The 105,217-nt window shown below is 45.3% G+C and overlaps 1 long non-coding RNA gene across 1 annotated transcript; it reads right to left on the minus strand.

The window, feature by feature from the left end:
- Nucleotides 1-17,674: 17,674 nt before the first annotated feature.
- LOC138680788 (uncharacterized) lies at nt 17,675-88,466 on the minus strand. The gene is made up of 2 exons (XR_011321772.1): nt 88,352-88,466; nt 17,675-18,033 (listed from the first exon to the last, which is right to left on the minus strand). It is a non-coding gene; the product is annotated as an uncharacterized lncRNA (long non-coding RNA).
- Nucleotides 88,467-105,217: the final 16,751 nt, after the last annotated feature.

The raw sequence follows: 105,217 nt of genomic DNA on the forward strand, positions 1-105,217 counted from the left end.
TTCCAACAAATTTTGTGTTCAAAGAGTCAAATGGCACTCTTTCCCTTCCATTTGCTGCCGTGCGCCCAAACAGTAAATTTTCCCCATGTATGGGGTATCGGCATACTCAGGAGAAATTGTACAACAAATTGTATGATGGTCCATTCTCTTCTGTTACCCTTGTGAAAATGCAAAATCTGGGGCTAAAGAACATTTTTGTGAGAAAAATTTTATTTTTTTATTTTCACGGCTCTACGTTATAAACTTCTGTGAAGCACTTGGGAGACAAGGTTCTCACCACATATCTAGATACATTCCTTGATGGGTCTAGTTTCCAAAATGGGGTTACTTGTCTGAGGTTTGCACTGTTTAGGCACATCAGTGGCTCTCCAAACGTGACATGGTGTCCTCTCTCGATTCCAGCCATTTTTACATTCAAAAAGTCAAACGGTGCTGATTCTTTCCGAGCCCTGCAGTATGCCCAAATAGTAGTTACCTCCCATATGGGGTATCCACGTACTCAGAAGAAATTGCACAACAAATTTTGGGATACATTGTTTCTTGTTATCCATGTGAAAGTAAACCGTTTGAGGCTAATGTAAAATTTTTGTGAAAAAAAAGTAAAATGTATATTTTTTCCTACCATATTATATTAATTCCTGTGAAGCACCTTAAGGGTTAATAAACTTCTTGAATATGGTTTTGAAGAAATTGAGGGGTGAAGTTTTAAGAATGATGTTACTTTTGGGTACTTTCAGTTATACAGGCCCCCACAATGGTTTTGTAAATTATTTTGTAAAAATTAGATATTGCTGATCAATTTTAACCCTTCTGACTTCCAAACAAAAAAAATTTGTTTAAAAAAGAATGCAGATGTAAAGTAGACATATGGGAAATTTTATTTATTAATAATTTTGTGTGGTATAACAATCTGATTTAACCCCTTCATGACCCAGCCTATTTTGACCTTAAAGACCTTGCCGTTTTTTGCAATTCTGACCAGTGTCCCTTTATGAGGTAATAAATCAGGAACGCTTCAATGGATCCTAGCGGTTCTGAGATTGTTTTTTCGTGACATATTGGGCTTCATGTTAGTGGTAAATTTAGGTCAATAAATTCTGTGTTTATTTGTGATAAAAACGGAAATTTGGCGAAAATTTTGAAAATTTCGCAATTTTCACATTTTGAATTTTTATTCTGTTAAACCAGAGAGTTATGTGACACAAAATAGTTAATAAATAACATTTCCCACACGTCTACTTTACATCAGCACAATTTTGGAAACAAAATTTTTTTTTGCTAGGAAGTTATAAGGGTTAAAATTTGACCAGCGATTTCTCATTTTTACAACGAAATTTACAAAACCATTTTTTTTAGGGACCACCTCACATTTGAAGTCAGTTTGAGGGGTCTATATGGCTGAAAATACCCAAAAGTGACACCATTCTAAAAACTGTACCCCTCAAGGTGCACAAAACCACATTCAAGAAGTTTATTAACCCTTCAGGTGCTTCACAGCAGCAGAAGCAACATGGAAGGAAAAAATGAACATTTAACTTTTTAGTCACAAAAATGATTTTTCAGCAACAATTTTTTTATTTTCCCAATGGTAAAAGGAGAAACTGAACCACGAAAGTTGTTGTCCAATTTGTCCTGAGTACGCTGATAACTCATATGTGGGGGTAAACCACTGTTTGGGCGCACGGCAGGGCTTTGAAGGGAAGGAGCGCCATTTGACGTTTTGAATTAAAAATTGGCTGCACTCTTTAGCGGACACCATGTCACGTTTGGAGAGCCCCCGTGTGCCTAAAAATTGGAGCTCCCCCACAAGTGACCTCATTTTGGAAACTAGACACCCCAAGGAACTTATCTACATGCATAGTGAGCCCTTTCAACCCCCAGGTGCTTCACAAATTGATCCGTAAAAATGAAAAAGTACTTTTTTTTCACAAAAAAATTCTTTTAGCCTCAATTTTTTCATTTTCACATGGACAACAGGATAAAATGGATCATAAAATTTGTTGGGCAATTTCTCCTGAGTACACTGATACCTCACATGTGGAGGTAAACGACTGTTTGGGCACATGGTAAGGCTCGGAAGGAAAGGAGCGCCATTTGACTTTTTGAATTAAAAATTATCTCCATCGTTAGCGGACACCATGTCGCGTTTGGAGAGACCCTGTGTGCCTAAACATTGGAGCTCCCCCACAAGTGACCCCATTTTGGAAACTGGACCCCCCAAGGAACTTATCTAGATGCCTAGTGAGCACTTTAAACCCTCAGGTGCTTCACAAATTGATCCGTGAAAATGAAAAAGTACTTTCTTTTCACAAAAAATTTCTTTTCGCCTCAATTTTTTCATTTTCACATGGGCAATAGGATAAAATGGATCCTAAAATTTGTTGAGCAATTTCTCCCGAGTACGCCGATACCTCATATGTGGGGGTAAACCACTATTTGGGCACACGGCAGGGCTCGGAAGGGAAGGCGCGCCTTTTGACTTTTTGAATGGAAAATTAGCTCCAATTGTTAGCGGACACCATGTCGCGTATGGAGAGCCCCTGTGTGCCTATGCATTGGAGCTCCCCCACAAGTGACCCCATTTTGGAAACTAGACCCCCCAAGGAACTTATCTAGATGCATACTGAGCACTTTAAACCCCCAGGTGCTTCACAGAAGTTTATAATGCAGAGCCATGAAAATAAAAAATAATTTTTCTTTTCTCAAAAATGATTTTTTTAGCCTGGAATTTCCTATTTTGCCAATGGTAATAGGAGAAATTGGATGACAAATGTTGTTGTCCAGTTTGTCCTGAGTACGCAGATACCCCATATGTGGGGGTAAACCACTGTTTGGGCGCACGGCAGGGCTCAGAAGGGAAGGCACGCCATTTGGCTTTTTAAATGGAAAATTAGCTCCAATCATTAGCGGACACCATGTCGCGTTTGGAGAGCCCCTGTGTGCCTAAACATTGGAGATCCCCCACAAATGACCCCATTTTGGAAGCTAGACCCCCAAAGGAACTAATCTAGATGTGTGGTGAGCACTTTGAACCCTCAAGTGCTTCACAGAAGTTTATAACGCAGAGCCATGAAAATTAAAAAAAAAAATTCTTTTCTCAAAAATGATTTTTTAGCCCACAATTTTTTATTTTCCCAAGGGTAACAGGAGAAATTTGACCCCAAAAGTTGTCCAGTTTCTCCTGAGTACGCTGATACCCCATGTGTGGGGGTAAACCACTGTTTGGGCACACGTCGGGGCTCAGAAGGGAAGTAGTGACTTTTGAAATGCAGACTTTGATGGAATGGTCTGCGGACGTCACGTTGCGTTTGCAGAGCCCCTGGTGTGCCTAAACAGTAGAAACCCCCCACAATTTGGGAAACTAGACCCCCAAAGGAACTTATCTAGATATGTGGTGAGCACTTTCAACCCCCAAGTGCTTTACAGAAGTTTATAACACAGAGCTGTGAAAATAATAAATACGTTTTCTTTCCTCAAAAATAATTTTTTAGCCCAGAATTTTTTATTTTCCCAAGGGTTACAGGAGAAATTGGACCCCAAAAGTTGTTGTCCAGTTTCTCCTGAGTACGCTGATACCCCATGTGTGGGGGTAAACCACTGTTTGGGCACACGTCGGGGCTCAGAAGGGAAGTAGTGACTTTTGAAATGCAGACTTTGATGGAATGGTCTGCGGACGTCACGTTGCGTTTGCAGAGCCCCTGGTGTGCCTAAACAGTAGAAACTCCCCACAAGTGACCCCATTTTAGAAACTAGACCCCCCCAAGGAACTTATCTAGATATGTGGTGAGCACTTTGAACCCCCAAGTGCTTCACAGACGTTTACAACGCAGAGCCGTGAAAATAAAAAATAATTTTTCTTTCCTCAAAAATGATGTTTTAGCATGCATTTTTTTATTTTCACAAGGGTAAGGCTATGTTCACACTTTGCGTTGTCCTTCTGCGGGTTCTCCCGCAGCGGATTTGATAAATCTGCAGGGCAAAACAACTGCGGTTCTCCCTGCAGATTTATCGCGGTTTGTTCCGCGTTTTCCGCTGCGGGTTTCCGCCTATACTATTGATGCTGCATATGCAGCAATATGCAGTATCAATAGTAATGTTAAAAATAATAAAAATTGGTTATACTCACCCTCTGACGTCCCCATCTCCTCGACGCTGCACCCGGCGGTCCGGTTCCAAAGATGCTGTGCGAGAAGGACCCTTCGTGACGTCACGGTCATGTGACCGCGACGTCACCGCAAGTCCTGGTCGCACAGCAACTCTGACCGGACGGCCGCGTGCAGCGCTGAAGACTTCAGAGGGTGAGTATAACATGATTTTTTATTTTTTAACCCCAAATATGGTTCCCAGGGCCTGGAGGAGAGTCTCCTCTCCTCCACCCCGGGTAGGAACCGCACATTATCCGCTTACTTCCCGCAACGTGGGCACAGCCCCATGCGGGAAGTAAGCGGTTCAATGTATTCCTATGGGTGCAGAATCGCAGCGATTCTGCACAAAGAAGTGACATGCTGCGGGTTGTAAACCGCTGCGTTCCCGCGCGGTTTTTCCCGCAGCATGTGCACAGCGGTTTGCGGTTTCCATAGGGTTTACATGTTACTGTAAACGCTATGGAAACTGCTGCGGACCCGCAGCATCAAAATCGCGGCGGTTCCGCGGTAAAAACCACAAAGTGTGAATATAGCCTTACAGGAGAAATTGGACCCCAGTAAATGTTGCACAGTTTGTCCTGAGTATGCTGGTACCCCATATGTGGGGGTAAACCACTGTTTGGGCACACGTCGGGGCTCGGAAGTGAGGGAGCACCATTTGACTTTATGAATACAAGATTGGCTGGAATCAATGGTGGCGCCATGTTGCGTTTGGAGACCCCTGATGTGCCTAAACAGTGGAAACCCCTCAATTCTACCTCCAACACTAACCCCAACACACCCCTAACCCTAATCCGAACTGTAGCCATAACCCTAATCACAACCCTAACCCCAACACACCCCTAACCACAACCCTAATTCCAACCCTAACCCTAAGGCTATGTGCCCACGTTGCGGATTCGTGTGAGATTTTTCAGCATCATTTTTGAAAAATCCGTGGGTAAAGGGCACTGCGTTTTACCTGCGGATTTACCGTGGATTTCCAGTGTTTTTTGTGCGGATTTCACCTGTGGATTCCTATTGAGGAACAGGTGTAAAACGCTGCGGAATCCGCACAAAGAATTGACATGCTGCGGAAAATACAACGCAGTATTTCCGCGTGGTATTTTCCGCACCATGGGCACAGCGGATTTGGTTTTCCATAGGTTTACGTGGAACTGTAAACCTGATGGAACACTGCTGCGAATCCGCACCGTGTGCACATAGCCTAATTCTAAAGGTATGTGCACACGCTTCGGAAAACACTGCGGATCCGCAGCAGTTTCCCATGAGTTTACAGTTCAATGTAAACCTATGGGAAACAAAAATCGCTGTACACATGCTGCGGAAAAACTGCACGGAAACGCAGCGGTTTACATTCTGCAGCATGTCACTTCTTTCTGTGGATTCCGCAGCGGTTTTACAACTGCTCCAATAGAAAATCGCAGTTGTAAAACCGCAGTGAAATGCGCAGAAAAACCGCTGTAAATCCGCGATAAATCCACAGCGGTTTAGCACTGCGGATTTATCAAATCCGCAGCGGAAAAATCCGCAGAGGAACAGAATACGTGTGCACATACCGAAACCCTAACCCTAACCCTACCCCTAACCCTAACCCTAACCCTACCCCTAACCCTACCCCTAACCCTAACCCTACCCCTAACCCTAACCCTAGTTCTTACCCCAACCTTAGTGGAAAAAAAATATATATTTTTTTTTATTGTCCCTACCTATGGGGGTGACAAAGGGGGGGGGGGGGGCATTTACTATTTTTTTTATTTTGATCACTGAGATAGGTTATATCTCAGTGATCAAAGCTCACTTTGGAACGAATCTGCCGGCATTTTGGAAGATGGCGGCGCCCAGGAAAGAAGATGGACGGATCCCGGGAGGCTAGGTAAGTATAAGGGGGGGGGGGAAGATTAGGGCACGAGGGGGGCGTCGGAGCACGGGGGGGGGGGTGGATCGGAGCATGGGGGGGTGGATCGGAACATGGGGGGGTGGATTGGAGCACGGGGTGGGGGATCACTGTGCAGGGGGGTGGATCGGAGCACGGGGGGGGATCGCTGTGCGGGGGGGTGATCGGAGTGCGGGGGGGTTTGATTGGAGCACGGGGGGTGTGATTGGAGCACGGGGGGGCGGACAGGAGGACCGGGGAGCGGAGCACAGGACGGAGGGGAGCGGACCACAGATCGGAGGGCTTGGGGGGCGATCGGTGGGGTGGGTGCACATAAGTGTTTCCAGCCATGGCCGATGATATTGCAGCATCGGCCATGGCTGGATTGTAATATTTCACCAGTTTTTTAGGTGAAATATTACAAATCGCTCTGATTGGCAGTTTCACTTTCAACAGCCAATCAGAGCGATCGTAGCCACGGGGGGGTGAAGCCACCCCCCCGGGCTAAACTACCACTCCCCCTGTCCCTGCAGATCTGGTGAAATGGGAGTTAACTCTTTCACCGGATCTGCAGGGACGCGATCATTCTGTGACACAGCATATGTGTCACAGGTCGGATTGGCACCGACTTTCATGACGCATACGCTGTGTCACAGGTCGGGAAGGGCTTAAGGGCATCAAAAGTTAAACTTTGAAAATTGCAAAATTTTCACATTTTTTGTCAAATTTTCAATATTTTCATAAATATACGCAAATCATATCAATCAAAATTTACCAGTAACATGAAGTATAATATGTCACGATAAAACATTCTCACAATCACTGGGATCAGTTGAAGAGTTCTAGAGTTATTACCACATAAAGTGACACTGGTTAGAAAAAAAATGTGGCCTGGTCTTTAAGGTCAAAATCAGCTTCGTTAGCAAGGAGTTAAAGGGAACCTGTCACCCCGAAAATCGCGGGTGAGGTAAGCCCACCGGCATCAGGGGATTATCTACAGCATTCTGTAATGCTGTAGATAAGCCCCCGATGTTACCTGAAAGAGGAGAAAAAGACGTTAGATTATACTCACCCAGGGGCGGTCCCGCTGCTGGTCAGGTCAGATGGGTGTCTCTGGTCCGCTGCGGCACCTCCCATCTTCATTCCAAGACGTCCTCTTCTGATCTTCAGCCACGGCTCCGGCGCAGGCGTACTTTGTCTGCCCTGTTGAGGGCAGAGCAAAGTACTGCAGTGCGCAGGCGCCGGGCCTCTCTGACCTTTCCGGTGCCTGCGCACTGCAGTACTTTGTTCTGCCCTCAACAGGGCAGACAAAGTACGCCTGCGCAGGAGCCGTGGCTGAAGATCAGAAGAGGACGACTTGGAATGAAGATGGGAGGCGCCGCAGCGGACCAGAGACGCCCATCCGACCGGACCAGCAGCGGGACCGCCCTAGGTGAGTATAATCTAACGTCTTTTTCTCCTCTTTCAGGATACATCGGGGGCTTATCTACAGCATTACAGAATGCTGTAGATAAGCCCCTGATGCCGGTGGGCTTACCTCACCCGCGATTTTCGGGGTGACAGGTTCCCTTTAATAGAGCCCCTTAGCAGAACCTCCTACGCCCACATGAAAAATATGACACAAAATAAGTTCATATTCGTTCAGGCAAAACTTGACTTTGTGCTTGGTTTGCATTACAAGCTGGAAAGCCAAGCTGTGTTTATTTGGCGACAACAGTAGTGAACATATCATTGCAAAAGAACACAGAGCATTACTGAGAAACACAAAGTTAGCTCTGTAAAGTTCAACCAAAGGCTAAATTGACTAAAACATGGTAAGGCATAATTTCTATTATATCCGTTAATATATAAAGCATTGTGGCCATGGAGATGGCTGGATTTACACACGATCCTAGAGCATGCATTATGCCATTTGCCTCAACTACCTAGGACATGAATCTTATGAACACAGACTCCTCTGTAACATATCAATAAAAATGAATTTAGTGTGGAGCAAATAATTACTGCCGCACTGTTTTACCCCCACCCTGTTCTGTATGAGCAATGTTCGGCCCATGGGGAGAGAGAGTTGGCGTTCAGTGGTATGAGCCCTAGTCCATGCGGTCTTTCTAAAGACAGCCGGGCCAGCAGACAAGAGCGCCCACTGACTCCCACGTCTCCAGAGTTTAATTCAATTTAATCTGTATTACAGCTCCGTTACAGCCATGTTTTTACAGTACTTTATATTACAAAATTGTGCTGACAAGTTCTCTTTAATACCATGCGGGTCCGGGTATCTAATTGATAAATCCAGAACCTTTCCTTTTTTTAATTCCCTATCTATATTTCCACAATTTTAATTAACTCTTACAACCTCCAGACCCCAACATTTCATTCCAACAGGATTATTCTTATGTTTGTTCTTAATATAGGCAGACAAACTATGCTTTCTTAACCCTTTCAAAACATTTTGACAATACTTCCTAATTCTGCCGTAGTTTTGAATTTATGACTTGTTCTCTTATTAACCCCTTCATGACTCCAGCTTTTTTCGGTTTTGCGTTTTCGTTTTTCACTCCCCTCCTTCCCAGAGCCATAACTATTTTTTATTTTTCCGTCAATATGGCCATGTGAGGGCTTGTTTTTTGCAGGACAAGTTGTACTTTTGAATGACCATAGAAAAGAAAGCGGATTGGCACATACCGTCCCGTGCAACAAAATCCTTTATTGTGGCATCATCATACCAATACCAGGCAGATAAAACAGTGGAGCAAATACAGATAACGATCGTTTCACGCTTACATTGCACTTCAACAGGTCATGCGCCAGAGCCGCAGTGTGAAGACAAGAAGAGGACGTCATCCTATGAAGATGGGAGGCCCCGGACCGGACCGCGACGCCCATCGGATCAGTCCGCCCGCCCAGGTGAGTATAATCTAACCTCTTTTTCTCATCTTTCAGGATACATCGGGGGCTTATCTACAGTATTCCAGAATGCTATAGATAAGCCCCTGATGCCAGTGGGCTTAGCTCACCTTTGATTTTGGGGGTGACAGGTTCCTGTTAACCCTGGACAACCCTGTTAATATATCACACTACAAGTGTCATTATCACAAGATATCGCAATTGTCACTGTATATCTGTTTACAGTCACCTGTTTTTATTTCCTAGAGATTTCCTAATGAGATCCATTGTTTCTGTCCCTTCATCCCTTCTGAATTATAAATAACAAGGACTTCATCAAAGGAGATTATACACAGAACTAAATGCTGGAGTGTTAGTAACTGCACCCTATGTGTAGCACACTGTAGCTCGCACAGAGTAAAGCATGCCATCTGAGAACAGTTCCTTCTCTCTGCCGCTTTATTATGAGCTTAATAAATAAGTCATTAAATCTTCTTTTTAAAATATTAAAGGATTAAGTAAAAGCATAAGTAACCATGCCAGGGATGCAAACATCTGCAATCACTGATTATGGCCATTACATTTTAGGTTTACTATTTGCAAGTTTTAGGCTATGTGCACACGTTCAGGTTTTTTTGCGGTAAAAACGCTATAAAAACTCATTAAAAACGCATACATTATGTATTCTATCATTTAGAATGCATTCTGCATGTTATGTGCACATGGATGCGTTTTTTTCTGCGAAAAAAACGCATCGCGGTAAAAAATGAGCATGTTCATTATTTTTGCGGATTTTCTGCGTTTTTCCCGCAATTCTATGCATTTTGGAAAAAAACAAAAACGCGTAAAAAACGCGTCAAAATCGCGGTAAAATCTCGGTAAAAACGCATGCGGATTTCTGGCAGAAATGTCCGGTTTTTGTCAGGAAAATTTCTGCAAGAAATCCTGACGTGTGCACATATCCTTAGAGTTTTTACTCTGGAGTAACCAGTGTATGGAGGAGTCAGCCAGTAGACAATTAAAGGGGAACAAGGAGAAGGATTTCCAATTGTTTATACAATGGTATCATTTTCTCAGTAATGCAGCATGTAGTCATGACTCTTTTAGGGTTAATAAGTGTTGTGTGAATTCTAACCACACATATCGCAGCTGTTCTGTGCATACAGGGATTTGTATAAATAATATCCTAACTAGAGGATTAAATCTACATCAGGAAGATTTTCTGTTTCTTCCGCTATTGCCTCGATATTTATACCATTCTTAGGGACCATAAATTACAATAGAATACAAAGCTGAATTACAGTAAATGTTTATAGGGTAATTCTGTTGCAGATTTAGGCTTTCATCAGAATCATTCAGTATTCAGACAATGTAGGAAGATGAACTGTTTTACTCGGGACATACATTAACTATCTGTTATTGTATCTGTAATAACATCCAGGATTACACAGGAGAGCTAGCACGAAAAAAACGGAGAAATCTTATAATACAAAATAGATAGGAACTGCATGTGCATAAATAAACTTTAACAGTTAACACAGCGCCATCTGCTGTTTGCTTTACACATTCCCTACCAACATAGGCCTGCAGCTGTTGTATTCAACTCCAAGATAACAGCATTACTATACACTCCCTGACAGAAGTTATGTCGCTTTTTGTCTTGCCAAAATCTGACCATTCTGTGTCCATTAACTGATCAGTATTTCTGCATTGATGCCAATTTATTTTCTTAACCTAAACCACATTTCGGAGGGTTTCAGCTTTCAAAAGAATAATTTATACAACCAATGGATGAATTTAAAGTCATGTTATAAGTAGAGATGAGCGGTGTTCGAGCCGAACTGTTTACCAATTTCAAATTCGAGCTGTTTTGGGCGGTGTTCGAGTCGTTCGACGAACTCAAACAATTTGCTTAAAATTCGGCAGTTCGAGTTTCTGTTCGATAACTGTTCGTTCACCAAAAGCCTAACTTGATTTGCACATTAAAACTGTTTATCATTGTTAATAGACTGTTTCAGTGTATAGTGGGCGGGGGATAGATATGTACTGAAATAATGCCGATCTCCATTTTTTTTTCTTTCCCGCATTTACAGTGGGGCGGAGCAGTTTCTCAGCCTATCAGCAGTGCGCACACACACAGCAATGTGCATCTGATGCACACAAGCAAGGGCATGTGTCATTGGCTGTGTATGTCACATGTCCTTGCCCTATAAGAACCAGCCTCTTGCCCCGTCGCCACCATTTCCTCACTGCTGCAGCTTAGTGTTAGACGGCACCGCTGCTGCTGTGGGTGCTATACAGACTAAGAGTGTTATTTTGGGGCGAATTTTCAGAGAGATAGGTTTAGGGAGTTGGGAGGAGTCGGGACTAGTTGTAATATCAGCCCTTTTAAGGCTAGGTTACAGCAGTTCATAGCACTGTTTGCCAGGCAGGTCTGTGCCAGTGCTGTGCAAGTGTTTGTCACAGCATTTGGTTTAATCTAGCTCAGCCAATCCTTTTGGGCTAGTAGCATTGTCTGATAGTCATCTGAGTAGCCCACCTGTGAAGCTAGCTACACCGCCTGTGTATCTCAATTTTTACTGCATCTAACCCAGTTAATAGTTTTGGGCCTAGGAGCAGTGTCTGCACGTCAGCAGAGTAGCCCGCCTGTGAAACTAACTATACCGCCTGTGTATCTAAATTTTTACTGCATCTAATCCAGTTAATAGTTTTGGGCCTAGGAGCAGTGTCTGCACGTCAGCAGAGTAGCCCGCCTGTGAAACTAACTTTACCGCCTGTGTATCTCAATTTTTACTGCATCTAATCCAGCTAATATTTTTGGGCCTAGGAGCAATGGCCGCACGTCAGCAGAGTAGCCTGCCTGTGAAACTAACTATACCGCCTGTGTATCTCTATTTTTACTGCATCTTATCCAGTTAATATTTTTGAGCCTAGGAGCAGTGTCTGCACATCAGCAGAGTAGCCTGCCTGTGAAACTAACTACACCGCCTGTGTATCTCTATTTTTACTGCATCTAATCCAGTTAATATTTTTGGGCCTAGGAGCAGTGTCTGCACGTCAGCAGAGTAGCCTGCCTGTGAAACTAACTACACCACCTGTGTATCTTAATTTTTACTGCATCTAATCCAGTTAATACTTTTGGGCCTAGGAGCAGTGTCTGCACGTCAGCAGAGTAGCCTGCCTGTGAAACTAACTACACTGCCTGTGTATCTCAATTTTTACTGCATCTAATCCAGTTAATATTTTGGGCCTAGTAGAATTTGGTGCTACTCAGCAGCGTACTTCACCCATGCAGCAAGCTACACCTCCTGTTTACCTAACTACTATTTTGTAACGGCATCTAGCCCAGGAAATCCTTTTGGGCCTAGTAGAATTTGGTGCTACTCAGCAGCGTACCCCACCCATGAAGCAAGCTACACCGCCTGTTTACCTAACTACTATTTTGTAACGGCATCTGGCCCAGGAAATCCTTTTGGGCCTAGTAGAATTTGGTGCTACTCAGCAGCATACTTCACCCATGAAGCAAGCTACACTGCCTGTTTACCTAAGTACTAACTTTTAAAGGCATCTGGCCCAGGAAATCCCTTTGGGCCTAGTAGCAATTTCTGCTACTCAGCAGAGTACCCCACCCATGAAGCAAGCTACACCTCCTTCTTTCTTTCTCAATCTAACCCCTCGGCTCTGGGGTGTCCACTCTCCCTCCAGCTCTCTCCTTCTCAAAGGTGGAGTACCGCGTGTTTTCACACTGTGGCGAATCTTTTGGGCCCAGGCATAAGAAGTCGTCGAGGTAATGGATAATATGTGCCACCTTACAAACGTCCATGACGACACATTTGAGGAAGCAACTAAACGCCTCAAATAGTGAGCAGGATATGGAGCACCCCATGGGTAAACAGCGATCTACGTAGTATGCTCCTTCACAGAAGGAGCCCAATGGGAGGACACTAGGTAGTATGCAGAACGCCCCCTCAATATCTGTTTTGGCCATTAGGGTGCCCCTTCCCAACTTCTTGACCCGCTTGATTGCCATGTCAAAGGAGGTACAGTACATAGTACTGTATTTGGTTCCGTGTCGATGTTGTCGTTTACTGACCTGCCCCTTGGATATGACAAATGGTGGATTAGTCTGAATGTATTAAGTTCATTTTTTGGCACAACTCCCAATGGGGGTACCACTACGTCTTATAAGGAAAGTGTTCTAAATGGACCCACCGCCATTCTACCAAAAGATATATATATTTTTTTTTTGTCAAGACTAGGGTTGAGCGAAACGGATCGGACAATTTCAAAAGTCGCCGACTTTTGGCAAAGTCGGGTTTCATGAAACCCGACCCGATCGGCCATGCGGTTGTGATCTTCACACCAAAGTCGGGTTTCGTATGACGCGTTCAGCGCCATTTTTATATATATATGTCATTGAGACACATATATATATATATTTATATTTACTTCAGCGCGACATAGCAGATAAGCCGGTAATTCAATTGCCGGCTTTTCATTTCTCCTTCCTAAACCCGACATGATATGAGACATGGTTTACATACAGTAAACCATGTCATATTTCCATTTTTTTTTGCATATTACACACTACTAATGTTAGTAGTGTGTATGTGCAAAATTTGGGCACTGTAGCTATTAAATTTAAGGGTTAAATCATGGAAAAAATTGGCGTGGGCTCCCGCGCAATTCTCTCCACCAGAGTGGTAAAGCCAGTGACTGAGGGCAGATATTAATAGCCTAGAGAGGGTCCATGGTTATTGGCCCCCCTGGCTAAAAACATCTGCCCCCAGCCACCTCAGAAAAGGCACATCTGGGAGATATAAATATATGGAGCGAGAGAGAGATTTCCCATTGACTTGCATTGGGTTTCGTGTTTCGGTCGATCCCCGACCCCGACTTTTCGCGATAATCGGCCGATTTCACTTGACTCGACTTTTGAGAAAGTCGGGTTTCGCGAAACCCGACTCGACCTTAAAAAAGTAAAAGTCGCTCAACCCTAGTCAAGACGTCTGGGTGTTGGTAGAGTGATTTTAGATTTTTACTCCAGCCTTTCTTGATTTTAGAAGGGCATGACATGCCTATATCTGTGTCTCCTCCTCCTTTTTCTCCTCCACCTCTTTTCTTTTCACATGACTATATGTAGTTGTGAGTTTTCCATGTGTTTGTTGTGTCTTCTGAGCAGTTTGTCAGCTTTTGGACACCTTTTAAGGTGTTTTCTATGTGTTTTCTATGTGTTTGTATGTGTTTGTGTTTGCCTGCCATTGGTTTCAATGGAGTTCGACGAACATTCGACGAACACGTCCCTGTCCGACAAACCGAACCGAACCCGAACACTAGGGAGTGGCTAAACACTAGTTGTAAGCTTTTATTTACATAACATGGATAAGCGACATAACTTGTCAGGAATTGTACACTTGTCATGATTTTAACTTACTCCGTGTAGATTTTAAAAGAAGGAAAGAAGTCACAACATGTGCACATCAACCAAGACCACCAATGATAAAGGTTAGTCAAAAGCTCACCTTTTGTGGTTGTGCATCTAGGCACAACCCTGTGGTAAACGTGTGAATCACTGGGCCTGCTGTTCCACCCGCTCGATCCCCAACAGAATCTAGAACATGTTGAAGAGGGAGGTTTCTTGTTGAGGTGATCTTACAGTGCTGCCCATGAACATCCAGTGCAGACCAAGAAAGGTAGGTTTTGAAAACATAACTAGAGTTCTTGCTTCTTCTTCAGGCAAGCATGAAGATGATGGTTACAACCATTATATACAGTGCAGTGATTATTGGATAACAAATCAAATTCTAGACACAACAGGTAGTAATCCAATTCCTCGTCTCCATTGTTGGTCACCAGGAAATACCATACACTGTATAAAAATTACCAAACCTCTGACGAGGTGTATAAATTTAAAAAATTCATACACAAGAACCACCAAAATTCCAACTATTCGGTATATAATGGTTATAACCATCACACATGCTATATGCTTGCCTTAAGAAGGAGCAAGAACACAAGTTCTGTTTTTAAAATATACCTTTCTCGGTCTGGACTGGACATTCGTGGGCAGCACTGTAAGATCACCTCAACAAGAAACCTTCCTCTTTTGTGTAGATTTTGTAATAATTAGCTTGGATTACCATCAGCTTTCATTAAAATGGTAACTATCAGAAATTCTATATATTTACTTTAAAAATAAGAAATCTATATCTAACAGTCCTATTCACACTTCCACTTCCTTATGTCACGCCATTCTGTCTGTATTTGGTTTTCGGCGTGACAATGCATATGTTTGCTTTAACCCTTTACTCTTTTCCCCCTAATTTGAGCTGGGATACTATTGGCTGTTACTTGGATTGAGCCTTCTCAGTTCCCTGCTCTGCTGCGCAGTCGTACATAGGTTTTTGGGTGTTTGCCCTGCTGCATACTTTCCTCATGTGCGGTCCCTGGTTGCTGCTGTGGAGCTGTCCACGGGTTGTGGGGTCATTTGCAGCTGGTGCATGACTTTCCACGTGGTCCGGTGTGTTCAGTTTCAGCCAGGTGCCCTGAGCCTCAGATCCTGCACTGTGTGTTCTGTAATGGTTTCTGTTTGTGCTTAGGGCGTGCGTGGCCACACCTCCCCTGCTTTTATCAGGGTTAGGGTGTGTACTTCAAATGCTGTCCCCAGCCAATTGCTGAGGGGCAGCTCATATATAAAGTTCCCCTGCCCTATGGGCAGGGCCTGAGCTACACTCACAAAGCTCTTTAACTTTGCTATGTGTGTTTGTGTTCCTGCACTTCTCCCATCTATGTTTTGGTACCAAAGTCCTTGTTTTGATTCCTGTTTTGTCCTGTTATGTCGCCAGTCCTGGAGGCGGTATATCCAGGCCCGAATCCTTGATCCTGTACCTGTCCTGTACCTGAACCTGTCTGAATTGTGTCTGCTGTGATTATGTTCCAGGAATCCCTCTGCATCTGGAGCCTCACTCCCAGTGACTTTGAGTCTCTTGAAACCGGTGTTTCTGCTGAGCATCTACTACTATGTGCTCTGACTACCATGCGGTGTTAACCCCGTCTGGCTCATGTCCAGTACGGCAGTGTTTGCACCATCACACTTGAGTTCCTCCTAGGTCCGATGCCCGGAGCCTGACGACCGCAGTCTGGAACCTGATAACCACTGTCTGGATCTTGGAGCCTGATGACTCTGATGGTTCCTGTAGGTCGTGTCGGATGTCCGGAACCGAACGACTCCTGTCTGCTGTCTGCCAGTGACCCTGGGTCCAGATGTCCTGAATCCTGATGTCCTGTCTGTACCCTGATGTCCTGCCTGTGTCTTGATGACCTCATGGACCCTGATGTCCTGATATCCTATCTGTTCCCTGATGTCCTCCCTGTGTCTCATATCCTGAAGTACCTGATTTCCTGGGCTGCCACGCCAGTGTCCCAGTCGACGACCTGGGCTGCCACGTCAGTGTCCCAGTTGTCTATCCGGAATTCCTGATGTCCTGATGTAACCTGATTTCCTGGGCTGCCACGCCAGTGTCCCAGCTGATGACCTGGGCTGCCACGCCAGTGTCCCAGATGTCTGTCCAGTATTTCTGTGTCCTGATGCCCTGCCTGTGTCCTGATGTCCTGAGGTCTTTCCTGAGTCCAGATGTCCTGATGTCGTGTTTGTATCCTGATGTCTTGCCTGCACCCTGATGTCCTCTTGTACCCTAATGTCCTGCCTGGGCCCCGATGTCCCGCCTATGTGTGCCTCAGTGATTCGTTGGTGCCTTGGGGTCCACTGGGTGGTACCCTTCTGAGGTGTGGAATCGGGAGCCTAACATTGTCATGTTTTGTTTATGTACTGTGTGACTTTACTTTAGTAAACTTTACTTTCTCTATACCTGAAGTATCGGTGTAATCAAGTCCTACGTGTTTCTTTCTTTGTCCATATATGCTCAGCTGCCACAGAACCCGGTCTCTGCCCTCCCCTAGTTCGGGTAGTCCCGGGTCCCCCTCTGTGGTTTAAAGGGTCCGTATTGCATCCCCAGGGGACGCGTGCCCCACACCTTCTGAGGTTGGTCGGCTTGGAGGCGTCTATGGGCTGGGCCGCATCTGCGGCTGCAGCTGATCGTGGCACCTTACCTGTCCTCTGGATGTTTCGTATTAACATATTAGCAACAGATCAAATGTTAACCAAACAGACCTCGTCTGTTTCATTTTTTGGTTGAAAGAAAATTTTAAAGCACCGCTCCATTGTATTTTTTTATTGCAGCGCTGTAGTGGTGCTACTATTCTAAGGTCCCTGCACTAAATCTAATATTTATCAGCCACCATCTTCATCTTTTATCAGCACGTCTTTTATCAGTTTGTGACCTGCCACATCGCTCCATTGTTTTCTGGGTGATCTGTAAATTACAACTCAATGTGAGTCTGTGAGAGGCAAAATAAGATTCTCATAGACTTGCATTGAGAGCTTGTGATTAGTGATGAGCGAGCGTACTCGGATAAGGTGTGTGTGATAATAGAGTATCTTCGGCATCTTCATCACTACGTGTTACCTCTGACTTCTGGTCAGTTAGAAGTTGCGGTCACAAAACGGGGACGTGAAACTGGAGGGGTGCCAGGAAGAGCTGAAGACAACCAGTGGTAAGTATAATTGCAGGGACCTTACATTAATAGCACCCTTCCAGCACTGAAATAAGAAGAAAAAAATGAAGGGGTGCTTTATTGGTTATGAGTTGTAAAATCTCAAACAAAATATTACTGAAACAAGTTAAGAAATATTGTGATAGGGACACAAAAGTTACATCGGGGGTCTTTTACTTTTAAAGAAGATAACTTGATGCTTAAATATCTTTTTAAAAAAATCTCTCAAGTGACTAAAATAAAAGAAACTACAAAGTTCTATAGAGAGGCAGCGTGCATGTTAGGCCAATGCTACATACTGCTTATGTACCGATACTAAAGGCAGAGGTACTGGAGTGATTTAGCCAAATGTCTAGAATATTCACTTAACGTTTTCCTGACCAATCACTTGTCTTTTGATGGCAGGCTGTGTTGGTTTTGAGTCTGTAGCGGCATCTTTTTGTGTCACTGCTTTAATACTTCTTCATTCTAGTAGGAGCAGATTGGATCTTCGTCTGTCAGCATCAGCCAGAGAACCTAAGGAGAAGTGAAAATGGTTTGGTTCAGCATCGCTTCTGTCTTCACTATGGCCATCTATATCCATGAGCACATTGCAGTAAACATATGCATCAGCAAAGTCAGTTCTTCTATTGAACATGCCATCAGGCAAGCATAGCAGAGCTGATGTGTATTAGCAAACCCAGGTCAGCAGTACTATGAACTTGTTTCACTGTTGACAGTTGGTTTCATATAACTAAGGCTACTTTCACACATCATGTTTTTGCTGTCAGGCTAAATCCGGCTAAATTTCAAACAACCGGATCAGGCGAATGTTGCCGCCGGATCCTTATTTTTTCCCATAGACTTGTATTAGTGCCAGATCGCGCCGGATGACATTGCGTTTTGTCCGGTTTTGCGGGATCAGGCAAATCTGCCGTTTCTGGTTTCTGGAAAAACGTCCATGGTAACGTTTTCTGTCTCCAGCGAAAGAGCCGAAAGCGCCGGATCCGGCGCCTCCGGCTGTTTGCTAGAATGGAAGCCTATGGGAGCTGGAAGGTGTTGGATCTGGAAAATGACAGATTCCGGCGCCGGATTCGTTTTTTTTTAACCTTAGCATGCTCCAATTTTTTTTATCTAATAATCTAGATATGCTAGCCGGATCCGTCGAAAAAACTGATCCGTCGCAACAGTTTTTCACAATTTGCACCGGATCTGGTTTTTCCAACATTCGCCGGATTGTGCCTCATGCAAAAAACCTGATGCGTGAAAGTAGCCTAAGGCTTTAGTACCACTTAAGAGTTTTGACACCTGTTCATGTAATGGCTTTCCTTGTTCTTATTGGAATGTGCACATTGCAAATCTAGACTGACGGAAGCAAAACCACATAAAAGCATATATGAAAAATATGTGAAACAAACCAGAATATCTGTTAGCATTAGATTCTTCAAATAGCCCCTTTTTTACTTTGATAACAGCTTTATACACACATAACCTCTTTTCCAGCAGATTCATTAGGTATTCACCTGGAATGGCTTTCTAAAACTCTTGAAGGAGTTCCCAGTTGTGCAGAGCAGTTGTTGCCTTCAGTATGTAGTCTGACTCATCTCAAACTATCTCAGTTGGGTTGAGGTCCAGTGATTGTGGAGGCCATGTAATCTGACACAGGACTCCAACCCTCAGCTTCTCAGTCATATTACCTTTTAATAACCTGAAAGTATGTTTTGGTTCATTTTCTTGTTGTCGCACAAATGATGGTCTTTCTAAGTGTAAACCAGATCTGAAGGTATGCCGTTGCAGAATTCTGTGGTAGCCATGCTGAGTAAATGTGTCTTGAATTTGGAATAAATCATCACCACCAAAACACCCTCACAACATCACGCCTTCACCTCCATGCTTCACAGTTAGAACCACACATGTAGAAACCATCTTCTCACCATTTCTACATCTTATGACATGGTGGTTGGTATCAAAAATCTAAATTTTTGACTCATTAGACCACAGTACATATCTCCACTAATCTAATGTCCAGTCTTTGTGCTGCATTAATAAAAAAAGTCTTTTATTGTTTGTGGTTCTTGGCAGCAATTTATAAAGGTCTTCTTATTACATCCTTCATTGGACAGTTGATGTTGAAATGTGTCTGTCAGATGATGTCTTTGCATCCTTCAAAAGATATATTATCTGAGGTGTTGTCACTTTGTGTTTTCTGAGGTTGGCAACTTTGATGAACTTATCCTCTGCTGCAAAAGTTATTCTTAGTCTTCCTTTCCTTGGACATTCCTCGTGAGTGCCAGTTTCTTTATAGCCATTAGTGGTGTTCATGTGTGAACTTGAGGGCATCTTCAAGGTTCTAGGAATTTTCCAGATTCACTGACCTTTGTGTCTCAAAGTAACGATGAACTGTCATTTATCTTTACTTTGAGTGTTTCATGTAATATTCTGGCTTAGAAATTTGTGGAACAGTGCTGTGTAAAACTATTAGAGTAAAATATTAGTACTTTGAGATATCTAAATTTAATAACATACATTTTGATTTGTTTCACAAATGTTTCCTCATTTCTTCTTTCCATGTACATTCCTTCTTTGCTTTGCTGTCTTCAGTCTAAATCTACAATGTGCACTTTCCAATAACAACAAGCAAAAGCATTATCGGAACAGATGTGTCCAAACTGTTGACTGGTACAATATGTGCATGCCATATGTAAAAAAGGTAAAAAGAAATGTAAAAAAAAAATCTCCTGAATGGATTACTTTGCATTTTTTAGAATGGGGCCAACATGTTATATTTTTACTTATTGTAACGCCTTTTAAATAGAAATGAAGTTTAGTCTGGTTTCAGACAAAACATAGAAAATGAAATTGTATGAGCAATTCATGAAAAGAAATTAGCAAAACCTGAGAAAATTAGTGCAAAGGTTTTGGAGAGAAAAAAGTAGAATGTTTAGAGAACAATCTGTTGCTATCATTAAGTGATGCTGTTATTAAAAATATATATCATGTTTAGTTGTTATTACTATTTTTCTCAAGTTATTGCATACCAAATGCAAAGGTCAAACTAGGAGCTGCATAATTATTGTCTAAAAGCTATGTGTATTAATTGTCTTTGACCTTGACATTTCAATGTGGTTAGATTTATGGAGTTGATAGTAGTGTATGCAGACCTACAGCGTGTGCACACCTTCGCAACTCATTGGTGTTTTTTACCTAATGTGTCAAGTAGTCTGTAACCATGGAATCATATAGAATGAAAACAATGTGTAAAAAGAGTAAGCTCAGCCACATAAGAAGTCCGATGCATGGAGGAATGAAGAAGAGGGATTTGACAGTCAGGATCTTCATAAAAATTCTCAAATTTATTAGGAAGAGAGGTGAAACACAAGCATAGATATACAAAAAACTGTCACAAACACCAAGGGGAGACTATGCGCAAACGCGTTTCAGACATAAATCCTTAATAATTGCATGCAAAAACAGCATGTCAATCGGCGTTATATATCATTTCCTGTTGGAACATATGATCAAATATCCTAGAAGTTTAAAAGCATGGTAAGAAACAAATAAACACTAAATGTGCAATGTATGGGACAGCTATTAATTCATAATGATAAACAAGGTCATATCTTATATTCATTCCACGTGGCCATCATGTATTAAATTCATAGATCCACTATGATTCTCGGCTATGAATTCCACTCTTTTGGCAACGTCATGTCATTCTAAACAAGTCATCAAAAATGTCTCAATTGGTGAGCTCATTCGCACTAAAAGAAATACAACATTTGAATATACAATAAGTATTTGATCCCTTGCTGATTTTGTAAGTTTGACCACTGACAAAGACATGAACAGTCTATAATTTTAAGGGTTGGTTAATTTTAACATTGAGAGTTTTTGATTTTCTTCAACACTTCTGAAATGAAAGATAATCATGTTTAGGTGTTAATTTTCATGGTTTGCTTTCATGTTTCTGTTAGTAAGTTGTAGTTCCATCTTTGTTCAATTTTTGTATCACTTTTGCTATAGCATTCTGACTAATAAGTAAAGCTTTGCTGATATACTTGTATCATTCATTTTTCTTATGTAAAGAAATCCTTTTCTCTTTCAGGTCTTGTGACATTTCTCTTTCATGTAGTGCCATTGATCACAATATTACATGGGAAGGGATTTTCTCTGTTGAAGGGGTTGTCCACTACTTGGCCAACCATTTCTCAATCAACATAGTTCCCCAATGTAAAATAATAGAAGCTATACTTGCCTCTTGTGCAGGCGCTGTTCCAGCAATGTTGCCATCTGCTCTCCTGGGGTTTGTGTGATCATATTATGTCACATGAAACATGCAGTCAATTAGCATACACTTCTCTCTCATTTCCTTTGGATGAAACTGACACCCATAAGAAGTGAGATCCTTCTGCTGCTCTCTTTCTACTGATGTCAGTTGTCACTGATTTACTGTGACGGAGTGGGGCCAGAAGACCGCAGAGTCTGATTTCATGTACTTTTGTAGCATTTCCCCCATATTAAAAAGTGCAGGTGTCTGTTAGCAGTGCAGATGTTAATCTGTTCAGCTCAGAGTCTATGAAGTCTTCCTGCTTGGATGATCTTAGCTGTTCAGTATTGGCTACCCCCTTCACCTATATATACTCTCATCTGGCAATCTGGATTGCCAGTGTTAGTCTTGTAGCATCTGGTGTGAAGTGGAGGTGTTGTTTGTTTGTATAGGCATTTGGAGTGTTGATCTGCGATTGTTGCTCAATGTTTCTACTGTGTGCAATTTCTCATCCTTTCCTATTTTGTTTACCTCCATTTTCTCCCCAGTGGTCCTCTCTGTTGTCTGTGAGTGCATATTTATATCTTTGGTATTTTTATTTATCTCTGTACAATCTTCTTTGTTAATCTGCTTTGTTTATATACACACACTATTACTCCCCACTTCTCTGGGTGGGCCAAGGGGACAGATATAGGGCTGATTCAGGAGGTCACGTATGTGGCCCTGGCATCTTCACCATCAGATGTAATATGGGGAACAGTGATAGCTAGGGCGCCCCTAGCGTTAGGGAGAGGGAAGGAGCCCCTGGCCCAGGGTATTCCGACAACAGAATTGTAACATCAGCTATGTCAAAAGGAAGTGAGGGGGAAGCGTCTGCTGATTGCCTGGAATGCTTATTTGACAATATCACACAAGCCACAAGACAGCAAGCGTCAACATTACTGAAATGGCCCCTGCACCAGATGCGAGAATAGCTTCTATTATTTTACATGTGAGAACAATGGTGACTTAGAAGGGGTTGTCCGAGTAGGGGACAACCCCATTAAGAAACACCTTTTATGGTCAGCTTCTGCTGTACACCTGTTTAATGAATTCAACCTGTGATGGAATTCTTGTTGGGCTGCAGCCAGGTGAGGAGAAACATTTTTCTTTTTTTACATTTTTTGTACTGAAAGACCCAATATGGGGATAAGATGAGAAGACATATGGAGGCAGGATGGGAGGACATATGGGGGCAGGATGGAGATACATGGGATCAGGATGGGAGAACATATGGGAGCAGGATGGAGACCTATAGAGCCAAAATGAAAGAACATATGAGGGCAGGATGAAGACACATGGGGCCAGGAATGAGACACATAGGGCAAAGAATGAGACCCAAAAGCAAAGAGTGAGACACAAAAGGCCAGGATGGGGTATATTATTACATCAAGGGGCCAGGATGGGAGACGTTATTACAGGAAGAGTCTGGGACATTATTATTGTAGGGGCTAATTAAGGGATATTATTACTGCTGTGATGTATTTTATTTTTGGGGATACTATTTTCAGTGGGGCTGAAGGAGTCCTGTTACTGTGCAGGGTAGAACTATGTAGTTTTATTCTTCATCTGGCGTAGTGTAGAAGTTGGGTACAAATTGGAGAATGTGCTCTGAAAGTGGTGCTCTAGATAACTGTGTGTTATTTTCTGCATAAACGAGTCCTGCCTGGAAGAAGTCTGCCCTGGATAAAGAAGAAAATCGAAGATGAAAGACTTCAACTAGAGGCATTACACTTACAGTATGCACTATATACTATTTACAGAGCTCCTGTGTATAATGTCACTAGTGATCACTGTATTACCTGTTCACTGACACTACATACAGAGCTCCTGTGTATAATGTCACCGGTCATCCCTGTATTACCTGTACTGTACAAACTATATATTTAGCTCCTGTGCATAATGTTACTGGTGTTCCCTATATTACCTGCACACTCACACTATAGATAGAGTTCCTGTTTATAAATTCACTGGTGAGTCACTGTATTACGCTTACTCTATACACTGTATACTATGTACAGAGCTCCTGTGCATAATGCCACTAATGGTAATATTAGTATTGTGTTATTTTTATTGATGATCGGTATTGTAGTATTTGATCACTATGTGGTGCTAATATGTGATCTGGTCATGGTGTGGTGCTATTTGTCTCTTCTATGTAGCATAATTCAGTCACTATGACATGGTAATATGTGGACTGGCAGTGGTATTTGTTCCTTGTATGTGGTATTATTAGATCATGGTGGTAATATATGTTCTGTTCATGGTGTGGCAGTATTTCTCCACTGTATGGGGTATCATTAGGTCATGATGTGGTGGTAATGTGTGGTCCGGTCATAGTGTGATGATATTTATCCCTTAAAATATGGTATTATTCGGTCAATGTCTTGTGGTAATTTGTAGTCTAGCATAGTGTGTTAGGAGTCGAGTTCCCGTCGATACACAGGGGGAATCTCGAACCATGTCCGCTGTGGTCTCCCATTCTGCATCAGCCGCAGTGGAACCTGCTCGGCGGAGACGTCAGTCCCAGCGTCTTGCTCAGTCTCACTCTGTGCAAAGGGTTACTGCTGCTTTTCCAGCTTCTGCCTTTGAAGTCAGTGCTGGGCAGCGGCGAGCAGATGCTTTTGGGACTAAGTCCTGCTTTTCCCCTTCTGAGCATGCCCAAGGCAAGATCTCCCGTTGGAGATCGAAGGTCACATGCTCAGATACTGCAGCAGATCCCATTGGTCTCCTCCAGGAAGGTCCTGAAGGAGCTCAACTTCTGTGGCAGCCTCCCATTGGTCCATCTGGGAAGGTCCTGTACATGCTGCAGCTATAAAAGGTTCGCATGACCGCATGGCCATGCGCTAGTGTAAATTATGTATGTGCTCAGCGCCAGTGTGGTCGTGTGTGTGCAGTCCAGGACCTGGCTGAAATAAGCCCCTAGAATGCTGGCACCTCCGGTGAGGAGTTTCTTGTGTGTGCATTTAGGGACCCGGCTGAAATAAGCCCCTAGAATGCTGGCACCTCCGGCGAGGAGTTTCATGTGTGTGGATTCAGGGCTGGCTAATAGCCATTAGAATTCTGGCTCCACCGGAGAGGAGCTGCGTGTTTGCATTTGACTGCATGACCACTGTCAGCTCTACTAAGTAGCTGTGTTCCCCTGTGAGCTAAACAGGGCACAGCGTTCTCTTTGCTAACGGACTCTGTGAAGTAACAGAGTTCATTTATAGCAATATACTTCACCGCCTTACTTAGCAGCGGGTTCTTTCCTGCACGGTGGATCCCGGGTTGCGAACGCACCTATTCTTCTAATAAATATATTCGGTGCGTTCCGCCAACCCTAACATGGTGTGACAGTATTTGTCCCTTGTATGTGGTATTATTCGGTCACTATGTGGTGGTAATATGTGGTGCGGCCATGGTGTGATGGTATTTGTCCCATGTACATTGTATTATTGGTCATTTTAAAAAATGTATGTGACACATTACCTTAAAGAAAAAAAAAATATATACCTAAAAAGAGTATTGGAACTTATTTTAATCTCATAATATGCTACTTATGGGTTCGTATTGGACCACAATATCAGTGCAAGCTGAGGAAATTGCACCATATACAACATGCTGCCTATCAACACACTGTACACAGGTAAATGACTCTTGCTAATCAAAAGTGACAGCTGACCTTCAATAGGTTTTTGCTTTGCTCTGAGATTACCATATAAATAATATGATTACAATACAGAATTCAAACTTGTGATAAGAAAGCAGGAAACATTTAAGGAATTTTCCAGAATTAACAAAACTTTCAAATGCGGTAGCTGCAGTGGAGGAGGACCCCCCACCCCCCTCCCGAGGCTTTTCCAGATACCAAGGATGACTGTGAATCATGCAAGCGTTACAGTTGACTGAATCAAAACTGACATGCAAGACACATTAGATTAACCTATTTGGCCTATTTAGTGTGACCAGTCTAGGGTTTCAGTCCACTGTGATAGCATGTTCTATAATACATTAGGACTGTCCCTTCCAGCAGCCACTCACTGATGTCCCTAAGACGGACAGTGACAATGCCCAGTGTGTATGTCTTGTCTTATATTGCCTCCTAATGCTAGGCCTGGAACCAGCCAGGATAGCTCCCAGACCAGGGCTGTGCAGTAAATGGAGAACACTGAAATCCTATACCTTGCAAGACAATTGATTGGCTTTCTGATATTTATCCCTAGTGATTTGCTGTGCAGTAAGTTGGAAATATAACTTTTGATTTGGTGGATACAAGTTGCATATCTGCTGTTTGCCAACGTCTCAGGAGCTAGATTCATGGCAATAATAATAATAATAATCTTTATTTATATAGCGCCAACATATTCCGCAGCACTTTACAGTTTAACAGTTTCAAACACAAAAGTCATAAGTAACAACGTTAACTATACAATAATTAAAGCAAAATAAGACGACCCTGCTCGTGAGAGCTTACAATCTACAATGAGGTGGGGGAGATGCAAAGTACAGGTGTGTATTTACAATGATGTATTTACAATCATGGTCCAGCCATCTTCAGGGGTTGGGGAATAGATGGGGATAGTGAATGGGCTACACACACACAAACATAACATAACTTTGATTAGTGAACGTGATAGGCCGCTCTGAACAAATGTGTTTTGAGCGAGCGCCTAAAACTATGCAAATTATGGATGGTCCTAATATCTTGGTGTAGAGCATTCCAGAGGATTGGCGCAGCACGGGAGAAGTCTTGGAGTCGGGAGTGGGAGGTACGGATTAGTGCAGAGGTTAATCGATAGTCATTTGCAGAGCGCAGTGGTCTGTTAGACTGATAGACAGAAATGAGGGAGGAGATGTAAGGGGGTGCCGCACTGTGGAGAGCTTTGTGGGTGAGAACAAGTACTGTGAATTGTATCCTGTAATGAATGGGTAGCCAGTGTAACGACTGGCGAACAGCGGATGCGTCCAAGTAACGATTAGCCAGATGGACGACCCTGGCTGCTGCATTAAGGATGGACTGGAGAGGGGAAAGTCGAGTGAGGGGGAGGCCAATTAATAGAGCGTTACAGTAGTCCAGGCGGGAGTGGATCAGGGCGACAGTGAGGGTTTTAGCTGTCTCCATGGTGAGAAAAGGGCGGATTCTGGAGATGTTCTTTAGGTGTAAGCGGCACGAGCGGGCAAGAGATTGTATATGGGAGGTGAAGGAGAGATCGGAGTCAAATATAACACCCAGACAGCGCGCCTGCTGCCGGGGTGTTATTATGGTGCCACCCACGGAGAGGGAAATGTCAGATTTAGGGAGGTTAGTAGATGGTGGGAGCAGAAGAAGTTCAGTTTTGGAGAGGTTGAGTTTCAGATAGAGAGCGGACATGATGTTGGAGACTGCGGACAGACAGTCAGTGGCGTTCTGTAGTACAGCGGGGGTAAGGTCAGGGGATGACGTATATAGTTGTGTGTCGTCGGCATAAAGATGGTACTGAAAGCCAAATCTGCTGATGGTCTGTCCAATTGGGGCCGTGTAGAGAGAGAACAGAAGGGGGCCAAGGACTGAGCCCTGAGGTACCCCAACAGTGAGAGGAAGAGGAGATGAAGTGGAGCCAGAGAACAGAACACTGAAGGAGCGGTCAGAAAGGTAGGAGGAGAACCAGGAGAGAGCAGTGTCCTTAATGCCTAGTGACTGGAGCCTAGAGAGAAGGAGAGGGTGGTCAACAGTGTCGAAAGCTGCAGAGAGATCGAGAAGAATGAGCAGAGAGTGTTCACCATTACATTTTGCTGTCAGAAGGTCATTGGTCACTTTGATGAGTGCAGTTTCTGTCGAATGTAGGGGGCGGAAACCGGACTGTGAAGGGTCTAGGAGGGAGTGAGTGGAGAGGTAACGGGTAAGGCGGGAGTATATCAGGCGCTCCAAGAGTTTAGAGATGAAGGGGAGATTGGAGACCGGTCTGTAGTTGTTTGTGCAGGATGGGTCGAGGGTGGGTTTCTTTAGTAATGGAGTAATGATAGAGTGTTTGAAGGAGGAGGGGAAAATGCCAGAGGAGAGGGAGAGATTAAAGATTGTAGTTAGGTGACTTGTGACAACTGGAGAGAGAGAGACTGGAGGAGATGTGAGGGAATGGGGTCGGTAGTGCATGTAGTCGGACGAGAAGAGGAGAGGAGCTTGGAGACTTCTTCTTCTGTGATGGGATCGAATGTGGAGAGTGAGCCAGGGGCAATGAGGGGAGGGATGGGAGTCACTGAACTTAGTTGTTGGGAGCGGATTTCCTGACGGATATTGTCTATTTTCTCTATAAAGTGGGAGGCCAGGTCACCAGCACAAATATCTGCGATAGGGGCTTGTGCTTTTGGCCTGAGGAGGGAGTGAAAGGTGTCAAAAAGTTTCTTGGGGTTGTTGGATAGTGAGGAGATCAGAGTGGTAAAGTAAGTCTGTTTAGCGAAGTGAAGGGCAAAGTTATAGGTCCTTAACATAAATTTGAAGTGTATGAAGTCTTCTGGTGTGCGTGTTTTCCTCCATAAGTGTTCAGCACACCTAGAGCATCGCTGGAGAAATCGGGTTTGCGATGTGAGCCAGGGCTGTTTCACTCTGTGTTTGGAGGTTCTGATGGTGAGGGGAGCTACTTGGTCCAGGGTGCTTCTAAGAGTGTCATTGAAGTGATGTACAGCCAGATCAGGACAGGAAAAGGAAGAGATTGGGGACAATGATGAGCGTAGGGAGTCTGAAAGTGTAAGAGGGTTAATGGCTTGTAGATTTCTGACTGAATGGTGTGTAGGAGGGTGCTGGGGTGAGCGAGGATATGTGAGTGTGAAGGACAGAATGTTGTGGTCAGAGAGGGGAAGCGGTGAGTTATCTAGGTAGGAGGTTGAGCAGAGCCGGGCAAAAACCAGGTCCAGGGTGTTACCGTCTTTCAAGCAATTAGCAATCAGCTAATATCTGCAGTGACTCTAAGGCTAAGTGCCCACAATCATGAATAGCAGTGTTCTGGACACAGCGTATTTTTGCTGCATACAAAACGCTGTGTTCTAATCACGCAGGTAAATCTGCATGTGTTCAGTGAACCGTGTGGATTTACTGCATCTAGTGAATGGCTATGGGGAAAACTACGCAGAGGAGACAAGTGTCTCTGCTGCAGTTAATTGACATGCTGCCTCTCGTAAATCCGTGCCGTCGGTGAGGTTACATAGCGTCAAATAGAAGCACAGTGGGAATGGGGTATCTATAAATCCCATTCACTGTGCTTCTAGTGTAGCAGCATCTTGGATGCAGCGCAGGTGAGCTGTGTCCCAAAACGCTGGTCTTCCTGATCGAGTGCACATACCTTAAGGAGGATGCATCTATATATATAATTGTCTAACTTGTACTTCCGTCTGTCTGTCTGTCTGTAACGGAAATCCCGCGTCGCTGATTGGTCGGCCGCGACCAATCAGCGACGGGCACAGTCCGGCCGAGAATTAGTCCCTCCCTACTTCCATCCAGTCAGTGCCCGACGCCCTCTCCATTCTCCCCTCCAGTCAGAGCTGACACAGGGTTAATGGCAGCGTTAACGGACCGCGTTATGCCGCGGGTAACGCACTCCGTTAACGCTGCTATTAACCCTGTGTGAACAACTTTTTACTATTGATGCTGCCTATGCAGCATCAATAGTAAAAAGATCTAATGTTAAAAATAATAAAAAAACAAAAACCTGCTATTCTCACCTTCTGTCGTCCGCCGATGCGCGCGGCTGCCGCCAGCTTCCGTTCCCAGAGATGCATTGCGAAATTACCCAGAAGACTTAGCGGTCTCGCGAGACCGCTAAGTCATCTGGGTAATTTCGCAATGCATCGCTGGGAGCGGAAGCTGGCGGCAGCAGCGCGCATCGGGACAGCTTCACTGGACGCCGGCAGGTGAGTATATAACTATTTTTTATTTTATTTTTTATTTAACAGGGATATGGTGCCCACACTGCTATATACTATGTGGGCTTTGTTATATACTGCGTGGCCATTGTTATGTACTGCGTGGCCTGTGTTACGTACTGCATGGGCTGTGTTATATACTATGTGGGCTGTGTTATATACTTCGTGGGCCGTGCTATATATTATGTGGGCTGTGTTATATACTGCGTGGTTGCTATATACTACGTGGGCAGTGTTATATACTACGTGGGCAGTGTTATATACTGCGTGGGCTGTGTTATATACTGTGTGGGCTGTGTTATATACTGCGTGGTCACTGTTTTATACCACTGGGCCTGTATTATATACTACGTGGCCTGTGTTATATACTGCGTGGCCTGTGTTATATACTGCGTGGGCTGTGCTATATATTACGTGGGCTGTGTTATATACTGTGTTGCTGCTATATACTATGTGGAATAGAAGATCCAGAGAAACGCAGTCATAAGTCCAAATATATAGAAATATGCAAAAACTTTATTTAATCATAACAAGTATAAAACAGCAGAATGGGAAATCCCCCCGTGCCATCCAGAGCACGCACAATAGGACAGGGGAGGGTGCACACCAACATATCATTCACTATGAATCATGACAGCATTAAAGTGTAGTATATCTATATAATCAAGTATAAGCAATCAATTGCAATGCTACCATGAGATGTTAACAAAAGAGGTAATACATACCGATAAATTCAGTACCAAGGATGTGTATGCACCAAACACCCATCCGGCGACATGACGCCAGAGTATTCCTAGACGAATGGTGATGCTGTGACACCCCAGTCCTGGTTGTCACAGTGGCATTGCTTTCCTCACGGGGAGAGTGATGTCACGCTTGGAAGTGATGAAGGATTCCTTTTATCAGGTAATCACAAAGCACACAACATGTTCACACTCCAGGCCAGAAGGGGAGCTCTGATCCTGTTTATGGATGGCACACCTATAAATACATTCTGGTCTGGAGGGAAAGGGAGTTGGTGAGAGGAGACAGTTCGGGCAGTTCAGAAGAAGAGGTAGTGGTCACGCTGGCCCAACCGCACACCAAAAGAGGGAGCCTGGTGCAAAAGCACAGCGTCCGACCCTTAGCCAGTATATTGGCTGATACTGGCCACCGCGCCTACGAACTGAGCACACCAAAGCCAGCTCAAAGGAGCTCACTGACAAGTCACAGGTGGTTTGTATGTTGTGTCATCAGAGACTGAAGCAAGGCATAAAAGTTTTTAAACTGAGCACCCCCTGAATGATGAGGCATCTGAATGCAAAGCACGATCTGCAGTAGAGTACACAGCTGAAAACCCAGGAAAGTTCTGAGCCTCCTCCCTCTTCTGCTGCTGTCTCGGCCTCTTTCTCCCCCTCCCGAGCAACAGGGTCCCTGGCTTCCCACAAAGAAAGGATATGACAGCACCACCCACAGCAGTGTCGCCAAGCATCTCCACATCATCCCATTGAAGCGTTCAGCTGTACATCCACCAAACACTGGATCCTATATTCTACATGTGGCCTCACAAGTGATTTATAAAGGGCTAACAATATGTTGGGATCACGGGAACCACAGTACGAGGTTCCCAGGCATCACTAATTTTCCAGGTGGTCCATCCATACCCTGCATGAACATGTTGCAGACAAAATCAGGTGTGCACTGTGCAAAGCCATCAGTGTCAAGGTCCACATAACCACAGAAACATGGACCAATAGGTACCAATAGGCACAGACAGGGATATTATATCTCTCCAACTGCCCTCTAGGTAAATGTAGTGGTGGTTGGGCCTGAGGCAGAAAGCGTTTTGGTACATGTCCTACCACCACTGAGGATTGCTGGATGTTTCTCTGTCCATGTTGCCTCCCCCTCCTATACCGCTTTCTCCACTGCCTCCTCATATGGTCCGCGTAACACCTGCACCACCAAATTTAGCACAGTCAGGGTGGAAATGACAGCAGGCTGTTCTGAAACTCATCTTTTTGGGGGGAAAATCCCACACTGTTCAGGAGCTGAGGATGGGAATCGAACAACAGACCGATGATGGTGATGTACCATAACAGGCAAAATCTTGTAGAAGCTCAAAGCCTAGCTGGTTTAACGCACATTCCTTGCCTGGTGCATGTGGTGAATTTGGTGTGACAGAGCTTCCTGAAAAATTACCATGAGATGTTAGAGATGCTGCAGAAAATGTGGCCCATCTGTGCTCGCTTTTGGCATTCTCACCCTGTCTGCACTGCAGCATCACTTCGGCCTTACCACTCACCACCTCACATGCAATGTACCCACAAGGTGGATCTCCACCTGCATATGGAGGAGACACTGTTCGAGCAGCATCAGAAGATACTGGAGTTTCAGCTGCAGTACGCTCAGGGTGAGTCGCTCTGTGGAAGAACACCACTCCACCACCAACGAGTGGGCCTCCATTCGGGACGTGCGTGCCATGTTGCGTTGCTTCAAGTATTCCACCAACATGACCATTGCTGCATAATCTGTGTTACTATACCATTTCTATGCCTCCTTGAAAAAGCGCTACAGGTGATGATGGATGAAGTGGTGGCACAGGAGAGAGTGGAAGAGGAACAGGGACCATTCACACCATTATCAGGCCAGTCTTCCACAGATAGCTCGGAGGATGGATTCCTATACCAACAACAGCCAGTGGCGTAGGAAGGGGGGTGCGGGGGGGGCGGTCCGCCCCGGGCGGCACAATGCTGGGGGGCGGCCGGCGCTGCAGGAGAAGAAGATAAAAAAAAAAAAAAAAAAAAAAGACGCCCCTTTAAATCTTCGGGCGGCGCCGTCCGCCGCCACGACCAGGGCCAGCTCCCCCCACACCCGGGTCCCGCCCCCGCCCCCGCCCCCCGCTCTAATACTCACCTCTCCTGGTTCCTGCGGCTTCAGCGTCCTCTGACTCTGCGACGTCTCAGAGCAGAGGGCGCGATGACGTCACTACTGTGCGCGCCGCTCTGCCTCTCTGTCCTGAGCGTCGCAGAGCCGGAGAGACGCTGACTGCACCGGACCTGCGCTGGGAACGGGAGAGGTGAGGATTTTACTTTTTTTTTTTTTTTTCTTTATGTCTGACTGTCTGGGGCTGGGGCAATGCTGGAGACCATGGGGCAGATTGCTGGACACACTGGGGCAGTACTGGAGACCATGGGGCAGAATGCTGGACACACTGGGGCAATACAGGAGACCATGGGGCAGATTGCTGGACACACTGGGGCAATACAGGAGACTATGGGGCAGATTGCTGGACACACTGGGGCAATACAGGAGACCATGGGGCAGATTGCTGGACACACTGGGGCAATACAGGAGACCATGGGGCAGATTGCTGGACACACTGGGGCAATACTGGAGACCATGGGGCAGAATGCTGGACACACTGGGGCAATACTGGAGACCATGGGGCAGAATGCTGGACACACTGGGGCAATACAGGAGACCATGGGGCAGATTGCTGGACACACTGGGGCAATACTGGAGACCATGGGCCAGAATGCTGGACACACTGGGGCAGTACAGGAGACTATGGGGCAGAATGCTGGACACACTGAATACTGGAGACCATGGGGCAGATTTCAGGACACATTCAGTCAATGCTGGAGACCCTGGGGCAGACTTCTCGACATACTGGGGCAATACTGGAGACCATGGGGCAGATTGCTGGACACACTGGGGCAATACAGGAGACCATGGGGCAGATTGCTGGACACACTGGGGCAATACTGGAGACCCTGGGGCAGATTGCTGGACACACTGGGGCAATACTGGAGACCCTGGGGCAGATTTCTGGACACATTGAGGCAATGCTGGAGACCCTGGGGCAGACTTCTGGACACACTGGGGCAATGCTGGACACTGGGGCAGATTGCTGGACACACTGGGGGTAATATACTGGACACACTGGGGCAATGCTGGACACTGGGGGTAATATGCTGGACACACTGGGGCAGACTGCTGGACACACTGGGGAAAGGCTGGACACTGGGGCAGATTGCTGGACACACTGAGGGCAGATTGCTGGACACACTGGGGGTAATATGCTGGACATACTGGGGCAGATTGCTGGACACACTGGGGGTAATATGCTGGACACACTGGGGCAGATTGCTGGACAACATGGGGGTAATATGCTGGACACACTGGGGCAGATTGCTGGACAACATGGGGGTAATATGCTGGACACACTGGGGGCAGGACTTGAGGCATGGGCAGAATGTATATACGGGGCATGATTGGAGACACGGGGCAGGATTGGATCATGGGGCAGGACGGATACGATGGAGGCTGGTGGGGCAGGATGGGGAGATCATATGGGGTAGAATGGATACTCATGAGGGCAGGATACGACAACATATGGCTGGAGCCAGGAATGAGATAAACGGGGCCAGGGTGGGGAATATTATTACCATAGGGGATAATTAAGGGATATTGTTACTGCAGTGATGTATTTATTTTATTTTTTGAGTATACTGTTTTAAATGGGGGGGCGGTCCTGTTACTGTGCAGAGTGACACTATATCACCTTTTTTTCTTCATGTGGTGTAATGTAGAAGTTGTGAAAAATTAAGTAATGTGTTCTGCAAGCGGAGCTCGAGATAACTGTGTTATTTCCTGCAGAAACGAGTCCTGGCTGGAAGGAATGATGGCGGTCTGTGCTGGATAAAAGATGAAGGACTTCACCTAGAGACGTCACTGGTGAGTCAGTGTTACCTATACACTGACACTATACACTGTATACTATATAGAGGTCCTGTGTATAATGTCACCAGTGATCTCTGTATTACCTCTACACAGACACTGCATACTAAGTACAGATCTCCTGTGAATACTGGCACTTATGGTAATAGTATTGTGGTTTTTTTTTTATTACTGATCAGTATTGTAGTATTCAGTCACTATGTGGTGGTAATATGTGGTCTGGAAATGGTGCGGTGGTATTTGTCCCTTGTATGTAGTATTATTCGGTCACTATGTGGCCTGGTCATGGTGTGGTGGTATTAAGTCACAGGTGTGGCATGTGGGGGTGACACCATTAGGCCCAGTTTAAGTTCTACAAAACAGGAAAACCATTTTTGGTAACCTTTGTGTGTATTGAGCTGGGGGGGGATGGGGGGGGGGGGGCGCCAAACTCGGGAACAGCCCCGGGCGGCAAAAGCTCTAGCTACGCCTCTGACAACAGCCAGGTACATAACTGTCCAGCCAGGGAACATTTTTTGAGGATGAGGAAGAGGAACTGTGCTCACAGCAGGGTGGCACTCACAGCCTCTCATGGGCATCACTGGAGTATAGCTGTGGGGATACAGAGTACCCAGACTATATACCCCCTATTGATGACAGCTTGTTGTTGCCTCTTGGCAGCCTTCAAAAAAAGAGGGGAAAGAACCATGCATATTAGGCGCACACCCAAGATATTGAAGAAAAATACATGCAAAGTTTGTTAGTAGACAAACCCACAAAAAAAACATTTAAAAGACAAAACACATCACTTGTAGTCCCATAACGCTATAGAGTATAGTATACAATATCATATTCAAATGACAGAAGCATACCTAAAACGACACCCCATATACATACAATAGTTGCACATGAAATAGACAAAACCCTGTTCTGGGCGTCCCCAGAAAACCAGATAATGGAAAAAAACCCCTTCTAAAAGGCCACAATAAGCCTATTTAATGCTGTGGGGAAACTAACATAGATATTTCATTGAAGTAAGAAGAAAAAAATCTCCCTTAAGGCTATGTGCACACATCAGGATTTCTTGCAGAAAATTCCTGAACAAAACCGGACATTTTCTGCAAAAAATCCGCATGCGTTTTTCTCGCGATTTTTCCTAGTTTTTCTCGCATTTTTTGCACTTTTTTTGCGGATTTTTTCCGTTTTTTACCGGAGGTTCTGGGATGCAATAATATAGAGGGAATTCCGCAAAAAATCCGCAAAATTAATGAAGATGCTGTGTTTTTTACCGTGATGCGTTTTTTTCGCGGAAAAAACGCAACATATGCACAAAAATTGCAGATTGCATTATAAATGATGGGATGCATATGCATGTGTTTTTTAAGCATTTTTATCACATTTTTATAGCAAAAAAATGTGGAAAAAAATGGAAAAATCCTGAACGTGTGCACACAGCCTAAGGCATGAAGTTAGAGAGGGGAGCTGCCCTATAGAGCAACGAGGAGGAAAGCATGTATCAAGGGGTTAAACAAGAGGGCTGAGATAGCGATCATATCACCATATAAGGCAGTCCACTGCAGGGTGTCAGGGGTCTAAAAGTCAAGAGAACAGTGGTCCCAGGACCAGAGTGATGTGGGAAGCCCCACGTGTATCGCTGCAGAGCGCAGCTTCGTCAGGGGAAGTGCCGCCGTTGTTTCAACGGCATTTGTTTCATTGCTGCAACTACAAACAAAGCTTTGATTGTGGTGTGTTTGACAACTGGAGCAAATGTCTCATCACAGTCTTCTCCATATTTCTGAGAATAGTCTTTAGCTACGAGTCTTGCTCGGTATCGATCAGCTGTGTCGTCTGCTTGGTATTTTACTTTAAAAACCCATTTACATCCTATAGCCTTTTTTCTTTTGGTAGTTCTGTCAGTGTCCATGTCTTTGAATCATGCATGGATTTTATTTCTGTTCCTGCACCGCACTGATGAGGGAAGGAGCACTGCGCTCTTTCTCCCATCATCGCCCTGTCAGCGTCTGGCGTCACCGATGCCGACGCTGACAGTGGGCGTGATGACGTCACCATCCGGCGCCCGCTGTCAGAAGATGAGCGGGAGGTTGGAACACCGCTAGAACAAGGAGGAAGAGAGGTGAGTATTTATTTATATTTTATTATTTTTTATTGGGGCTGTCTCATACTTCAGGATCTGCCTATAGGGGGCTGCCTTATACTTCAGGATCTGCCTATAGGAGTGCTGCCTTACACTTCAGGATCTGCCTATAGGGGTCTGCTTTATACTTCAGGATCTGCCTATAGGGGGGCTGCCTTATACTTCAGGATCTGCCTATAGGAGTGCTGCCTTACACTTCAGGATCTGCCTATAGGGGTCTGCCTTATACTTCAGGGTCTGCCTATAGGGGTCTGCTTTATACTTCTGGGTCTGCCTTATACTTCAGGATCTGCCTATAGGGGGGCTGCCTTATACTTCAGGATCTGCCTATAGGAGTGCTGCCTTATACTTCAGGATCTGCCTATAGGGGGCTGCCTTATACTTCTGGATCTGCTTAAAGGGGGGCTGCCTTATACTTCAGGATCTGCCTATGGGGGCTGTCTTATACTTCAGGATCTGCCTATATAGGTGCTGCCTTATACTTCAGAATCTGCCTATGGGGGTACTGCCTTTTACTACAGGGTCTGCCTATGGGGTGCTGTCTTATACTAGAGTCTGAATATGAGGTGCTGCCTTATACTACAGGGTCTGCCTATGGGATGCTGCCTTTTACTAATGTCTGCCTATGGGGGGCTGCCTTATACTACAGGGTCTGCCTATATGGGCGCTGCCTTATACTTCAGAATCTGCCTATGGGGTGCTGCCTTATACTACAGGATCTTCCTATGGGGTGCTGCATTATACTACAGGGTCTGCGTATGGGGTGCTGTCTTATACTACAGGGTCTACCTATGGGGTGCTGTCTTATACTACAGGGTCTGCCTATGGGGGTGCTGTCTTGTGCTATTGAGTCTGCCTATGGGTACTGCCTTGTGCTATAAAGTAGGCCTATGAGTAGTGCATTATACTATATGGAGTCCTATGGGGAGTGCATTATACTATATGGAGTCCTATGGGGAGTGCATTATACTATAAGGAGGCTTATGGGGAGTGCATTATACTATATGGAGACCTATGGGGAGTGCATTATACTATATTTATCTACTAAGGGGTCAGTATACTGTGTGGATGGTAATATACAGTGAGGGGACAATATACTGTATAGGGGAGCTGTAGAGGGGGCAGACTCGGGACATTATTAAATGTAAAGTGAGCACTTCTTGTTATAGGGGATCTCAGGTTACTGTGACTATCAAAGGGGCACACATGGCAATATTACTTTATAGGAAGCAAAATGTGGGCACTGTTTTCTAGGGTACTTGCACCCGGCATTACTATATTGAAGAGGAAGAAAGAAGGGAGTTTCCAGCATGTCCATCCAATTTAAGTAAAATTTCAATTTTATTTGAACATTTTAAAAAACAATTTTAAAAAAGAGAGAAACTCTCTGCCTAAGGTCGGGATCACACATGCGCGAGATACGGCAGAGTCTCGCAGGTGAAATCCCTCTTCTGGCGCTGGCACTTGGGAGCGGAGCGTGCAGCTCCATGTGCGGCTGCACGCTCCACTCCCAAGTGCCGGAGCCAGAGGAGGGATTTCACCTGCGAGACTCGGCCGTATCTCGCGTATGTGTGATCCCGGCCTTAGGCAGAGAGTCTCTTTCTCTCTTTTTTAAAATTGGTTATTAAAATGTTCAAATGCAATTGAAATTTTACTTAAACTGGATGGACGTGCTGGAAACGCCCTTCCTTCTTCTTCACTTCGGCTGAAATCACCAGCAGGTACGGCACCCACCAGCTATATTCAATTGCAACGGCTTATTATATATGTCTCAGGGTGTCAAGCTCCAACTTTTCCCTCTCCCCCCTCTCTCCAACAGACGCTTATATTCTAGAGCAGTGGTTCTCAACCTTTCTAATGCCGTGATCCCGCAATACAGTTCCTCATGTTGCTGTGACCCCAAACCACAAAATTATTTTGTTGGCTACTTCATAACTGTAATTTTGCTACAGTTATGATTCGGAATGTAAATGCCTGATATGCATTATGTATTCTCATTGCTACAAATCAAACATAATTTAAACATAGTGATTAATCACAAAAACAATATTTATTTATATGTTGAGAAATATTTATTACTAATTCCAATGAAATAACATTTCACCATTGGATAGTGGAGTGGAGGCAGAACACTACTGTTAGTCTGCAGGATTCACAGCAGCATTTTGACGCTAAACGGGGCACTCTGCTCTGTAAGGACTGTGGATTCTGCCTGCCTATTTGGGCCCGTTCACACTACATTTTTCTATACAGTAAATTTAGCGCTGAAAATGGTTTGCCTCCTATTTTCATCAATGGGAGTCCAAAAGATTGAGCACTGAAAAAGCACCTTGCACTTACACAGTATTGTGTGGATGGTGAGTGTACTGTTTTTACATTATTAACCTTTTTTACACCAGCAGGCTGTCTTGCAGGCTCTCATGACTCTCCACCTCCTAGGCTTCTGTCCTCCGGTGCTTGCTGCGTCCGCCCACTGATGACGTCAGCAAGCGCCGGACACACGTAATGCGCTGCTATGGATGAGCAGGCACTCTGCTATGGACTGTGGAGCATTACCCCCGCTTCCCCGCCCCTTAGGCCCTGGACAGATGATGCAATCACATCTGCGAATGCGCGCAGGCATTCAGTTTTGAACGCACATCCATAACGGCATGCGTTCCAGCTGAATAGAGCTGCTGCAGCGGCTTCTCAGCGGCTAAAGCCATCGGAAATATGTATTTTCTGATAGCTTTAGGCGACCCCTGTGTTTTGGTCGTTCGACCCCCGCTGGGGTCGCGATCCACAGGTTGAGAACCGCTGTTCTAGAGGGTTGCTTTAGAATTTAGAAGGCACAGAGAACCGCACAGCAGGTGCAGTAATAGGGACACATACGGCAGCAGCGGCTCAGTATTGGGGTATCAGCAGGATGAGGAGTTTGTGCAGGTTGGGAATTGATGGTGATTAGGCTGGAATATGAGAAGTGAAATGTGTCTTTGTTGTATTTGCAGCGCCCCAGAGACCTGGTCGTTGCAGTATGGCACTCTGCCGCTAAGGGGAGCAGCGGTACGTCTGATGGCACTAAGGAGTTCTCCTGACCAGGTATCACCAGAACACATTACACTTCACACTCAGGCCACTAGGGGGAGAAAAAGGCTTTATTTATTGGGCCACTCCTCACACTGGTAAAACTAGGGGCTGGGGAGAAGTTAGTCAGAAGCTGACTGGGTTGGATCCAGGCAACATCCCGTGGCAGGGGGTGTTGCAGGGAGAAGGCACAGGGGGTCCCTGTCAGGCATGGGAACCTGGCAGGTGCCTAGCGAACAGAACAGAACATTACGGAACTGCGCCTACACACCCTGCGGCGGTATCCCAAGAAAGAGACACGAAGGGAAGGATATTGTGGAACCGTGTAAACGAGATCAAGCACAAAGGAGAGCCAGTAAGAGTCGTGCCGAGAGAGAGAGAGGCAACATCTTACTGAGGCGCGTAGTCGGTGGCCGGAACACCGTAGGAGTAACTGACTTCAGGCCTTACTTCAAACTCCGCTGGACAGTTAATCATAGGTTGGCTGTCTACCTTACTACATCTACGAAGACATAGGGGGCAACATTGGGAGAGGGGCGACTCTAGGGTCCCGGAAGACCTGCAAGCCTTCCCGTCATACGGGTGGCATCCTAGCCATAATATACCTGGGGGACGTTAGAAACTAGTAACATCTGGAACTAAAGAACGAGAAAGAGAGCTGTAGAGAACGAACGAATGAGAACAGCAGAAAAAATTCCGAATGCTCAACAGGGTAGGACTGCAAAACACAGGCGCTAGTGGTAGGCAACGATTTCCATCTGCGAGGGAAACTCTGGATGTGCCCATCGGACCGGCCGGTCTCTGAGAGCCCTGTTAAACGTACTCTGGATTGAGGATCCTGAAGCCTTCAGTAAAGAGGTAAAGAGACTGCAACCTTGTGTCCTCGTTATTGACTATACCTCACACTATTACCATCCACCTTACTGGGAAGCCCTGGGGACATACTTCACCTGTGGGAAGGTATACCATCCAGCTGCCATTCCATCACCCCAGTGGACCCCATAGCAGCGTCGGTCACCCTGACCGAACACCACATTTGGTGTCACGAACCACTGACAGACTGTTTCACCACTTTCATTGGACGCCTCTTAGCAGGGTCGCGGACTGGGTCTAGCCACCGTGACAGCCTCAGAACCGAACCAGAGAGGCCCTGTACCGAAACGCGTGGCCCTGTGTCTGGGGGCGCTCCATATTCTCTGCAGACGAGTCCTAGCTGGAAGAACTTGTCATGTCGGTCTGTGCTAGATGGAAAAGTTGGGAAAAGTCAACGATTCCATCAGACAACCTCAGCGGTAAGTCACCATCTGTAACTGTGCTGTGATCTCTGACATGTTCTGTAGGGCTGGTATCTATCTACCACTGACCATATGGCGGTAATATCCATGTTGGTCATTATATAGAGATTATCTTCAGTAATAGCGCGGTCATCTGCTGAGGTTCTCCTCCACTATTAGGGCGCGTCACCGAATTGTAATGAAGGTTACCTGGTTAGGGGCCCACTCAGAAGCTTTGCCCCCCTGAACCAAAACCCTAGGTACGCCTCTGACTTGCCTTGTATGAAAGATGTTGAGGTGGGCTTCCCTTGTTTTCTCATATTGAGCATCGTATTCTGTGTCTGTATAGAAATGTATCTCTTTACTTTCAGTTTTTTGATTTTCATTGATTTCCATTTCTTTCTCATCAGATGTCCCTGCAGTTATATCACTGTCATTTCTCTTATTTTTCATTTCCAGTGATGTCATTATGTCATCATTTAGATCTTCAATGAATGTTACACTGTTACTCACTGTGATTCTGCCTGTCTTGGGATCTAGGATTCTGTATCCTTTGTAATTGTCACTATATCCGACAAATATTCCTTCAATGGCTCTGTTTTGAAGTTTGGAGTGCTTTTCTTCTGGAATAAACACAACAACTTTGCAACCAAAAACTCTTAAATGATTCCCACTTGGTTTCATACCTTGCCACAATTCATATAAGGTTTTTTTCAGTTTTCTTGAAAAAAAAGTCTGTTTTACAGATAAGTAGCTGTCATTGCTGCTTCACCCCAGTATTTCTCTGGTAGTTTGGAGTCTGTTAGCATACATCTTATCATTTCAGTCAGAGTTCTGTTTTTCCTTTCTGCTCTCCCGTTCTGTTCAGGTGTGTATGGAACAGTCTATTCCATTCTGTCTTAAGTAGTTTTGTTATTGGTGTCCTGTATGTTCACCTCCATTATCACTTCTAATGATGATTGGCTTCTTCTGAAACTTATTTGACTTTGTCACATAGTCTTCTAATTTTTCAAAAACTTCACTTTTGTTCTTTATCAAGTACGTGACTGTGTATCTTGAGTAGTCATCTATGAAGGTCACCATATATCTATTACCTCCTGATGTGGTCACTTTCATGGGTCCACATACATTAGTGTGTACCAAGTCAAGTGGTCTTGTGCTTTTTTGTCTCACTCTCTTTAGGTATAGATACTCTTGTAGCTTTAGATTTTATACAACATTCACATTTTGCAGTAATTGAGCAATCAGATATCAATAGGTATGTTGTCAAATTTTTCTTTTGTAACACCATTATACTCTCAGGATGTCTGTCCTAGACTTCTATGCCACATGTGAATACAATTCTTGTGATCATGTGTACTCATACATACCTTCATCTGTTCCTTTAATGTGTCTAGATGATATAATTGTTCACCTGCTTTGACATTATTACCTTATCTCCTTATAGGATTGTACAACTATCATCTTTGAATTTTACAGTAGATCATTTGGTTGTCAGACACTTTATGGATAACAATCCTCCTTCTAGTCCTGGAACATATAACTGTTATGATCTGGTGGCCTAGGAGCAGCATGAGACGGACTCTGGAGAAGGTGGTCCCTGTACTGACCGCAAACCCTGAACCTAGCAGCGCAACTAGAAGTAGCCATGGGGGGTACCTAACACTCCCTAGACCCCTCGGCACAGCCTAAGATCTAACTACCCCTAAACACAGAAACAGGAAACCTATCTTGCCTCAGAGAAAATCCCCAAAGGATAGATAGCTCCCCACAAATATTGACTGTGAGAGGAGAGGGAAATAACATACGCAGATATGAAATCAGATTTTAGCATAGGAGGCCATACTAGCTAAAAAGAAAGAATAAAACAGAGTACTATGCGGTCAGTATGAAAAACACTAGAAAATATCCACCGCAGAAAATACGGATCACCACATCTGACTAAAGACATGGGGGGTATATCTGCATCTCCAGAGAAATAGCTAGGCTGCAAAAAAAAATCCTTCACAGACTAAGCTGGACAAGACAAAAACATGAAAATGCACAGAACTATAAGGTCCACAGCAGGTGGACAGCAAAAACAAAGCCAGGACTTATCTTTGTAGAAAAGCACAGCAAACTGGAGAGACCAGCAGGGAAGTGAATCCTTCAAGAACAATGAACAACTGGCACTGACTAAAGGATCCTGCAAAGCTATATACCTGTTATGACCTGGTGGTTAGGAGCACCCGGAATGACCTGATAGTTAAACCTCATACAGGACGAGCTCTGGGATGTGGGAGCTCTGCTGACCACAAGCCCTAATCCTATCACACACACTAAAAATAGCCATGGAGCGCTCCTGACCAGACCTAGGCGCCTCGTCACAGCCTAAGAACTATCTAGCCCTAGAGATAGAAAATAAAGCCTACCTTGCCTCAGAGAAATTCCCCAAAGGTAAAGGAAGCCCCCCACATATATTGACTGTGAGTAACGATGAAAGTCACAAACGCAGAAATGAAACAGGTTTCAGCAAAGGGAGGCCAGACTTACTAAATAGACATAGGATAGGAAAGGTAACTTTGCGATCAGCACAAAAACCTACAAAAGACCACGCAGAGTGTGCAAAAAGGACCTCCGCACCGACTCACGGTGCGGAGGGGCCACTCTGCATCCCAGAGCTTCCAGCTAGCAAGACAAAATCATGATAACCAGCTGGACAAGAAAACAGTGAACAAATAATGACTATCAGGAACTTAGCTTCTGCAGGAGAAGGCAGGTCACCAGAGAGATCCAGGAGCGAACTGAAGCAATGCAAAAACATTGACAGCTCGCATGGAGTAACGATCTGAGGGAAGTTAAATAGAGCAGCAAACCAAAGGATAAACCACGTCACCTGTGTAAGGAACCTCAGAAGCAGCAGCTTCACTCATAGCCACCAGAGTGAGCCCATAGACAGAACTCGCCGAAGTACCATTCACGACCACAGGAGGGAGCTCGACAACAGAATTCACAACAGTACCCCCCCTTGAGCAGGGGTCACCGAACCCTCACCAGAGCCCCCAGGCCGATCAGGATGAGCCAAATGAAAGGCACGAACAAGATCGGCAGCATGAACATCAGAGGCAAAAACCCAGGAATTATCTTCCTGACCATAACCCTTCCACTTGACCAGGTACTGGAGTTTCCGTCTCGAAACACGAGAATCCAAAATCTTCTCCACCACATACTCCAACTCCCCCTCGACCAACACCGGGGCAGGAGGATCAACGGAGGTAACCATAGGCGCCACGTATCTCCGCGACAACGACCTATGGAACACATTATGGATGGCAAAAGAAGCTGGAAGGTCCAAACGAAATGACACAGGATTAAGAACTTCAGAAATCTTATATGGCCCAATGAAACGAGGCTTAAACTTAGGAGAGGAAACCTTCATAGGAACGTGACGAGATGACAACCAAACCAAATCCCCAACACGAAGTCGGGGACCAACACAACGCCGGCGGTTAGCGAAACGTTGAGCCTTCTCCTGGGACAATGTCAAATTATCCACCACATGAGTCCAAATATGCTGCAACCTGTCCACCACCGCATCCACACCAGGACAGTCCGAAGGCTCAACCTGCCCTGAAGAAAAACGAGGATGGAAACCAGAATTACAGAAAAACGGAGAAACTAAAGTAGCCGAGCTGGCCCGATTATTAAGGGCGAACTCAGCCAAAGGCAAGAAGGACACCCAATCATCCTGATCAGCAGAAACAAAGCATCTCAGATGTCTCCAAAGTCTGATTAGTTTGTTCGGTTTGGCCATTAGTCTGAGGATGGAAAGCCGAAGAAAAAGACAAATCAATGCCCATCTTAGCGCAAAAGGACCGCCAAAACCTCGAAACAAACTGGGATCCTCTGTCCGAGACGATGTTGTCTGGAATGCCATGCAAATGAACCACATGCTGGAAAAACAAAGGCACCAAATCAGAGGAGGAAGGCAATTTAGATAAGGGTACCAAATGGACCATCTTAGAGAAGCGATCACAAACCACCCAAATGACCGACATCTTTTGAGAAACAGGGAGATCAGAAATAAAATCCATGGAAATATGCGTCCAGGGCCTCTTCGGGATCGGCAAGGGCAAAAGCAACCCACTGGCACGAGAACAGCAGGGCTTAGCCCGAGCACAAGTCCCACAGGACTGCACAAAGGAACACACATCTCGTGACAAAGAAGGCCACCAAAAGGATCTAGCCACCAAATCTCTGGTACCAAAGATTCCAGGATGACCAGCCAACACTGAACAATGAATCTCAGAGATAACTCTACTAGTCCATCTATCAGGGACAAACAGTTTCTCCGAAGGACAACGGTCAGGTCTATCAGCCTGAAACTTTTGCAGCACACGCCGCAAATCAGGGGAAATGGCAGACAAAATTACCCCTTCTTTAAGAATACCCGCCGGCTCCGGAACACCCGGAGAGTCAGGCACAAAACTCCTCGACAGGGCGTCAGCCTTCACATTCTTAGATCCCGGAAGGTATGAAACCACAAAATCAAAACGGGAGAAAAAGAGCGACCATCGAGCCTGTCTAGGATTCAACCGTTTGGCAGACTCGAGATAAGTCAAATTCTTGTCATCCGTCAAGACCACCACGCGATGTTTAGCTCCTTCAAGCCAATGTCGCCACTCCTCAAATGCCCACTTCATGGCCAACAACTCCCGATTGCCCACATCATAATTGCGCTCAGCAGGCGAGAATTTTCTAGAAAAGAAGGCACAGGGTTTCATCACCGAGCCATCAGAACTTCTTTGCGACAAAACAGCCCCTGCTCCAATCTCAGAAGCATCAACCTCAACCTGAAAAGGGAGCGAAACATCCGGCTGGCACAACACAGGGGCAGAAGCAAAACGACGCTTCAACTCCTGAAAAGCCTCTACAGCCGCAGAGGACCAATTGACCACATCAGCACCTTTCTTGGTCAAATCAGTCAACGGTTTAGCAATACTGGAAAAATTAGCGATGAAGCGACGATAAAAATTAGCAAAGCCCAGGAATTTCTGCAAGCTCTTCACAGATTTCGGCTGAGTCCAATCGTAAATGGCCTGAACTTTAACAGGGTCCATCTCGATAGTAGAAGGGGAAAAAATGAAACCCAAAAATGAAACCTTCTGAACTCCAAAGAGACACTTTGACCCCTTCACAAACAAGGAATTTGCACGAAGGACCTGGAACATCATTCTGACCTGCTTCACATGAGACTCCCAATCATCCGAAAAGACCAAAATGTCATCCAAATATACAATCATGAATCTATCCAGGTACTCTCGGAAGATGTCATGCATAAAGGACTGAAACACAGATGGAGCATTAGAAAGCCCGAATGGCATAACCAGGTACTCAAAATGGCCCTCGGGCGTATTAAATGCCTTTTTCCATTCATCACCCTGTTTAATTAGCACAAGATTATATGCACCACGAAGATCTATCTTGGTGAACCAGCTAGCCCCCTTAATCCGAGCAAATAAATCAGACAGCAGCGGTAAAGGATACTGAAATTTGACTGTGATTTTATTAAGAAGGCGGTAATCAATACAAGGTCTCAAAGAACCATCCTTCTTGGCCACAAAAAAGAACCCTGCTCCCAATGGTGATGACGACGGACGAATATGACCCTTCTCCAAGGATTCCTTTATATAATTCCTCATAGCGGCGTGCTCTGGCACAGATAAATTAAACAGACAGCCCTTAGGAAACTTACTACCAGGAATCAAATTAATAGCACAGTCGCAATCCCTATAAGGAGGTAGGGCACCAGAATTGGGCTCTTCAAATACATCCCGGTAATCAGACAAGCACTCAGGAACTTCAGAAGGAGTGGAAGGCGAAATTGACAGCAATGGAACATCACCATGTACCCCCTGACAACCCCAGCTGGACACAGACATAGATTTCCAATCCAACACTGGATTATGGACCTGTAGCCATGGCAACCCCAAAACGACCACATCATGCAGATTATGCAACACCAAAAAGCGAATATCCTCCTGATGTGCAGGAGCCATGCACATGGTCAATTGAGTCCAGTACTGAGGCTTATTCTTGGCCAAAGGCATAGCATCAATTCCTCTCAATGGAATAGGATACTGCAAGGGCTCCAAGAAAAAACCACAGCGCCTGGCAAACTCCAAGTCCATCAAATTCAGGGCAGCGCCTGAATCCACAAATGCCATTACAGAATAGGACGACAGAGAGCAAATCAGAGTAACGGACAAAAGAAATTTAGACTGTACCGTACCAATGGTGGCAGACCTAGCGAACCGCTTAGTGCGCTTAGGACAATCGGAGATAGCATGAGTGGATTCACCACAGTAACAACACAGCCCGTTCCGACGTCTGTGTTCTTGCTGTTCAGCTCTGGTCAAAGTCCTATCACACTGCATAGGCTCAGGCCTATGCTCAGAGAATGCCACCAGATGGTGCACAGCTTTGCGCTCACGCATGCGCCGATCGATCTGAATGGCCAAAGACATAGACTCATTCAGACCAGCAGGCGTGGGAAATCCCACCATGACATCCTTAAGGGCTTCAGAAAGACCCTTTCTGAAAATTGCTGCCAGGGCACACTCATTCCACTGAGTAAGCACAGACCACTTTCTAAACTTCTGACAGTACACCTCCGCTTCATCCTGACCCTGACACAAAGCCAGCAAGATTTTCTCTGCCTGATCCACTGAATTTGGTTCATCATAAAGCAATCCAAGCGCCAGAAAAAACGCATCAACATCACGCAATGCAGGATCTCCTGGCGCAAGGGAAAATGCCCAGTCTTGAGGATCACCACGCAACAAAGAAATAATGATTTTTACCTGTTGAACGGGGTCACCAGAGGAGCGGGGTTTCAAAGCTAGAAACAGTTTACAATTATTTTTGAAATTCAAGAACCTAGATCTATCCCCAGAAAATAAGTCAGGAATAGGAATTCTAGGCTCTAACATAGGATTCTGAACCACAAAATCTTGAATGTTTTGTACCCTTGCAGTGAGATGATCCACACAAGAGGACAGACCTTAAATGTCCATAGCTACACCTGTGTCCTGAACCACCGAAAGGTCTAGGGGAAAAGAAAGACAAAACACAGTGCAAAGAAAAAAAATGGTCTCAGAAGTTCTCTTATCCCTCTATTGAGATGCATTAATACTTTGGGCCAGCTCAGCCCAGCTGTACTGTTATGACCTGGTGGTTAGGAGCACCCGGAATGACCTGATAGTTAAACCTCATACAGGACGAGCTCTGGGATGTGGGAGCTCTGCTGACCGCAAGTCCTAATCCTATCACACACACTAAAAATAGCCGTGGAGCGCTCCTGACCAGACCTAGGCGCCTCGTCACAGCCTAAGAACTATCTAGCCCTAGAGATAGAAAATAAAGCCTACCTTGCCTCAGAGAAATTCCCCAAAGGTAAAGGAAGCCCCCCACATATATTGACTGTGAGTAACGATGAAAGTCACAAATGCAGAGATGAAACAGGTTTCAGCAAAGGGAGGCCAGACTTACTAAATAGACAGAGGATAGGAAAGGTAACTTTGCGATCAGCACAAAAACCTACAAAAGACCACGCAGAGTGTGCAAAAAGGACCTCCGCACCGACTCACGGTGCGGAGGGGCCACTCTGCATCCCAGAGCTTCCAGCTAGCAAGACAAAATCATGATAACCAGCTGGACAAGAAAACAGTGAACAAATAATGGCTATCAGGAACTTAGCTTCTGCAGGAGAAGGCAGGTCACCAGAGAGATCCAGGAGCGAACTGAAGCAATGCAAAAACATTGACAGCTGGCATGGAGTAACGATCTGAGGGAAGTTAAATAGAGCAGCAAACCAAAGGATAAACCACGTCACCTGTGTAAGGAACCTCAGAAGCAGAAGCTTCACTCATAGCCACCAGAGGGAGCCCATAGACAGAACTCGCCGAAGTACCATTCACGACCACAGGAGGGAGCTCGACAACAAAGTTCACAACATATACCCCAGTCAGTTTTGCAATTAGTAGATACACCTGTCCACTCCTGCAGTCCAGGCACAACTGCATTACCCTCTACAACCACCGGAGGGAGCCCAAAAGCTGAATTCACAACAGTACCCCCCTCTTAAGGAGGGGTCACCGAACCCTCACCAGAGACCCCCAGGCCAATCAGGATGAGCCCGATGAAAGGCACGAACTAAATCAACGGCATGGACATCAGAGGCAGAAACCCAAGAATTATCCTCCTGGCCATAACCCTTCCACTTGACAAGGTACTGAAGCTTCCGCCTCGAAAAACGGGAATCCAAAATCTTCTCAACAACATATTCCAACTCCCCATTGACCAATACAGGGGCCGGAGGATCAACAGAGGGAACAACAGGCTCCACATATTTCCGCAACAAAGATCTATGGAAGACATTATGAATAGCAAAAGAGGCCGGAAGCGTCAGACGAAAGGACACCGGATTAATAATCTCAGAAATCCTATAAGGACCAATAAATCAAGGCTTAAACTTAGGAGAAGAAACCTTCATAGGAACATGACGGGAAGATAACCAAACCAGATCACCAACCCGAAGCCGGGAACCAACACACCGACGACGGTAAGCAAAACGCTGAGCCTCCTCCTGAGACAGCACCAAATTGTCCACCACATAAGCCCAAATCTGCTGCAACCTGTCGACCACAGAATCCACACCAGGAAGGTCAGAAGGCTCAACCTGCCCAGAAGAAAAACGAGGATGAAAACCAAAATTACAAAAAAAAGGCGAAACCAAAGTAGCCGAACTAGCCCGATTATTAAGGGCAAACTCGGCCAATGGAAAAAAAGCCACCCAATCATCCTGATCAGCAGACACAAAGCATCTAAAATAGGTCTCCAAGGTCTGATTAGTTCGCTCAGTCTGGCCATTTGTCTGAGGATGAAATGCAGAGGAAAAAGACAAATCAATGACCAGCTTGGCACAAAAGGCCCGCCAAAACCTAGAAACAAACTGGGAACCTCTGTCGGACACAATATTCTCCGGAATACCATGCAAACGTACCACATGCTGAAAAAACAATGGAACCAAATCAGAAGAAGAAGGCAATTTAGGCAAAGACACCAAATGAACCATCTTAGAAAATCGGTCACAGACAACCCAGATAACCGACATTCTTTGGGAAACAGGAAGATCGGAAATAAAATCCATAGAAATATGCATCCAAGGTCTCTCAGGGACCAGCAATGGCAAAAGCAAACCACTAGCGTGGGAACAGCAAGGCTTAGCCCGCGCACAAATCCCACAGGACTGCACAAAAGAACGCACATCCCGTGACAAAGAAGGCCATCAAAAGGACCCACTAACCAAATCTCTGGTACCAAAAATCCCAGGATGGCCAGCCAACACAGAACAATGAACCTCAGAAATCACTTTACTAGTCCATCTATCAGGAACAAACAGTTTCCCCACAGGACAGCGGTCAGGCTTATCAGCCTGAAATTCCTGAAGAACCCGTCGCAAATCAGGGGAGATGGCAGAAAGAATCACCCCTTCCTTCAAAATGCCAACCGGCTCAAGAACCCCAGGGGAATCAGGAAAAAAACTCCTAGAGAGGGCATCCGCCTTAACATTCTTAGTACCATGAATGTACGAGACCACAAAATCAAAACGGGAGAAAAACAGGGACCATCGAGCCTGTCTAGGATTCAGCCGTTTGGCAGACTCGAGGTAAATCAGATTCTTATGATCGGTCAGGACCACAATACGGTGCTTGGCCCCCTCAAGCCAATGTCGCCACTCCTCAAATGCCCACTTCATAGCCAACAACTCCCGATTGCCGACATCATAATTGCGTTCCGCAGGCGAAAACTTCCGAGAATAGAAGGCACACGGTTTCATCAAGGAACCATCAGAATTCCTCTGAGACAAAACGGCCCCTGCCCCAATCTCAGACGCATCAACCTCAACCTGAAATGGAAGAGAAACATCTGGCTGACGCAACACAGGGGCAGAAGTAAATCGGCGTTTAAGCTCCTGAAAGGCAGAAACAGCCGCGGAGGACCAATTCGTCACATCAGCGCCTTTCTTGGTCAAATCGGTTAGAGGTTTAACCACACTGGAGAAGTTGGCAATGAAACGACGATAAAAATTAGCAAAGCCCAAGAATTTCTGAAGGCTCTTCACAGATGTGGGCTGAATCCAATCATGAATGGCCTGAACCTTAACCGGATCCATTTCTATAGATGAGGGAGAAAAAATGAAACCCAAAAAAGAAACCTTCTGCACTCCAAAGAGACACTTTGACCCCTTCACAAATAAAGCATTATTACGGAGGATCTGAAATACCATCCTGACCTGTTTCACATGAGACTCCCAATCATTGGAAAAAATCAAAATATCATCCAAATATACAACCAAGAATTTATCAAGATAACTCCGATAGATATCATGCATGAAGGATTGGAACACAGATGGGGCATTAGAGAGTCCGAATGGCATCACAAGGTATTCAAAATGGCCTTCGGGCGTATTAAATGCAGCTTTCCATTCGTCACCCAGCTTGATACGAATAAGATTATATGCCCCTCGAAGGTCAATCTTAGTAAACTAGCTAGACCCCTTAATCCTAGCAAACAAATCAGTAAGCAAAGGCAAGGGGTATTGAAATTTAACCGTGATCTTATTCAAGAGGCGATAATCAATACAGGGTCTCAAGGAGTCATCCTTCTTGGCAACAAAAAAGAACCCCGCTCCCAATGGTGAAGAAGATGGACGAATATGCCCTTTCTCCAAAGACTCCTTAATATAGCTCCGCATGGTGGTATGTTCAGGCACAGACAGGTTGAAAAGTCGGCCCTTAGGGAACTTACAACCTGGAATCAAGTCAATAGCACAATCACAGTCCCTATGCGGTGGAAGGGAACTGGATTTAGCTCATCGAATACATCCTGGAAGTCAGACAAAAACTCAGGAACTTCAGAAGAGGGGGAAGAGGAAATTGACATCAAAGGAACCTGATCATGAACCCCCTGACAACCCCAACTAGTCACAGACATGGATTTCCAATCTAACACCGGATTATGTAGCTGCAACCATGGAAAAGCCAGCACAATATCATCATGCAAATTATGCAACACCAGAAAACGACAATCTTCCTGATGGGCTGGTGCCATGCGCAAGGTCAGCTGTGTCCAAAACTGAGGTTTATTTTTAGCGAACGGTGTAGCATCAATGCCCCTCAAAGGAATAGGGTTCTGCAAAGGCTGCAAGGGAAAACCACAACGTCTGGCAAATTCTAAGTCCATTAAGTTCAGAGCGGCGCCTGAATCCACAAATGCCATGACAGAAAATGATGATAATGAGCAGATCAAGGTCACAGATAACAGAAATTTAGGTTGTATAGTACTGATGGCAACAGAACTAGCGATTCTCTTAGTACGTTTAGGGCAATCAGAAATAACATGAGCAGAATCGCCGCAGTAAAAACACAACCCTTTCTGACGCCTGAATGTTTGACGTTCAGCTCTAGACAAAATCCTATCACACTGCATAGGCTCAGGGCTCTGCTCAGAGGACAACCCCACAGTGTGCACAACTCTGCGCTCGCGCAAGCGCCGATCAATCTGAATGGCCAGAGACATAGAATCACTCAGACCAGCAGGCGTGGGGAACCCCACCATAACATCTTTAACGGATTCAGAAAGACCCTTTCTGAAAATTGCCATCAAGGCATCCTCATTCCATTTAGTCAGTACAGACCATTTTCTAAATTTCTGGCAATACAATTCTGCCGCTTCTTGACCTTGACACAGGGCAAACAAGATTTTCTCAGCCTGATCCACAGAATTAGGCTCATCATACAACAACCCCAATGCCTGAAAGAACGAATCAACATTAAGCAAAGCAGGATGGCCAGATTCCAGGGAAAATGCCCAATCCTGTGGGTCACCACGCAGCAGAGATATGATGATTTTAACCTGCTGAATAGGATCACCAGAAGACCGGGGTCTTAATGCAAAAAACAGTTTACAGTTATTTTTGAAACTCAAAAATTTGGATCTGTCACCAAAGAACAAATCAGGAGTGGGAATCTTAGGTTCTAAGGCAGGAGTCTGAACAATGAAATCTGAAATACCCTGTACCCTAGCAGCAAGCTGATCCACCCGAGAAACTAACTCCTGAACATTCATGTTAATACTAGACTCCGTAGCCACCCAGAGGTAAAGAGGGAGGAAAATACCAAACAGGCTAAGGAAAAAAAAATGGCTCAAAAGCTTCCCTCCCTTCTTCTGAGATGCAATTAACTCATTGTTGGCCAGTTGTACTGTTATGATCTGGTGGCCTAGGAGCAGCATGAGACGGACTCTGGAGAAGGTGGTCCCTGTACTGACCGCAAACCCTGAACCCAGCAGCGCAACTAGAAGTAGCCGTGGGGGGTACCTAACACTCCCTAGACCCCTCGGCACAGCCTAAGATCTAACTACCCCTAAACACAGAAACAGGAAACCTATCTTGCCTCAGAGAAAATCCCCAAAGGATAGATAGCCCCCCACAAATATTGACTGTGAGAGGAGAGGGAAATAACATACGCAGATATGAAATCAGATTTTAGCATAGGAGGCCATACTAGCTAAAAAGAAAGAATAGAACAGAGTACTATGCGGTTTATGAGAAATCGCTCCTGTCAAACCAATCTAATCAGTTTTTATGAAGAGGTAAGCTATAGGCTGGACCACGGTGAGTCATTGGACGTGGTATATCTCGATTTTTCCAAAGCGTTTGATACCGTGCCGCACAAGAGGTTGGTACACAAAATGAGAATGCTTGGTCTGGGGGAAATTGTGTGTAAATGGGTTAGTAACTGGCTTAGTGATAGAAAGCAGAGGGTGGTTATAAATGGTATAGTCTCTAACTGGGTCGCTGTGACCAGTGGGGTACCGCAGGGGTCAGTATTGGGACCTGTTCTCTTCAACATATTCATTAATGATCTGGTAGAAGGTTTACACAGTAAAATATCAATATTTGCAGATGATACAAAACTATGTAAAGCAGTTAATACAAGAGAAGATAGTATTCTGCTACAGATGGATCTGGATAAGTTGGAAACTTGGGCTGAAAGGTGGCAGATGAGGTTTAACAATGATAAATGTAAGGTTATACACATGGGAAGAAGGAATCAATGTCACCATTACACACTGAATGGGAAACCACTGGGTAAATCTGACAGGGAGAAGGACTTGGGGATCCTAGTTAATGATAAACTTACCTGGAGCAGCCAGTGCCAGGCAGCAGCTGCCAAGGCAAACAGGATCATGGGGTGCATTAAAAGAGGTCTGGATACACATGATGAGAGCATTATACTGCCTCTGTACAAATCCCTAGTTAGACCGCACATGGAGTACTGTGTCCAGTTTTGGGCACCGGTGCTCAGGAAGGATATAATGGAACTAGAGAGAGTACAAAGGAGGGCAACAAAATTAATAAAGGGGATGGGAGAACTACAATACCCAGATAGATTAGCGAAATTAGGATTATTTAGTCTAGAAAAAAGACGACTGAGGGGCGATCTAATAACCATGTATAAGTATATAAGGGGACAATACAAATATCTCGCTGAGGATCTGTTTATACCAAGGAAGGTGACGGGCACAAGGGGGCATTCTTTGCGTCTGGAGGAGAGAAGGTTTTTCCACCAACATAGAAGAGGATTCTTTACTGTTAGGGCAGTGAGAATCTGGAATTGCTTGCCTGAGGAGGTGGTGATGGCGAACTCAGTCGAGGGGTTCAAGAGAGGCCTGGATGTCTTCCTGGAGCAGAACAATATTGTATCATACAATTAGGTTCTGTAGAAGGACGTAGATCTGGGGATTTATTATGATGGAATATAGGCTGAACTGGATGGACAAATGTCTTTTTTCGGCCTTACTAACTATGTTACTATGTTACTATGTTAGTATAAAAGCACTAGAAAATATTCACCGCAGAAAATACGGATCACCACATCTGACTAAAGACATGGGGGTATATCTGCATCTCCAGAGAAATAGCTAGGCTGCAAAAAAAAATCCTTCACAGACTAAGCTGGACAAGACAAAAACATGAAAATGCACAGAACTATAAGGTCCACAGCAGGTGGACAGCAAAAACAAAGCCAGGACTTATCTTTGTAGAAAAGCACAGCAAACTGGAGAGACCAGCAGGGAAGTGAATCCTTCAAGAACAATGAACAACTGGCACTGACTAAAGGATCCTGCAAAGCTATATACCCCAGTCAGTTTTGCAATTAGTAGATACACCTGTCCACTCCTGCAGTCCAGGCACAACTGCATTACCCTCTACAACCACCGGAGGGAGCCCAAAAGCTGAATTCACAACATATAACACATCATTTACTAGTAATTTTTAATTATACCTAAATATATCAGGACAACTTAGCATTCCTTGTCCAATTCCTTCTGCGGTTATTTTACTCCCATCTGCAAGATAAACGGTTTCCTTCTTATTTTCATCAAGTTCAGTAAAGAAGCTTTTATCTTTAGTCATGTGACTTGTTGCTCTTAAGTCAATAAATCAGCCTGACGATGACTCTTTATCAGTTACGTTAAATGTACCATTCCAGTGATCTGCATGTGGGTTAGAAATTGTGCTTTTTATATTTTATATTATATTCTGTTTATTCTCCCGTTTGGTGTAATTTCTGTTGTTTTGCTTTCCATATAGTACAGTCTTTCTTTAAGAGTTCCTTTTTCTTACATCTGAAACATTCTCTTGTCTCTGTATTATGGGGCTTCTTGTCTGTCGCTTTAGGAGCATTTTCACTATCCCTTTCAGTGGAATCGTTTGTTTGCTCTTTCTTTCTATGATATTCATCTATAAGTCTGGCCTTTACAAACTCTAGTGTAATGCCTGCTTCAGGTCTTGTCTCTAGTGCATTTATCAGAGCAGTGTATGAATCTGGTAAACTGCACAGTAATATTGCTGCTATATTGCTTTTTTTAATGTCTTCATTGACTGATCTCAGCTGTGTTACCACCTCCATCATGGAGTTTATATGCTCCTGCATGTCTTTCCTTGCACTTAATCTCATCTTGTAAAGTTTTCTTAGCAGGAATAGTTTGTGATTTAAGCTGGATCTTTCATGTAGCTTTCTCAATGCTTCCCACATTTTCTTTGCTGTATTCTCATTCATAAGGGGTGGTCTTAGAGTGTGGGGCACCTGATTCGTTAAGAGGCACAAGCCTCTTATTAAATCTGGCAAGGCGCAAAGTGGTGTGTGCCTCTGTGTGGGCCTTGTCACAATCCTTACTTCAGTCAGTGGAGTAAAATTGTGGCATAAGTAATGCCGCCACTTGTCATGATTTTGATGAGCAGGGGTTGCCACACCCCACCTCACCGCAGCTCCACCCACGGTGTCGGAGCTGCACAAAAATGGTGTAAAACGCAAAAGTTGCAAAATTTGTGCAGCCATATATTGCTCGAACGTTTCGGGACTTTTCAAAACATTTCATGCCTATGTGTCTTCTCCCATGCTCCACCTTGATTGGAAGTTGAATGGCCCTTCAATTATAATTCTGGTCAACTGAGCGGGGTTAATTATAATTATTAACCCCTCTTAGTTCACCATGTTTCCAAACTCTGTAATATGAGGTGATGTAAAAATGATTGACGTTCAACGTCTTACATTGTAAATGTTTTATAAATTCACAGATTTGATATTTCAGTTTTAAAATTAAATCTATTTTTCAAAATCAAATTGAACAGATAAAGATCATCACATAAGATCAAGAGGTTTTGTAGATGACATGTACAGAAGTGCGGAGTGAGGAGAGTTACGAGAGTAAGGATGGGAAGTGGTATAAATAGCTTGATAAGGCACAGCAATGCCACCTGGTTATTAGCACAGTTACGCAGCTGGTAAAATGTGCATTTTTATTTTAAGGTTCCTGATGAGAGGAAATCTGCTGGTTTACTGAGAAAACAGATTTCTGTACTTTGCAGGTGTCAGGAACCCATTTGCAAGCCACTTTGTCAGTTGTTACACATACTGTACATCTACTGTCTATAGAAAGCGTTACACTAGTTAATACTTTAACTATGTTTATACTGGAAATACCAACACTCAGTGCAAACTCTGGGGGATCTGGTTTCCTCTACATTTAACACCATGATCTACTGGTATCTGTTTGTTAAAGGAAAAGTTTCCTTTTGCTGACGTTTGCCAAATACGTAAAATGATCAAGACCCAAAGCTGTGACTTGGTATGCATGTACAGCAACTAGGAGAGCGGCTGTTTGCCGTCTGTCATTAAGGAGCAACTGGCAGAAAAGCTCAATAGAAGGAAAGCTAATTTTCTTCATTTACGGGAAATAATTTATAAAAAGTGGCACTTTTTTATGCTAGTCTTGAACCTTTATCTTAAGGGAGTTAGGTGTAACAAGACAGAGGTGCTGCCTTTAATAAATTTTGCGTATCCTCTGGGCTGTCTGCACCAAAAAAATGAAATCTATGCCAGTCATCAGTTTTTGGGCATAAATTATAGTAAACTTGTTATGAGCTCACAGATCACACCCCATTTTATTACGCAACCTTTTTTTTTTTTTAGAAAAGTGCTGGGACCAACGTAACAAGGCAAAATAGCACAAAATTTTGTTCAAATATCACTTGGAAGAAATGCTATGACTATTTGCCCTACAAAGGCACAGATGATTGGCCTCGGGGAGACCAAAACATCCAACACCGCGGAGACACCATCACGTGTTTCTCAACGCAGTGATTCCAGAACACTGCCCCCATCCCTTATGGGAAATATGCAGATGCATGAAAAGAAGCTGCGGAGACACCATCACGTGTTTCTCGACGCAAGCAGTGAATAGCCAGGCCTTTCCCCGGGAAGGAACAACCACGGGAAGGGCAGCATCCTATGAAGGAAAGCCACCTATGCCAAGCATGGTATCCATCCACAGACAGCTGTTTCGGGGTTTTTGCCCCTCATCAGTGTGGAGTAGGAATCTGGCTATTAGGAGCAGTGCCTAGTAAAAAGGCTATAAAGGCACAGATGATTGGCCTCGGGGAGACCAAAACATCCAACACCGCGGAGACACCATCACGTGTTTCTCAACGCAGTGATTCCAGAACACTGCCCCCATCCCTTATGGGAAATATGCAGATGCATGAAAAGAAGCTGCGGAGACACCATCACGTGTTTCTCGACGCAAGCAGTGAATAGCCAGGCCTTTCCCCGGGAAGGAACAACCACGGGAAGGGCAGCATCCTATGAAGGAAAGCCACCTATGCCAAGCATGGTATCCATCCACAGACAGCTGTTTCGGGGTTTTTGCCCCTCATCAGTGTGGAGTAGGAATCTGGCTATTAGGAGCAGTGCCTAGTAAAAAGGCTATAAAGGCACAGATGATTGGCCTCGGGGAGACCAAAACATCCAACACCGCGGAGACACCATCACGTGTTTCTCAACGCAGTGATTCCAGAACACTGCCCCCATCCCTTATGGGAAATATGCAGATGCATGAAAAGAAGCTGCGGAGACACCATCACGTGTTTCTCGACGCAAGCAGTGAATAGCCAGGCCTTTCCCCGGGAAGGAACAACCACGGGAAGGGCAGCATCCTATGAAGGAAAGCCACCTATGCCAAGCATGGTATCCATCCACAGACAGCTGTTTCGGGGTTTTTTCCTCATCAGTGTGGAGTAGGAATCTGGCTATTAGGAGCAGTGCCTAGTAAAAAGGCTATAAAGGCACAGATGATTGGCCTCGGGGAGACCAAAACATCCAACACCGCGGAGACACCATCACGTGTTTCTCAACGCAGTGATTCCAGAACACTGCCCCCATCCCTTATGGGAAATATGCAGATGCATGAAAAGAAGCTGCGGAGACACCATCACGTGTTTCTCGACGCAAGCAGTGAATAGCCAGGCCTTTCCCCGGGAAGGAACAACCACGGGAAGGGCAGCATCCTATGAAGGAAAGCCACCTATGCCAAGCATGGTATCCATCCACAGACAGCTGTTTCGGGGTTTTTGCCCCTCATCAGTGTGGAGTAGGAATCTGGCTATTAGGAGCAGTGCCTAGTAAAAAGGCTATAAAGGCACAGATTATTGGCCTCGGGGAGACCAAAAATAGGCCTGGCTATTCACTGCTTGCGTCGAGAAACACGTGATGGTGTCTCCGCAGCTTCTTTTCATGCATCTGCATATTTCCCATAAGGGATGGGGGCAGTGTTCTGGAATCACTGTGTTGAGAAACACGTGATGGTGTCTCCGCGGTGTTGGATGTTTTGGTCTCCCCGAGGCCAATCATCTGTGCCTTTATAGCCTTTTTACTAGGCACTGCTCCTAATAGCCAGATTCCTACTCCACACTGATGAGGGGCAAAAACCCCGAAACAGCTGTCTGTGGATGGATACCATGCTTGGCATAGGTGGCTTTCCTTCATAGGATGCTGCCCTTCCCGTGGTTGTTCCTTCCCGGGGAAAGGCCTGGCTATTCACTGCTTGCGTCGAGAAACACGTGATGGTGTCTCCGCAGCTTCTTTTCATGCATCTGCATATTTCCCATAAGGGATGGGGGCAGTGTTCTGGAATCACTGCGTTGAGAAACACGTGATGGTGTCTCCGCGGTGTTGGATGTTTTGGTCTCCCCGAGGCCAATCATCTGTGCCTTTATAGCCTTTTTACTAGGCACTGCTCCTAATAGCCAGATTCCTACTCCACACTGATGAGGGGCAAAAACCCCGAAACAGCTGTCTGTGGATGGATACCATGCTTGGCATAGGTGGCTTTCCTTCATAGGATGCTGCCCTTCCCGTGGTTGTTCCTTCCCGGGGAAAGGCCTGGCTATTCACTGCTTGCGTCGAGAAACACGTGATGGTGTCTCCGCAGCTTCTTTTCATGCATCTGCATATTTCCCATAAGGGATGGGGGCAGTGTTCTGGAATCACTGCGTTGAGAAACACGTGATGGTGTCTCCGCGGTGTTGGATGTTTTGGTCTCCCCGAGGCCAATCATCTGTGCCTTTATAGCCTTTTTACTAGGCACTGCTCCTAATAGCCAGATTCCTACTCCACACTGATGAAAGGAAAAAACCCCGAAACAGCTGTCTGTGGATGGATACCATGCTTGGCATAGGTGGCTTTCCTTCATAGGATGCTGCCCTTCCCGTGGTTGTTCCTTCCCGGGGAAAGGCCTGGCTATTCACTGCTTGCGTCGAGAAACACGTGATGGTGTCTCCGCAGCTTCTTTTCATGCATCTGCATATTTCCCATAAGGGATGGGGGCAGTGTTCTGGAATCACTGCGTTGAGAAACACGTGATGGTGTCTCCGCGGTGTTGAATGTTTTGGTCTCCCCGAGGCCAATCATCTGTGCCTTTATAGCCTTTTTACTAGGCACTGCTCCTAATAGCCAGATTCCTACTCCACACTGATGAGGGGCAAAAACCCCGAAACAGCTGTCTGTGGATGGATACCATGCTTGGCATAGGTGGCTTTCCTTCATAGGATGCTGCCCTTCCCGTGGTTGTTCCTTCCCGGGGAAAGGCCTGGCTATTCACTGCTTGCGTCGAGAAACACGTGATGGTGTCTCCGCAGCTTCTTTTCATGTATTTGCCCTACAAGGGATAATACATTTCTCACTTTGTTTTTAATTTTTAGTTGGAAACTCTCTGGATCAAAACCGTTATGGAAACTGAGGATTTAGTGGAAAAATAAAAATGATGCTACTTTTTTTTATTCACAGCAACTGCCCAACATCCTTTGAAGAGAGAGAGTTAGAAGAGCGGAAAGAGCAAATACATTTATTTGATCTAATGTGACATCAATTGATTCACAAAGGGAATAGTTTAAGGGTACGTGTCCACTAGGGTTGAGCGAAACGGGTCGTTCATTTTCAAAAGTCGCCGACTTTTGGCAAAGTCGGGTTTCATGAAACCCGATCCGACCCCTGTGCGGGGTCGGCCATGCGGTACGCGACTTTCGCGCCAAAGTCGCGTTTCAATGACGCGAAAAGCGCCATTTCTCAGCCAATGAAGGTAAACGCAGAGTGTGGGCAGCGTGATGACATAGGTCCTGGTCCCCACCATCTTAGAGAAGGGCATTGCAGTGATTGGCTTGCTGTCTGCGGCGTCACAGGGGCTATAAAGGGGAGTTCCCGCCGACCGCCATGTTACTGCTGCTGATCTGAGCTTAGGGAGAGGTTGCTGCCGCTTCGTCAGAAGCAGGGATAGCGTTAGGCAGGGTCCATTAACCACCAAACCGCTTGTGCTGTAGCGATTTCCACTGCCCAACACCACCTTCGGTGTGCAGGGACAGTGGAAGCTACATTTTTTTTTTTCCCCTCAGCGCTGTAGCTCATTGGGCTGCCCTAGAAGGCTCCCTGATAGCTGCATTGCTATGTGTACGCCGCTGTGCAAACCAACTGCTTTTTTCAAAGCACAAATCCTCTTGTTCCTTCCTTTCTGCACAGCTATCTTTTTGGTTTGTACACACTTTTTATTTAATTTGTGCATCAGTCCACTCCTTATTGCTGCCTGCCATACCTGGCTGAGATTACTGCAGGGAGATAGTAATTGAAGGACAGTCCCTGTTTTTTTTTTTTTTTTTGTGGGAGATTAAGATTGACATTTCTGCTAGAGTGCCATCCCTGTCTGTGTCATCTCTCACTCAGTGGGCCATAGAAAGCCTATTTATTTTTTTGCTTGATTTGGGTTATAAAATCTACCTGAAAAAATCACTACATCAATCAGTGGGAGAAAAATATTGGCCTCAGGGCTTGTGTGCCACTCTTGACTCCTGTGTGCATCATCACTCACTCAGTGGGCCATAGAAAGCCTATTTATTTTTTTGCTTGATTTTGGTTCTAAAATCTACCTGAAAAAATCACTACATCAATCAGTAGGAGAAAAATATTGGCCTCAGGGCTTGTGTGCCACTCCTGACTCCTGTGTGCATCATCACTCACTCAGTGGGCCATAGAAAGCCCATTTTTTTTTTTTTTGCTTTATTTGGGTTCTAAATTCTACCTGAAAAAATCAATAAATCAATCAGTGGGAGATTAATATTGGCCTTTGGGCTTGTGTGCCAGTCCTAAGCGTGCCATCTCTCTCTCTCAGATAGTGGGCCATAGAAAGCCTATTTATTTATTTTTTTTATATTGGGTTTATAAATTTTCCCTGGAAAAAAAAAAAAAGTGGGAGATTAATATTGGCCTCTGGGCTTGTGTGCCAGTCCTGAGTGTGCCATCTCTCTCACAAATAGTGGGCCATAGAAAGCCTATTTATTTATTTTTTTTTGGTTTTATAAATTCTCCCTTACAAAAAAAAAGGGAGATTAATATTGGCCTTTGGGCTTGTGTGCCAGTCCTAAGCGTGCCATCTCTCTCTGTCTCTCAGATAGTGGGCCATAGAAAGCCTATTTATTATTTTTTTTATTGGGTTTATAAATTTTCCCTGGAACAAAAAAAAAAAAGTGGGAGATAAATATTGGCCTCTGGGCTTGTGTGCCACTCCTGACTCCTGTGTGCGTCATCTCTCACTCAGTGGGCCATAGAAAGCCTTTTTTTGTTTTATTTGTTTTCTAAATTCTCCCTGAAAAAATCATTTTATTTTCTTTGGTTTCTAAATTCTTCCTGAAAAAATCATTTTATTCTATTTTTTTTTTTCCTAAAGTCTCCCTGAAAAAACAAAAAACAAAAAACAAATCAGTGGGAGATTAATATTGCCCTTTCTGCTTGTGTGCCAGTCTTGACTCCTGGGTGTGCCATCTCTCTCTCTCTCTCCAATTGTGGGCCATAGAAAGCCTATTATTTTTTTTAGCTTGATTTGGGTTCCAAAATCTACCTGAAAAAATCACTACATCAATCAGTGGGAGATAAATATTGGCCTCTGGGCTTGTGTGCCACTCCTGACTCCTGTGTGCGTCATCTCTCACTCAGTGGGCCATAGAAAGCCTTTTTTTGTTTTATTTGTTTTCTAAATTCTCCCTGAAAAAATCATTTTATTTTCTTTGGTTTCTAAATTCTTCCTGAAAAAATCATTTTATTCTATTATTTTTTTTTCCTAAAGTCTCCCTGAAAAAAACAAAAAACAAAAACAAATCAGTGGGAGATTAATATTGCCCTTTCTGCTTGTGTGCCAGTCTTGACTCCTGGGTGTGCCATCTCTCTCTCTCTCTCCAATTGTGGGCCATAGAAAGCCTATTATTTTTTTAGCTTGATTTGGGTTCCAAAATCTACCTGAAAAAATCACTACATCAATCAGTGGGAGATAAATATTGGCCTCTGGGCTTGTGTGCCACTCCTGACTCCTGTGTGCGTCATCTCTCACTCAGTGGGCCATAGAAAGCCTTTTTTTGTTTTATTTGTTTTCTAAATTCTCCCTGAAAAAATCATTTTATTTTATTTGGTTTCTAAATTCTTCCTGAAAAAATCATTTTATTCTATTTTTTTTTTCCTAAAGTCTCCCTGAAAAAAAAAAAAAAAATCAAATCAGTGGGAGATTAATATTTACATTTGTGCTTCAGTGACAGTCCTGCGTGTGTGGCATCTCTCTCATTTGTTGCCACCAACAACAGAGTGTGTAACATTGTGCCTGATTTTCGTTGTGGTCTCACTCACCTGTAAAGGGGTAGCTAAATCATACTGAAGTTATAGCTCACCGTGTAATTTGTGTGACAGCAACAAATACCGTTAGTTTGTTTATGTTTTTAAAACAATGAGGAAGTATGGTGGAAGAGGTCGTGGCCGGGGGCGTTCATTGTCAGCTAGTAATGAGGGTAGTGGTAGTGGTGGAGCATCAGCTGGTCGTGGGAAAAAAAATATTGCACCTAAGTCTGGAGCTGTGGAGCCAGGTTCGTCGTCTGGCTACACAAGGCCTCGAACGCTCCCTTTTCTGGGAGTAGGAAAACCGCTTTTAAAGCCGGAGCAGCAAGAGCAAGTTTTGGCTTATCTTGCTGACTCAGCCTCTAGCTCTTTTGCCTCCTCTCGTGAAACTGGTAAATGTCAAAGCAGCGCGTCGTTAGTGGATGTTCACGGTCAGGGACAAGTCGCTTCCTTGTCCTCGTCAGCAAAAACAACAACAGAGAAGAATTCAGCAGGCGACACAACGGGTTACTCCATGGAGCTCTTTACACATACCGTCCCTGGCTTAGAAAGTGAAGCAGTTAACAGTCCATGCCCATTACAAGTTGAATCTGACATGGAGTGCACTGATGCACAGCCACAGCCAGACTACTATGCTGGTCCTTTGACTCAGACCACAACATTGCCCTCGCAGGGTGCTGATCAAGAATCAGACCCTGATGAGACTATGTTGCCCCATCACGAACGCTATACCACCGACCGACACGGTGACACAGACGAAGTTGCACACGAGCTACAAGAAGAGGTAATAGATGACCCAGTTCTTGACCCCGATTGGCAGCCATTGGGGGAACAGGGTGCAGGCGGCAGCAGTTCTGAAGCGGAGGAGGAGGGGCCGCAGCAGGCATCAACATCGCAACAGGTTCCATCTGCCGGGCCCGTATCTTGCCCAAAACGCGTGGCAAAGCTAAAACCTGTTGGAGGACAGCGTGGCCATCCGGTTAAAGCTCAGTCTGCAATGCCTGAAAAGGTATCCGATGCTAGAAAGAGTGCAGTCTGGCATTTTTTTAAACAACATCCAATTGATCAGCGCAAAGTCATCTGTCAAAAATGTTCAACTACCTTAAGCAGAGGACAGAATCTGAAAAGTCTCAATACAAGTTGCATGCATAGACATTTAACCACCATGCATTTGCAAGCCTGGACTAACTACCAAACGTCCCTTAAGGTTGTAGCACCCTCGGCCAATGAAGCTAGTCAGCAACGCAACATCCCTTCCGGCAGTGTAGGGCCACCATTTTCCGCACCACCTGCAGTATCTGTGCAGGTTTCTTTGCCAGGCCAAAGCCGTCAGGGTCAGGGAATCACCAGTTTCGTAGTAGGAAACACTGCATCTAGGGCACCGGTGGCAACAATACCATCTCCCACCGTCTCTCAGTCTGCCATGTCCACCGGCACCCCCGCTAGTTCCACGATCTCCAGCTCTCCAGTCCAGCTCACCCTACATGAGACTATGGTTAGAAAAAGGAAGTACTTAGCCTCGCATCCGTGTACACAGGGTTTGAACGCACACATAGCTAGACTAATCTCGTTAGAGATGATGCCCTACCGGTTAGTTGAAAGCGAAGCTTTCAAAGCACTGATGGACTACGCTGCACCACGCTACGAGCTACCCAGTCAACACTTTTTTTCCAGAAAAGCCATCCCAGCCCTCCACCAGCATGTTAAAGAGCGCATCGTCCATGCACTCAGGCAATCTGTGAGCACAAAGGTGCACCTGACAACAGATGCATGGACCAGTAGGCATGGCCAGGGACGTTACGTGTCCATCACGGCACACTGGGTAAATGTGGTGGATGCAGGGTCCACAGGGGACAGCAAGTTTGGGACAGTTCTGCCTAGCCCACGGTCTAGGAAACAATTGGCTGTAGCCGTTCGCACCCCCTCCTCCTCCTCTTCGTCCTCCTGCAGAAGCGAGAGCTCGTCCACAGACCGCAGTCGCACAACCACTCCATCCGCAGCTGCCACTGTTGCACACCAGGTCTCCCATTATGGGGCAGCTACTGGCAAACGTCAGCAGACTGTATTGGCTATGAAGTGTTTGGGCGACAACAGACACACCGCGGAAGTTCTGTCCGAGTTCTTGCAGAAAGAAACGCAGTCGTGGCTGGGCACTGTAGATCTTGAGGCAGGCAAGGTAGTGAGTGATAACGGAAGGAATTTCATGGCTGCCATCTCCCTTTCCCAACTGAAACACATTCCTTGCCTGGCTCACACCTTAAACCTGGTGGTGCAGTGCTTCCTGAAAAGTTATCCGGGGTTATCCGACCTGCTCCTCAAAGTGCGTGGACTTTGCTCACATATCCGCCGTTCGCCCGTACACTCCAGCCGTATGCAGACCTATCAGCGTTCTTTGAACCTTCCCCAGCATCGCCTAATCATAGACGTTGCAACAAGGTGGAACTCAACACTGCACATGCTTCAGAGACTGTGTGAACAGAGGCGGGCTGTTATGTTTTTGTGGGAGGATACACATACACGGGCAGGCAGTAGGATGGCAGACATGGAGTTGTCAGGTGTGCAGTGGTCGAAGATTCAAGACATGTGTCAAGTCCTTCAGTGTTTTGAGGAATGCACACGGCTGGTTAGTGCAGACAACGCCATAATAAGCATGAGCATCCCCCTAATGCGTCTGCTGATGCAAAGTTTGACGCACATAAAGGATCAGGCGTCTGCAGCTGAGGAAGAGGAAAGCCTTGATGACAGTCAGCCATTGTCTGGCCAGGGCAGTGTACAGGACGAGGTAGCGGGTGAAGAGGAGGAGGAGGACGAGGAGGATGATGGGGATGATTATATTTTTAATGAGGAAGCTTTTCCGGGGCCACTGGAAATTGGTGGCGCGGCAAGGCCGGGTTCTGGTTTTTTGAGGGACACAAGTGACGTTGATTTGCCTGAAACTGCCCCTCAACCAAGCACAACCGCAGATTTGAGAACTGGAACTTTGGCCCACATGGCGGATTATGCCTTACGTATCCTCAAAAGGGACACACGCATAACTAAAATGATGAATGATGACGATTACTGGTTGGCCTGCCTCCTTGATCCTCGCTATAAAGGCAAATTGCAAAATATAATGCCACATGAGAACTTGGAACTAATATTAGCAACCAAACAATCAACTCTTGTTGACCGTTTGCTTCTGGCATTCCCTGCACACAGCGCCCGTGATCGTTCTCACACGAGCTGCAGGGGCCAGCAGACCAGAGGAGTTAGAGGGGCAGAAATCAGAAGTGGCGTTGGCCAGAGGGGTTTTCTGACCAGGTTGTGGAGTGATTTTGCCATGACCGCAGACAGGACAGGTACTGCAGCATCAATTCAAAGTGACAGGAGACAACATTTGTCCAGTATGGTTACAAACTATTTTTCATCCCTTATCGATGTTCTCCCTCAACCGTCATTCCCATTTGATTACTGGGCATCAAAATTAGACACCTGGCCAGAATTGGCAGAATATGCATTGCAGGAGCTTGCTTGCCCGGCAGCTAGTGTCCTATCAGAAAGAGTATTCAGTGCTGCAGGTTCAATACTAACAGAAAAAAGGACTCGTCTGGCTACCCAAAATGTAGATGATCTAACCTTCATTAAAATGAACCACAACTGGATTTCGAAATCTTTTGCCCCACCTTGCCCGGCTGACACCTAGCTTTCCTATGAAAAGGTCTTGCCTGTGGACTATTCTGAATGCCTTTTCCAATCTCGTAATTTTCTGCACCTGATTGTCCAGCATACGACATGTTTACACCTCACTAAATGGCCAAACTCCCCACACGGGGCCGTGGTATCGACACTTGGCGACAGCACCCGTGAGAGTGCAGTTTGTCTGAAGAGGTGGGTGAGCCCGCTTTTGGTCGACGGCACTGCCACTGGGTCCCTCCTAGTACAATAAAGTGTCTCTGGCGGTGGTGGTGCGCACCCAACGTCAGACACACCGTTGTAATATGAGGGGCCCTGGGCCTGTACCGCCGGCCACAAGACAGTTTCCCCCCACCCCAGCTCAAACAGTGCTCTACCACTTGCAAAATTATCTCACAGCTCCACCAATGTTTAGTCTATGCGCTGACATCCTTCAATGCCTGCCACTGACAATACCATTGTATTGACATTTTTGTTATGTTAGGCCTTCGATGCCTGTCTGTGGTCACTCCTTCCACTAGGCCTCCACTGACCACACCACTGCTGCCCGTGTACCCCTGGAACCAATTTAAAATTGCCTACAGCCATGTGTTATTATTTTAGGCCTTCGATGCCTGTCTGCGGTCACTCCTTCCACTAGGCCTCCACTGACCACACCACTGCTGCCCGTGTACCCCTGTAACCAATTTAGAATTGCCTACAGCCATGTGTTATTATTTTAGGCCTTCGATGCCTGTCTGCGGTCACTCCTTCCACTAGGCCTCCACTGACCACACCACTGCTGCCCGTGTACCCCTGGAACCAATTTAAAATTGCCTACAGCCATGTGTTATTATTTTAGGCCTTCGATGCCTGTCTGCGGTCACTCCTTCCACTAGGCCTCCACTGACCACACCACTGCTGCCCGTGTACCCCTGGAACCAATTTAAAATTGCCTACAGCCTTGTGTTATTATTTTAGGCCTTCGATGCCTGTCTGCGGTCACTCCTTCCACTAGGCCTCCACTGACCACACCACTGCTGCCCGTGTACCCCTGGAACCAATTTAAAATTGCCTACAGCCAGCCCAATTTTTTTATTTTAGGCCTTCGATGCCTGTCTGCGGTCCATTCTTTCAACTACTACTACACTGACCAGGGCACTGCTGCCCGTGTACCCCTGGAACCAATTTAAAATTGCCTACAGCCATGTGTTATTATTTTAGGCCTTCGATGCCTGTCTGCGGTCACTCCTTCCACTAGGCCTCCACTGACCACACCACTGCTGCCCGTGTACCCCTGGAACCAATTTAAAATTGCCTACAGCCATGTGTTATTATTTTAGGCCTTCGATGCCTGTCTGCGGTCACTCCTTCCACTAGGCCTCCACTGACCACACCACTGCTGCCCGTGTACCCCTGGAACCAATTTAAAATTGCCTACAGCCAGCCCAATTTTTTTATTTTAGGCCTTCGATGCCTGTCTGCGGTCCATTCTTTCAAATACTACTACACTGACCAGGGCACTGCTGCCCGTGTACCCCTGGAACCAATTTAAAATTGCCTACAGCCATGTGTTATTATTTTAGGCCTTCGATGCCTGTCTGCGGTCACTCCTTCCACTAGGCCTCCACTGACCACACCACTGCTGCCCGTGTACCCCTGGAACCAATTTAAAATTGCCTACAGCCAGCCCAATTTTTTTATTTTAGGCCTTCCATGCCTGTCTGCGGTCCGGTCCATTCTTTCAACTACTACTACACTGACCAGGGCACTGCTGCCCGTGTACCCCTGGAACCAATTTAAAATTGCCTACAGCCATGTGTTATTATTTTAGGCCTTCGATGCCTGTCTGCGGTCACTCCTTCCACTAGGCCTCCACTGACCACACCACTGCTGCCCGTGTACCCCTGGAACCAATTTAAAATTGCCTACAGCCAGCCCAATTTTTTTATTTTAGGCCTTCGATGCCTGTCTGCGGTCCATTCTTTCAACTACTACTACACTGACCAGGGCACTGCTGCCCGTGTACCCCTGGAACCAATTTAAACTTGCCTACAGCCATGTGTTATTATTTTAGGCCTTCGATGCCTGTCTGTGGTCACTCCTTCCACTAGGCCTCCACTGACCACACCACTGCTGCCCGTGTACCCCTGGAACCAATTTAAAATTGCCTACAGTCATGTGTTATTATTTTAGGCCTTCGATGCCTGTCTGCGGTCACTCCTTCCACTAGGCCTCCACTGACCACACCACTGCTGCCCGTGTACCCCTGGAACCAATTTAAAATTGCCTACAGCCAGCCCAATTTTTTTATTTTAGGCCTTCGATGCCTGTCTGCGGTCCATTCTTTCAACTACTACTACACTGACCAGGGCACTGCTGCCCGTGTACCCCTGGAACCAATTTAAAATTGCCTACAGCCATGTGTTATTATTTTAGGCCTTCGATGCCTGTCTGCGGTGACTCCTTCCACTAGGCCTCCACTGACCACACCACTGCTGCCCGTGTACCCCTGGAACCAATTTAAAATTGCCTACAGCCAGCCCAATTTTTTTATTTTAGGCCTTCGATGCCTGTCTGCGGTCCATTCTTTCAACTACTACTACACTGACCAGGGCACTGCTGCCCGTGTACCCCTGGAACCAATTTAAAATTGCCTACAGCCATGTGTTATTATTTTAGGCCTTCGATGCCTGTCTGTGGTGACTCCTTCCACTAGGCCTCCACTGACCACACCACTGCTGCCCATGCACCCCTGGAACCAATTTAAAATTGCCTACAGCCATGTGTTATTATTTTAGGCCTTCGATGCCTGTCTGCGGTCACTCCTTCCACTAGGCCTCCACTGACCACACCACTGCTGCCCGTGTACCCCTGGAACCAATTTAAAATTGCCTACAGCCGGCCCAATTTTTTTATTTTAGGCCTTCGATGCCTGTCTGCGGTCCATTCTTTCAACTACTACTACACTGACCAGGGCACTGCTGCCCGTGTACCCCTGGAACCAATTTAAAATTGCCTACAGCCATGTGTTATTATTTTAGGCCTTCGATGCCTGTCTGCGGTGACTCCTTCCACTAGGCCTCCACTGACCACACCACTGCTGCCCGTGTACCCCTGGAACCAATTTAAAATTGCCTACAGCCAGCCCAATTTTTTTATTTTAGGCCTTTGATGCCTGTCTGCGGTCCATTCTTTCAACTACTACTACACTGACCAGGGCACTGCTGCCCGTGTACCCCTGGAACCAATTTAAAATTGCCTACAGCCATGTGTTATTATTTTAGGCCTTCGATGCCTGTCTGCGGTCACTCCTTCCACTAGGCCTCCACTGACCACACCACTGCTGCCCGTGTACCCCTGGAACCAATTTAAAATTGCCTACAGCCATGTGTTATTATTTTAGGCCTTCGATGCCTGTCTGCGGTCACTCCTTCCACTAGGCCTCCACTGACCACACCACTGCTGCCCGTGTACCCCTGGAACCAATTTAAAATTGCCTACAGCCAGCCCAATTTTTTTATTTTAGGCCTTCGATGCCTGTCTGCGGTCCATTCTTTCAACTACTACTACACTGACCAGGGCACTGCTGCCCGTGTACCCCTGGAACCAATTTAAAATTGCCTACAGCCATGTGTTATTATTTTAGGCCTTCGATGCCTGTCTGCGGTCACTCCTTCCACTAGGCCTCCACTGACCACACCACTGCTGCCCGTGTACCCCTGGAACCAATTTAAAATTGCCTACAGCCAGCCCAATTTTTTTATTTTAGGCCTTCCATGCCTGTCTGCGGTCCATTCTTTCAACTACTACTACACTGACCAGGGCACTGCTGCCCGTGTACCCCTGGAACCAATTTAAAATTGCCTACAGCCATGTGTTATTATTTTAGGCCTTCGATGCCTGTCTGCGGTCACTCCTTCCACTAGGCCTCCACTGACCACACCACTGCTGCCCGTGTACCCCTGGAACCAATTTAAAATTGCCTACAGCCAGCCCAATTTTTTTATTTTAGGCCTTCGATGCCTGTCTGCGGTCCATTCTTTCAACTACTACTACACTGACCAGGGCACTGCTGCCCGTGTACCCCTGGAACCAATTTAAAATTGCCTACAGCCATGTGTTATTATTTTAGGCCTTCGATGCCTGTCTGTGGTCACTCCTTCCACTAGGCCTCCACTGACCACACCACTGCTGCCCGTGTACCCCTGGAACCAATTTAAAATTGCCTACAGTCATGTGTTATTATTTTAGGCCTTCGATGCCTGTCTGCGGTCACTCCTTCCACTAGGCCTCCACTGACCACACCACTGCTGCCCGTGTACCCCTGGAACCAATTTAAAATTGCCTACAGCCAGCCCAATTTTTTTATTTTAGGCCTTCGATGCCTGTCTGCGGTCCATTCTTTCAACTACTACTACACTGACCAGGGCACTGCTGCCCGTGTACCCCTGGAACCAATTTAAAATTGCCTACAGCCATGTGTTATTATTTTAGGCCTTCGATGCCTGTCTGCGGTGACTCCTTCCACTAGGCCTCCACTGACCACACCACTGCTGCCCGTGTACCCCTGGAACCAATTTAAAATTGCCTACAGCCAGCCCAATTTTTTTATTTTAGGCCTTCGATGCCTGTCTGCGGTCCATTCTTTCAACTACTACTACACTGACCAGGGCACTGCTGCCCGTGTACCCCTGGAACCAATTTAAAATAGCCTACAGCCATGTGTTATTATTTTAGGCCTTCGATGCCTGTCTGTGGTGACTCCTTCCACTAGGCCTCCACTGACCACACCACTGCTGCCCATGTACCCCTGGAACCAATTTAAAATTGCCTACAGCCATGTGTTATTATTTTAGGCCTTCGATGCCTGTCTGCGGTCACTCCTTCCACTAGGCCTCCACTGACCACACCACTGCTGCCCGTGTACCCCTGGAACCAATTTAAAATTGCCTACAGCCGGCCCAATTTTTTTATTTTAGGCCTTCGATGCCTGTCTGCGGTCCATTCTTTCAACTACTACTACACTGACCAGGGCACTGCTGCCCGTGTACCCCTGGAACCAATTTAAAATTGCCTACAGCCATGTGTTATTATTTTAGGCCTTCGATGCCTGTCTGCGGTGACTCCTTCCACTAGGCCTCCACTGACCACACCACTGCTGCCCGTGTACCCCTGGAACCAATTTAAAATTGCCTACAGCCAGCCCAATTTTTTTATTTTAGGCCTTCGATGCCTGTCTGCTGTCCATTCTTTCAACTACTACTACACTGACCAGGGCACTGCTGCCCGTGTACCCCTGTAACCAATTTAGAATTGCCTACAGCCATGTGTTATTATTTTAGGCCTTCGATGCCTGTCTGCGGTCACTCCTTCCACTAGGCCTCCACTGACCACACCACTGCTGCCCGTGTACCCCTGGAACCAATTTAAAATTGCCTACAGCCATGTGTTATTATTTTAGGCCTTCGATGCCTGTCTGCGGTCACTCCTTCCAATAGGCCTCCACTGACCACACCACTGCTGCCCGTGTACCCCTGGAACCAACATCAGAAAATATAAAAATAAGTATTTTGCTTATAAAAAAGAAAATACTGGAGAGATATCAAATGCAGACATTTTAACATTAAAAACAAACACATACAACAAAAATCTGGTACAGTACTAAAAATGGCCACCAGCTACAATAACTTTCTCCTGCAAGTAGTTAACTGAAAGGTTTTTTCAATTTTAAACACAGATATGGCATCCACCGAGTGTTGTCCTGTCGCGTCTTCTTTATATTATTGCCAAGAAGATGCAAAACAATGAAAATAATAAAATCATTATTTACCAAAAAAATAGAGTAAGTCAAAACCACATTGCAAATAAACATTCATTACAAATAAAGAAGCAGGGCGCGTCCGAGGGTGAGTATATACCTAATAAGAATATAATCACCCTCGGACGCGCCCTGCTTCTTTCCGACAGCCTTCCTTCCTAAGAATCAGCCCTTCCGTGGTGTAGAGAGAGGGTTTGTTACACTCCAAGGTGTTCCCCAGGTTGCCTTTCCTGAGCTTCGATCTTCCGGCTCTCGTTTAGTAGTTGTTGGAAACTACGCTGCATTGGGCCTACAATTTGGGTATGGGGTGTAGAGAGATGGTGTGTTCCACTCCAAGGTGTTCCCCAGGTTGCCTTTCCTGAGCTTCGATCTTCCGGCTCTCGTTTAGTAGTTGTTGGAAACTACGCTGCATTAGGCCTACAAATTGGGTATTGGGTGTAGAGAGATGGTGTGTTCCACTGTAGAGAGATGGTGTGTTCCACTCCAAGGTGTTCCCCAGGTTTCCTCGCCAATGCTTCGATCATCATGCTCTCGTTTAGTAGTTGTTGGAAACTACGCTGCATTAGGCCTACAAATTGGGTATGGGGTGTAGAGAGATGGTGTGTTCCACTCCAAGGTGTTTTCCAGGTTGCCTTTCCTGAGCTTCGATCTTCCGGCTCTCGTTTAGTAGTTCTTGGAAACTACACTGCATTAGGCCTACAAATTGGGTATGGGGTGTAGAGAGATGGTGTGTTCCACTCCAAGGTGTTCCCCAGGTTTCCTCGCCAATGCTTCGATCTTCATGCTCTCGTTTAGTAGTTGTTGGAAACTACACTGCATTAGGCCTACAAATTGGGTATGGGGTGTAGAGAGATGGTGTGTTCCACTCCAAGGTGTTCTCCAGGTTGCCTTTCCTGAGCTTCGATCTTCCGGCTCTCGTTTAGTAGTTCTTGGAAACTACACTGCATTAGGCCTACAAATTGGGTATGGGGTGTAGAGAGATGGTGTGTTCCACTCCAAGGTGTTCTCCAGGTTGCCTTTCCTGAACTTCTATCTTCAGGCTCTCATTAAATTGTGGTTAAACGGAACAACTGCATTTGGCGTACTAGTTGGTTTGGGGCCTACTATCGGTGTCTGCCACTCCTTGCTGTTCTCCTGGTTTCCTGTCCTGAAATTCCGTTTTCAGGCGCTCGTTAAGTAGTTGTTAATGTTAGACTGCATTTTGCCTACTAGTTGGGTTGGGGCCTACTATCGGTGTCTGCCACTCCTTGCTGTTCTCCTCCACTGAACAAAGCTGTGCCGCCTGTTTACTACGGTTGCCAATTTTGAACTGCATTTCGACTACTTACTGATTTGGGCCTACTCTCTGTGTCAGCCTCTCATTCCAGTTGTCCTCCACTGCAATGCCCCCTGGTTATTCCTGTGTTACCAATTTTGAACTGCATTTAGCCAACTTTATTCTTTGGGCCTATATCTGTGTTTCCTCCTCATCCTGCCCATTGCCCAGCCAGTGATAGATGAGTCTGCTGGTACATTGACCCATAACGCAACATTCCCCGTGCACGCTACACAACAACATTGTGACCCTGCTGAAAGTCAGGTTGCTCTTCCCGCATACCATACCACCTTACACGGGGACAAAGAGGAAGGTGCAGATGAAAGTGCAGGTTCCTTCATCAGGTGAGGGGGAGGAATACTAGTTGGCGACGTCACTGGCACAGGGCCTCTCATAGTACGCAAAAGTGTTGCTGCCGGTGGGAGGCGCCCCCGCCGTGCAAACACACCGCTGTACTTTGAGGGGCCCTGTGCCAGTGCCAATGCCAACGAGTGGGCCCCCCCTGCTTGCTCAGGTTCACAGCACTTGCAAAGTTGAAATACTTACCTCTCCCTGCTCCACTGCCGTGACGTGGTCCAGATTTCCTGGGCCCACTAATTACTTGAACCAGCCCTACCCACCACAACTTTAGCCAAATGACCCCCAATTTCAAATGCCTTCCAATTATTATAAGGTAAATTACGCTTGACAAGCTTCATTAAGAAGAATGGATGGTTTTGACATTAAAATGGGCACTCTAGGTGTTTTCCTGGCCCCCACTCACTGCCGACTATGCTGCCCCATTGACTTGCATTGGGTTTCGTGTTTCGGTCGATCCCGACTTTACGTCATAATCGGCCGATTTCACTCGACCCGACTTTTGAGATAGTCGGGTTTCGCGAAACCCGGCTCGACTCTGAAAAGGTCAAGGTCGCTCAACTCTAGTGTCCACGTTCAGGATGGCCGGCGGTTTGGACGGAGCGGCAAACTCGCTCCGCCCAAAGCTCTGCCCCCTTCAGGGGACGTGATGATGCCGGATGTGTTCATTGCACACATCCGGAATCATCGCACCCCACACATAGGGCCCTGTGTTATACCTTGCGGTGGCACAGCGTTGCTGCAAGGTAAACGGACATGCTACGATCTAAAAAGATGCGCCGCATGTCCGGAAACGCAGGGCCGCCGGGTGCATGTTCACACGCATAGTGGAGACGGGATTTCATAAAATCTCCTCCATTATGCTGTAACATCTGGATGCTGTGTGTTTGACGCTGCGTCTCTATGCAGCGTCAAACACGCAGCGTTTCCTGAACGTGGAAACATACCCTAAAGGTACGGTCCAACATTGTGACGCCACATGCAGCTGAACCTACTGGGTTTTCTCTATTTAATAACACAACCCACTCAATGTGGGTGTAGGTTTGGGCACATGCAGCATAAGAATGTGGGAATGTACCCTAAAGTTGAAGGGGTTGTCCCATGAACAAGATTCATTTTAATCAATAGATCTTAGAATAAAAAATAAGTTTCACAATTGAATGTGTTAAAAAAAATGTTCCTGTCCTGTGATAATGGTTGTGTCTGACCGTGTTCCTGTCCTCGGATAATCTTACTGTGTAAAGGTTGTATCTGACATTGCAGGAACATGGCCAGATAAACCACAACTCTTGGCCAGGGGAGGAATTTATAGCGAATCTGTCACCAGGTTTGACCGATATAAGATATGGCCACCGCTTTTAAGGGCTTATCAACTGCATTATATAATGCTGTAGATAGGCCCCCGATCCGACCTGAAAGATAAGAAAAATACATTTTTTTATACTCACTCGGTACTGCAGTGCGCAGGGCTGGGAACGGTCAGAGAGACCCAGTGCCAGCGTACTGCAGTACTTTGCTCTGCCCTCAACAAGGCAGGAGCGCAATGCTGGGGAGCCTGTGAAGCAAGCAGTATAATAAAACGTATTTTTCTTTTCTTTCAGGTTGGATCAGGGGCTTAGCTACAGCATTATAGATTACTGTAGATAAGTCCTGAAAGGCAGTGGACGTTTCTTATATCAGCCAAATCTGATGACCGGTTTGCTTTAAGGAGAGCACAGACTGTACAGCATGAGATCGCAACTGATTCTTTCTGTGAAGTAAAACATACTTTTAGACAGACAGAAAGGGAAATGTTTTACCTCACATAAAACATCAGCTGCAATTCCATGAGCAAGGCCCACGGCCAGATTGCCTTAATTAGAATATTTTGTGTTCCACCATTGGTGGTGCTTATCCCCCCGCAATAGAGAATGGCAGCTCAGCTCCAGAGGAACTCCCGTCACCTTCTCTGTGATGTGGACTCAGATCTCTCCCAGCATGTACTTGTGCCAACCACAAGAAGAAGTGGACCCGCAGGAGCTTGTATGGAGAGGTAGGTGCCTATTAAAAACTTTTTTCAATAAAGTGAGTGAAATGACTATGCTGAAGTTACTTTCTTATTCCTCCAGTTTCTTATACAGTTATGAAGTTGGTTTCTTATTTAGATGTTTCATATTTTCAAAATTGTCTTTATTTTTGCATGTTTAATAACAAAAAGAAAAAAAAATCACAATAATAAATGGAGTGCTGTGCCCTGATGTGAAGACAATTAAAAACAGCTACAAAAATTATAAATGTGGCACAAGGATGGGCATCAAACTGGCACAGAAGGGTGCTATTGAATGGGTTAAATGACACAGATAGGAATGTCTCTAATAAAATTCAGCTTAGCCCACACAAGTTGTGGGAATCAGACCTGGCATCAAAGTGTGCAACTATCTCATTTTCATAAATTTGAATAAGCATATGGTGTTTTTAAAATTTTAAATGACTTTGGGCCACTGGTCTTACATTAAGAGACACACAGTTATGCATGCCCCACATTAAACACAGATCACTCTAGCCTGGGATAAGTGGGTTCTTGGCTTCAGAGCTGGTGTCAAAGTGGTAAAATAGTCAATTTTTCACAGATTTGAATAAGTAACTGTTGTTTTTAGAGGGTTAATTGATTTTGGGCCACTGATCTCACACCACCATTACACAGTTTTGGGATGGAATGCAAGGGACTTGTCAGGGGCCCGTTAGGGTCCCGATGTGATATATGAAATCTTCAGAATAAGAACAGCGCTTCATACAGCCACATTCCTGCTGTCAGACGTGACTGGAATAATGGATGGACAATTGGACATTAATGTTAACAGGTTCACAAACAGTTCAAATCTTTAGACTGTAGCGGGACTCCAAGCAACCAATGGTGGGACCCCAAGCAATAAAGAATTTAGTCTCTGGAACTCTGGAATAAGATTTCTGGCGTAAAGTAAGCCACATCTCCTCCTGAATTAGCAAAGCTATGGGGCTATGCCCCCATTCCACCTGGATTGAAAAAGACCAAAAGACTCACATTTTCTTCTCAGCCTGGAGTTGTCACTTTCATAAATCAGAGCAGGGCCGGCTCCAGGTTTTTGAGTGCCCCGGGTGAAAGACTCTCAGTGGGCCCCCCCTTTAGCACATACCACGATTCATGATCGCATATAAACACAGCCATGTAGTATATAACACAGCCCACGTAGTATATAGGACAGCCACGTATCATATAACACAGCCATGTAGTATATAACAGCCCACGTAGCATATAACACAGCCACGTAGTATATAGCACACCCCATATAGTATATAGCACAGCCACATAGTATATAACACGGCCCACATAGTTTATAGAACAGCCATCTAGTACAGTATATAGCACAGCCCACGTAGCATATAACAGCCCACGTAGTATATAACACAGCCCAAGTAGTATATAGAACAGCCATGTAGTATATAGAGACACTTGCCCCATGTAGTGCTGCACAAACGTTATGGCCCCATAGATGCTCCATACAGACACTTGCCCCATATAGTGCTGCACAAACGTTTTGGCCCCATACAGACACTTGCCCCATATAGTGCTGTACAAACATTATGGCCCCATACAGACAATTGCCCCATATAGTGTTGCACAAACGTTATTGCCCCATAATATGCTCCATACAGATACTTGCCCCATTTGCTGTGATAAAAAAAATAAATCACATACTCACCTCTCCGTCGCTCAGGCCCCCGGCACTTTCAATATTCACCTGTCCTCGTTCCAGCCGCCGCTCCATCTTCTTCAGCGTCTTCTGCACTGACGCGCAGGCAGAGGGTGTGCACTAACCATGTCACCGCGCCCTCTGACCTCAGCGTCACTGCAGAGGACGTGGAAGACGGAGCGGCGGCTGGAACGAGGAGCAGGTGAATATCGCGCAGCGCTGCGCTCCCCTATCCATTATACTCACCTGCTCCCGGCGTGGTGCAGTCCCTGCTTCCTGGCGCCGGCAGCTTCTTCCTGTCTTGAGCGGTCACCGTTACCGCTCATTACAGTAATGAATATGCGGCTCCACCCTTATGGGAGGTGGAGCCGCATATTCATTACTGTAATAAGCGGTACCATGTGACCGCTCAGTACAGGAAGAAGCTGGGGAGCCAGGGACCTGCAGGGACCGTGCCAGCCGCCAGGAGTAGGTGAGTATAATTAGACAGCCCCTGGCTGCTCCCCCTCCCCTGCCGAGTCAGCTCCGTGATGTGCCGCTAGCTGAGGGCTCCTTGGGGAGCAGTGGTCCTAGGCACTGGCAGCTGTCTGCCCTTAACGCCGGCCTTGAATGGGCCCCCCTGTCTCGCCAGGGCCCCGGCACTTGCCCGGGTACGTCGGGTGCTGACGCCGGCCCTGAATCAGAGCCAAGGAGTTCAAATCAAGAAGCACTGGTCACTGCCCATCCTGATGTCAGGCTAATGCTAGGAGGTGAATTTTATATAGGACATCGCTATATGTGTGTGGGCAGGGTAAGCTCAGTGGCTTAAAGTCATTTAACTCTTAAATCAAAGCAGTAGCTTATTTAAATCAGTACAAAGTTGCAAGTTGACCACTTTGATGACAGCTTTTAAGACCATTAACCATTTTAGCCAGGCTTAAGCAAGCTAATTTTGATGTGGGACTTCCTCTTCTGTGGCTGGTGCTGTAAGACCACAGGTCCAAAGTAATTTAACCCTTAAAAACACCAGTTACTTATTCAAATCTGCAAAATTGGCTTTCTGTCCACTTTGATATAATCTCTGATGCCTAGGACCTATTTGGGCCAGGCTAGAGTGTCTGACCCAGGGCATCCCTACATCTTTAAAGGGGTTACCCAGGACAAATTTTTTAAACTTTGGGCCTAAAGCATAACATGCAGGCAGTTGCTTATTACATGCGCCAATCTCTGCCAAAATACACACAGACCACTACTGCCATCGACTCCACTGATGTCACACTGACAAAGCAATGGCTTATTTTCTGCTCTGCTAAGTTGACAGGGCATGACTGTCGACATCATGCTAATTGGTAGCCGGGTCCCTGATGTCAATCAGCATGACCTCAGTAGTTACACTTCACTGACAGAGCAGCTCAGAAGAAGAACAGCTGCTCTGCTGACGTTGAGATGCTAAGTCACCGAGCGGTACGGTGGGTGGCTGCTCTGTGGTGGTGATGGGTAGAACAGGCAGATAGTTTTCAGCTTCCTGCTTGTTAGTTTTAAGCCCATGGTAAAGAAATGTTGGTATTGTGTGTTGTCTGATGGTAGGTAGAGTTCGTATTAACAGTTGAGACTAGCCCAGAGCGGGAGGGGCTAAGCTGAAGTGACAGATACCGTTTCCTGTCAGGACATGAGATAGGGCACAGTGTTTGTAGAACATAGACAAAAGGTCTAGACAGTAACAGTGCCACATGACCTGGGTGTCTCTAATATAAGAGGAGACTGTGACAGAAGATAGCGAGATCCTAGCGGAAAGAAGGAGAGACGTGACCAAAAAAACAGAGTGATCGATTGTAGACTGGTCCAGGGGATGGACATCTAGCAGTATGGCCCAGAGTTTATAACTCCGAGAGCTAACAGGCCAAGATGGGACAGAGTACATGAGGCGAGCACATTGCCCCAGGCGGGAGTTCTAGAACCTCAGGAACAGAAAAGATAAGTTCAGGCCTTTCTGGCAATATAGTTCCCTAGAGGGGAAAGATGACATGGATCTGGGGGTTGAGAATAGGACTTTTGCTAACTGGACTGTAGTACTAAGCTGGGGTGTGGTGAAGTAGAGAGGAATGGTGAAAATGAAGGACGAGCAGGGAAAGAATAATTGGAATTGTGTGGGGAAAATGCTTTGTGTTGTGAAAGAAATGTTTATTAAGTTGTGTAGCCGCTATCTACTGTATATAATCCCCATTAAATTATTGTATAGTAAAAAATGTATTTTTGACTGGTGGTCTCCCTTATTGAACTGTCAAACATCTGCACCTGGCCAACCAAGTGTTAGGTGTCGAGTTCCCGCCGCTGCACAGGCAGAATCTCAAACCATGTCCTCTGCGGTCTGCCATTTTTCCCCAGCCGCAGAGAAGCCTGCTCAGCAGAGACGTCGGTCCCAGCGTCTTGCTCAGGGCTCATACTCACTTGCGCAAAACTCGGATGAGTCTCACACGGCAATACCCGGCACTGCACATGGCACAGAGGAGCGGAGCGTGTGGTTGCATGTATTCCTATGCGGCCGCACGCTCCGATCCGAGTGTCGGCAGCAGCGCCGGGTATTGCCATGCGAGACTCATCTGAGTTTCGTGCAAGTGAGTATGAGCCTGCAAGCTGATGCTGAGCATCTGGTTACTGCTGCCATCCCAGGTTCAGCTATTGTAACCAGCATTAATCAGTGGCAAGCAGACACTCCAGGAACAAAGTCCTGCTTTTTGTCAAATGAGCATGCCCATGGGACAACCTCTCATTGGACGTCGGGGGTGACATGTTCAGGTCCTGAAGTGGCCCTGATTTGACCACTGGGAAGGTCCCGGATGGATGCAGCTATAAAAGGTTCGCATGGCCGCTTGGCCATGTGCTAGTATAAATCTAAATCGTGTATGTGTGGATGTGTGAATGCAATCTGATGAAAGCTCCTAATTTATCCCCTTCCCTAGAGTTGTTGTCTGAGTGTGGGTGATTGGAGCTAACTAGTGCCAGATTGTTCCATGTAGCACAATGCACGACAGTACTGTGTCGAAAGCAGCGTCCGTCACAGCGGCACTGTGCACAAATAGTACGCTTTCCTAGCCCAAGCTTAGGGTGGTTAGTGGCGTCCGCCAGAGCGGCGCTGTACGCACATAGTGCGGTAATCTTTAGATTAGTTTCTCTCTGGCACCGTATTTGCGGCGGGACTCTAACCCTGTGTCCTTGGGGCAGGGTCCTGTGACCAAAACACTAGCGTTCACTCTGCGGTATTGCGACCCTGTGACGCAACAGGGTTCGCCTCCTAGATACCGGGTGAAGTTAATCCACGTGTGTTCACATTATACCGCCATATACTGTCCGTCATTACTAAGCAGCAGGTGTCAGCTCTGCACGGTGAACCCCGGGCTGTGAACACACCTTATATCATCCTTAATATTATTCGTTGCATTCCGCCAGCCCTAACACCAAGTTATCGGTAAAATGCGGCCTGCAAGGGCAAATCGCCCCAATAGCACAAGTCCACACACCCAGCCAGGACCCCAACCTTCTTATAACATGTCAGGACATAAGAGACAAGTAACTCGCCCATGGCTACTGCGCTGTACCATGTTGCATATCGACATGAATGTTTGACAAGATGAAGAAGAAAAAGCCTATAATCAGACGAGACATCAGCAGTAACTTACTGGATGTAAATATTTATTCTGTTTAGGAGTATGATTAAACGGACTGACCGGCGGCACTAAGCGACTACTAATCGGAAAACCGTTATTGATCGCCAGTTGTTTACTGTGTTCTGTCTGTTTAAAGAGTCTATTAAATGATACAGGAAAGAAATATATCTTGGTACCGTGTTAGCCAGTGGATAGAAAAATATTTAGAATTGAGAGTCCTCAGTGGTTGATACCTTTTAATGGCTAACTGAAAAGATGGTAACAAATTGCAAGCTTTCGAGACTACACAGGTCTCTTCATCAGGCAAAGACTAAAACAAATTCTGAAGAATCACATATTTATGCACAACATAGTATAGGGAAAAAAAAAAAAAAAAAAACCATGGATAAGCCAGGTGACATGAAGCAGAATTACCATGGGTGATAAACAGTTACGTCCATAAATATTGGGCCAATTCTTAGATAAGGATTGTTTTATTGTCCTGTGATTAGGGTCTCTGTTTTAATGACCCTTCATGGTCTGAGGGGCAAGTTCCTTAGTTGATGTAAAAAGACATAAATCCATGTGACACATTCATTCCTGCATTAAGAGTGTCAAAGGTCGTCATCAGTTTATATTCCCAGACTCTCCTGTCTTTCTGCGATTTGAAGTTTCCTTTCAATACAAGTAATTTCATGTCCATAATGTTATGATTTGGGAGACAGAAATGTATTGCCACCGGTAGATCCATTCTTTTTTCTCTTATTGTATGGCGATGGGAGTTCATTCTTGTTCTAAGCTTCTGCCCTGTCTCCCCCACATACAGACCCCCAGTTGGACATTTAGTACATATAATTAGGTACACCACATTAGAAGTGACGCAGCTGAAAGTACCTGGGATCTTGTAGTTCTGATGTGAATTGGGGATCGTTATCTTGTCTGTGGTCATTATAAATGGACAGGTAAATGATATGCACTGAGTTATCATTCCATATTTTATAGCATGCTCTCTTGTTATATATAGTGCTCCCTTATTACATAGCAATCTCTTTTCATATATGTCGCCGTCCCGTATATATAGTGTCCTCTTGTTATAAATAGTATCCTCTATTATGTATTGCACTGTGTTTTGTATAGCGCTGTACGTAAGGGGAAAAAATGTGCAGATGTGCACCAGAGCACTTGGTATTAATTATGTGACCTATCACATGATCTCTCAAGATAATCATGTAATATGTCACGTGATATACCGGATGCTGGAGGGCCCACGCCCTATAAGCTGCCCGAGGCTCTGGCTATTCTTAATTCTTCCCTGTCTCCAGCTACATTTTAGGGAGCAGCAGAGTAGATTTTAATAATGATATCAATCTGATTGAATACCTTATGCCTTTGAGGCCACTTTCACACTCATGTATTTTTCATCATTACTAGAAAGAAAAAACTGCTGTAATAGAGGAATAAACAGAGAAAAAATAGAATGGAAATATTTCTATCTGTTCTGTTTTGTATCCACTCACAGTATTGGCTTACTACTACTAATAAAGAATACTGACTAACATATTGTGAAATTGGCCTCAGAATTCCCAGACACAAGCTTTACCCATAAAAGATAGGCCATTCTATCATGCTCATAACATAATTGGTAATATAGGCTGTAGTGTATAAGGTAATATAAAGCAAGGGTGCACCACCTGACGTTCAGGGGCCACATGCGGCCTATGATGCCATATTTGATTCCTCCATGCTCAATAGCTATGAGGACAGCTGCTTTTATTGTATTGTCATTTTGACTTCTGTTTTCTGGAGTGCTAAATAGCAGAGTAGAGGACCCTCATGGTCTACAGTTCCAGACATGAAAACCTATATTTTAGTTGACATCTATAGTATTGCCAATATATAGCACAGAATAGCCCTTTACATTTTATGTGGCTTTTGTGCCTGAGGAGGTGGTGATGGCGAACTCAGTTGAGGGGTTCAAGAGAGGCCTGGATGTCTTCCTGGAGCAGAACAATATTGTATCATACAATTATTAGGTTCTGTAGAAGGACGTAGATCTGGGGATTTATTATGATGGAATATAGGCTGAACTGGATGGACAAATGTCTTTTTTCGGCCTTACTAACTATGTTACTATGTTACTATGGTACTGTAAGGATATGGACATGCCACCCATGTTTGCCCCTTGAAGAAACAAGTTTGAATGTTATATGATATCATGTCATGTGAATTGTGCTGTATAATGTAAGGTGTTGTAATGTATAGGGTAAGTGATGTAGCATAGGTATTGACAGTAGGAGAAGTTAGGATAGAGTTAATGTTTGGGAATAGCCCACAGTGAGAAGAGTTAGTGTTAGCGAAAGTGACCACATCCTGTTGGGTAAGGAGATAGGATCTGGAGTGTGAAGTGAGCAGAGGTGCATGAAAGGGTGACCCTGAGTGAGAGGAGACTAAGAGCAAGGGATAGTTACATTCTAAAGAAAAAGTGACCAAAAGTGACACAGACTGGCCTTCCAGAGAAGGGTCCTTGGAGAGGACATTGAGTCACAAACCACAGAGCTTGTTACGCAGATTGTAAAAGCCTAATAGGACTGAGTACATGGGACTAGTCGGGTCCCAAGTGCAGGGGTTCCAGGGCACCAGTTGTGGAAGGAAAAAGACACAGAATTGAAGGGCAAGTAAGTAGAGGACTGTAGAATTAAAGCTGGGTTTCAGTGAAGTAGGGAAAAACAGTGTGTCTCACTAGCCCTGGAGTAAACTACAGGGGAAGGATATTGTGTGACAATGCTTTATACCATAAATAAAACAATCATAAGACTTTGTACCTATTATCCCTTGTGTATAATCCTTACCAAGTTACCGTTCAGTAAAGACTTTATTTTGAAAAGGTGGTCTCCTTCAATGAACTGTGAAACATCTGGTCCTGGCAATCCCAAAACAGCGGCTAAAAGAGGCCTGCATGGGCATAAGGCCTCCACAGCACAAGTCCACACACCCAGGCAGGACCCACACTTTTATATAACACGCTGGAGTGCTGAAAACGAGTATCTCGCTACAGAGCTGTGGCTACAGAGCTGCATTACAGTATAATTATACAATTTGGCATTTGAACTAAAAAAGATTGCAAACCTCTGATATCAAGTTATAACTGTAAGCAGTGTCAGACTGAGGTGCCAATGGCTTGATAATAACATTGTCTCTGATGGTCCACTGTTCTGCTGTATGCAAATATGCAAATATTCTCCCCAGTCCCACAAGCTCGCTGTCTCTGGGGAAATCCTTGACACTGATCTCTCCTTCAAACCACATATCCAAGCCCTTTCCACTTCCTGCCGTCTTCAACTCAAAAATATTTCACGGATCCGTACATTCCTAGACCAAGAATCTGCAAAAACCCTAGTCCATGCCCTCATCACCTTCTGTCTCGACTACTGAAACCTCCTGCTCTGTGGCCTCCCCTCGAACACTCTCAACCCCTCCAATCTATTCTAAACTCTGCTGCCCGACTAATCCACCTGTCCCCCCGCTATTCCCGGCCTCTCCCCTCTGTCAGTCCCTTCACTGGCTCCCCATTACCCTGAGACTCCAGTACAAAACCCTAACCATGACATACAAAGCCATCCACAACCTGTCTTCTCCATACATCTGTGACCTCATCTCCCGGTACTTTCCTGCATGCAACCTCCGATCCTCACAAGATCTCCTTCTCTACTTCCCTGTTATCTCCTCTTCCCACAATCGCATACAAGATTTCTCTCGCGCATCACCCCTACTCTGGAACTCTCTACCGCAACATATCAGACTCTCGCCTGCCATCGAAATCTTCAAAAAGAACCTGAAGACCTACCTCTTCCGACAAGCCTACAACCTGCAGTACCCACCGATCGACCAAACCGCTGCACGACCAGCTCTACCCTCGCCTACTGTATCCTCACCCATCCCTTGTAGATTGTGGGCCCTCGCGGGCAGGGTCCTCTCTCCTCCTGTACCAGTTATGACTTGTATTGTTTAAGATTATTGTACTTGTTTTTATTATGCATACACCTCCTCACATGTAAAGCGCCATGGAATAAATGGAGCTATAATAATAACAAATAATAATAATATTACATCACCCTTATTCATAAATTTACCTGTGATTCTTTATAATGATAATAAACTTGGTAGTTTGTTACAGTGATGAGGATCTGCTTCGATCTGTACAGAGTGAATCAATTGTACTGTGCCAGCACTGCTCATAGGGGGTGAAGTGCCCACTTTTATACAGTGGCCCACCATGGAATTCCTCTGTTCCCTTGTGGTCCAGTCAGAGCCTGGCTGTAAAAATGAAACTGCAGAATTTTATGCAGGCCCCCAAACAGACTTAGGACCCAAGTCAGGCTACCTAGCTGCCTTTCTCTCAAGCCACAGAAACTCCTCTATTTGCCCTGATTTGACAATTAGTCTTTCCATTGAGATACGGGTGTTATTAGCTCCATATTTCTCATACTTGGATGCATCAGCTGAGAGTTAACTTTTCATGTCTAGGCTGTTCATGTACCATAAAAAGGAATGTTTTTGTCAGATTTCTTACAACGTGTTGGCTCATTGTGGCTCTTACTAGAAATAGCTTTAAGTGAGAAAACATGTTTCTGCGCACAGGTTTAGTGGCTTGCCTATAGAAATTCTTATGCTGGCAGTAAGTCTTCAGAGAATAGAAGCTCCACAATGCTTGTTTTGCAGCAGAATCCCAGTTACCTCGTTTCACCTCTCACATACTGTACGATCTGGGCCCCCTGCGGCTTTCTTTAAGTTGGATGAGCCGTTCTGATCTCTACAGAAGTAGGTCAGCATGTCATATAAGGTAGCAGAGCATTAATGCACAGCCAGCACAGAACAGAAAACCTGGCAGATTATGGATGATAAGCAACCAGCTGTCTAAGATGTGCAGAAATAAAATATCATTTATTATGAAGCTCACAGCAGTCATCTCCTTGCATGGGGGATTAGTTAACCCATTCTTGGCATTGTAACACAATTCAAGCTACCTAAAAGGATAAGGAGGGGTATTCTGCATAGGTATTTTTAATCCCTTAGTCCACAATTCCAGAGAAACCTGTTTGTTGGGTTCCAAATGCTATTTCTAGACCTGTACTGTCTAGTGAGTGCAAACATGCGGAAAATGTGTGTATTCTCTCAAAGCTCTGAGCACAAATCAGGAGGCAAATAGCATTTGTGCAGCGGAGACACGAATGTGGTGTAGAACAGCACACTCTGGTGGCATTTTGTAAGAAGTGAATAATCCTAAAATGCATAAAAAGTAAATTCTGGTTTCCAGGAGATCATAGTCCACCACCATTTCCCTTCATTACTTCCTCTGGCTTCTTACATAAAGAGTCCGTGCCAGGTTCTCTGTCAAACCCCTGTGTGAATTATTGTTTGTGACCATCAGATTGAAGTCTACTAGCAGACTCCTTAGCCAATAGGACTGGAAATATTGTAAGACTATACTCTATGTATGTTGTGGTCATACGTTAGATGTACACATTGAGGAATGATCTGATCTATCAGTCTGACCTATGTCCTGAGCAATATCCAAATACCACTTTTACTACCTCTTGTCATTAACTTAAAATGACTCTGACAGCTGGTCCAGGGTGTCCAAACCATGGTTATCGCTGATGAGCTACCAGATCTTTGATTTCAGCCAGCTATATGTTCCTCTGAAATGCTGTGATGTATCGGAGAAAACATACATTCCTAAACTGGCCAGGGACCAGCCTCATGGGTGAATAATCCAAGAGATCAGTTCTCGGTGGCTTCTCCTTCCATCCCTGCCCCCCTCGCCCATTGAGTGACACATCTAACCCTATAAACACATGGAGAGAGGTCTGTCACTCAATGAGAGTCTTGGGTGGGGGAAGCTACCAGGGGCCAGCCTGTTGGGTGACTAATGCAAGAGATCGGTCCTAGGTGGCTTCTCCTTCCATCCCTGCCCCCCACACACATTAAGTGACAGGTTTAACCCTATGAACACATGGAGAGAGATCTGTCACTCAATGAGAGTCTTGGGTGGGGTGCCATTTATAGGTGCCCACATTCTTATACGACCTCTCTGCTTTACATCGTACATCATAGCCTACATTCCTGTGACAGCATAAAAATGGAAACCCTTTCGGACTGATGTGCAGGCCCGCCAATAACAGCTCTGCTAAATAAACACTGACAAGAATTCCTTTAAATTGTGAGTTGACTCACGGTTCGGCCGCAGATTTATGAATAATCCCACATTACCATGATATTTTGTCCAGTTCTGTAGGTGACCCGATCGCTATGTCCATTACCTACCGTATGTATCATGCCATTTCATGTGGGCCTGACACTTCGTTATGGCACTGACACATTCAGCTCTTGATTATGGTACATAATAACTCACCTCTCATAGTGTAGTACATTCATTACTGACAGGTTACATATGTTGTAACACATTAGACACTTGTTTTTAGGTTCTTGTTGTTCAGTCTTCATTACCCCCACCTCTCTGATTTTTCTTCGCTGGGATCTGCTTCTGCCTGCCAAGATATTTTCTACGTCTATTTCAAAACCATAACCCATGAGGGCCCCCTGCATTCCTTCTACTAGTATTAGTCTCTTCAGGAACAGATTGTTCCCGGAGTCATCCCACAATATTCTTCTATTAAAGGGACCCATCCTGCTGGTTCTCTGCCAAGCTTTTGGAATTGTTTGCCTAATGGATTATTTATGTCGTATTCTAGTTTACAATTCAGGGAATAGTTTTCCCCGTTCAGAAACCACCGCAGAGTTATATTCCGTGCATTCTCCGATGCCTCAGACACTTTTCTGTGTAACTCGTACTTCCTTTTAGTTATTGCCAATACCGTTAGTACTTTTTGGTCAGCGCACGCCATCTGTTATAGTTTTACCTGCGGTAGTTGTCATACATTATCCTAGAGCAGGACATACAGTGTAATCAAGGGGCAGAGGAGGAGGAGACCACTACTGAGACCCTTCATTTTCTGGAACTGCTTTCGTAAGCCCAAGTTCTTCAACTCCTGCTCTTTCATATATAGTAGGATCAGGTACGGACTGGGGCTGAAATTCAGCCCTGGCATTTGAAATCACACAGGCCCATGTGGTCTTCGTCCCCAAACACTAGATGGGAAACATTGTTAATATTACTCTGAATAGAGGAAAGCAAGATTTACTACAAGAAAAATGATTCTAATGATGCCAGTGGCCTGGTGGGTTAAGTGACTGAGTGAGCAACTTTGTGCTCCGTCACAACTCTTAACAGTATGGGTGTCTTGAGAACACCAATTTTGCTAACAATGTTGCAAACAAGGCAGCCCACAACCAGACAGGCCCTTCTGGCATTTGCCAGAATTGCCAGTCCGGCCCTGAGTAGGATGAAGGTTCCTTCTTCAGGACATCCGTTTCGTCCATGCTGTCACTAGCCCAGATGTTGTCTATGTCACCTACAGCACATTGACTAGTTCCTAATATCTATAAGACCATAAGAGACCCACTTTTCCCACTTGTGCAATAGAAGAGGGGGAGCATAAGTATAGTTTTAAAAGGCTACTTTATAATATGGCCACGTGCTGTTCTTCCTGCCCATGTCCCACCTGGTGATCAGATGTCTTTCAGATCTGAGTCACAGCACCAATGAGATTTCGTGGGGAATTGTGTAATATCAGATAAAGGTCTCAATTTATGATCTTAAAAGGGATTTATCATGTTGTCTTCCGAAGCGTACCGTTCCACTGCCGCACCAACCTTCTGAATACTGGGGACAGCGCGCTCCTGATGATTGACAGCTCTGACTGGCACCATGGCTGTGTCGATCACTCGATCTGTGCCCTCTCAGATGCTGCCAGCACAGGCAGCTTTATCTCTACAGAATTGGAGTATCATTGAAGCTTGGCAGATCTGACTGACTTAAGATCATTGCGCTCTCCTTGTCTGGAAAATGTGCCACCTTTCATAGACTGCAGAGGTGGCTGGTATCCATGAGAACGAGCTGTAAACTACAGCATTAATAATCCCTCCATTCCTCAGTAGGGAGAGCATATTTGATAAAGGGTGAATTTGTAAAGTTGCTTGTTTTACCTATGCAATGTTACCTATTTAATAAAATGAGACAACCTCCTTAAAGGGGTATTCCCATCTGCTAGATCCATCCCAATATGTACTAGGTATAATAATAATATTAGCAAATAACTCAAATGAGAAATGTAGAAAAGTTCTTCTGATTCGCTTGTCCCATGTGCAGGACATTGCAGTGGCTTAGGTATCCATTGTTACAACCACTTATAGTGACAGTTAGTTGATAGTGGTCATAACCATTGATGCCTAAGCTACTGCAATGCCTGCACATATTGGGTTAAACGACAAAGTAAATCAGAAGAACTATACTATATTTGTAATTGAAGGTATTTGCTGATATTAGTATTATTACAGCCGCTACATATCGGGACAGGATCTTGGAGATGGGAATACCCCTTTAAGTTTATTGTTTACTTTGAGCATTTTATACTTTCTGATAAGCACATAAGATAAATGTTAGTAGCCAAGGTACATTTCCTATAATATCATAGCCTTTGTGATATTCAATAGCTTTCCACTATTACAGAAACAAACCATGTTTTTGTAACTTTCATGCTAATAAATAATTCAGCAGCATTAGCATTTTTGTAATATTTCTCATATTTATTTCTGCAGGTGATGGCTAGCTATAACTATCCTTGAAAAGTAAATGTCTTATAGTCACATCGCGCATAAATTGTATCTAGTCATAATAATCCTTGACATGGTGCAGGAAACCAGCTGTTTGGGGTAAAAATCCCTTTTTTGCCTGTCACTATTGTTTATAACACATTATAAGTTGGTGAGGAATACTTAACGAGAAGATGGCAATATACATAAGTTCTTAAACATTGCAGTTTCTCACTCGCCCTCGTATTATAGTCTCTCAATGGAAACCTGCTCAGAAAACATTTTGTGCTACTAAACATTAACTTCTCACAGTTTGTCCTATTATCAACATATTAATTCTGTTTAATAAGACCCTCTAGTTTTTTTTAAAGATCCAATGAAACGGCATACCACGATATTTCTACAAACCTCTATATGACATCACTTGGTTGAGTGTGTGACCATGTATTTGATATTGCAGTTATGTGTGGGGCACAAATGGGTACAATAATTGACCTCACTTAAAGGGAATCCGTAAGCAGTTTCTTGCTATGTAATCTGAAGACAGCATAAGGTAGGGGCTGAGACACAGATTTCAGGGATATATCACTTATTAGGCTGAGTGCTGATGTTTCCATACAATGTATGTTATACCACCAGAGGATTAGCACTGCACAGACTAGCTTCCTCGTGCCAAGTGGTCCATCCATGCCTGATAGCTTTTGAGCTCTGCTACAGCTACATCTAAAAATTGTAATTGTGTCACAACTGCTGCACCCAGTAAACTAACTAGTGATACATCATTGGAATCATTGTCTCTTTTCCTACATCATGCTGCTATCAGAGGTGGTAGCGAAAACCTGGTGATAGATTCCCTTTAAGAGTAGTAAAAGTTATAATCTTAGATAAGGCAGTCTTAAGGTCAGCTGAAAGAGGTTTTAAATTGCTGACTCAACTAATCTAGCACTTTTGCCATGTAAAATATCTTAAAATGAGCCTTCTACCAGGACAGCAAGACATTGACTATCCCCGTTCCAACTCCTGTGAATAAATCTAGTCTAAGGAGTTTTTCCATACTTGCCTATGGGACAGATAGAACCAACCAAGAATGATAAATCTAGATAGTAGGATCGTGAGTTGTGACTTTAATTCAACACTTTCCTGCTTGAAATGGACCAGTCATTTGCATTAATACATAATTGTCATACTAGGGGGTAAATGCTGCTGTTCTCCTGAATCTGGCGCTCTTTTCATTTTCTTCCTGCATTTCTCCATTCTAGAAATATGGCCTTTTATAAATCTAGTCTTGTTAGCCAAGGTGGAGAGAAAGTCGTCATAAAGATGCCTACAGAGAAGAAGCGAGGATCCCCGTCTCTTTGACTAATAAGACTAGATATATATACATGGAAGAGGAAACCATAGCTTAAAAACGATAACAAAACATCAGGAGAAAACCATGTAAAAATATGGCATGTCTATGGCAATTAAAAGGTCCTCTTTAAGAGAGAACTTAACACAGTAGCACCAAGGATGGTTGCCAAGTTGGGTACATGCCCTCCTGGCTCCCGGCAGCACCCTCCTCCCCCTAAATTACCGTCCCTGAAGCTTTATAGACATGTTACAGGATCAAAGAGAGATAAATGAAGCTGGCATAAGTAAACCTGGTTTTGTAATTCTGCGTGTTACTGTCCAGAACTGAGCGGATTAACATGATCGGCAGCAGCAGGCTTCAGATGCTATTTTTCCCTGTGCCCAGTCTTCTTGCAGATCTGTGGGCATGAGTCATCCCCCGGCCCAGCGCTTGCTCACTGACATTATGAACACAATGTTTTTCTCTTTTCAGCCATCCATCCAAGCGTTTGCAGGCACACACAGGAATTCCTTGGTTGTGTTCCAAGTGTTTACTTATATTCCGCCACTTACCAAGAACGAAAAAACAACAGCGCTTTTGTAGAATTTGTACGTTCTCTAAAGAAATAGTAATGGTTAATAAGAGAATTATACATAGAGATAAAAACACTTTTTACAGTAAGCTAAGACTCCGTTCACATGTCGAATTGTCATGCATTTGTGACGGATCCATTATTTTAAAAAATCTATATCACTTACGAACAGAGCAAAAATGGATGAACACTTTGGATTCACTTTTGTGCCCATTTTTGTTTTATTTGTAATAGATCCATTTTTACCAGAGGCGTAGCTGAATATCGTCAGTGTCCGGGCCATGAGCAGTGCTTAACTGATCCATTAACAAGTGACAAAGCAGTCGGCCGTTCGTTATGATCTGTTACAACTTTACAAGAAAAATAAAATGGATTCAGTTCCTATCCGTTTTATTTTTTGACGGACAAAAAAGTTGTGTAGACCACAATTTCTTTTCTTTCAATCCAGCTTAAAAGGATTACTGTCAAAATGAAGATGAAGAACATTTCTGTTCGCTTTCAAATGAATGGGTCCTTTGTAAGGGTATGGACTGTACTTTTGAGTTCATGCCCCTGAAGACAACTATTGCATGCTGTGAACAGTGTCATGTGTTTTTATATACATAGATATGTTGTGCCTTGTGTAGTCGTATGATATGAGATGAATGGCCCTGCATTATGTTATGGTAATGTTTTAAGTAACATGAAGAGTTAATATACAATGTAAGTAGTGTATAGTGCAGAACGTGCACAGGATAAGACATAGTGTAGTGCTTAGGCCTCTTTCACACTTCCGTCGGAATGTGAAAGTCGCCATGCGTCGTTCTGTGAAAAAACGCATCCTGCAAAGTTGCCCGCAGGCCGCATTTTTTTCACATAGACTTGTATTGCCGATGCATCGCGAAGTATGGACACACGTTCTATACGTCGTGCACTGGATGCGTCAGTATTTGGCGGCCCGTTGTTACAAAAAAACTTTCAATGTAATGTTTTTTCGACCGTCGAAACCACCATTTCCAACCGCGCATGCACGGCCGGAAGTCCGCCCCCTCCTCCCCAGAACTCACAATGGGCAGCGGATGCATCTGAAAACTGCATCTGCTGCCCATTGTGCACAATTGTGCACAACGCCCGTCGGTACGTGGGGGCCGACGGTTTGCGACTGCCCCGTACCAAAAGGAAATGTGAAAGAGGCCTTAGGATAAAGATAGATAGTGACTGTAGGTAAGCTAGGACATTAGTATAATATACCGTTAATATTTGGGACTAGCCCACATTGAGAGGGCTAGGGCCATTAAAAAGATTACTTCCTGATAGGAGATCAGAGAGAGATGTAGTGAGTTCATTGGTGACAGTGATAAGGTTAAGCTCAAAGTGCAGTGGACTGATGGAACGAAGAGTACATATGGTACTGGGTTGTATTAGGATTACCAGGCTCCCTGCGGACATTCCTGCAACATCCGGAGTCTAAGGCTCCAAACAGGAACTATGGAGAGCACCTTAATCCCTTCCACGCAGAGGAAGATGGACATGGAACTGCATGAGGGAAAGGTAACGGATCTCAGCAATACTGTGGAGTGGGACGTATAATCCCTGGGGCTGAAGGAACGAGTAAGCGTAGGGATAGTCCACACGGAACAGAAAGTAAAGCTGGAAATGTACTATATTACTGACACAAGAAATGGAGGGCACTGTGCTCAATACTGCATTATACAATCTGATGTACTTGAACTGTCCAGTAAACTTTTGGGTTTTTAAAGGAACTGGATGCCCCCTGTATGTGGCGGCTCCTGTAACTGAAGATCTGAAGACAGCAAAGGCCTGTGGCCTACAGATGAATGTAACGCACCTTCATGAGACAGCGTATTGAATCAAGACAAAGAAGAAAGCACCACTGTATGATATGCACTCCACCAATGTAATCATTAAAGGGAAAACTTTATTAGCGACACTGAACAACTGAAACATAAGTAAAAACATGCGCCCCCTCGATGAATCATAAGAATAAATAATCCATGCAAAAAATATATATATAAACAATTCCTAAACAATAGGATAACATGTACCCAATGTATACAAGTAGTCTAGGGATAATGACAGCAGCACAATATATAGGATGTAATTATCAATATGCAAGACAAGGAATGTTGTAGGTGTTACGTGTACGCCACTAGGTTTAGAGAGGGATGGGACAGGTCTCATGAATTCTTTGACACTCTGGGGGAATCGTTACTCAGGGCGACCATGTACTGCGGCTTGCTCAGGCACAAGATGGATCCACTAGCTCACACAGATACAATTGATAGAGTCCTCATGAACATAAACAGTGTAGTTTAATGTCACAGCACATTCAGTACAATTCAAGTCTCTTAAGCACAGGCTTTATAAACAGTACAGCTGCTTCTTAGAGGCATATTGACTAACAGTCTCTTGACACAGTTCAGCACAGCTCAAGACTCTTTACAATACAAAGGCACAGTAGTACACAGATTCCTTCTAGCACAGTGCAATGGAGGGAGGGTTTGATGAGGGAGATTATCCATGTAACACAACTTCTACCAGTCCTTATCTTCCTGTTCCTGATAGGCTTGCTCAACTAGCAGTATAGGAGTAGCCCAGCTCCACTCTGAAATAGAATCCTGTGTCCCTATGGTTCACTTGCCTGAACGTTATTGAGACAGATCACTGACACACATCATTCATCCCTTCCGCTGCTGCCCGAACAGTCAACAACTTTCCCACAATCCCCCTGGGGTTCTGCTAACCACTCCCTGTCTACTGTGACTGTGTTAACCCCTCTAGTTGCTGGATGCTTTTGAAGCAACAGCAGTTAACACTACTTCTGGATGTCACATATGTCTCCCATACCTCCCAACCATCCCGGACCCAGCGGGGCAGTCCCAATTTTGACAGTCTTGGCCATGGTCACGGGCGGGACCATAGTTTTCCCACACTGAAATGTCAGCCTCAGCCTCATCCCTCCACCCGCAGAGCAGCACACCACATATATGGCTGCTCTGTGCGCACAGGACCTGTGTGATGAGGTCACAGGAGGGGAGGAGTCAGGGGTGACATGATCGGGGCCTCCGTGTATGGATGCAGGACTCTGCTGGTTGTCATGGTGCTGAATGAGGGTAAGTTTATGTGTGGGGTCAGGAGGTGTTTACCGTGTGTGTACGAGGTGCACGGAGTGGAGCCACATGTGTATGAGGTGTACAGAGCGGAACTGCATGTGTACGAGGTGTACGGATCTGAGTCGCATGTGCAAGGTGCTGGTTGTCATGGTGCTGAATGAGGGTAAGTTTATGTGTGGGGTCAGGAGGTGTTTACAGTGTGGATGTAGCAGAGCCGTGTGTGTACGAGGTGTACGGAGCAGAGCCGTGTGTGTATGAGGTGTACGGAGCGGAGCTGCGTGTGTGTGAGGTGTACAGAGTGGAGCCGCATGTGTATGAGGTGTACGGAGTGGAGCCGTCTGTGCATGGTGTATGGAGCTGAGTTTTGTGTGTATGAGGTGTACGGAGCAGAGCTGCACGTGTACGAGGTGTACGGACTGCAGCCGCATGTGTACGAGGTGTACGGAGCGGAGCCGCGTGTGTACAAGGTGTATGGAGCGCAGCTGCGTGTGTACGAGGTTTATGGAGCGCAGCCGCGTGTGTACGAGATGTACGGCACGCAGCCGCGTGTGTACGAGGTGTACGGAGCGCAGCCGTCTGTGTACGAGGTGTACGGAGCGGAGCCGCGTGTGCAAGGTGTATGGAGCGGAGACGTGTCTGTATGTACAAAGTGTATGAAGCGGAGCCACGTGTGTACGAGGTGTACGGAGCGGACGTTAGCTGTGTCGGATCGGAGCAGATACTGCTCCTCGCTCTGACACTGACTGGCACAGGAGACAGGGAGAGGTGTTTATCAGTGGCGTACTGAAGCTGCAGTGACGTGAGCAGTCAGCGGCGTGGCGCGGCTGGATGACATCATTCAGCGCTGCGGGAGTGGAAGCTGCCGGCTGCTGCAAGGGAGCACGTTGAAAGGTGTATGTGTAGGTGTGTGTGCGTAGTGATGGAGAAGGCAATGATGGGGTGTGAGGGCAATGATGGGGGTGGGGTAACCATGTGTGGCCATTATACTGTATGCAGTATCATGTGGGGCCATTAAACTGTACCCAGCATCATGTGGGGCCATTATACTGTACCCAGCATCATGTGGGGCCATTATACTGTACCCAGCATCGTGTGGGACCATTATACTGTATGGAGCATCCTGTGAGGCCATTATACAGTATGCAGCATCATGTGGGTCCATTATACTGTATGGAGCATCACGTGGGGTCAGTATACTGTATGCAGCATCATGTGGGGCCATTATACTGTACCCAGCATCATGTAGGGCCATTATACTGTACCCAGCATCATGTAGGGCCATTATACTGTACCCAGCATCATGTGGGGCCATTATACTGTACCCAGCATTGTGTGGGGCCATTATACTGTATGGAGCATCATGTGAGACCATTATACTGTACACAGCATCATGTGGGGCCAGTATACAGTACGCAGCATCATGTGGGGCCATTATACTGTACAAAGCATCATGTGAGGCCATAATACTATATGCAGCATCATGTGGGCCCATTATACTGTATGAAGCATCATGTGGGGCTAGTATACTGTACGCAGCATCATGTGGGGCCATTATACTGTATGCAGCATCATGTGGGGCCATTATACAGTACGCAGCATCATGTGGGGCCATTATACTGTACAAAGCATCATGTGAGGCCATTATACCATATGCAGCATTATGGGTGCCCATTATACTGTATAGAGCATCACGTGGGGCCATTATACTGTACCCATCATCATGTGGGGACATTATACTGTACCCAGCATCTTGTGGAGCCATTATACTGTACCCAGCATCATGTGGGGCCATTATACTGTACACAGCATCGTGTGGGCCCATTATACTGTATGTACTGTATGGAGCATCAGGCCATTATACTGTACGCAGCATCATGTGGGGCCATTATACAGTACACAGCATCATGTGAGGCCATGATACAGTATGCAGCATCATGTGGGCCCATTATACTGTATGGAGCATCATGTGGGGCTAGTATACTGTAAGCAGCATCATGTGGGGCTATTACACTGTACGCAGCATCATGTGGGGTCATTTTACAGTATGGAGCACTGTGTGGCCATTATACAGTGTTGAGTATCATGTGTGGCGATTATACAGTATGGAGCACTATGTGTGGCCATTATACAGTATGGAGCCTCATGTGTGGCCATTATACAGTATGGAGCACTCTGTGGCCATTATACATTATGGAGCACTATGTCTGGCCATTATACAGTATGGAGCATCATGTAGGGCCATTATACAGTATGGAGCATCATGTGTGGCCATTATACAGTATGGAGCATCATGTGTGGCCATTATACAGTATGGAGCACCGTGTGGCCATTATATAGTATGGAGCACTGTGTGTCCATATTTTTTTGTTTATAATTATTGTTTATGAAACAGTGTGATCAGCAGTGCTAAATGGGTGTGGTTGGGGTGTGGATATGGGCGTGACTAGTTGCAAAATGGGTGTGGTCAGAGGCGTGGTCTAAAATTTGCTGTGCACGCCACAAACTTTGTCCCTCTCTCCCTTCTTCCAAAGTTGGGAGGTATGGTCTATCCCACCAAACTGACATGTAGTGGAAACCCAGGGGCTCATCCAGACAGCAGTGATTTTACTCATATGCAAAAAAGTGGTCAAAGTCTCCTCCATGTTTTTAATCGGTTTAATCAGTTTGGTCAGTCTGTCATTGTTTACCTCCAGAGTTTGGTCAGAGTTTCATCAGCTTTTTACCAGATGAAAAAATAACCTGATGGAGGTCTCTAAAGTTGCTCATATCCAACAAACAACAGAAAACAGCACACGGATGGCATCTGAGTTCTGTCCGATTTTTTTCATGGACCCACCAGCCTGCATTGTTGAGTTTTTACAGCAGTATTTGTAAGCTTTAACCATAAATAGCTTCTATTACACTTTTCCTCTTTATTGTTCCACTCCTGATTTTGGCTTATAAATACTAATGTAAAATACTGACCAAATACTGACCGTGTGAATGTGGCCTTAGTGGAAGGTCCAAAAGAACTGGCACATCCTTGCACTACACTGATTCCAACGGGTGATATGCCATGTTTACTTTCAAAACCAGAGAAACCTTTTAATTTGGAAAAATATGGTTTAGAGCAGGGGTCGGGAACCTATGGCTCGCGAGCCAGATATGGCTCTTTTGATGGCCGTATCTGGCTCGCAGACAGGGGGCCCGGGGCCGGCAAGTCAGACGCCCCTGGTCACCGCACTATGTCCGCCTCCTGCTCCCGCACACTTCCGTCACTTACTTCCAGGGGCGGATTATCAGAGGGTCAATATGGGCGGTAGCCCAGGGCCCAGTGGTCTGGGGGGCCCTGGGCTACCGCAGATTAACCCTCTGATAATCATTTGTGAATGCCGGCCCGTGCCGGCCGCCGCCGCCGGCGTTTATGTGCCCCCCGGACCCGGTGGGCAGAGAGAGGGGGCCGCATCGGGCCCCTTCTCATCTGCTCACCGGGCCCCTTGCAGCGCTGCGGCGGTTTCCTATTGATGTGCGGGCGCGCGCCCGCACATCAATAGTTAACAACAACAGCCGCCAGCCAATTGGAGGCTGGCGGCTGATGTCGGCCGCAGCGCACACGTCGCCGGCGTCTGACGTCATTGTCAGTCGCCGGCGAGTGTGCGCTGCTGCAGGGAGCTCGCCGCCTGGAGCGCGGACAGGTGAGGAGACTGCTTGTTTTTTTTTTTGTTTTTTTTTTTGGATCAGTTATCGGACACACTGGGGGAGTGGGGGGCAATGCTGGAGGACACACTGGGGGGCAATGCTGGAGACACTGGGGCAGATTGGAGGACACACTGGGAGCAATGATGGAGACAGTGAGGCAGATTGGAGGACACACTGGGGGGGCAATGCTGGAGGACACAGTGGGGCAGATTGCTGGAGACAGTGGGGCAGATTGCTGGAGACAGTGGGGCAGATTGCTGGAGACAGTGGGGCAGATTGCTGGAGACAGTGGGGCAGATTGCTGGAGACAGTGGGGCAGAATGCTGGAGACAGTGAGGCAGATTGGAGGACACACTGGGGGGGGCAATGCTGGAGACACTGGGGCAGATTGGAGGACACACTAAGGGCAATGCTGGAGACACTGGGGCAGATTGGAGGACACACTGGGGGCAATGCTGGAGACAGTGAGGCAGATTGGAGGACACACTGGGGGCAATGCTGGAGACAGTGGGGCAGATTGGAGGACACACTGGGGGCAGATTGCTGGAGACACTGGGGGCAGATTGCTGGAGACACTGGGGGCAGATTGCTGGAGACACTGGGGCAGATTGCTGGAGACACTGGGGCAGATTGCTGGAGACACTGGGGCAGATTGCTGGAGACACTGGGGCAGATTGCTGGAGACACTGGGGCAGATGATTGCTGGACACACTGGGGCAATGCTGGATACACTGGGGCAATGCTGGAGACACTGGGCCAGATTGCTGGACACACTGGTGGTAATATGCTGGACACACTGGGGCAGATTGCTGGACACACTGTCTGGGGGTAATATGCTGGACATACTGGGGCAGATTGCTGGACACACTGGGGGTAATATGCTGGACACACTGGGGGTAATATGCTGGACACACTGGGGGCAGGACTGGAGGCATGGGCAGAATGTAGACACGGGGCATGATTGGAGACATGGGGCAGGATGGATACAATAATAAAATAGACAATTGACATAACTGACAATGCGTTGTGTGACATGTCCAACATTCCAGCTTCTTTCTTCTGCGAATGCCTCAAAGCTGGCATTCTCTCAACATCAGGTGGGAAGAATGCCAGCTTCCAGTCATGCGCAGGAAAAAGAAGAAGCCAGACTGCTGGACTGATGTCATGCATCGCAAGCTCACAATGTAAGTTATTTATTTAATTTTTTACTGCTAATTACCATTGGTTCAGTCCAGTTGTGGCTTTATACAGCAGGGAGGAGCATTCCTTGCTGTACTAAGTGAACATTGGAGCGATTGATCTGTCAATGGCCCTTTAAACATATTGTACGGCTCTCGCGGAATTATATTTCAAAATATGTGGCGTTTACGGCTCTCTTAGCCAAAAAGGTTCCTGACCCCTGGTTTAGAGAGTCAGGTTGAAAATTATGCAACCTTTTAATTAACTTTGTTTCAAATTGTTCTGTCACCACATTAAAGATATATGAGATTGCATAAGCACAAATAAGTACATTACTCCTCTTACTTTACTGCTTTTCTTTATTTGCTACGAAAACTGAAAAATCTGCGGCATTTCAAACATAAGAATTATGACATAGACAAAAGTAACTTTTAACATTATAACTTATAACCTTTCACGTACATATGGATAGTGCTGCATGGCGAAGCGCATATGATTATTAGTAAGGACAAAATGCACCTATGTAATATAAAAATCTATGTCCGAGGCCATTGTATTGCAAAACTGAAAACTGAAAAACAAGAAGGCTGCATAATCAACTATGTATTCCCATTACCTAGCAACACACATGTAAAATACTGATGATCTGTCACAAAAATCGCAAAACTGTCATTTTAAAATGTCACCAGGAAATAAGGTTAATAGTCAAGATGGTAAAGTATAGCTTACACAGGATATAACCAGAATATATTCTTGGTACGGAAAATGAGGAACTGTACACTAAAAGTAAAAGAAATAATCTGAGCAGTAGTCTAAATCAGGAGTGGGCAACTTATGGATTTAGAAAACAAAGATGTGATCCAGCACTAAAGACCTTAATATAAAATTCTTCTTTACTTCAAAATTCCATAAAATCCAGAGACAACAGAAGCACTACAAAAAAATCCAAATAGTAATTACATCGTCATCAAATATGGAAAAATATGGTTTAGTCAACGCGTTTCGGGTGACAATCTTTCATCAATATGCCCTAAAACCAAATGGTTTAATTTGAAGGATAAATACATGAATGGCAACTACACCTGAATATTTTTTTACTATACCTACTAATTAAAATACAACAAATACAAAATTTCCCCCCCAAAAAATTCACATCCTTAACATAATGGCTACAGATCAATTAATAATGTAGGAACAATAGGTTCTATAGTTTAAACCAGCTAGAAACGAGGTATCTATGGGATTATCCACTACCTGAATCTCCCCTTTTTAAATGAAATAGTCCCCATTTTACAATAAAAATAACATACACTCACATCCTGCATCAGCACTGGGTCTCCTGGAGCTCATGTGACTTTGTTAAGCCACATGGGCCCTGAAGCCAACCAGAGACCGCTAACGGACTGCTGCACTCTAACTTCCATTGGACAAATGTTGGACTAGCAGAAATGAGAGTGAAGCAGCCCAATAGCGGGCACTGATTGGCTGCAGGGTTCACATAACATAAAAATGTCATGCAAGTCTTTGGAGTCCCGAAGTTGACATCGCTGGGCTACCGCTTAGATTGACCGCCGCCATCACGGCATTACTGCCCTGACTGGCGTATTGGCCCGGTGGGCAGAAGGGGCCCACATCGGGCCCCGTTCCATCTGCTGACCGGGCCCCTACCGGCGCTGTGGCAGTTTAACGCTATTGACGTGCGGGCCCGCGCCCGCACGTCAATAGTTAACAGCCACCAGCCAATCGGAGGCTGGCAGCTGACGTCAGCCAAAGCAGGCACGTCGCCGGCGTCTAATGTCATTGTCAGTCGCCGGCGAGTGCGCGCTTCAGCTGCGAGGAGGGAGCATCGCCGAAGAAGCGTGGTCAAGTGAGAAGAACTTGATTTTTTTGGCTTTTTTTATTGAGAGCTGCAATACGGGGGACCTGGGCCAGAATGCTGGAAACTGGGGACAGAGATGCTGGACACATTGGGGGCAGAGATGCTGGACACTGGGAGCAGAGATGCTGGACATTGGGGGCAGAGATGCTGGACACATTGGGGGCAGAGATGCTGGACTCATTTGGGGCAGAGATGCTGGACAGAATTGGGGGCAGAGATGCTGGACACATTTGGGGCAGAGATGCTGGACACATTGGGGGCAGAGATGCTGGACACTGGGGGCAGGACTGGAGACATGGGCGTAATGTAGATACGGGGCATGATTGGAGACACAGAGCAGAATGAAAGACATGGGGCAGGATTGGAGACAGATCATGCAGGATCATGAGGCAGGATGGATATGATGGAGACTGATGGGGCAGGATGGGGAGATCATATGGGGCAGGATGGATACTCATGAGGGCAGGATGCGAGAACATATGGCTGGAGCCAGGAATGAGATACACGGGGTCAGGATGGGGAATATTATTATTACCATAGGGGCTAATTAAGGGATATTATTACTGCAGTTATGTATTTATTTTATTTTTTGAGTATACTGTTGTAAATGGGGGGGCGGTCCTGTTACTGTGCAGAGTGACACTATGTTGCCTTTTTTTCTTCATGTTGGGTAATGTAGAAGTTGGGAAAAATTAAGTAATGGGTTCTGCAAGCGGAGCTCGAGATAACTGTGTTATTTCCTGCGGAGACGAGTCCTGGCTGGATGAAGTGATGGCGGTATGCGCTGGATGAAAGATGAAGGACTTCACCTAGAGGCGTCATTGGTGAGTCAGTGTGTTACCTATACACTGACACTATACACCGTATACTATATACAGAGGTCCTGTGTATAATGTCACTGGTGATCACTGTATTACCTCTACACACACACTGCATACTAAGTACAGATCTCCTGTGAATACTGGCACTTATGGTGATAGTATTGTGTTTTTTTATTACTGATCAGTATAGTAGTATTCAGTCACTATGTGGTGGTAATATGTGGTCTGGTCATAGTGCAGTGGTATTTGTTCTTTGTATGTGATATTATTCAGTCACTGGTGTTAATATGTGGTCTGGTCATGGTGTTGTATTTGCTCCTTGTATGTGATATTATTGGTCATTTTAGAAATTGAAAAATAAATAAAAATATACCTAAATTGTATTGCATATTTTAACAAATATTTAATAGGTTACAATAGAGTAGGGCCTGGCCAAAAGTGTCTACCGTGTTATGGTGGTGGCTTGAAAAATCTTTTGGCCAAAACAAAAGCTGCCGGTCTTTTTCTCATAGACTTGCATTAGCAATGGATTTCGACGCATGGCCACACGTTTCATCCGTCGTGCACAGGATCCGTCGGAATTTGTGGATCCGTCATCTGGAAAAAATGTACAAAAACGTTTTTTGTCTGCATCGGAAAAATGTACGACGGCATACGTCGTTGGCTAGAATGGAAACCTATGGATGCAGGATCCGTCGCTGTCCGTCAAATGACAAAATCCAGTGCTGGATTCCGTTTTTTTACACTGAGCATGCTCAAAATCTGGATTTAGTAACCAATTGTCCAAACAGCCCCAAATCTATATAAACCTGCCATGTGGCTTCATTCCTCAATGTGCCAGCAAGAAGGATAGAAGCCACCAAGAGGACTGCCAGCCAGCTGAATACCAGCCAGCCAGAGGCCTGCCAGCCAGCCAACATCCTGCCAGCCAGAGGACTACCAGCCATCCAGAGTCCTGCCAGCGAGCCAGAGGACTACTAGCCTACCAGCCAGAGGACTAGCAGCCAGCCAGAGTCCTGCCAGCCAGAGGACTACCAGCCAGCCAGCCCGAGGACTATCAGCCAGCCAGAGGCCTGCCAGCCAGAGGCCTGCCAACCGGAATGAGTCCTGCCAGTGTTTTTGTTTGTGTGTGTGTCCAGCCATGGTTGTTTAGTTTTTTTATTACTGTCATGTATTTCCAAATTAATGTGGCGTTTCGTGTGTACGGCGTGTGTGAGGGTGGCATGTGTGGCATGTGTGTGTAAAATCCGGTGTGTGTGTGTGTGGCATATGTGTGTAATCGCAGTGTGTGTGCTGTGTGTCTGTGTGTCATGCTTTTTTTTAAAACTTGTATTTTAAACAAAGTTCTGTGGTGTGTTTGTGTGTGTGTGGCATGTGTGTGCGTAGATTGTGTTCCTTTTTCTTTTGTTACAAAATTTTCATTTACTGTGCTTGTATTTAAAATAAAGAGCATTGTAGCTCCTACTTGTGATGTTGAAAAAAAAATAAAACAAAAAAAAAGCAAATAATAAAAATTTGTCCTAAAACTGTATGTAGTATCATTTCACAAAGGTAAACTTTACAGTGTGGTTTATGTAAAACTGGAACACACAACATGCAATACAGAGTTGGTTGAGAATTTTATTTAAATAAAAGGTGTATGAAAATTTGGATAGCAGAAATAGATTTTTTTAATGGATTTTTTAAAATAGCATATGTGGTCAATAGATTTTCAGCTGGGGTTTAGGCATTTAAACTTTGAAGGAGGGTATTGTTTACAAGGTTCAGGTTTGTTTTTTATGAGGGGTAAGGGTTTGCCAGCTTGCGCATTGCGCATATTATGGAAGGAGGATATCAAGCTCAGACTTGTGTGCCTTTGGCATATTTTTTTGGGTTACAGAATGGTGATTTTTTTGCCTGCTTGCACATTGCTCAGATATAAAATTTGAGCGGGGTGCTTTATAAACCTATTAAATTACTTAGCATTTTTTTTGG

This window comes from Ranitomeya imitator, chromosome 5 (genome assembly GCF_032444005.1).
Source record: "Ranitomeya imitator isolate aRanImi1 chromosome 5, aRanImi1.pri, whole genome shotgun sequence".
NCBI classification, from domain to species: domain Eukaryota; kingdom Metazoa; phylum Chordata; class Amphibia; order Anura; family Dendrobatidae; genus Ranitomeya; species Ranitomeya imitator.